This window comes from Anabrus simplex, chromosome 2 (assembly GCF_040414725.1).
Source record: "Anabrus simplex isolate iqAnaSimp1 chromosome 2, ASM4041472v1, whole genome shotgun sequence".
NCBI classification, from domain to species: Eukaryota; Metazoa; Arthropoda; class Insecta; order Orthoptera; family Tettigoniidae; genus Anabrus; species Anabrus simplex.
This window is the reverse complement of record NC_090266.1, coordinates 69,627,064-69,771,242: the sequence shown is the minus strand read 5'-3', so window position 1 is coordinate 69,771,242 and position 144,179 is coordinate 69,627,064. Positions and strand designations below refer to the sequence as shown.

General features: G+C 39.9%; 1 protein-coding gene across 1 annotated transcript; it reads right to left on the bottom strand.

The window, feature by feature from the left end:
* Positions 1-24,328: 24,328 nt before the first annotated feature.
* LOC136864919 (uncharacterized) lies at positions 24,329-120,746 on the bottom strand. The gene is made up of 3 exons (XM_067142330.2): positions 120,721-120,746; positions 37,617-37,723; positions 24,329-26,276 (listed from the first exon to the last, which is right to left on the bottom strand). Exon 3 carries the CDS (start codon positions 26,273-26,275, stop codon positions 24,743-24,745), a length of 1,533 nt encoding a protein of 510 aa, XP_066998431.2. The 5' UTR covers position 26,276; positions 37,617-37,723; positions 120,721-120,746; the 3' UTR covers positions 24,329-24,742.
* Positions 120,747-144,179: the final 23,433 nt, after the last annotated feature.

The window sequence follows — 144,179 nt, the reverse complement described above, 5'->3', positions numbered from 1 at the left end:
CCATATGAGCACTGAGGAGAGGATTGGAATTTGATCAAGGCTTTTTAAGGCACAGGGCAGAATGGCTCGGACGGTTGAGACGCTGGCCTTCCGTCGCAAACTTTGCAGGTTCACCTCACCTCATACACGACACTGTAGAGAAACGGGCCAAAGGTTGGACCTGTTATTATCGATGTTTTATTACTGGATGCCCTTCCTGACGTCAACCTCATCAGGGAGTATAATAATATGAAATAAATGACATGATAGTAGGAAGGAAGAGGGTAAAACCCGGTAGTGGTACATAGCCTTCTCATGTCGAATAGCATCGAGAGGTCTGGTCAAGGATTTACGTCTCCATCCGACAGACAAATAACTGTCAACACTCCTCCTTCTCCTAAAACGCATCTCTACTTAGTTGAGCAAAATATTTGATAGGAATGAGGAGGCAAAGGGAATGCAATAATAAGAACATTTTAATGTTAATGAAATATTTATTGTGTAATTATTTACAAAATTAAACAAACTACTACCTGTTATACTGCAGTATTTGTTATGCTGCCCACAAGGTTGCTGTACTGCTTATCATCTTACTATGAAGAGGTAGCATGCTTCCGAAATGTAATGCCCCCTGCAACATTTAAATTGCACAAAATATTTATTGTTTATGGAATTAAGTTTTCGAAATATATTATACTATGCATGTTATGCTTCACAAAGATGATGATGCAGTTCTTACCTTGATGTCATCCATGTGTTTAGTTCCTTTCAGAATCATTATCACGTACTGTAAAGAATGCGAAAAGTTCATGCATACACTGTCTACAATTTTCAATCTTCGGATTAGATCCATCCCAATCGATGTGAATTACACGTCGATGGTTGTAATGTCGTCGACAGGAGCTACAAGAAGCTACATCGATTGACATATTACTGTCGAGATGTAGGATGCTCCAAAAAGCATCTACGAAAGGAGCAGCGTACGTAGATAAAAATCCTGGTGATAAACACTTAATCAGTTGTTTACGCATCTGATATAAGGTTCTATGTTTGTAGAATATCGTAATAGCCTCACTTACTTGAGTACGGTAAATAAGATGTAGAGTATTAGTTTCACTAGTAGGTGAATAGAAAGCACGTTCACAGTTTTCTTTGCTATAAAGACGATTGTTTGTAACCGTGTAGTCTCTTTCTTCTTTCCGCTCCATAGTGTACGGTGTAGAAACACACACTAATAATTATGAAGAAGGGCTGTCCCTATTTATAGTCTTGTAAAAATATTCGTTATTGGATGGTAAGTGACATCACTCATATGAATAATAAGACAATAGGATGTTGTGTTAGCAGGAATATTTTCAGATGTTTCAAATTCTAAACGAATATCGACATGAGATTATTGTATAGATTCTTCATGATAAGAGCAGTCTATAACTACAATCGGTGCTTTATTTCCAAATTCTTCAGGCGAAAATGGTGGACAATCTTCGATCTGATAATACGATGATTGGAATTTACAGAACATGTCATAGAGCAACCCAAATTTTTCTCAAAATTACTGTCCATGATTTCGTAGGGATACGTAATTCCGTTGAGATATAATAAAATATTTCTTAATTTTCAGTGATCAAACTGTGAGCTATCTTTTTCATGGTTGAATTTACGATGGGTTTGAAATCCACAAATGATATACAAAGGCTTTTCAGTAAAACGTGACGTTTTAACAGCCCAGCTATGCTTGTTTGTGGGTGGCAACACAGGATACTCATGCAGATCCCAACTTCGAAAACGCACAGGTTATGGTGTATCATTTTCTACAATCCTGAGCAATCGAAATATTCTCGATCAGATAATGTTACATGTGGAATCCTCCACAATATACGATGAAGAGTCATTTTTGAGTCTACTCGTGATTCTGCTGCTTTAAGAGAATTGTAATCACTTCGATTACGGATCAGAATTAGCTCCTGTTTTGCGTTGATTATACTACGCATAAAATCATCAGCAAAGTCGAGAATATGTTAGCACGTTTACAAACATTGCTCTGAACTTTGGAGAAATTCTCGCTCTTGCTGCGCGTAGTGCCTTAGTAATGGCTACTCGTGAATTGCATTCCCATCGAGTAGCTTTTCGTGCAGCCTTTTCAATTTCTTTCCATCCAACAGTTTTAGTTTTTTCCTTAATAACGTTTGGATATCGTTCTTTCACCACTTTTACACGACTTCACTCGTCAAGAGCGATTTATGAACTTAGAGTTACTTGTTGCTTCGTTTGATATATATGTATATATTACTATGAGCTACTTTATTATTCAGTTACCATGAAGATTACAAAGCAGCAAGGCAAACTGCCTGTAAGTGACATAGAGCCACATCTCTTACCTAGTTCTGGTACAACTACAGAAATACGCCATGGTCCGTTGTTTTCTTTTACTATTCGATGTATTATAACTGGCGAATCGGGATGCGGGAAGACACGTCTTTTACTCACACTCATTACTACTTTAAATGGCATACGCTTCGAGAATATTTACGTTTTCGCCAAGTCACTCTATCTACCACTGAACATTATTCCACAAATTGTAATGCACGATCTGCTTAAAGATGGCTTGAAATATTTACAATTTATTGCACATGAGCCAGTACCATCAACGGATGATGTGCTTCCCATTTATCTTATGATCTTTGACGATATTGCTACAGAACAGCAAAACGTTATTCGTGCATACTTTATTATGGAAAGACATAACTAAATAGATTGCATCTATTTATGTCAAACCTATTCTCGTGTGCCTAAGCAGTTGATACGCGACAACGCCAATATCATTGTGCTTTTTCGGCAAGATGAGCGCAACATGCGGCATGTGTATGTAGATCATGTTAACACTGATATGTCATTCAACGACTTTAAACGTATGTGTGCTACATGCTGGTCATCACATCGTTACTATTTTTAGTTATTGATAAAGAAAGTGATGTTCATATGGACGGCATCGCATGGGTTTTGATCATTTTATATGCATCAACACAGAGTTACAGACTCCACTTGATCAAAAACCGCCATCATGACAACATCCAGCAAAGAAATTACAAAACATATAATCCGTGCTCGAAACAATATTCGACGAAAATTTAATGAGCTTATACGTATTCAAGCAGACACTGATTTATTTTTGAAAACGCAACTAAGTACACCACTGAAAGAAATTTTTAAATCTACTTCATTCCCCAAGTCTACTAGAAGTTCTGTTTCTATGCAAACATCTATTCTAATATTATAAAGAAGAAAATTTTGTATATTTGTTTGTAACGGATATACTCAAAAACAACTGAACCGATTTTTAAAATTACTTCACCTATAGAAAGCTACATAGCGAATAACATGGGCTGTATTTCATTTTCAAAACAATTCTCCAGGATTCTGCAGCAGCGAAATTATCTACAATATATCACAAAAACCTGACATGTTACAGACATGAAAATTGATATTTGGAATCCCCTTTAAAAATAAAAGAACACAAATGTTATTTTTCAGAAAATCCGCTTAAGGGGCGGGGGGGGGGAGGTGAAAAGAAGTGAGGAAGGAGTTGAATTATTTATATGAGGATACATATATCTCAGAAAATGAAGATGTTACAGACGTGAAATTTGGTATTTGGAATCTCCTTTAGAAATAAACAAAACTTTTTTTCGACATAAAAGAGGACTGTTTCTCACACATAGAGTTCCATGTCCCGTGTTCCAGATTTAGGTCTGTAGGTAGCCTGGTCATCTTAGCCCCAAAAGGCAATGCCACAAACGTGGTTTGCAAAGAGGTTCTGGGGTTAATGAAATGCAATTTTTCGGTGAGTTTTTAAACTTTAGGGATTTACAGATAATGTCTTAGTGCAGTACCGAGGAACAAGTACTTTTTATCAAATTACGAAATCGTAGTGAGCGAAGCCGTGGGCGAAGCGATCTTTTAGGACTGCTTCTTGAAGGAGGATTCTACATCGAAGACAAAATATCCTAGTAACTATATAATTGAACATGTTATTCGTCGTTGTGGAAATAAACTGTATGTCAAATGGCTTGATTTTAATCACAACTACAATTCATGGATTAATAAAGAGGATGTACTTTAAAAATGGACTTTCTTAATTCTAGAACCTCTACCTCTCTTTCTTCTACTGCATAAGACAAGTTTAAACTTGCAACTCAACGTTATTACTACTAGTTAATTTAGGACGTGGTGTAGGGTAGGACACCTGCATTATGTTTCACAAATCGTATTTATTTTAATATATATACATTTTCCTTTCTTCAAGTAAATCCGTTCTGTCCTTTCTTACATCGAGTATTTCTACTGTCTTCGCTGTTTAATGCCACCACCCAGAAACAGTTTACCTTTCATTGCACCGGCAATAACAAGCGCTGCTATCTTCTCAGCAAATGTAGCGTTAGGTGACGCCACACACTGCATAGCCTTACGAAGCAGATTTTCATCAGCTACACGTCTTAGTTCAGATTCATTTGACGATAAGCAATGTCATGCTCTTTAAGCAGGAAGGATCTAAAATATTAATGCTAGGATCGCCACGTGCAAAGCGGACGTCAAGTCGAGTTTCAGGGTCACAGTACTGTTAACTAGGAAGATGAAACTCAAAAGGAAGAAGATCAATCACCTTATCGATTAGCTCATGCCCAGCATGTTTCGTCACCTTTCTTCCACCACGTTTCTTCAGCTATGTCTGCGACAGCTTGCTTACTCATTTCGCAGTCATGATAAGTATTTATATGCGAAGGCAACTCGTGATATAGTTTAATGAGTTGACATGTACGGCACTGCCTCACTGAAGGTCTCCTAGTTAAACTCACTTGTGCATGATACAAACTACACGTTTGAAGCTCTGACAAAACAGGATCTTGAGTACACTCATGAGGCACCTTATCCCAGATCTTCTTTACAGCATTCGTTGCTACATTGACCAAAAATGCCTTTGGTAATGCATTCAACTCTTCTTCAGCAAAAGTGTTTCTTTCCTTTTGGGAAGCATGAAATTTTGCGATTGCCTTTTCAACTGCGTTAGACAGTACCAGATAGAAATGACATGATGTCTTTACTCTACAAATGTTTCTTTCACACTGTCGTATTTTCGACACTGCAATTTATATATGTTGTTCACCTCCTGGCATGCGCTGCGACACAACCAGTCAAAGAGCATGCACACATGGCGTGAAGATTGTTTAATTGTTTTTCCACTATGCTCCTTGAGAAGAGTTCTAAATAATGGACATCCTAATTCATGCATGTCGATAATTTCACGTGTTGATGTTAAATACTCACGCTACCATTCCTTCTTTTCACAACCCTTTAAAAATATAAGTTCTGCTCTGGACAAATGAGCATTCATGATCATAGCTAGAAAGAAATAAGGTATAATTTTTCTTCCCACTGCTGACTTAAAATTTTCTTCTATCCATTGTGTCTGCTCTTTGTTTTTATCTGTTTGCAAACAGTAAGGGATAGGTGAGCTAAATACTAAACGGAAGAGTTATGGCACCCACAACACAGTGCAATCCAACACAGCCTCCTCTTTGAAGACAGATTTGTTGCCGTTCACTTTAAAGCCTTGTACATCAACTACTAATGTTCTTGTCATGATGGAATAAAGCGCTTCACTCTCTATCACAGTATCTTAGAGACTAAAGAAGATATTCTCACTTAAAGCATATATAAAGGCTTGAGTTTACTAGAGAGCGAACTTGTTAACAGATAAGTCTAAAAATGCATAACCATGTCGACGTGATCACTGCATGTTAAAACAGTGTGACATTAGTATGTCACATGCTCAGTCCCACCATTATAGAACTAGACGTAAAGTATGTACAATGTGTTTGATACGCAGCTCTCATACGAAATTTGAAAATTGGTACAAGGCCAGAAACGGAGCCAGCCCTGGCACATGAGCTCAACTAAGTAGAGATGCGTTTTAGGAGGAGGAGGAGGAAGAGGATTGTTGAAAGTTATTTGTCCGTCGGATGGGCAGACCTCTCGATGCTATTCGACTGGAGAAGGCTATGTGCCACAGCCGGGTTTTAATCTCTCACTTCCTACAATCATGTATCATGTAATTTTTTTCATATTATTATATTCCCTTTTGAGGTTGACGTCGGGAAGGGCATTCGGTTATAGAAAATCGATCATGACAGGTCCAACCCTTGTCCCGTTTCTCTACAGTGTCGTGTATGACATGAGGTTACCCTGCAAAGTTTGCGACGGAAGGCCAGCGTCTCAACCTTCTGAGCCATTAAGCCTGTCAGGTTAAGGTAGGTGGTGGTATAAAATTTCTAATTACTATTTATTTATTTATTTATTTATTTATTTATTTATTTATTTATTTATTTATTTATTTATTTATTTCTGTCTTGCATTTGCGGCGAAGTTAGGGCTCACGGCCCTCTCTTACACTTAACCACTATAAACAATAAAATTTAGAAATATGAACATAAAAATAAGACACAGTAATTCTAAAAAGAAATAATAATTCTAAGACTAAGTAACAAATCAGTACGACAATTAGTGTGACAATAATAATAATAATAATAATAATAATAATAATAATAATAATAATAATAATAATAATAATAATAATATAAAGAGGAATAATAATGATAATAATAATAATGATTTAAGTGCATAATAGATAAAAGAAAACTTATTCACACAACATACACACAATGACTCACACAACTCAGTTATATGTTCCCAGGAAAAACTTTCAGCAGGGAGATTTGAATTGTTGACAGGAAGTAACGAGCCGAATGTCAATTGGGTTTATATTCCAGAGTCTCGATGCAGTAACTAAAAAGGAATTATTGTAGGAATTCGTTCGATTTAGTGGAATTTCAAGTAGGGAACCAGAACAGGTGCTAACTTCATGGAATGAGGAAAGGAAACGAAAATTAGAAGATAGGTAAGTGGGAGTGTTCGTCGAGAGCACTTGGTAAACAAGTGTCATTAGGTGAGAATTCCTTCGTTCATTTATGCGTAGCCATCCCAATGTTTAGGTATATGGTGTAACATAAGCGTCATGTTGCAGTTAGAAGGCATATCGTATACATGAGTTTTGTGCTCGTTGAAGTCTCAAAGCTTGTTCAGCATTTAGATTGACTAGTAGCGTATCACAGCAGTTTAAAATTGGGAATGGTAGTGCAAGGATTAATTTTAATTGAAGTTTTTGAGGAAAATAATTCTTGTGACGTTTCAGGGAATATAGAGCTGCGTGAACCTTTCTACATATATTTGTTACGTGTTCATTCCAGGTCAGAATTTCATTGATGGAGATTCCAAGATTAGTTATATTTTTAAGGATATTTTAAGGTACGGTACAGCAATGTCGTTGATTATGATTGGGGGAGGATTGATATTGCTTACTACATGTAATAATTTAGAGTTGCCTATGATAATACTTCGTGCTGAATTGTTTCATGTAAATTATTTGTAGTGGTGTGTTTGTATTTCTGCAGTTCATCAGGATATAAGTGGTAGTTGCAATACTGAAGTGTGGAGGATATGTCATTAATATGCAAGACGAACAATACGGGCCCAAGAACAGACCCTTGAGGGACACCGGATGATTTTACAACACATTGGGATCTTTGATTTTTTACCATTACGCACTGGCGATAGTTTGTAAGGTACGACTTTAAAAAAATATGACTATCGGGCCGATATGAAGGGAACGGAGCTTGAATAATACAGTAGTATGTCTATATTTACCGTGTCGAACGCACTACTGAAGTCAAGGAGTGTCAGTATCGTCACCTGCCGTTTGTCCATTCCTAGTCTTATGTCACCTGTTACCCGAAGAAGTGCAGTCGTAGTACTGTGTCCTTTTCTGAAGTCAGATTGCAATGGGTCAAAAAGAGAATGTCTAGTTAAGAATTCTAATATCTGCTCGTGTAAAACTCGTTCAAGAACTTCTGAGAGAGAGGGAATAATCGAAATAGGCCGGTAATTAGATGACGCATTTGCTGTGGTATGCTTTAATATTGGGGTTACTGGAGCATCCTTCCATGCAGTTGAAAACGTCCCTATAGTGAGATAGTAGTTTACAATGTGGGTAATAATTGGTAGAACTGAGCCAGTAATGTATTTTATAAAGGCTATTGAGGTGTTATCTGCGCCCTTGGCTTGTGATTTAACTGAATTCAAAACACGCTTTACATCATTTACACTTACAGGGTGAAAAGAGAAATTATGTTCGTTTTCTGTAGGGTCACCGATTCTTTTATTTAGATGGATATGATTTTGAGGTTGAGATTCCGTTATTGGGTTGGATACGGGGTGAGAGTTAAGTGTTTCGAGAGATATAGTTGGCACATGTGTCTCTTTGCATTTTCCAACTCCCATAGCTCGAAGTTGGTTCCAGATTTCACGTGCATTTAAGTTCCAGATTTCATTTTTAATGTGATTAAATTTGCTATTGCGAATTAATTGCTTTGTTCTTTTACGTAAAAGACAATACTGTTCAAAATATAGTTCATTACTTGTTTCCTTGTATCGGCGGAATATTGCGTCACGGCAAACCATTGTTGCTTTTATATCGCTAGTTAACCAAAGTGCAGGCCAGCGAGTGACTCTAGCTTGCCTGACTGGAGCATGCTTGTCATACAGTCCTGTGAGTAGAGAGCTATATCTTGTCACTTTCCTGTCTGTGTCGTGTAACTGCTTTATAGCTTCCCAAGGTAAAATGTACGCTTCATTTTGGAGTTGTTGTAGATCGATATTTTTCAGATCCCTATAACTAATGTATTTAGCTTTGTATTTTAGTACACGTAGAGAGTAACACAGGGTAATTAAGTCCTGAGTTGAGATGCTAGGTTGACCCTACTTAAGAACTTTATGCGGGTTATTTGTAATTAGGTCAATTCCAGTATGGCTTGTATATCTAAGTGTATGAACATGATTAGTTGCATCTAATGGTAAGATCGTCAAGTCGATGGAAGGAAATAGGTTGCTGATTCGGTCTGATTTGCAAGTCGGCGCTAAGATATTTGTGTTAAAGTCACCAAGAAGTAGCATATGCTCGTAGGTTGGTACTAGTTTGAGAAGATCAGATTCAAGGCCAGAGATGTGAGTAACATTCCGTGGTTTATAGACAACTCCTATCAATACGTATTGACGGTTAATTACGGTCTCAACAAACATATGTTCCGTATGTAGAGTGTTGCCAGATGATGTTTTAATAATTATTCTACATTTAATATCATCTTTACAATATACTGCTACACCACCACCATGCCCGACAGTGCGATCATGCCGAAAGATAGTATATCCTTCTAGTTTTACAAGGGTAGAGCTAATTTTATCAGGCAACTAGGTTTCAGTAATACACATAATATGCATGTTACAAGTTGATATTATCGAACGAACTTCAGCTATGTGACTGAGGAGTGAGACAGAATTCATATGGAAACACTGCAGACTTTGCGAGAACTGAGACAGACTTTTTCAATAGTACTTCAGTAGGCTGAGGGTTGGAGGTATTTGGTGAAGGTACACGACGGTTATTGTCGTCTTGGAATACGCTCGGGTCAACGACATTCAGGAATGCCTCATCTACCGTAATAGTAGTTTCAAGGAAACCAGCTGCTGACATGTTCAAAGGGTAGGTGACACATTCCTGGAACAAACACTGATAACACACTCACACTGACAGACACACGCAAACTGAGCTCGATAGCTGCAGTCGTTTAAGTGCGGCCAGTATCCAGTAATCGGGAGATAGTGGATTCGAACCCCACTGTCGGCAGCCCTGAAGATGGTTTTCCGTGGTTTCCCATTTTCACACCAGGAACATGCTGGGGCTGTACCTTAATTAAGGCCACGGCAGCTTCCTTCCTAATCCTAGGCCTTTCCTATCCCATCGTCGCCATAAGACCTATCGGTGTCGGTGCGACGTAAAGCAAATAGCAAAAATAAAAAGACACACGCAAATAATTACATACATGTAGCATATGTTTGAACATTGCAATAAAGACAAATAAATAATAATAATAATAATAATAATAATAATAATAATAATAATAATAATAATAATAATAATAATAATAAAATGAGGATATTAATAAAATTACAATATTATATATTTGAAAAGTTAGCCTAGAGTAGGGTTTTGCTAAGGTGATGTATTCCCTGGCTTTAAGTGCACCTGCCGGCGAATATTTCAGAAATAAGTAGAAGAGAAAGAGTTTGTATTTGTGGGTGGGACTTGTGAATGCTATACGACAATTTTAAGAATTTGTTACAAATTAAGAAATCACATTGGAAGAAGCAGTTAGGGAACTAGAAAGCTATTTCACAGCAGAATCTACCGACACAGGGTGAGATACTGCACTATGGTATTGTTCAATTATTTGAGAGAGTTCAGTTCATCCCTTGTTGTTATGTTGTGTCCGGTTTCCCCTCTTTTTACAACAATGCGTCCCTGTATGGTTCAGACATCTCTCGCTCCACATTTATCTACAGATGCCTTTAATATTAGAGTGCGAGCCGCAGTCAGGTCCTCCCTGATAGTGATTCCAGTGCCTGCTAACCTGTGCTTGTTACGAAAGACTTCCTCCCTTTTCCTATCGCTTAAAAATTTCACAATTATATGTCACTTAACACCAGCCCCTCTCTGCCAACACGGTGAGACCTATCAATGTCCTGCATGGCAATGTCAAGGCCAAGTTTATCTTTAAACAACCTGACTGAAAGGTCGTCCGTTCGGTGATTCTGGAATTCCGAACACACGCACACTTCCTCTGCGTTGATATTGCTCCAGAGCATCAGTACTCCTTTTGAGTTCATCCTACACTGTTATCAGTTCAATTTCCCTATTTTAATATAAATTTTAAGTTCATTGAAAATCTCAGTGTTGACGTCCAGGGTGGCGTTGAGTTGTTCAGCCACAGCCTTTGTGACTCTTTCAGTTATTGCCTCAACGATAGCCGAGTGAATGTCTTTTGACTGCAGAGCTTCCCTTACCTGTTGAACAATGCTGTCCGCTAGGGTCGCCTCACTCCCGCTTCCGGTTGCAGGCCCCGTCACGGTCCTGGTTCCCCGGCTAGCCGCATTCATCTTGTCTCTTCCCATAATGAAATTTTGTTTGTATTTACCAAAAATCCACTGATATCGTGATGTAAACGCCACACACTTTTAAAGTTGAGATTTACTACTTTCGTAACGAACTACGCCTTTACTACACCTGCGAATCAACGAAAACTGAGAGCACACACACACACACACACAGAGCACTAACAGCGTTCCGCCATCTTGCACGATTGTGTGCCCAAAAAAGAGTTGATTTAATTCTAATCCTCTCCGAAGTGCTCATATGGAGTGAGGGCATATAACGCTGTTGATAGTCATTCGTCCGTCGGATGGAGACGTGAAGACTTGAGCAGACCACTCGGTGCTATTCGACAGGAGAAGGCTATGTGCCACTACCGGATTTTACCCTCTCCCTTCCTACTATCATATATCATGTCATTTATTTCCTCTTATTATCTTCCCTGCTGAGTTTGACGTCAGGAAGGGCATGCGGTTATTAAAAAATCAATCTGAAGAGATTCATCTCACCACAAACCCAACACCGTAGAGAAACGGGACATAGAATTGGCACAAGTTATATTATAACGTCATGCACCCCTAGCCAGCAGTTGGCATTTCAAATCACCCACGGTGTGACGTAACAGCTCTGTCAGGAGAAGGCCTGCGTTCGGTTGTGTAAAGATAAGAATGCATTTAAATGGCCCAGTATCTCACAAAGTCACCCCAACAGTGCAGTGATAGGTCTGTAGCGCGATCTGATAGTCATTAGTCACGCTGTGACGTCACAGCTCTGTCATGAGAAGGCATGCGTGTTCGGTTGTGTAAAGATAAGCATGCATTTTTAAATCGCCCTCACTTATTACGTCACAGCTCTGTCACTACTCCAAGGGGGAGACGACAAAGAGCCTGTGTGAGGTTAGTTTACAGTTCGTGGCCAAGGTTAGGTTAACACACGTGTTAACCATACCCAAAAGTCACCTTACTAGTTCGACTCTCCAAGGGGAATGTTCCGTCCTCTTAGAAAATTTATACAGAGCGCGCTCTTGTCCGCGTCTCTATTGAGTGTCCAGAATGCATCTGGTTTCCGGCAAGAAAAAGAGACAGACTAGAACTAGACAACATGTCGGCGAGACATGCATTCACGGCCACATGGCCTCCAACTTAATCAATAGCCATCCAGGCATTTCAGTTTATTGTTTAACGTGTAAATAGTTTCTATGTATTTTGTTAATCATGTACAATTGTAATAAAAGTTTCATTACGTGTAATATTGGTGAATGACTTGGCCCTATGGTCTTATCACGTGCTTAACCAAACTACAGTCCACTACCAGAATAATCATCGCTGTTTAGTAATACAACATGTGTGCTACAGCATTCAATTCGTCATCAAACATTTTGGTCCATTTCCGGGCCCGATATTACACGGCAAAAGTGAAACGCGTGTGAAATATCCGCAGGATTGGAAACATACAATGCAACGTGGGACTCTTCAGTTTACAAGGTCAGATTCCCTTTAATTACCTTTTCCTTGCATTATTTACATTTGTGTGAGCCAGTGCTTTACGATGGACGAGAACGAAATCGCAAAGCTGATCAAGCAACGGGGTTATCTGAAAGGTAGAATCACAAAAATCAAAACTTTCGTCGAAAAGTACGACACTACTCAAAACCTAGCAGACATTAGGGTTAGATATGATGCACTTATTGATTTAGAAAGCAAATACGATTTAGTTCAATCGCAGCTTGAGGTGGAGGATAGTAAACGAGATCATGGGGTAGATAGAGATGAAGTAGATGACATTGTGTACAGTTTGAAGGCAAAAATGCAGGTATTATTGTCGCCAGACCAACACGAAAATGCCGGTAGTATCAGAAGTAACACTTCCAATTCGTCGCATGAAAATATCAACATCAAATTACCCGCGATTAAACTACCCATGTTTAGTGGTAACTATGAAGATTGGATGTCGTTTGAAGATAATTTCAAACTATTGGTGCATGAAAATTCCAGTCTAGCAACCATTCAGAAATTTCACTATTTACTAGGAGCAGTTCAAGGTTCAGCTAAAGCATTAATTCAGAACCTTCCAACTACTGAAACAAACTATACGGTAGCTTGGAACCTATTATGTGATCGGTTTCAAAACAAGAGACTGATAGCAGCAAAGCATGTTAGAGAAATCTTAAACATTGCAACAGTGGAGAATGAAACCGCTGAAGACCTCAGGCAGTTCATCGGCACATTCTCAAGCAACTTACAAGCACTTAAAGCATTGAAATTAGATACTCCTCTTGAAGAAGTAATATTATCACAACATATTGTTGATCATCTTGATTATGAAACCAGGAGGGGCTGGGAACTAGAAGCAAACGCCAACAAAAATTCCTCCCTCAAACAATTAACATCTTACATTGAACATCGCTGCCAAGTCCTTGAAAGCATGCAAACATCTGTCAGTCAAGGCAAGGTGCGCGGTAGTAAAGAAAGCTCACACAAGAAAAAACCGTCGTCCTATACACATGTTGCATGCATTAACAATCAGTGCTCTTATTGTAAACAAGGTCATACACCAGGACTTTTTGCATGTGAAGCATTTCTCAAGTTAACAGTGTCAAATCGCATTCAATATGCTCGTGACAACAAACTCTGTTTAAATTGTCTTAGAGCATCACATAAAACATCAGAGTGTACATCCAGTCACTGTCGCAAATGCAACAAGGCCCACAACACATTACTCCATCTTGAAAATCCCAAGTCTAGTACAACTAACGAAACTACTTCGAACAACAAGGTGGTATTTGCCAGCGTTCACACAACCACCAAGAATGAACATCCATGTACTCGAAACAAACCATATGTGTTGTTATCCACAGTTATTGTCAAAATCAAGGATCACAGTGGTAAATTTCGCAAGGTTCGAGGACTCTTGGACAGCGGCAGTCAGACTCATCTCATTACTACAGACACTGTCAGCAGACTAAATTTAAAATGTAAAGAAGACACCACTTCTATTGTAGGCATTAACAATTCTTCATCAACTCTGAAACACAGTGTGGATATTCACCTCCAGTCCACAACATCAGATTTTAACACTAACATAAATTGTTTAGTGGTTCCTGCCATCACAGGAGAAATGCCTTCCATGGAGTTAGACTACAAATCGTGGAACCTACCTAATGACATCACACTAGCAGATCCTAAATTCTACAGTCCAGGCAAGGTAGATTTAATCATTGGTGCAGAGATGTTCTTTAACATTTTAAAGACAGATGGGAAAAAACGTGCAGGTGATTACCCGGTATTGCAGGACACTCATCTGGGTTGGATAATTTCTGGTAAATGCCCTCAGTCAAACAGCCATCCTGCATGCAACACAGTCACTTCTCTCTTTGTCAAAAAGGAAGATCAACTCGACACGCAACTTCGTAAATTTTGGGAAATAGAAGAATTGCACACTAAACCCAAAACTCAGGATGAACAACAGTGTTTACAGCACTTCAAGGAAAACACCACACGCACTCCTGAAGGAAGATTCGTTGTCAGGTTACCTCGTAAGGAAACTCGATCACCCTTGGGCAATTCTCGTGATATGGCAACACAGCGATTTCAACAACTGGAAGCAAAATTCAAGAAAAATCCAGTATTGCATGAACAGTATGCAAACTTCATGTCCGAGTATGAACAGTTATCTCACATGAGGGAGGTAGGCCTACATGCAACAAATGATTCTGAACATTATTACTTGCCACACCACGCAGTATTTAAACAAAGCACAACTACATCAGTCAGAGTAGTTTTTGACGCATCAGCCAAAACTACTACTGGAGTGTCGCTTAATGATACATTGTTAGTAGGGCCTACTATACAACAAGACCTTTATTCCATTGTGTTGAGATTCAGGACACACAACATTGCATTTACGGGAGACATCACGAAAATGTACAGACAAGTTCGGGTTCATGAAAATGACACGCAGTTGCAAAGAATTATTTGGAGGGAATCGCCACAAACAGCTATCAAGACTTACGAACTATTGACTGTCACGTATGGTACAGCTTCAGCTCCATATTTGGCAACACAGTGCCTCAAACAATTGGCAGAAGATGAAGCAACTTCATTTCCACTGGCATCAACGGTTTTACAAAGGGATTTTTATGTTGACGATGCCCTGTGTGGTGCGTCCAACATCGCTGAAGCATTAAAATTGCAAAGTGAACTCATAGCCTTACTCAATAAAGGTGGTTTTCCCATCAGGAAATGGTGCTCAAATCATCAAGCTATACTTGCCGCTGTTCCACCTGAAGACAGAGAAATTAATTTACCTTTCCAGTTTGATAATGATGACACCATACAAGCTTTAGGATTATCATGGCATCCTACGTCAGACAAATTCTTAGTGGCAAACAGAATCAAACACATTCCAGGGAACAGTAACATTACTAAACGCACCACTACGTCAGTTGTAGCATCTATATTTGACCCATTAGGATTGATCAGTCCATTAGTGATACTATACAAGATATTTTTGCAGGACTTATGGTTACATCAACTTCACTGGGACGACCCACTGCCAGATCCATTAGCATCAGACTGGGCAAAATTACAAATGCAGCTAGCACACATTGACAATATACAAGTAGAACGCCACGTATTAATTGAGGGTGACTTGGCAAATATTCAAGTTCATGGATTTTCAGACGCTTCCGAGCGAGCTTATGGCGCATGCATCTACCTTCGGTCAGTGAATCAGGAGGGTGAAGTATCAGTCAAACTGCTATGCTCTAAATCGCGCGTAGCTCCGGTTAAACGAGTCACTCTTCCTCGTCTAGAACTTCTCGGTGCAGCATTATTAGCTCAGTTGGTACATAAAACCATGCCAGTCTTAAACTTGGCCATTAATGAAATACATTTATGGACAGACTCCACTATCGTACTGTCATGGTTAGCATCACCAGCATCACGTTGGAAGACCTTTGTAGCAAATAGGGTAGCTCACATTCAACAGTCAACGAACACTAGTGACTGGCATCATGTACCATCACAAGATAATCCAGCGGACTTGATTTCTCGAGGCGTCAGACCAGCAGATCTGCAAAACTCAACCATTTGGTGGTCAGGACCCGCCTGGTTGTCCACTTCTGAGTTAAATTGGCCGCAGAACAACAATGTTGAGGATTCGCTCGCCATAGCAGAGCAGCGACAATCATCCACACTATTAGTAGTGACACAAGCTGAAACTATTATTGAGAAATTCTCATCATTAATAAGACTGCAACGAGTAATAGCTTATTGTTACAGATTTTTGCATAACACTAAGCATGCCAGGGACAAGAAAATTGGGCCTTTAAATGTTGAAGAATTGGAACATTCATTAGAAGTCTGCATTCGTATTGCACAAAATGCAGCCTTCTCAGAAGAGATTGGAGACCTGAAAAACGGAGGCGTAGTCTCTAAGAAGAGCCAGATAAGGAACCTATGTCCCTTCTTACACAACAATATTCTAAGGGTCGGAGGCAGGTTGAAGAATGCATCGATTCCGTTTTCATCCAAACATCCAATACTGTTACCATCAAAACATCACCTGACGACTCTAATTGTCAAACATGAACACTTACAACAAGCTCATGCAGGACCAGAATTGTTGTTAGCAACCCTTCGTCAACGTTATTGGATTCTGAATGGCAGAAATGTAGCCAGACAGCAAGTGCACAAATGCGTAACATGTTACAAATTGAAAGGCGTAACTAGTCATCAACTCATGGCTGACTATCCTGAGCATAGAGTTCAACCAGCACGTCCATTCAGTGTTTGTGGCATTGATTATGGAGGTCCTATTCTACTTCGCCCAATTAACAAGAGGAGCAATGTCCGTATCAAGGCATACATCGCACTATTTGTTTGCTTCACGACAAAGGCTGTACATTTGGAAGTAGTCAGCAGTCTTACTACAGATGCCTTCTTAGCCGCACTTCGCCGTTTCATAGCCAGAAGAGGAAAGCCCGCAGATATCTACAGTGACAATGCTACTACGTTTATTGGAGCCGATAGAGAATTAAAAGATCTTCACCAATTCATAGCATCACCGCAGCATCAAGAGGAAGTTGTAAGCAATCTGGCAAACAAGGGTATCAACTGGCATTACATTCCACCTCGTTCACCCCATTTTGGAGGATTATGGGAAGCTGGCATCAAGTCAGTTAAATATCATTTGCATCGAGTTGTTGGAAACTCATCATTAACATTTGAAGAGCTTAGTACTGTGCTCACACAAATTGAAGCCTGTTTAAATTCACGTCCACTTACAGTCCTATCCTCAGATCCGACTGACCCTCAACCCTTGACTCCAGGTCATTTTCTTACTGGAAGCAGTTTGAATTCCATTCCTGAATCCAATCTGACACTTGTACCCAGCAATAAACTTTCAGCATGGAAACGGTTGCAGCAAATGGTGCAACACTTTTGGACCAGATGGCATAAGGAATACTTAACCCAACTACAAAACAGGCCAAAGTGGGCCTCCCAGCAACCTTGTATACAACTTGGAGCAGTGGTGGTTATCAAGGAGGACAATTTACCCCCGCTTCAGTGGAGACTAGGTGTGGTTGAGGAACTTCACCCAGGTCTCGATGGACTTGTGCGAGCAGTCACCATAAAAACTGCTCATGGAAATTTCAAGAGACCAGTAGTGAAGTTGTGTCCCCTTCCCATCGAGTAGTGTTTTCTTTTTAATGACTATATGATTCCTTACAGTGTCAGTGAGTTGATTGGTGTATAAAGTTGTATTTGTAGTTATATTGTACAGTCATTTAACAAATGAACAATTCAAAAACTCTCATTGTGCAGCTGTAAACAAAACAATGCATCAGCCTGCACACCAGTGTACAGTTCTGTTTCATTTTATCTATGTTAATTAGTGATTGACGTTCATTTAAGTGCAACATTTATTATTATGTATTTGTATTCTGATGACATTTTGTTTTATGTTAGTGTTATTTTCATTGAAACTGTATTTTGTCTTGATTGAATGCAATCAACAGAGGGGAGAATGTTCCGTCCTCTTAGAAAATTTATACAGAGCGCGCTCTTGTCCGCGTCTCTATTGAGTGTCCAGAATGCATCTGGTTTCCGGCAAGAAAAAGAGACAGACTAGAACTAGACAACATGTCGGCGAGACATGCATTCACGGCCACATGGCCTCCAACTTAATCAATAGCCATCCAGGCATTTCAGTTTATTGTTTAACGTGTAAATAGTTTCTATGTATTTTGTTAATCATGTACAATTGTAATAAAAGTTTCATTACGTGTAATATTGGTGAATGACTTGGCCCTATGGTCTTATCACGTGCTTAACCAAACTACAGTCCACTACCAGAATAATCATCGCTGTTTAGTAATACAACATGTGTGCTACAGCATTCAATTCGTCATCAAACAGGGAACCCGTCTGATGTTATGTTAGCGTTCCTCGTAACGAGGATGGGTTAACACGTGATAATCTCAACTACAGACTGGACTCCCCCATGGGGAGCCTGTGTGTGGTGTTATATTAGCATTTGTGCGCAATGTTAGGTCAAGACACCTAACCTCAGGTCACCTAACCGATTTGTGGCTCCTAAATGGGCGCCAGATAGATTCGGCTCCTCCAAAGTGGTCCGTGTGGTTAGCACTGCCTTTGTGAGTAAGGAGTCCGCGACCTTTCCAACTCTGCTCCTCCAAGGGGGCCTGCCGTTCGGCTACTTTAAAGTGGCCCGTGAGTTATTGCCCTCGTACGTAAGTGTATGACGTCATAACCTCACCTAGCGCTCAAAATACTCCAGATTGACCAGTGATGTTAGCATTGCCATCGTACGTATGCGTATGACGTCATAATCTCGCCGATGGGGTCCAAAAGCACCCCAGATCATTTCCTGACCAATTAGGCCTCTGCAATGGAGTCTGTGAGGTTAGGCTTGCTCTCGTACGCAAGATTCCGCGTTCAATGGTTTAGAACCTGCATTGCCTTACTACTCAACTAGGGGTCAATGACCTTTTTGCAGGATCGGCATAGCCTTACTACTCAACTATGGGTCAATGACCTCGTGGGAAAATGCTGACAAAGCACCCATTGTTTTAGAACATACGTTGCCCTACTACTCACAGTATAATACGTTTTACTGATCTGCGTAGAGTGGTATCCTTACCTTCTAAATTGGAGACATTTGTTTGCTGAAAATAGAAGTTTTAGAAATAATAATAATAATTTCGTGTAGCTATTACTAGCCGAGTGCAGCCCTTGTAAGGCAGACCCTCCGATGAGGGTGGGCGGCATCTGCCATGCGTAGGTAACTGCGTGTTATTGTGGTGGAGGATAGTGTTATGTGTGGTTGTGTGAGTTGCAGGGATCTTGGGGACAGAACAAACACCCAGCCCCCGGGCCATTGGAATTAACCAATGAAGGTTAAAATCCCCGACCCGGCCGGGAATCGAACCCGGGACCCCCTGAACGAAAGGCCAGGACGCTGACCATTCAGCCAACGAGTCGGACGTTTTAGAAATAACAAGTCAAGCTTACCCGTGGCTTGAGGCACAGAGTTTTCAGCAAACAGCCCCTCATTTTGATGGTGACATATTAGTCATGACTTGCCTGAATTCCTTGCAGTTGTGGGGCTCTATGGGAGCTTTGCCTGTGTTCATAAATGCAACATTGCCTACTTAGGACAGCATTTGTCTACGCCATACCTTTGATAACATTCACTCCCCAATTCACGATTGCATTTGCTATATGAAATCCAGTTCCTTCTTTGTCACTTCGTGAGAAAGTCCACTCTACGCCCTGAAAGTTTAAATTAGTGCCCCATAATTCAAAGTCGCCGCACTGAGTGGCTCAGACGTTTAAGACGCTGGCTTTCTGACCCCAACTTTGCAGGTTCGATCCTTGCTCAATCTGGTGGTATTTGAAGCTGCTCAAATACATCAGCCTAGTGTCCACAGATGCAAAGGAACACCTTGGCTTTCCCGAAAACAGTCAAAACTTGTTAGTGGGGCTTAAAAACAATAATATTATTATCAATTCAAATTCAATCTTAGAATCCTTAGCTGAATGGCCAACGTACAGGCCTTCGGTTCAGACGGTCCCGGGTTCGATTCCAGGCCAGAATCGGGGATTTTAATCGCGACTGATTAATTCTCCTGGCTCGGGGACTGAGTATTTATGTTTGTCTCAACAGTCTCCTCTCCATATTAGGACAACACATCACACTGCTAACCACAACAGAAACACGCAATAGTGAACACATACCTGCACATAGGTTTGGCGTCACGAAGGGCACCCGGCCATAATAAAGAGGGCCAAATCCACATGTAGAACACAGTTCGCACAAGCGACCCCACATGTGTGGGGAAAAGCGGTAGATGAAAAAGAAGAAGAATTCAAAGGCAATCTTCCTCCGAAGTGTTCCTCACCCTCATAAGGTTGCGGATGTGATCTGTGATGCACAATTTGGACTTGGCACAGTTTTTCGGCCAGATACCCTTCTTGATGCCACACTTTCCTGGAGAAATATACATCATTGTTTGTTTTTTGTAGGGGTTGGCAAGAGGTGTGTATTAAGGTAAACATAAATACCCGATCTCCGAGCTACAACAATTAACCAGATGGGCCTAAAATCCTCTACTCTGTCGGAAATCGAACCCAGGTCAATCTGAATAGAAGACTGATATTCTAACAATTCAGACAAGTAGCTGGATTCTTAATACAAAGTTTATTTTAACGTCACATTCCCACACACTTGTCCTATTGAAGTCGTCGGGGTTCACACCCTTGACGCTCAGGGTGGGAGTTGTGTATCAAACATAGTAAGTAGAAATTCAGTATATAAATGACTGTGCTAATCACGCAACCCTCCCCCACCCCAATGTTAGTTAACCAATTAAGCAAACCAAACGAAACCAAACCCCATGGCACAACAGTCCCGAAATGCCCTGGCTTACCAAGCGACCGCTGCTCAGCCCGAAGGCCTGAATATTACGAGGTGAATCAATCAATCAATCACTACTGATCTGCATTTAGAGTAGACGCCCAGGGGGCAGATTCCCTATCTGTTGTTCTCCTAGCCTTTGAATGATTTCGAAGAAATTGGAAAATTACTGAACATCTCCCTTAGTAAGTTATTCCAATTCCTAACTCCCCTTCCTATAAAGGAATATGTGCCCCAATTAGTCCTCTTGAATTGCAACTTTATCTTCATATTGTGATCTTTCTTACTTTTAAAAACACCACTCAAACGTAATCGTCTACTGATGTCATTCCACGTCATCTCTCCACTGACAGCTCGGAACATACCACTTAGTCGAGCAGCTCGTCTTCTTTCTCCCAATTCTTCCCAGCCCAAACTTCGCAACATTTCTGTAACGCTACTGTTTTGTCGAAACTAATAGTTGTTGAATCGAAAAAGAAGTCGTGGGAAGATTTTGGTAATAACCTGGAAAGGCTAGGTCAAGCAGCAGGGAAACCTTTCTGGACAGTAATAAAGAATCTTAGGAAGGGAGGGAAAAAGGAAATGAACAGTGTTTTGAGTCATTCGGGTGAACTCATAATAGATCCCAGGGAATCACTGGAGAGGTGGAGGGAATATTTTGGATATCTTCTCAATGTAAAAGGAAATCATCATGGTGGTGTTGCAAACAGCCAAGGTCATAGGCAGGAGGAAAAGGATGTTGGTGAAATTAAGCTTGAGGAAGTGGAAAGGGTAGTAAATAAACTCCATTGTCATAAGGCAGCAGGAATAGATGAAATTAGACCTGAAATGGTGAAGTACAGTGGGAAGACAGGGATGAAATGGCTACATAGAGTAGTAAAATTAGCGTGGAGTGTTGGTAAGGTACCTTCAGATTGGACAAAAGCAGTAATTGCACCTATCTATAAGCAAGGGAACAGGAAGGATTGCAACAACTATCAAGGTATCTCATTGATTAGTATACCAGGCAAAGTATTCACTGGCATCCTGGAAGGGAGGGTGCGATCAGTCGTTGAGAAGAAGTTGGATGAAAACCAGTGTGGTTTCAGACCACAGAGAGGCTGTCAGGATCAGATTTTCAGTATGCGCCAGGTAATTGAAAAATGCTACGAGAGGAATAGGCAGTTGTGTTTATGTTTCGTAGATCTAGAGAAAGCATATGACAGGGTACCGAGGGAAAAGATGTTCGCCATACTGGGGGACTATGGAATTAAAGGTAGATTACTAAAATCAATCAAAGGCATTTATGTTGACAATTGGGCTTCAGTGAGAATTGATGGTAGAATGAGTTCTTGGTTCAGGGTACTTACAGGAGTTAGACAAGGCTGTAATCTTTCACCTTTGCTGTTCGCAGTTTATATGAATCATCTGCTGAAAGGCAGGGTGGGATTCAGTTAGGTGGAAATGTAGTAAGCAGTTTGGCCTATGCTGACGACTTGGTCTTAATGGCAGACTGTGCCGAAAGCCTGCAGTCTAATATCTTGGAACTTGAAAATAGGTGCAATGAGTATGGTATGAAAATTAGCCTCTCGAAGAGTAAATTGATGTCAGTAGGTAAGAAATTCAACAGAATCGAATGTCGGATTGGTGATACAAAGCTAGAACAGGTCGATAATTTCAAGTATTTAGGTTGTGTGTTCTCCCAGGATGGTAATATAGTAAGTGAGATTGAATCAAGGTTTAGAAAAGCTAATGCAGTGAGCTCGCATTTGCGATCAGCAGTATTCTGTAAGAAGGAAGTCAGCTCCCAGACGAAACTATACATCGGTCTGTTTTCAGACCAACTTTGCTTTACGGGAGCGAAAGCTGGGTGGACTCAGGATATCTTATTCATAAGTTAGAAGTAACAGACATGAAAGTAGCGAGAATGATTGCTGGTACAAACAGGTGGGAACAATGGCAGGAGAGTTCTCGGAATGAGGAGATAAAGGCTAATTTAGGAATGAACTCGATGGATGAAGCTGTACGCATAAACCGGCTTCGGTGCTGGGGTCATGTGAGGCGAATGGAGGAGGATAGGTTACCTAGGAGAATAATGGACTCTGTTATGGAGGGTAAGAGAAGTAGAGGGAGACCAAGACGACGATGGTTAGACTCAGTTTCTAATGATTTAAATATAAGAGGTATAGAACTAAATGAGGCCACAACACTAGTTGCAAATCGAAGATTGTGGCGACGTTTAGTAAATTCTCTAAGGCTTGCAGACTGAACGCTGAAAGGCATAACAGTCTATAATGATAATGTATGTATGTACTGTTTTGTCGGAAATCGGCCAGAACAAATCGAACTTCTTTTCTTTTGATTATTTCCACTTCCTGAATCAAGTAACCTTTGTGAGGGTCCCATACACTGGAACCATACTCTATTTGGGGTCTTAGCAGGGACTTGTATGCCCTCTCCTTTACATGCTTACTACAATCCCTATACACCCTCAAAACCATGTGCAGAGGTCTGTACACTTTATTTACAATCCCATTTATGTGAATACCCCAATGAAGATCTTTCCTTATATTAACACCTAGATACTTACAGTGTTTCCCATAAGGAACTTCCACCCTATCAACGCAGTAATTAAAACTGAGAGGACGTTTCCTATTTGTGAAACTCACAACCTGACATTTAAACCCGTTTATCATCATGCCATTGCTTGCTGTCCATCTCACAACATTATCGAGTTAATTTTGTAATTACTCACCATCTTGTAACTTATTTATTACTCTGTACAGAATAACATCATCCGAAAAAAGCCTTACCTCTGATTCCACTTCTTTACTCATACCATTTATATATATATAGGCCTATAAGAAAACATTAAGGTCAAATAATACTGCCTTGAAGAATTCCCCTATTAATTATTACAGAGTAAGGTAAAGCTTCGCCTACCGGTACTCTGATTCTCTGAGATCTATTTTCTAAAAATATAGCAATCCATTCAGTCACTCTTTTGTCTAGTCCAATTGCACTCATTTTCGCCAGTAGTCTCCCATGGTGTCGTGTGGTCAGCACGACAAATTCTCTTGGCCGTTATTCTTGGCTTTGTTAACTGGGGCTGCCATCTCACTGTCAAATAGCTCCTCAATGTAATCACGTAGGCTGAGTAGACCTCGAACTAGCCCGCAGAACCAGGTAACAATACTTGACCTGCCCAGGAATCGAAGCTGGGGCCGGCTTAGTTACTGAAGGTCACATTAAATCTAACATTGTAAAGTATGATTGCCATTGCCATTTTCTTGAGAATCTTGTTGGAATACCGGTAAAGAAAGAAAACAACACTTAACCACTACTACTGCATTTATTTAGACCAACACACCAATTTTCAGTTTTTACAACATGATACAAATATTCAGTTTTCTTGATCTTATTGAAACATTTCCTTTCAAATTAATTTTCTTCCAATATATTCCGTATGAGTGTAAATAACAATATAAGATGATACAAATAACAGAAACAAGTACGTTTAAGCGTAATGTCCCCACCTCAACATAAAGTTATATTTGTTATTTCATTTTCATTAGCATGCACGTTCAGTGTGGTAGTAGTGGTGGTAATAGTAATGATAATAATGTAAATAATAATAAGGAAAACTCGATTACTAGTTAGATGTTTACCAGTGTTGGGTTTAGAGGTATCCACACAATCTCTTTTAGTCTTTGACCAAATAAGTTCCATTTAGAGCAACCAGAATTTTTAAAGGAGGATTGAATCAGAACGCTTCCCTCCCCAGGGGTAGAAGTCCGCTCCCCGGCGGTTCTGGCGCAAGGGAGGGGAACTGGACTGTTTGGTACGGGATCGGCCCCTCTTGCCTCCCCAGTTGGAATAGAGACGTTGACCTTCAGAGACTAGGTGCTGACGACGCTTACCTCCCCAAGGACTAAAGTGGACGTCCCTCTTGTGGACTGCAAGGTGCTCTGGCACCTCCTCTGGGTCTCCCAGTGGTTCCACCGTCTCCCTCGTACGTTTACCTCCCCGGTTTGAAAATGTTGTTCCTGTCTCTATTGATCCTAGTTCTTCATCCCCTCCTTCCCTTTCTTCTATATTAATATCTGTTGTACTGGGAACTGTTGGAGAAGAACCTGAGTCTGTTTCTGTGATCAAACTTCCAGAGTACACTCCATCCTTACCATCGGCAACTTTATCTGAACTCTCATTTACTACCACTTCTGTCTCATCCCATGTGGTAAAGGGGAAACTTCTCTTTCCTCCCCAACTGGAAAATTTCGCAGCTCTCTTTCCCTCTTCATCAAATAAGGTATTGTCTCTCTTTCCGCCCCAACTAGAAAAGTATTGGCCCCTTTTTCCCCCCCAGCTAGAGAACGCTGCCCCTCTTTTTCCTCCCCAGCTAGAGAATGCCGGGCTCCTCTTCCCACCCCAGCTAGAGAATGATGGACCTCTTTTTCCTCCCCAACTAGAGAACGCCGGGCTCCTCTTCCCACCCCAGCTAGAGAATACTGGTCCCCTCTTTCCACCCCAGCTAGAGAATGAAGCTCCTCTTTTGCCTCCCCAGCTAGAAAATGGCACTGATCGTTTCTCTGAAGACGGCTCAACAGAGTCACCATCACTCCTCTTCCCTCCCCATGAATTGAATCGAGTCATTCGCTTTTCGTATTGGTCATCCGATAACAATATATCGATCCCTGGTTGATCTTCAGGATCCCAAGGTAAATGGTCACCACTCGTTGCCTCAGCGATAGACGTGTCCCTCTTTTGGCGCGTGGCTGGTCTTGTGAAACGAACGTTGAATTCATCTCCCACCAAATCTTTACGAATCATGGGCTCTCGAAGGTTAAGGTTGTCCATTTGATCATCTAAAGTACCATCTTTTACATCATATTGGAATACTCTTTGTGCATTCCCATCAGAAATGGTCTCATCGACTTTGGACTGCTGAGAATTCGAAGGAAAATTGAAGAGTTTACACTGTGGCCAATCTAGTCGAGCTGCTCGACAGGACCGAGGCAGGTAATGGGTATCCAGCTCGGTCATTTCTTGACGTTGAATGTGGTTTATTGGCATTCGATGATAAACATGAGGATCATTTATTCTATAAACAGGCATGCCATATAGCTCAGTAATGTCATATTTCTTTAGATCTTCGGAGTCTCTGTGTAGTCCACTGTAGGGATTTAGACGATAGGGCATCGCCGTAGCTCGATGAATGGACAGGCAGCAAACAGTGAGCACCAGGGTCAGGCTCAGGACATGCAGAATAACCTGCGTCATCCTAGAACAATAGGAAATAAGAAGCGTCTGAGTGTGAAATGAGCCACATAATGCTATGCATTTGTAAACGCTATAATATAACAGACGTATCTTTTTACTACACTTTGATGATACTAAAACAGGACAAAACGCCAAGGATGAAGTAATGTGCGCAGTAAAACATATTTCAGTAGGCAAAAGAGTGGGGTCAGGGGAGAAACCAGGTGCTATAGTTAAAAGCGTAGAAGAAAATCAAATTCGCATCATACTAGACATCTTCAATAGGAATTATGAATCAAGATACATCCTGAAAGAATGTTTAAATCCAACTTTTATTCCTATTCCAAGAAATCCAATCCAAAAATGTTGGAAGGTCACCATATAATAACACTAACGATCCTTGTACTAGAAATGTTCCTGAAAGTAATTCATAGATGCATAAACGGAAATTGAAAGGACTAATAGGAGACACGCAATTCGGATCCGGATTTGGTTTAATTAGTTTACAAGTTCTGATTCAATGATTCAATGATGTAGGGATGTAGGATATGACGTATGTACATGCTCTGTAGACTTTATCATAAAATCTAGTGACTTAGACAACAGGGATATTCATATAATCTAAACAATATACCTGGATCAAAAGGTAGCTGTGCGAATTGAACATTCAACATTGAATTCAACATTCAGAAAGGAGTACTGACTCCTTTGCTATTTAATATAAACGCTGCAGTAGTCTTAGCATTTTGATGGGATATGCCTGCTGTCATTTCTTGATGGATACAGTACTTTTGTATCCATCTCTTGGCACAGGCCAGAGTAAAGTGTAGCTTTCACCGAAGTCCCAGTCTCATCCATGGCTGTGACAATATGGAAGCTGCTGGGGTATGGGTGGTGCTGAGTAACGACATTCAGAGTATGACTAGTGCATCTGAGTTTTATGAAAGGTGCTGCTCATAGGGTCAGTCGTGCTGCAATAGTACTTTCTGACCCAGTGAGGAAAGCAATGGCAAACTACCTCACTCCTCATCTTGCCTAGTACGCCTCATTTTGGTGCTGCCATTGGGTTTTGGAGTTTCCTTATAACCGCATAACCTTTTGGTGGTGCTATTTGAGGATCCAACCAGCCTCTGGGCTGATGACCTAACAGACAAACAGACAGACAGGATAGCATCGTAATCAATGGACATACAGTTAACAACCTCAGATGATACAACGAAAAATGTTTACAATTGCTAGTGGACCAAGTAGCTGCAATATGTGAAGAACTCTCAGTTTAGAGGAGTTTGTCCGATCTCATATCATTGGATCCTTAGCTCCATACTTCAATAAGTTATCACACCAGACGCTCCCTCCTGGTTTTCTTTCTTGTCTCTGACGACAACATATAGAACTACTCGACATTATTATTATTATTATTATTATTATTATTATTATTATTATTATTATTATTATTATTATTATTATTATCGTAACAGGAACATAAGTACACAGACAGTTACAACAATTCTGAAATACATTTTTTTTTTATCAGAATGCGGCCACGTCCATTGTATTATTTGAGGCTTCATGCAGGTCGTCTTCCATGCATGAGTTTGGGCAACAGTTGGTAGGACTGGCCCCGCGCTTCTGCTCTGCTTAGGCGGGACCGTTAGGAATGGGGAGAGAGTGCTGTTAGATATTTCCCGCCGTTTCGTCAGTAACGCTTCCGATGTCGGAGCAACAGGTGCGCCTCTCCACTGCGCAACGCATAATTATAAAATTTCTTGATCGTGAAGGAGTTACAGCGGCGGAAATTTGCCATACATTCACTGCGCAGTTCGGTGATCAGACATTGTCAAGGACGCATGTGTTTGCCTGGCGTAAAAAGTTCAAGGAAAGACGAGAATGTGTGGAAAATCAACAAGACGGCGCCGTCCTTCAATTTTTGCATGAGCGACGCACAACCAATGCTGCTTACTACTGCAAGCTGTTGAACAAGGCGAGGGTTGCATATCGCCGCAAAAGACGAGACCAACCGATTCAACAGGTCATCTTCCTCCACGACAACGCGCGGCCCCATACTGCAGCTCTAACTGTATCCAGGCTAGAGGAAATGCACTGGACTACACTTGATCATCCTCCTCAGAGCCCGGACTTATCACCCTGCGATTTCCGTCTGTTCGGACCGCTTAAAGAAGTTCTAGGAGGGCAACGATTTAAAGATGACGAGACTTCGTGCGCAACTGGCAGGTGACACGACCCTGTTCTTTTTACAATGAGGGCATCAAAAAGTTGCCCATACGCTGGGATAAATGCATTTCCGAAGCAGGAAACTATGTGGAAAAATAAATTGTAATTGCCTTGCGTTTTTCAATAAATGAATTTAAATAAAAAATAAAATCCCGTTTATATTTGATTCTAAACAAGACAGGCATAATCTGCTGTAGAATAAGGGGCGTAACGTTTTACTGTGCAGTATAGGTGGACCCGAGCCTTTGAGGGACCGCGCAGACTCCTCGCAAAAATAAAAATAATATCTAGCGTAATGTTTCTCTGCACGGAAATGGTGAGGGCGGTTTTGTAAAATCAGTCGAAATAGTTCGGTTTAGAATTTTTAGGTAGAGGAATTGCCGTTTGGTTGCTTCTAGCAGCAGTTTATTTCGTTGAGCGTACAGAGCACAGCTGTAAACAAAGCTTGCCTTTGCCGTCTCACGCAATACAGCGACACGCTACTCACAAAAGACCTGCACAAAAATTATTTTAAAATAATTACAGCAATGAAAATTGATACAAATCGTCGTCGTGACGTTGACTTCCTAAATGGTTTTTAATGCGCAGGAACAAGTGGAACTCACTAGACACTAGGTCACGACTATACGGAGGATGATCAAATTGTCCCCAAACAAATGAAGAGATGAGGTCTCGGGTTCGATTTGTCGTGTGAGATCGCACATTGTCATGAAGCAAAAGAATCCCCCTTATAAGCATGATAAGCCGTTTGTTTTGGATTACGTGCGCTCAACTTCCGATAATCTAAGCATCCTGACACAAATTCATAAAGAATAATCCTTCAAATTTCAGGAAACTCATAACCTAATTACGAAATCTTAAAGCACCTGTTTTCTCGAACCTTTGCCTCAACGTTTTGCACCAAGTCTTCAGTATTGACAGACGGTCGCCCACTACGCTTCTTTAAATACTCTATCCCATTTTCTTAATATTCCTTTGCTCATAGTGTCTTCTCCATACACTTCACTAATTCGCTGATGAATTTCAACGGCTTTCACGCCTTTTCTGTTTAAGAATCGAATCACAGCGCGTACTTCACACTCGGCGGGACCGTTAGTTGTCAGAGGCATTTTCAATACGCACAAACAAACGTAAATACGGGCGTATACTGCCGTAATGGCGTTCGTGGGTAGCCTACAGATGTACGTACTGTGTGCCCATGCTCTGAAGGGCGATCGAAGCGCTGCAGTGGCCATATTTAAAAAGGGTACTTACTTTAAAAACATGCTACGTATCATATTTTATTTAGAAAATGATACTTTCTTGGTGTGTACTGCACTTGAATCTTACTATGCACAATTTTTTCTGAATATTTAACTTTTGTCACACATTTATTCGACCACAGTGTACAATGACAATGAGAAGTTGGTGCAGTAAGAATCATTCAACTCAGTTTAAATCTAGCTCTCTTTGAGCGAAGGTAATCACTGGCTTATCAGTTGTGCAGTTTGATATTTATTTCAAATTTTATTTGAACACTTTTTGACTTAATTTTGTTCGTATAATTTTCTGTATTGTAATCGAATACATTATTATAAATGAGACTCATCCGTTATAGAGTGTAGTTTTGTTGTTACTGAAAAATGAAACCAATTTTAAGTACGAACAGCTAAGTGATGTTCGGTTGGCATCTCAGCAACTTAGCCGTGAAATTATGGAGGCAGACAAATGAAACCTATTAAACATCATTTCAAAAAATATTACAATATTGAATAATCCCTTTCTTTATATAATTTGACAATATAAGTTATTCATAGGTTTTACATTTTGTTTGAGAGGGCCCGTATTTTTATTTTGGCAAGTGGGCCCTATCACATTCTTTACGCACAAAGCTAATGCCGAAGTTCGGACACTTTGCGGTTTATTACAGTACTGTGATCGAATCAGGCCTCGCGGCAGATTGTTCCTGGAGGAAACCTACAACTTGCTGTTCATGCAATACTGTTTGAATTTGGGAGACCTGTCAAGTGTCTCTCTTAGGTACTCTGGAGTGTCACAATGTTTTTGTTCAACTCCTGACCATTCTATCTTTAAACTTCCTTGTTTCTCAGGTGAAAGGCGCACACTTGCGTCTTAGAGGAATTTAGTCTAAGCTTGTTTGCGCTGTATTAACATGATAGACCTTTGAAGTCACTATTCATTCCACTATTTCAAAGTCTGTGTTGTGTATGGCTATAGCGAGATCATCAGCATAAAGAAAAGTCCTGCACCTGGGGACTATAGGTTGGTCGTATCTATGTTGAACAGAATTGTGGCCAACACTCTTTCTTGGGGAAGGCCGTCCATCGACTTGGATGCCCTTGCAAGTCAACAAAGAACCCAAAGTTCTCGAGAAGAGAAGAAATACACCTGGTTAGCTTGATATCATTGGTTAGATTGTAGATCTTAACCAGTAGTAGCTGATAGTTAACAGTATCATATGCTGTTGATTGATCAACGAATAGCACTCCTGTCCCCTTACGATTTTCAAATCCTTCCTCAGTAAACTGCGAAAGATTCAGCAGTTGCCTAGTGCAGACTTTACCAGGGCGAAACCGGTTTTCTTGGTTATGACCATAGGATCAATCACAGGTAGAATGCGACTCAAGATCGTTCCTTCTAGCGGTTTATAGAGATGACTAGAAGTGTAATTGGTTTGAAATTCTTTGGATGGTTTCCTTATCTGCCATGTTTCTGCAGAGGAATCCCTCAACTCTTCTTTCATATCTCTGGAACTTGATATCCGGTCATCCATTTCCTGAAGAGCTGAGAACCTATTTCTTTGTTATTTGGACATAGTGCCTAAACTGCTCTGTTTGAATATTATCCAAGCTAACCGATTTTCAATCACATTTCCTTTTCATAATTCTGAAAGGCGTTGAAAAGTCATTTCTGACTTCCTGACCTCCCTGAAATTTGGGCATTTTACCTTTGTGGACTATTTTTCCCGTTTATGAGCAGCTGATGTGCAGTCTGGTTGTCAGTGATATTATAATGTTCAGTGGCCTTGTTTGGGTCATTATTTAGGCACATTAGTAGTATCCATGCTATATGACAGTCTCTATTCATAATAGTAATAATATTTAAGATCTTGAATACCTAGAGATTTTAACTCGTTCACATTCCACTGTCATTTTTAATGTGCACAGTTCTTGTTATATTTTTCCTAATAATTCGACTAATTTTACAGTAGCAGGAAATGCTTAACACATTACGAGCTGGTCTTTGAAATCTCTACCCATCACCCCGGTACGGTTTTTTTGAGGTTTTTCCAAATATTTGCATTCGATTGGGTTGACTTTCTGCATTATTATGGTACATAAATGCCAAACACAGCTTCCGTCGGATATTTTCCTATTTTTAGAAACTGATATGTGTTATACAGAACACCGTTGATGGCAACTGCGAGTTCACTGCATTAGATATGCTGCACTTTGATTCAATTTCACTTAATATACTCCCGTCATGTGTAGCCATTATTCTTATCAATAGTTTTAATATATTCCACTTAATGTAATAAGTTTCACAAATGTGGCGTTGTTCACCTTCACCTTCCTACGGCCACATGTTTGGTATAACCTTACACATATCCACGATATGTATGTTTTATGTACCCTTAAACAACATTTATTTATTCGTAATACCGAAGAAGTATGGACTGCCCCAGCTGGTATACGTTCAGCCATGCCTAAACGTTCCTAATCATTTGTAATGCCCGCCTCCGTAGTGTAACGGTTAATGTAATTAGCTGCCGTCCTCAGGGGCCTGGGTTCGATTCCCAGTATTGCCAGAAATTTAAGAATGGCAGGAGGGCTGGTATGTGATTGAAACAGTACATGCAGCTCACCTCCATTGGACCCAAAACTTGATAGATGGAACTTTGATACTAAAAGCAAAAGTGGAGAAATTGACGAAACGTACTAGCCATTTCAAAAGTTGTAAACTGAGTCAAAGTATTAGAAAATATGTGAAAATCATTTTCCCATTGTAATGGACGGGGTCTGCATTGGGAGGAATTGATATCAAATAGTAACTTGCTCTTTGTTTAATAAACTATCTCTTTATGCTTCGACTGGCTGGCTTATATAGTTCACGTGTCAGAAGGGGGGTGAGTATTTCCGTCTTGAAATCCGGATTTCTAACTTGAGTGCTAGCAATTTCTATTCAGAGTGCATTAATCCTGGTTTTTATATTCAAATAGAAGACATCCTGAACAAAACGTTCCTCTAGGATAAGCGGAATGTCAACTCAAACTCATCACATTGGGTGGACTTTGAGCCGTCTGACTTCCATTTATTTCAGTCTCGGCTGAATTATTTGAATGGAAGATCATTTGCTGATTTCGGCATTATCATTATTGTCATTTTAATGATTAACTCACGTCCGAGCAAACTCAGGACTGCGCGTAGGGAATTCTGGCATTCCTAGAAAGTGGTAGAAAATGAAGGAAATATTATTAAAATTTCCTAAATTTTCCTGAAAACAAAGACCTCTGAACTTCCAAAGAACACGAATACAATATTTCTCTATACTTCCCCCACTGTGGGCCACGTCACTTTCACTGCCTCTCATATCAGAAAGCTCCTCATTTGGTCTCATGAGATGAGTCAACCAATATTCTGCTCTCAGTCCATAATCACAAATCTTGGAAGAGTCAGGAATCGAACTCAGGTTTTCCGGGGAAGAGTAATGTATGGAAACCCTACACCACGAGAGCGATTACTTCACTTCATACTTTGAAGAACATCTAACAGGTATGTTTAAGTCTTATAAATTATCATCTCCGTGGTCTGCATATTTGTTTTCAACCCTTTAGAGCCTTATTCTTAATTACATGCAGTGCTTTGCCACACCCTTTTAAATGTCAGATGTAATCGACCTTCACAATATATATTCATAACATTCGTAGTATTTCCTAAATAAGATATTTTGGTGCAGTAAAGTAATTGCCTAAGCAGAAATGTAAATGGTATTTGCATAAGAGATTAGGCACTCAACTGAGGAAGCTGCAAAAAGACCTAAAAAGTCAGAAGCTCTGTGGTGGGAAGTACCTGCGTGCGATGGGTCGCCTCACTGATGAACAAATAGATCTATTACAGATATATTATGGACTGGCCATTAGGAGGAAGGAGGTAAACCTAGTTGCTATGAGAAAATTTGTATGGGCTAGTCTTATACACAAATCATCAACTAATGAACATCCCTGCCATGTCCTTTGCCCAACAGGTCCTGATTCACGGTGCAAGTTCCAGAAAGCAAAGGCAAATGGTACTCAGTATGAGCATAAGCATTCCTTGCCATATTCTGTTGAGTAAATAAAGCCTATTTTCAGGGACCAAAGCAATTCAAAATTAATGGAGAATTGCCTTCATGGAAGGATTCAAAATCTCAAAGGGTACTGCAATCGTTGTATCTGGATCAGTGTTCCTAAAGCACTTTTTGTGGGTGTACAGACACTAAAAGAGGAGTTATGGATTCAGTGATATGTTTTAATGAATGGACATCATACAGATGTACGGTTCTGGAGCTGCTAGGCATGAATCAGGGTACAACATGAAGCATGCACTCACTGCTATTGACAGAAAAAGAGTTTCCGAGGCAGATAGAATGTACAAGGAGAGTTCCAAATAGGCAAGAACCAGGAAAAGAAATACAAAGAGGAAGGAGGAGGATGAATAACTTCTGAACAAAGATGATTATGGGGATGGAATGCATTAAACACATCAGTTTATGCCACAACCTTAAGTGAAAGCAACGTCCAACTTCAAGTCCATTTTCCAGCAAGTTTATTTTTCAGATACATTTAATGTAATAAATAAATAACTACTTGAGCTACGTACTGAAACTATGAACATACATTTTGTATGATGATTGAAGGAAAGTAGACTACAATCATAGACCTGTCTCAAAAAATAAGCACATGACTTTACTTACACCCATCGAAAATTTCGTATATTTTAATCCAAAATTTTCATTAATGCTGTTAATACATTTATTTATAGATGTTCTCCATAATACTTTACGTCATGCACACACACATTCTCTCTATAAAGTCAAAAGTTTGGTGGATTTTATCAATAAGCTTCCAAGATATGGGTACCTAAAGAAACCTTTTGCACTTCTCAAAAGTAAATTCATAATTAATGAAAAGTGAGATAAATATTGAAATACTTGACACACTAATTCTTTCTTGTTATTTTATTGTACTAAAAGGTCCTTTCCAGTTGTAAAGTGAATTTCAAGTCTACATGTAGCGTACTTGTTGAGATATTGAGTGTGAGATTTTTAGTTAAATTATGATCGTTCAGAGGCATGTACCCTTAAAATAGTGCCATCGTGGATTTTATTCACGGTTCTGCCACGGTTTCAACACTGGTGTGAGTAACTGGGATTCCCAACCTCAGATAACGCAATTTAGTAGTGAAGAGGGTTAAATTTCCTCTCTATGATATTCTAGTTGCAGTTTTACGTAATTATCCGCATTACCTCCATGATAATGCTCGGATAATACCTCAAATATATATCACACCTGCTTCCTTCTCAGCCCTGGACTCAACTAATCACAAGTACACAAATCACCTACAAAAGTTCCCAGACTTCACAAACATATGTGCATGTATCTGTTAAACATGAATAGGGCTCGGTTTTTCGTAATATGTACATAAAAAAGTAATAAATATCAATGAAATTGAGAATGGAATATTCATTATATGTGTAATATTCATAAAATATGTAATAAGTATTAATGGACTAAGTTTACAAAAATGTTCTTATATTCCTTTAAATATGTCTCGTGGTTATGATGAGAAAAAATTGTTTTTAAATACCTCCATATTTTATGACAATATCATAGCTGTCACTTTAGATAATTTTTACAGTCTACTGTTTTCTTTTAAATTTGACAGATTGATAGATTTATTCACTATCAACAGGTTATTTGCCCAATTACAGATGACTGAATAAAACATTATATACAACAAAAACATCTTAAAAAACTGATTTCCTAAAAAAATTAACCAACTTTAAACTAAACTTTGAGACCTTTATGTAAGCATATTTGCAACACCTTAAATAAATAAATAAATAAATAAATAAATAAATAAATAAATAAATAAATAAATAAATCTCCTTAAATAATTGTCATGATTAAACTACATCTAGAGACATTTACATACATATTTTACAGAGAGGACCTCACATTCATGAGGTCATTAGGGCACGACTGGTTTTAGACGAGATGAGTGAAGAAGACCCATTGACTCACCCACCTTATTCAATGATGTCAGTGCCCTCAGCAGCCAGCATTAAATTATCAAATTAAAGGCATAATCAAAATATTTCATATAAGCTATGTAAACATTATGATATGCCCTGCAAATTGCGGAGTATATTACACAACGTATTGTTGTAGCTAATTTCCTATCGTCCTCATACCCTGAAAATGAAATAAATATTACCAAATATATTTAATATAGAATCAGTCTTTAAACGCCTGGTAAGTAACACAAAGAGTACGGTAACTATTTTTATCGTGATACGCAGCGTGTCATGAAGTACTGTAGTTCTCCATGTTTTTCATCGTAATATTATGGCGCTGATCTGATGAAACTCTCTTGTAGGCTGAGAAGGGCCTCTCAACATCGCAGGAAGTCGCCAATGTATACTTTACAATATAAAACTATCTGGTTATGATATTAGGCTCTTCTTGTTCGCCGCTAATGATCTTTCAAACACACAGAGAGCTTGAATAACATAGATTTCATTTCAAAGCTGCATGGAATTTGTTAGAAACTCTGACCAATGAAGGGTACCTACCCAGCGCAGATTTTAAGAAAGGATTAGCGCTGTTGTATTTCACACACAAAGTGTTAGAAATCCCAATTTTAAATCCAACTTTAGCAATTGCTGAAATTCGCCAATTATTTCACTATAATCTGAAAAGTGAACGAGCCGACACTTTTTTAATTTTTTTTCAGTAATTACCTAGACAATTAGGCTACTGTGTACAAAACTGTCACATTCATGACATAATGTGCAAAATAACTAATATTGCTAAGAATGTATGAAAATGAAAAATGAAACACAGATATAACCATATCAGAACCACAATTCGTCGACAACGTTCATTTCAATTGTCTACAAGTAAGGGAATGGAGTATGTAAATTACATAAGAATACGGGTTTTTAAACATGACGTTTCATGCAAGTGTAATGGACTAGTATATCTTGGAAACAATTCTTTAACCCATGGGTAAATAACGGAAATATCTAGCTCGATAATAATAATTATTATTATGACTTGTGAGGCGTGGCTATGAAGTTGTTTTCATCTATTACTATCATTATTATTTCGTAGTTATGTACGGACTTTATTTGGTATAAATCGTCTTCGTATTATTATTTTGTGAGGTTGTGTCATGAAACATCTGATGTATGTATATTTATATGAGTTTATTTAATGTAAGAACACGTACTTAATAGTATATAATTTATTATTACCTGTATATATGATGTATAAATCCAATGTAATGTTGTGCAACACACGAACAACGTATCTGTGGTGCTAGAGAGTTACAGAAAATTCCATTCATTGTAAATGGGCTATTGTAGACTCTCAAAATTACGAGAAAATACGTTGTGTCATATTTTTCTAGAAGCCTGGCCAGGCAATGTGTATAAAGAGGCAGTCTTGAGAGTTTGAGTTGAGTTGTTTTAGCAAGAGGTGTGAGTGCAAGTCGTTAATCGCGTATGTGAATTCATGTTGCGATTGATAATACGTCGACATGCTATTGTGGCAGTCTTCTTCTTGTTATTCTTCTTAACAGTGTTTTGTTCGAGAGCGTAGTATTCAAGTGTTCATAATGGCAGTTCATTAGTTAACGTGTGTATAATGTGTAAATAATTTGTAAATAGAAACTGTACACAATTGACAGCCTTTCGCGTGTGCGTCTTTGTGGTAACAACATGTTCCAACAACAACCGTTTGGCAGATTACGAACTGTTCCACAAAATTATTATTTTTTAAATATTTTTGAAAACCTACTGATGTCGATTTAACTTCCAGAATCGAGAGTGAATTCCTATTTTCACAGATCTTATACAGTTTATTTACCTGCTACTATGATGAGAAAAGTTTCTCTGCCGGCGATGTCCTTTGACTCTCTCCAAGCCTCTTGTGAAAGACTTGTGAAACAGGATGAGTTCCCCGAATGTGCAGTACTGGAAATAGACGAATACCATTCATTTTCATTATATGAAACTCTTATAATTGGTCAAAAGACAAGGACATGATCTGGTTTTAAATATAGCACTAGTTACAAATCACTCATCTAAGGGAAAACCAGATAAGATAAGTAATTGTTTCAGTTATTTACTTTTTTGCAGTAACCTACTTAAGTCAATCAATGCTCTTTACCTTTTAAATTAACAAGATCAGTCATTTCGTCAAAATACTGAAGAAATAGCCAAAAATTTACTTCCAGATTATTCAAGAATGCAAAACATTCACCGGTAAGAATCACATAATTTGAGACATCTTATTAATATTACGAATATTGTTAATAAAAGTGCCTTCAAACAGATAAGTCAGTTTGTGTTGTGTGTAGTGTATTTTCTGTTGTTATTGTGGACGTGGTTATTATTATCTTGCAAATTAATTATCGGTAGTGAATTTACACAGCTGCCTTTGTTTAAGAGAGCTGTTACATCTTACTAGCTAACAATACACAAATGTGACTTGCAGCACTTTGGTTCTGACTGGTCCATGTCAGAAAATAATATCTGGTCAATATAGGGCAATTATTAATAATCTTGACCATAATGGCCTGTACTGGGTCCGTATTGACTTCATCACAGTAGATAATGGAATGATGGATAATAATGAAATGTAAATAAATTTTAATACATAATATTGACTAGGTGGATTATCCACCTCTCTATTTACTGTTAATATAAGACAAGTCGCTTCCATTCACGATCCAAAGGACATATCTTGTTTTACCTATTGGTTTTACGTCGCACCGACACAGATAGGTCTTATGGTGACGGTAAAGCAGATACTTCATTAACATTGAATTAAACAAAATAAAACCAAACTCGTTACTTGAAAGGCTGTTGCAAATAATGAAGAATGGTTTGACAACATTTGGTGAATCGATCGGTGATGTCATATTGTTTGAAAACAAAACAATGCTTCCCCTGAGAACTTCAATTTTTGACTTATCTTGTAATTCCCTAGGATGAGTGAAATTATACAGGGTGTAAACAATGTAATGATTGGCGGTGACAAAGAGGATAAAGACAGTTAATCCCTTAACACCAAATTCGGGACGTCAGAGGTAAACTATCGAAAGTGACATTTCACTCATTTTAGGGCAGAACAAAAATAAGCTGATGAGACTTTTGAGGCAAGTCATATCGACAGTTCTGAGTATTGTAAACTACTGTAAGAGCCAATACGATAAGGAGTGCGGGTCACGGCATAAAACTGAGCTTTGTATGATCACTTACAATTGCTTATCGCTGCTTTCTCCTTGCACATATGATGCTATCACATAACTTATCTTCATTCCTGCGAAACATACACATACAATAGTCTACCCATTAGAAGGCACGATCAAAACAAGTCGCATATGACGAAAAATTCAGAATCGTTGTTTTTGCATTTATATTCATCCCGAATAAGCTGAAGGATGTAGTTTTTCAACCATCAAAAACCATATGTCGTTCTCCTTGATCTAAATTCTCTTTGGTCCGGTTTAGTCTATTCAACCTCAGATAACATTTAACTGCTTGTTAGAATAATTTAACAGCGAACTTAAAACAAATTAGCAATTAATCAACATTAGTTAAGACTAAAAATCTGTTAAACTCTCGGTTAACTTAACTGCCAAGTTTCAAGCGGTTAAATTCTCTGTTAGCTCAAAGTTTGGTAGGTGCATTAGTTGGAAAACTTCTGTATATTCAACATTTGGAATTTACCGGTAATAGGCCTTTACCAGAAAGAGTTAGAAACAGAAGATATGATTTTCATACAGTTGTTTCAGTTGCTTGACCGTACGTAGGCTAACATCAGTATGCACATTCGATTCAATATAAATTTTTTGCCACGCGTCACTTTTAGCTTTGAGCATGGATCCATTATTAGTTTGTTTACTTTATATAATAAGTATTGTACCCTTTGCACTTGTTTCTCTGCGGTGATTTCTTCTTTCTGAATCCGCCACGGCTGCCCTGTAATAAAACATGCTCACCGCAGACGTTTCTTCTCTCCGTGGTGATGTTAAGTACTCTAGACTGTCTTGTTCGCTGCGATAGGAAAATATTAGGCTATAGGCTAATCCATACTACTGAAGTAAATGAAATACTGGCACAGATTGAGTTTTAAATGAGTTTTATTCTTAAATGATAAATAAAATGAATAAAGAAATGAGAAAATGAAGTAATACCATAAAATTCTGATGAAAGCATGAGTGTAACATCTGTGACCGTCATGAACTCGTTGTGATAATAAAAAAATGTCCTTATCCTCCAAATCAACCACCCTGATCTTATTAGTGATGACGTAACTTAAGTGACATCATGAATAATTAGATAAGTTATAATCCAATTTTGATACTGACTCTATAATTATATGACTATTTACAGGGTTCTCTGACTGTACAATCAACCAAACTCTCATTGACATGAACTTCGACATCAATTATTATCTGAAATTTAATAATAAAAAACCTTGCATTTACTTGTTATCAAAGGAAATAGTATTCAAATATGTGTAGTTAGCAAGTCAGAACATTCATCTCGTCCTTTTACAACTTCATATCAATTACAATAATCTTTACATGACCTTATGGCCTCTCATGGCGGAGAATCGCCATCTGGCATCTCAAAACAAAATAATTACATGAATATATTTTATCGCCATTAACTAATTCTTTCTTCATCACCAGTTCACGGATTCAATGATGGCAACACTATGTAAAACCATTGAAACAGGAGGTCATTCACATCAACTTTGAATAATTGAGCTGGTCACCCGAACTGTCACTGATTATCTTTAAGTTTACATGACATGTAAACATATTCTGTCTCATACGGACCCCACATTACCTAAACACATACAAAATACATGAAATACCTTAATCATTCCATGATCAAGGTTAGCTCGATTTTCACCATGATTGGTGCGTGAAGTGTTCAGTGACGTGCGCAGCTACAATGTAAATAAGTGAACTGAAGATGCCGTTTACTGTACTTAGCCTAACGTGACATGACACGAGCTGTCAAAACCCTACTACTAATTGAAGAACATGGGGACAATTACCCTCCTTGAATATAGAAGAAAATTGTTTACACTAAAAATCGCAATCAATCACCACGTAACCTAGACAACAACAAAGTGAACACAGCTAAGAATATAAATATATGTAGAAGCCAGTTCACTATTTACAACACAAATATTAAACCGTCACTTAATATCTGAATCCTAGGACGCGTGTTGATTTCAGTTTTATCATCACTGAAATCAGCGCCCGCCACGACGTGAGGTAGACTTCCATGGCTGTTTTCTGGTAAATAAACTCATAACAATAAAACATATGTAATAACCAAGTCCAAACATGGTACAAATTACTTTTTCTGATGATATTTACACACAAGAAACAGTTACACTAAACACCATCTCTCTTAACAAAGGAACTTCCTCTTAAACACCGCTGGGGATTGCTGTCCTTGAAAACAATGTTTAACATTGTTACACTAATGGTCGAGCCTTCATTAACTATTACTGAAATGGATGTTCGATGGTTGGTTGCGTGGGCGTTTTCTTCCCACTTAAGTCCTTACAGCATATTATACTCTATCATCTCTTCCTTCATTATTATTCATATTTCATCGCAGACTTCACATAATTAGTCCTCTCCCGGGCTATACAGCTTATTGCTCCTATTTTCTTTACTCAGAGCTTTCCAAATTTTCTATAACACTCGTCAGCTTACTTGCCGGCATAGAAATCATATTTTCCTGTATTCTCAGGACAAATTCAAATAAAATGCTCATCATTCATCATCATCATCATCATCATCATCATCACCTTTTTCTTGGACCAATTACTATTTTTACAACCTTCCACCGCCGACTCACCAATCTCCGCCTAATTATTTTATTAACTTTTGAAAATAACCTCAAATGTATTTCCCAGGCTTTAAACTATCGCTGCTCCCTTGAAATACATAATAATACAACATTTGCAATGATCCTCGCTACAAAAATTATTCGCGAGTTGTTATTATTATTATTATTATTATTATTATTATTATTATTATTATTATTATTATTATTATTATTATTATTATTATTATTATTATTATTACACTTATCTTAACTGCAAACTAACGTTCCTAATTATTGTTTATCCATCAAAAGAAGAGTTTATTTAAAATGCACTAGATGAACTTCTGAACCATATCATTGTTATCATTAACGGTACTGTTACTCCCTGTAAAAGAAACTGTGTCGTTCTGAATGTCGTCACGAACGGTATACTGGAGAATTATTCCCTGAACTATGAGTTTACAACTGTAACGTACAAAAATCAAGTTACCGTTGAAAATCCTATTCATTCTCCAATTAAGTGACATAATTGCATATAAGGTATATGATTGGCAGTATTAAATACACGATAATTGACTGCTCTGACCCTCCTACATGACTAACATTTAGTACAACACCATGCTATCGTAATCTGTGTACAGTAAGCTCACGCCGGGAAAAGAATACAAAAAGAATACAATAGAAACATCATCTTCAATTGAGTAATCACTTACTGATATGATGATCGGTCGTCGCTTCATCCCATGTCCCATGGCGCTCAAACAGAATTTGTCTACCACTTCATGGCATAAATTCTGGACACAACATGACAGTCTTGATGTATTCAATCATGATAGCTTTCTTCGTACACAAGTTACCACACACGACCACAAAATCTTGCTGCCTTACTTTCTAAATACACAATTTATTATAAAAACACTTTTGTTATTCCATGACGCTATATACACTCGGGTTCTTACTCCTGCTCCTACTTTGAGAGTCTTGGATCAATCCCCGCATTGATAAGTTTTTCAGCTGGGCTTGGAAGATGCCTCCCCTTGGTAAGACAACTGCTTTCCAAGATGGTCACCAACTTGGTCTACATTGAAGGTCTCTCACCCTATATATTTAGGCTGGCTGAATAAGCTCCTCAGGGTGCATTCCTCGCTTCAGCGAACATCTCCCCCTTTACACGATGAATATGACAAGTGTATGTCCCGTAATTACTGCACAGTTCCTTCTGTAACTCCCTTTTCAACTAATTGGGGTGTAATACTATCAGCCGTGTTGATTATCTAACCCTGGTTAACGCGTATGTAAATGCTATTGTTTATGCGGCAAGACACTGACATTTAATGCTGAAGATAAGATTCCATCAGTTTTAATCTCTACACTGGAAATACTATTCCGAATAAAGTCTGAAAACTAGGCATTCACCAATCACTACTGGTCTGTTAATTATCTCTCGGCATAGCCGAATTAAAGTTAATGTCTTTAAGCATTGTTCTAGCCAGTCACAGAAATTTCTCCAAGTTTAAATACCATACTCACCCGGCACGTGCGGCGAAACTCACGGACTGCTGAATATGCACTGAGAGCCGAGAACACAGTGAGACTGTTTGCGGTGGCCGGATCTCTTTTCAACGTGCGTGGATACCACAGGGTTCACCTTCCTAACTGCAGGAGTTTCCTGTAGTTTGTATCCCTCCGCTGTGGGAATGGGTTTTCCTCGCAGAAATAATTTTTAAGTCACTATCTGCGTTACTTTACACTGGCGTATGTACGGCTGGCCTAATTTTCCGAAATCACTCGTACATTTATTCCGTAAAGTGGCTTAATGTTATCACTGTCTTCACCTGCGGAGATATTGTAGTTCCGTATTTGGCGGCAAAACGACATTCAGGCCGCGGCATACTACTTCATTGCTACGCACTTTCAGAAATCCAATTATAGCACGTATAATTAATCACCAAATTCACACAGAAAGTATGCTGATTTAACCAGGTGTCTGTAGCACCCCGTTATTTCGTTAACACTGCTCACATGTCCACGATCTACTACTTGACCATAAGCACTGGTTTTGAATTGGCAAATTTGAACGTCTGGATTGGTTACTGAGTGCCTGAGGGGGGGGGTTCTTGAAGTATTTCCGTACGGGCGTACCTAAAAATAATGATGGCGGACAGATATCATTCTATCGTTTATTGCAAAATTTCCTTTCCCTGTTTAGGCTGCTCTGTCATTGTCTGCGACGGGGAGTGTTCTTATTGTTCTCAACATCCGGTCCCCGTGAAAAGTAGACGGGAAACGGAAGTTGTCGGCATCACAATTTTATTTGAGGGAACCCTACAAGTGCTGTCCATTTTCGAACTTCCTGGAATGTGCCTTAAAGCTACTCGGATTAAGACTTCCGCCCTAATTTCTCTTTAAGTTATCATTGCCGAAGTTGGAGTAAATTTCGCTGCACTGCCTATGTTTGCAACTAGATATTGATTAACGTGAACAACCATTCTGTATAAATTCGGGACATTAGTGCGGTATATATTTGGAAATAAATTCCGAAAGAAGAAAAATTTGAACCACTCATTCTCTTCTCGGCTTTCTTCATATGGCTCTATAGAGCAACAGAAAATTCACTGTCAAAACAGAAAATCTAATAAATGTTGACTTCACGCGCCTTGGGTTGCAGTTGTAATCAAACAAAAGCGTATCGGAGCACGCTTAAGAACTGCATGATTTTGCCACTGCCTTCAAGATTCTCACCGATCGTGACAATTGTGAGAGTTACACCGCGTTAGCTAACAGTTCTCAGGAAATGTTTGGATAAACGCACATGCTGCTAAATTTTTAACTCTATGTTAACGAACAGTGCGTTAGTATTACTTTTTACTGCGATTGAATAAACCTGGCCTTTCTATTTTCGAACCACAAGACGATGTTAGTAAAGGCAGTGTTGTAATCGCGCAAAAATTCGACATCCGGCTTTTAGCCACTAGACATCGAAAGAGTGGGTTACGCAGCATAATTGCTTTCTAAGACGTCATGGGGGTTCTATTTGAGCCATTTGAGCCGTGGACCTCGTTTAAAACGACATCACATCGCTTGCCGCATCTGAATCTGAATGGTAATTGCAATATAGAAGGTTAATTCCTTGACTTGATTGCTTTTATCACGACCTGCTATTAATATTTCGTACTTTCTGTATAGTCGTGTTTGAGACGAGCCCCTGTATCGTGAACACGACCAAGAGCTTAATCACTCCTCTGGGAATTCAGAGTTGAGTAGTAGTTAGATCACCGAGCTCGATAGCTGCAGTCGCTTAAGTGCGGCCAGTATCCAGTATTCGGGAGATAGTAGGTTCGAACCCCACTGTCGGCAGCCCTGAAAATGGTTTTCCGTGGTTTCCCATTTTCACACCAGGCAAATGCTGGGGCTGTACCTTAATTAAGGCCACGGCCGCTTCCTTCCTACTCCTAGCCCTTCCCTGTCCCATCGTCGCCATAAGACCTATCTGTGTCGGTGCGACGTTAAGCAACTAACAAAAAGAAAGTAGTTAGATCTCGGTCAATTTAGAAATATTCTCCTGTGTTGTTCCGCATTCGTTCCTGAAAATGTCAAAATAGCTCATTTCAATTAGTCGTAAGTAGACTCTTTCTTTTTAGCGGATGTCCTTTTTGTGCCGAGAGTGTCCGAGGGTATGCTCGGCTCACCATTTCAGGAGTTACCTTTCTCGACACACCCCATGGGGGTGAGCTACATGTACTGCTATGTTAGAGTGTTTTCTGTGAGTGTAGGCGTAATTGTACGGGCTAGGAATGGGAAGAAAGCGGCCATGGCCTTGAAAGAGGTATCATCCCGGCATTTGCGTGAAACTGAAATTGGAGACCACGGGAAGCCATTTCAAACTCAACAGTTTCCCGAGTACAGAGCTAGTATTCAAAACTGGCTGTGCTGCAAGGCACTGAACTAACCTACTCGGTTAGTAGGTACTTTATATACGCAAATAGATCTAGATACTTTTCGACACAATGGAGTTCCGTTTATTCGCGTGTTATACGAACGTAATGCTTGTCCCTCAGCTGTGGAACGATCACCAATCTAGGATAATTGATTTTACGGAAAATACCACCAGATAATCAGCCTTTCAGTTAAATTGATTGCGGAAACTGGAGAGCTCGGAGAGAAATGGCACTTCATCCATACCTCTCATCTTAAATTTCATATGGAATCAATGAGAGCCGGGCGGAGTGGCTCAGACGGTTAAGGCGCTGGCCTTCTAACCCCAACTTGGCAGGTTCGATCCTGGCTCAGTCCGGTGGTATTTGAAGGTGCTCAAATACTGACAGCCCCGTGTCGGTAGATATATAATTTTTTTTTTTTGCTAGCTGCTTTACGTCGCACCGACACAGATTGGTCTTATGGCGACGATGGGACAGGGAAGGGCTAGGAGTGGGAAGGAAGCGGCCGTGGCCTTAATTAAGGTACAGCCCCAGAATTTGCCTGGCGTGAAAATGGGAAACCACGGAAAACCATCTTCAGGGCTGCCGATAGTGGGATTCGAACCTACTATCTCCCGGATGCAAGCTCACAGCCGCGCGCCTCTACGCGCACGGCCAACTCGCCCGGTGTCGGTAGATTTACTGGCACGTAAAACAACTCCTGCGGGACTAAATTCCGGCACCTTGGCGTCTCCGAAGACCTTAAAAGTAGTTAGTGGGACGTAAAACAAATAACATTATTATTATTGAATCAATGAGACTTGATTCCGGGTTGCAATATTGAAAGGCCGACAAGTAAGCGTCTAAGTCACGTTGGAACAATGTAATAATAATAATAATAATAATAATAATAATAATAATAATAATAATAATAATAATAATAATAATAATAATACAGGGCGAGTTGGCCGTGCGGTTAGGGGCGCACAGCTTTGAGCTTGTATTCGACAGATAGTGGGTTCGAACCCTACTATCGGCATCCATGTAGATGGTTTTCTGTGGTCTCCCATTTTCACACCAGGCAAATGCTAGGACTGAATATTAATTAAGGCCATGGCCGCTTCCTTCCCACTCGTAGGACTTAAATAATAATAATAATAATAATAATAATAATAATAATAATAATAATAATAATAATAATAATAATAATATATTCGGACTCTTCGTGGAGAAGTGGAATGCAGGGCTTCCAATATTAGCAACTATGACAGTAAAGACTTTTCCAGCCGGAAAATAATACAGTCTTCATTTAAGTAGGCTCATGTAACCCCAGGGGTATGCGCCTTTTCGAAAGTGAAAATGTTATTTCTAAATATTTTGAATTTCCAGTGGAGAATCAAAAACGCATCCTTTATGATGAAACGAGCACGCCTTTAATAATAATAATAATAATAATAATAATAATAATAATAATAATAATAATCTTCCCATTCTTCTTCGCCTTTTCCCACTCAGCTGGGGTAGGATTTTCTTGTTGCCCTCCTGCAGTAGGCTTTGACTCTATTTACAACGGCATTTGTGTTGACCAAGTACAAGTACAACTTCCACAGTTGGTCCGCACGATATGGCAGCTGGGATACGAAGTCACACACTGAATTCTACTGAGCCTGCACGCTTATTTTATACGCGTGGGTTGGACTGCGAGGTTTCAAATACAAGATACTTCAATCTTTAATAACTCAGCTATTCTTCCACCCATTTTCTTGAAATTTGGTACGTTAGTATCTGTTATAAAGATCTACATGATGATGTGGTTAAAATTTTGATCGGACATTCCATTCTGGAGATAACGAAATGGAAGCAATGGAATGTTCGATCGTGACGCCGCTTGGCCTTGGCTGGTTACCCGCAGCGAGCGATCACCTGCCTCGCTGTCACATCCGCTGCCGGAGCGCTCAGCGGTCTTCTTAAATCATAGTAGACAGGTGTTCGCGCGAGTTGCGTAAGAAATACTTCGACGGCGAATGTCGACGGGGCATTCCCGTTTCAATATGAAACATCATAATCATTACTGAACTAAACTAAAATCACAGAACACAATTACAGCAATGTAGGCATCCCATAACAGTGTAAACGCGAACGGCGAATGTGTTTGTTTATTTGTGAGGAATATTCCTACAACACTTTCATTCGTATTTTGCTTTACAGTACGTAACAACAATCTCCTCCACATTTTCCACAGTCAGATTGTGTCTTTTGTCTGTTAAAATTATTTTGAAGGCAAAAGGGCGCTCTACACTCACAGATGTAGAAAAACAAAGGACAATTTGGCTACATTTTTCAGTTTACTTTCACTAGGTAAGTCTACTTTTACCCCGTTCCATTACCTGATGTACTCTTTTCAGCACTTTATGATGAATTATTGAGGAATATATATTTCATGTTCAGAATAAATAGTATCTTACTGTACATACAGTAAGAACAGGCCAGGCCGAGATGGCAGGTTTCACCATACCATAGAATGTTGTCTCCAGTGAGATTAACAAACACAATGAGGGACAGAATTAGGTTTCTCAGAACTTGGGACAACGAAGGAAAGAGAGAGGGTAACTTGTTGCCAAAGTTTTCCTAGCCCCGGGCAGTCTTGGTAGTAGCAACAGCGCAGGGAGCCGGGTGCAAATTTCTGAGAAATGATGGCGAGGTATCTCCATGTAACTCGCGGGAGTTGAAAACGGGTTTGGCACTGGAAGAAAAAAATATGAGCCTTCCCGGTCACGTGGTTAAGGTGGACCAATGGAAAAATTCACTTGACCAAAGCAAGGCGACAACTTCGTATTGTAAGAAGCACTAGCGAGGCTAACTCCGTGGATTAAACTGATAGAAAGAAGTGAAATATCGATTCAGAATAAAGTGGAATTTAGGAGCTTTACTATACCATAAAACTCATATAAAGTTAATAATTGCGGGAGATTGCATGGTGAAATTCTGAGAATTCATGGACGCTATTCGTTGATTGGCTGAAGGCAAAGGACGCCACAATAGAGCGCGAAATCCCGAGCCGGGATACGGCAGCTAAATTCGCGAATATATCCATTACCAGCGAACGATAATAGTTGAGAATTGGTATAGAGCATTTGAGAACATAATTACATCATTGGATCATATATTAAAGCCACGGGCCAAACCGCAAACTGTCGTATGAAGATATCGGGACTGTGCATCCCAAGATGACCTCCGTTGAACTCGGAAGAGAGGGGATACAAGTATAAATATGAGGTCGTATACTAGGACTCGAAAGTACTTCTGATATTGTGTTCGAGCGGTCACCACGCCAGTGCTGCGAAAGTACTTCTGATATTGTGTTCGAGCGGATACCACGCCAGTGGTGCGTAACTACTTTTGACAAAGCGTTCGAGCCGTGACTACGCCAGGGGTGTGAGTGTGTACTTACTCAAAGTAGAGTTCGAAGTATTATATTGTTACATAGTACAGTGATTCATGACGTGATGTAGCTCATATTACGGTCTTGAGCAGTCTACTAGTATGAAGTGTTTCAAATAGACAGGACTCAGTAAAGCATAACTTACGGAGTGTGAGATTCTACCAACAGACTCGGAAGTGCGTTACATGAGAACGGTCACGAGTGTTTATGTCACCTAGTAAACAGTCGATTCTAAACTGATACCTGGTCAGCTACACGAACGTGAGACGGGAAATTCAAGTGCGTGCACGGGCCGTTGAATAGGGAATCCCGAGGTATCCCATGTTCCTAGTGTCCGGGAAAGGAATGAAGAATGTAAATCTACATTAAGTGGGCTAGATACAAGGCCGAGAGTGTAAAATTTGTGAATAGAATTTAGGGTGGAAATTATTCCAAAGTGCAACAGCTAATTTATTTGTTTTTATTCAAAATGTGTAAAGTTGAAAAGGGTCAAGGATTAATTCTTCAAGCTGGCATGAATACCAATGGAATGCATTGCTAAAAACCGGAGGGGCTATGGCTTCTCGTCCGGTTTTAGCAGACTACAATGGCAGAGTTGAGTACCTTTTAATGTATTTATAGATTGCTATCGTTAGTGGGAGGAAATCATATTGATTTTATCATGGTAACTTGATTGTGAAACGAGCCGTTACGGCTCGTATAAGTTCAAAGATAGATAGACAAAGGGACAAATTAATATGTAGATTAGATCAAGCACTCATCATAATTTTGATTATTAAATAGAGTATAGTACGGTTGAGTTGTTCATTCAAGTGCTTGAGTTGTTTGATATAATATGGAGCACGTTTCACGTAAAGATAATGTAAATATTCATTTCGGAGTGCTTCCAAAGTGTTTTTCCGTTATCGGAATTTTTATAGATATTAAGGCATGTTGTTAAGATAATCCAGAGGTAGGATTGCCAAGTGATTTAAATTGTTATGGGACGGAATGAAGTCCATTGATTTGTTTGTAAATATCGCGAAGTTCGCCAGTGGACAAAATAATAATAATATGTACAAGTGTCGAAGTAGTACAATAGAATTTGGTAATGTGTAAAGGCGTGTTTAATAATAATCTTTGAGAATAAAGGCACGGGCCTAGTTGGATAGTATGATTGCACATTAAAGTAATTTAAATGTGGAGATCACATGTGCCGTGAATAATTATAATTTGTGCAGTGAATCCGGTTTTAACACCAATTTTTGATTTAACGTTTTTGGACTCCTCAATAATCATACATAAATTTGGTAGAAACGAGATAGGCACTTTTATAATATGGTCGCGCTATGTTTGAGGTCCAGAGGGATTTGAGCCAAAAGTTGAGATTTGGAGTTTTGTGGGACAGAAATCCGGCCCGAAATGAAAGTGAATTGTACTGATGTTGATGAAGAAATAGATGGATCTTAAGGCCCACATAGAGGTTGTATTTATATACCGGTGTATTGAGTGGCAGAATAGAGTCCACACACCGAGGGTTAATTTGTGAAAATGTTTTGAAGAGTTCCAATGGATAAATGGACTTCAAAATGGAAAAGGAAGGAATAATTTAACACTTGCAGAGATTGGAGGTATTTGCCCAACTGGGAGGTGTTATGGGATTTGAGAATTGTCTTAGGAGCATATGGTCTCCATAAATTAACGGCAGTACGAAAGTAAGGTGGCGGATTCGAACACTAGTATGTCCCGACCGATGTGAATTCGGATCTTGGTGATTTCTGTTTGGGAGAGAACGTATGTGACTAAATTATAAAGATGGGGAATAAAAATAAAGATTCTCGAATTAATAATATTATTATTAATAATAATAATATTCCAAGTAAATCATATCTGGATTGATTAGTGCCAAAATAAATCGGAGTTGTAAAAGGGGTTATGCGTTAAACATATTAAGAGTGGACTACCGTGTAACAGGCGAAATAATTTTTTTTAAAAATTAATAATAATAATAAATATTTTAAAAAAATACTTTTTTTGAAGAAGAAGAAGAAGAAGAATTTCCTTTTTTTAATTTTGGACATAATAATGATGTTGGGAGTTGAAATGAAAAATTGAGATTTTTAACTAATAATAATAAAAATGAGAATATTTGAAGAAGGAGAAGAAGAATAATCAACGAAGGTACTTTCATTTATTTCAGATGAAAATAAATAAAATCGCGAAAAGTTGAAATATTATTCCGAGGATGATTATGGGTTACGATAATCATGATCTCCACAAAACATGATAATAATAATAATAATAATAATAATAATAATAATAATAATAATAATAATAATAATAATAATAAAATATTTTTTTATTTTATTTATTTTTCTTATTATTTCGGATGCTGATGATGGATGATACTAGGGAAGTCAGCTGGCGAATTAACGTAATAATGTCAATTGGTTGTAAATAATAAGTTAAGTTAATATGTGTAAAATGAAGGCAAATCCCTACATCTGGACAATTAGGTTAGAGTCCCTTTGTCGTATTCCTTCAACTAACGATTAGCATATCTTGGTTAGGAACCCGGGGAGAGTTTGTAGTTTCCCGGGTTGGTCTCATCTCAATTAAAGTGGAGGCGATAACATGGTCCATGTGATCGCGCCTACTTAGCCAACAGGTATTTGGTCCATGATCAAATATGGTCATGGTGTTAACGAAGGTAAATCTAATACCTTCAGATATCAACGGTTCTACCACCAAAATGGAAGGGTGGTCAAAAGTGACAAATATTATGTAATCATTTTCAGGAATAATTTGCCAAATTACCGGCAAATCAAGGGTCAACAGATTTTGATTGTGTGTAAAATTTCATTTGTTTACTTAAATAAATGCTCCTTTAGCATTTGCAAGGAAACAGTTCCAGGTTCTTGTTCTTGTAGAATAGTAACCCCTTGGTGACCGTTTAAATATCCGTCCCCATTCCTAGGACGGAGCCTTCATAATTTCCCTTTGATCTGAATATATATAATTTGTGTGTTTTATGATGAGCCTTAGAGTTAAAGATTAGAGTGTCCCGTTCAACCCTGTAGTACTAATTGGATGGCGCCCTTACATTTAGTTTGAGATCTTATATCTCAAAATATTTTTTTATTGAGTATTAGTTGCGATGGATTCGGACCGTAACACTCCCTGAGATAAATGCTGGTTGGGACTCAGGCTTTGAGCGGGTACAATATTTTATGCACTACATACTGAACACGGAAGCTTATAAACACTTCAGTCATTTTAAACTTGTTGTTGTTGTTTGTTTGTTTGTTTGTTTGTTTGTTTGTTTGTTTGTTTGTTTGTTTGTTTGTTTGTTTAGTCCACAGACCGAAGGCTGGTTGGATCCTCAACAGCCCCGCCATCAGCGGTCATAGATGGCCTAGGCATCACTGAAGAGGCGTACAAGGTAAATGAGAAGTGAGGTAGTTTCCCGTTGCTTTCCTCACCGATCCAGAAGTTGCTATTACACATCAGGCTGCCAAGCCCACTGAAATGCATGGACCAATCGACCCTATGAGCAATATTTTCACACCATTCATAGCAGAGACTGGCTGCATAAAGAATGGCATTACTAGCATCACTCATACATCAGTCACTTTCATTTTGTCAAAGCCAAGGATAAAGCTGAGACAGATCAATGAAAGTAACAAGATTGCTCTAGCCCATACCAGAAGACATACTGTAGTGCACTATAAACACTAGGTCCCGCCAGCAAAGGCACATTTTAAACTTATGATTTCATTAGTTGAATTGAAGATATTGCTTTCATTATAGATATTTTAGGCACTAAAATAGTAACATAGGCTCTAAAGGTCCAAATAGCTATTTTAGGGCAATCTGTTATATAAGATAGCATGTACTGACTGACTGACTGATTCGTCATCGCCGAGCCAAAACTACTGGACATAAACAAATGAAATTTTGAGTATATATTTATATTACAATGTAGGTGTGCACTATGGGAGGATGTTTGGATTTTCCCTCGCTAAGGGAAGAAAAAGGGGTGAATTTTAAAATGAGTGTATCTATATCTCAAAAACTTAACAGTTTAAAGGCGCAAAAATTGGTATTTTGAATCGTCTTTAATAAGTAAGAAAACACCCATTTTTTGTTTTCGGGAAATCCTTCTAAGGGGGGTGAAAAAGGTGGAAAAAGGATTGAATATCTTTTATGAGGATACTTATATCTCAAGAACTGAAGATATTACAGTAAAGAAAATTGGTACTGGAATCTCCTTTTAAAAAACACGTATTTTTTATTCTTGCAAAACCTATTTAAGAGGGGGTAAACAGGAGTGATAAAGGGGTTGAATTTTTAAAATGAGTATATCTACAATATATCTCAAAAACTCAACATGTTACAGACGTGAAAATTGGTATTTTGAATCACCTGTAAAAGTAAAGGGACTCGCTTAATTCGTTTTCTGAAAATCCACTTAAAAGGAAAAGTAAGGGAGGTGAATTTTTAAAATGAGCATGTCTGTAGTATATCTCAAAAACGTAACATATTACAGACGTGAAAACTGGTATTTATAATCTCTTTTAAAAATAAAGTAACTTGTACTTAAGGTGGGTAAGCATGACTGAAAAATGGGTTGAATTATTTTTATTAGAATGCTGGTATCTACATAACTGAAGATATTAACAGACGTGAAAACTGGTATTTGGAATCTTCTTTAAAAATAAACACGTATTTTTTGTTTTCGGAAAAAAACACGTAAGGGGTTAAAATGATTTAAAAATGGTTGAATTATTTTTATTAGAATGCTGGTATCTACATAACTGAAGATGTTAACAGACGTGAAAACTGTTATTTGGAATCTTCTTTAAAAATAAACACGTATTTTTTGTTTTCGGAAAAAAACACGTAAGGGGGGTAAAATGATTTAAAAACGGTTGAATTATTTTTATTAGGATACTGGTATCTCCAAAACTGAAGATATTACATACGTGAAAATGAGTATTTGGAATCTCCTTTAAAAATAAAGAGACACATATTTTTGCTTTCTGAAAATTCACTAAGGGGGTTGTAAAAAGGACTGAAAAAGGATAGAATTATTTTTATGTGGATACCTATATCTCAAAGACCGAAAATGTTACAGACATGAAAATTTGTATTTGCATTTTTCTTTAAAAACAAAGAAACGCGTATTTTTTGTTTTCGGAAATTCCACTTAAGGGGGTGGGGTGGATGAAATGATTTGAAAAACGTGTTGAATTCTGTTTATGAGGATACTTATACATCAAATACTGAAGCTGTTACAGACGTGAAAATTGGTATTTGGAATCTCCTGTACAAGTAAAGGTACGTGTATAATTTGTTTTCTGAAAATCCACTTAAGGGGAAGTGTTAAAGGGGGTAAATTTTTAAAATGAGCGTATCTACAGTCTATCTGAAAAACTTACCACATATTATAGACAACAAAATTGGCATAATCTCTTTTAAAAATAAAGTAACAAGTATTTTGTGTTTCGAAAAACATTCAAGGGGTGGGGGTTGTAAAAAGGACTGAAAAAGGGGTTGAATTATTTTTAAGAGGATATTTTTATGTCAAAAACTGAAGATGACACAGCCATGAAAATTTGTGTTTGGAATCTCCTTTAAAAATAAAGAAACACGTATTCTTTTGGTTTCTGAAACTCCAAATAAGGGGGGGGTAAATGAATTGAAAAATGAGTTTAATTATTGGTTTGAGAATACTTACATCTCGAAAACGAAGGATGTTACGGACGTGATAATAGGTATTTGGAATCCCCTTTAAAAATAAAGGTACACTTATTTTGTGGCGTGGGAGGTGGGGTGAAGTCAACTTAAGGGGGTGTAAAAGGAGTTGAATTATATTTATGAGGATAAAAATAAGAAGTGAACTTAAAACAATACACCCCTAAGGGAGTCTTTACTGGGGGGTGATGAATGATGACCGTTTGAATTATGAAGTCAAAATTTCAAATGTTATCCTAGGTATTAAATAACAGAAAGTTTGAAACAAATTTGATCGTTCAGAGAGTTAAATGGGGGTTAAGTTAGGAAAACAAATGTATTAATTTCTTCCTCCAAAACGGCTTAACATACGAAGACAAAATTCCAAATAGTGGCATATATTTTAAATCCTAGGTATGAAATAGGAAATATTTTTTTCGTTCCACCCCTAAAGTGTTAACTGAGGTTAGCTCCGTAAACGAAATTATTCATCCTTCCAAATCTGCTTGACGTACAAAGTTGTAATTTTACGAGATGGGACTTCTTTTAGGTCCTAGGTGTGAAATATCGTATATTTAAAAATATTTCTCCCCTAAGGGGTTTTAGATGGTGGTTGGCCCTGAAAGATACAATATCCATTCTTCCGAAACCGTTTCAGGTTATAACTTATTTTTTTATGAAGGGTGGTCTTCTATATCCTAGATGTTAATAAATATTTAAAACCATTCACCTCTTAAAAAATATTCATTCCTCTATTACTGTTCGACGCACTAAATCAAAATTTTACGGGTTGGTCGCTTTTACATCCTAGATTTTAAATCATATTTGGTTTAAAACATTGAAATTATTCCGTATGCGGTTCCACTGAGTGTTAGATCAGAAAATAAATAATCATTCCCCCAAAATCGTTTGACGTACGAACTGAGGGCGTATTTTACAGGCTCACATGACAGTGGACTCGCCAAAATGTAAAACTTTGAATAATAATTTTCAGTTTAAAACCGTAGCGAGCCACAGGTATCTTGTTAGTAAATCTCTAAAAATGTAAGGTATTTATCACGAAACGTCAACATCCTTCAAAATGTTCATGTTATATCTTCAGGAACAAAGCGGACATTTGCCTTAAAATCCCAGGTCTAGTAGTTAGTAATTACGTAAGAATATGGACGATGATAAAGAGATATGCGCTAATAGCTGATCTCTTAACTGTAAGATGTTCTCACAGTCATTGTACATATCATTGATCATAGCTCCTCAGTGCCCACCAAATAAGAGCACGTGGCACTCGGTCACAGACCTTTTCAATTACAAAGATCATATGCAGATTTCTTCTCCATAACCCATGCTTTTCCACAGTAGCGTCGATTGGGGATTAGAAATGGGGGTGGGGGCACAAAAATGTATAGGGCCTATACAACAAATGTACCCAGGTTTTAGGGATGTAGTGGACGAGGAGTGGAGATACGCCCAAACTGAAAAAATGCTAAAAAATGGTATGTTTTGTAACTCTCTCTCAGCGAATTTCGAGTCCACCTCCGTAGCGTAACGGTTAGTGTTATTAGCTGCCGTCCTCGGGGGCCCGGAATCGATTTCCGAAACTGCTAGAAATTTAAGAATGGCAGGAGGGCTGGTATGTGGTTGAACTGGTACATGCAGCTCACCCCCATTGGGGGTGTGCCTGAAAAGAGCTGCACCATCTCGGGATGAGGACACGAGTTTACATTTTTTAGCGAATATCGACTGCGGTAACAATAGGTGGTGCTTTTTTGAGATTTTGATTCAATAAAACTTTCACCAATACACATGTATTACAATTAAATAGAAGTACGGTGTGATTATACAACTGCAAATTATTTAGTATTTGACTACACACTTAACAAAGTAAAAGGCTAGACGGTTGAGGCGTTGGCCTTAAACCCCAATGTGGTACGTTCGATCCTGGCTCAGTCCGGTGGTATTTGAAGGCGCTCAAATACGTCAGCCTTGTGTCGGTAGAATTACCGGCACGTAAAAGAACTCCTGCGGGACTAAATTCTGGCACCTTGGCGTCTCCGAAAAACGTAAAAGTAGTCAGTGGGACATAAAACAAGTAACATTATTATTAAGTAAAAGGCAACAGATACATTGACTGAGCAAGACTAGCAGACCGACAAATGGCCGCTGCAAGCGAGTGAATCATACCTCAGTTTCGATGAGCTTGACAAAAATATTCTCTCCACAACACATGACACACACTGCTGCGCGAGTCTCCACTACTTGCTGCGGTGTTGTACCAATGCGTCGAATGACATTTATACAATACAATACAATACAATGGATTTATTTTGTCTGGCAAGATTAAGGCCATTAGGCCCTCTCTTCCATCTAACCAGAAAATACAGTTTCTACATGTGCAAAATTGAAATAAATACACTTACAATTGAAACATCTTGCAACTACTAAGCAATACAGTATTATGATAAAAAATAAAAAAATAAACATAGGAGAAAATAGGAGAATGATGATGATGATGGTGATGATGGCGTATTTCCGAAAAGGAAATTTTTAATTAAAGAAATTAAAGGAAATCCGTCCGGGATTCGAACCCGAGACCCTGTAGACCAAACGCCACCACACTAACCATTTAGTCATGGAGCCGGACAATAACTATGTGAGAAGACAACATGGTTTGTACAATTTTCTAACAAATAATTCCTAGTACCAGGCGGCAAAAATGGAACAAAATATAATGCTTTCGTCACAAAATGGCGGGGGGGGGGGGTAATTGCCTCCCTCGCTTCCCCCTTTCCGCCCGCTAATCGCCACCGCTGCGTTTCCATCACCCTCCTGAGAGTGAAGATGGCATCTCTTGTGGACCTTGCAGGCAAATACCGGAATTGATTTTCTATAAATAGGTCTCTTTCCTTAGTCATGCCTTAGTGACCCTCTCCGTCCGACTCGTTGGCTGAATGGTCAGCGTACTGGCCTTCAGTTCAGAGGGTCCCGGGTTCGATTCCCGGCCGGGTCGGGGATTTTAACCTTCATTGGTGAATTCCAATGTCTCGGTGGCTGGGTGTTTATGCTGTCACCAACATCCCTGCAACTCACACAACACACATAACACTATACTCCACCACAATAACACGCAGTTAGCTACATATGGCGGTTGCCGCCCACCCTCGTTGGAGGGTCTGCCTTATAAGGGCTGCACCCGGCTAGAAATAGCCACACGAAATTATTATTATAGTGGCCCTCCCCCAGACTTTCAATGCAAGGCTCAGAAATTTGATCCCTGTGCATTTTTTGCAGTTCTGAGTATCCCCTTTGTGTTTATAAACTGGGATAATGGTGTTTTCCCTCCAGTCCTCTGGAATCTTACGATGCTTCACGATCTTACTGAAAAGAACCGCGAGCCACAGAATTCCTTCATTTTCTAGATGATTCTCACAGATTTCTGTAGAGTTCTCCTCATTCAGTAGTTTTCGAAAGCACAATTTCCAGCGTCACTTTATTTCACCTTCCTAGTTCAAAAGAAATTTATTTTCATATTTGAGGCATCTAATATGCCTTTGCTGGTGAGACTTAGTGTTTACAGTGCACTCTGTCTTGTGGTATGGGTTAAAACAAATTTGTTGCTTTCATTGACCTGTCTCAGTCTCATCCTTGGCTTTGACAATGTGAAAGTGACAGAGGTATGAGCGATGCTAGTAATACCATTCCTTATGCAGCCAGTCCGTGTTATAAACGGTGTAAAATGTCGTTCATATCATCAGCTGGTGCATGCATATCAGGGGGCAAAGCAGACTGATATATAACAGCAACATCTGGCTAAGTGAAGAAAGCAACGGGAAACTCCATCACTCCTCATGTACCTAGTATGTCTCTGCAGTGGTGCCTAGGCCATTAATGACAGCTGATGGCGAAGCTGTTGGGGATTCAACCAGCCTTCGGGCTGAATACTAAACAAGCATCATACCTGCATCTAATGCGCACAAAGTCTATTTTAACTCTCTAAGAATAATACTATGATTATTTTTACGTCCCTCTAACTGCTTTTTGACGGTATTCGGAGACGCCAACGTGCCGGAATTTTGTCCCACGGGAGTTATTTTAGGTGCCAGTAAATCTATCGGCACGAGGCTGACGTATTTGTGCACATTGAAATATCACCTTTGTTGGCGTATGCCTTTGCTGGCGAGATGTAGTGTTTACAGTGCACTGTGTCTTCTGGTATGGGCTAGAATAAATTTGTTACCTTCATTGACCTGTCTCAGCCTCATCCTTGGCTTTGACACTATGAAAGTGACCGAGGTATGTGTGATGCTAGTAATACCATTCCTTATGCAGCCAGGCCCTGTTATGAATGGTGTGAAAATATTGCTCATAGTGTCGGTTGGTGCATGTATTTCAGTGGGCTTGGCAGACTGATATGCAATAGCAACTTCTGGCGCAGTGAGGAAAGCAACGGGAAACTACCTCACTCCTCATTTCCCTAGTATGCCTCTTCATTGACGCCTAGGCTATCTGCGACAGCTGTTGGCGGAACGGTGGAGAACAAACCAGCCTTCGGGATGAATATCCAACATACAAATACCACCGGACTGAACCAGGATCGAACCTGCGAAGTTAGGGTCAGAAGGCCAGCGCTTCAAACGCCTGAGTCACTCAGCCCGGCATTTGAGCACTCTCCGGTGCCTTACGAAGCCTAAAGTGTTCCCTTTCTCTTTGTAGAGTTCGCAGTTGTCCATACAGCAGGGAATAACCTTAATTTTTTTGCAAAACAGATTTCTTCTTTAAAAGAAATTTGGCCACCTTACTGCATGAAACGTTGTTTCAGGACACCAAATCAGCAGCCCGTTGGCTTAGCTGAGGGCACTGAATTGCCTGCCAATGTCCTGATTTGAATCTGGCACCTAAGTTTCGACAAAGAGAATTCACACAATGCCGCCTCTGTGGTGTAGTGGTTAGCGTGATTAGCTGCCACCGCCGGAGGTCCGGGTTCGATTCCCGGCTCTGCCACGAAATTTGAAAAAGTGGTATAGGAGGGCTGGAACGGGGTCTACTCAGCCTCGGGAGGACAACTGAGTAGAGGTGGGTTCGATTCCCACCTCAACCATCCTCGAAGTGGTTTTTCGTGGTTTCCCACTTCACCTCCAGGCGAATGCCGGGATGGTACCTAACTTAAGGCCACGGCCGCTTCCTTCCCTCATCCTTGCCCATCCCTTCCAATCTTCCCATCCCCCTACAAGGCCCCTGTTCACCATAGCAGGTGAGGCCGCCTGGGCGAGGTACTGGTCATACTCCCCAGTTGTATCCCCCGACCAAGAGTCTGAAGCTCCAGGACACTGCCCTTGAGGCGGTAGAGGTGGGATCCCTCGCTGAGTCCGAGGGAAAAGCCGAACCTGGAGGGTAAACAGATGATGATGATGATGATGATGATGAATTCGCACAACTTTACCGTGTTAAAATAATGTTTCTAATCCATGGAATGCTGTATTATGGGTATGAAATTAAAAGTCGTACATCCTTCTGTCTGTCCTAGTAAAGTTCTAAATATCGAAGAGTATTAAAAGGAAAAAAAGTTGTTAAAATTAAACTGAATCTGTCCTGTAAGTTAAAAATCTTTTAAGAAGACGATACAAACTTGGAAGTGAAGTTTAAACACTATATACCGGAGTGCGACCCATTACCGGTGTGTTAAGGGTAAATCAGCTTACCTCTAGGATGCAGGTTGTAATCAAAACTTGCCGTTTCCTCCAAAGAAGGAAAGAATGATAGTCAATTACGCCTACACACGGAGTTGTGAGTAAACTGCGCGTGTACAGTGCTGTACAATACCAGTACTTTTCTGTTATTCAATGAGATGGCTTCGCAGTCCTCTTCGTATAGATGCAATCGTGCAATCCGGAGATGATGTGTGTGAAATCTACGATCTCATTATGCAATTTCGCATGTAATAAAGCCAACCTTGATGGAAAACATTTTTTGTGGAGTCCAACTACTCTCTAACTAGAGATGGATTAAGGTACGTGTGAATTTGTATATGACGGTGCTGTAATGTTAAGCTAGTAGTAAGATCAGCCTATAGTATTATGGAATTGCATGTTGTACTCTTGTTGTTGTTGTTGTTGTTGCTGTTGTTGGGTACTTAAGTTTTAACTTTAAATTATTATCACACTACTATAAGCGATCATACCTACCGCGATATTTACAATTGTGATGTATTTTGAATAATAATAATAATAATAATAATAATAATAATAATAATAATAATAATAGAAGAAGAAGCCTGCGTGGCTCAGGCGGCAGCGCGTCGGCCTCTCACCTCTGGATTACGTGGTTCAAATCCCGATCACTCCATGTGAGCTTTGTGCTAGTCCACCTCTGTGGTGTAGTGGTTAGTGTGATTAGCTGCCACTCCCGGAGGTCTGAGTTCGATTCCCGGCTCTGCCATGAAATTTGAAAAGTGGTACGAGGGCTAGAACGGGGTCTACTCAGCCTCGGGAGGACAACTGAGTAGAGGTGGGTTCGATTCCCACCTCAGCCATCCTGGAAGTGATTTTCCGTTGTTTCCCACTTCTCCTTCAGGCAAATGCCGGGATGGTACCTAACTTAAGGCCACGGCCGCTTCCTTCCCTCTTCCTTGTCTATCCCTTCCAATCTTCCCATCCTCCTGCAAGGCCCCTGTTCAGCATAGCAGGTGAGGCCGCCTGGGCGAGGTAATGGTCATCCTCCCCAGTTGTATTCCCCGACCCAGAGTCTGAAGCTCCAGGACACTGCCCTTGAGGCGCTAGAGGTGGGATCTCTCACTGAGTCCGAGGGAAAAAGCCAACCCTGGAGGGTTGATAATAATAATTTGGAGGCGCACCCTCTATATAATACAATTTACTTAATTAATTAATATATTAAAAGAAGTGAAAGTCAATTGACACCCTGAACGGAATAACGCATCCTTTCTCGAGAGTTGTCCCCCTAAGCAAAGCTTAACAAGTGTAAGTCATTGAACTTAGCATCAGTTACACAACAGTGAGATATTTACGAATGCCAATGCACTTCAGAAACAAAGGGTAATAAACTTATTGTGTCTACTAGAGTAGTAATTCTATCGAGTTGTGTGTTAGGTGGACAATAGTCAGTAACAAACTAAACTACGCTTTGTTCACGCAATCTAGGTGTAATAAAACGCCTTAAACTTCTATTGTAACATTAAATTACTGAAAAAAATACGAATACAAACGTAGCAAATCTATAGAATGCATGCAGAAAACCGAGCTCGATAGCTGCAGTCGCTTAAGTGCGGCCAGTATCCAGTATTCGGGAGATAGTAGGTTCGAACCCCACTGTCAGCAGCCCTGAAGATGGTTTTCCGTGGTTTACTATTTTCACACCAGGCAAATGCTGGGGCTGTACCTTAATTAAGGCCACGGCCGCTTCCTTCCCAGTCCTAGCCCTTTCCTGTCCCATCGTCGCCATAAAACATATCTGTGTCGGTGCGTCGTAAGGCCCTGTTTATGGAAAGTAAAGAAACCCTTTGTCCGCCTCTGTGGTGTATTGGTTAACATGATTAGCTGCCACCCTCGGAGGCCAGGATTCGATTCCTGGCTCTGCCACGAAATTTGATAAGTGGTACGAGGGCTGGAACGGGGTCCACTCAGCCTCGGGAGGTCAACTGAGTAGAGAGGGTTCGATTCCCTCCTCAGCCATCCGCGAATTGTTTTTCCGTGGTTTCCCACTTCCCCTCGAAGCAAGTGCCGGGTTGGTATCACCTAACTTAAGCTCACGGCCGCTTCCTTCCCTCTTCCTTGTCTGTTCTTTCCAAAGCTGCCCATCCCTCCACAAGGCCCCTGTTCAGCATAGCAGGTGAGGCCACCTGGGCGGGGTACTGGTCATTCTCCCCAGGTGTATCTCCCGACCCAATATCTCACGCTCCAGGACACAGCCCTTGAGGCGGTAGAGGTGGGATCCCTCGCTGAGTCCGAGGGAAAACCAACCTCAGGGTAAACAGATTAAGAAAGAAACCAATTTCTCCGTTAATGTTTAAAAGTATTTTAATTTCGAATGTATGTATGTGTAACACTTAATCCTGTTTCCTGATATGGGGTCGGGAATGAGGTGAGATGAAATTACATGGCATGCTTTACGGCCGGATGCCCTTCCTGACACTGAAGATGAAATGAATGATGGTGAATAAAACTGGGTAAGGAGGCAGGAGGTGGCCTATGAACGGCTGGCCTCCCGGTGCAGAGGTAGCTTGCTTGACTCTTACCCGGGAGCCACGGGCTCGATCCCAGGTCAGGGTTTTTTACCTGGATCTGAGGGCTGGTCCGAGGACCGCTCAGCCTACGCGATTACAGTTGAGGAGTTAACTGACTGTGAGCTAGCGGCCCAGTGTAGAAAGCCAAGAGCAACGGCCGAGACGATTCGTCGTGCCGACCACACGACACCTCGTAATCTGCAATAATAATACCGAGCAAGTTACCATATCTATTCGGGACTGTTGCGCTATGGGATTTGGTTTGGTTTTCTGGCCTTTGAATGGGAATTGTTCCGGCATTCACCGGCAAGTTCAAATTGGGAACTACAGAAAACCATTCTCAGGACAGCTGACGGTAGGTTTCGAACCCATTCATCACACCCATGCTCTACACCGTAGCGGGATAGTGAGAGAGCCCGCTCCTCGAGCCAACTGTATGAGCGCGGCAGCCGGAGAAGCTGAAGTCTATCTAATACAGTACGTAGTTCGTGCTGTAAAGACTAGATGGCGATATGTCGAGCCAAGGCGCAAGCATATCTAAATCATTGTACCGGGTTGAGTATTTTATGTTTACGCAATGAAATAGCATAGTATGGTACAGTGCGTTGTGTAGTTAAAATACTTAATACTCATTTTGTAGACAGTATTGCGGCTATGTTGCAGATTTGGCAGCGTCAGGTTTTGAGAAGTGAGTTAGCCCATTTTTCCACATTGTCAATATGGAAATCTATTTTAAGTCAAGATCAATTGCAGACATCTTCAGGTACTCTAGGCGAGTCTTGGGAAGGTTATCCATCCGATTTAGAGATCTGGATGATTTATCAATCGATCTGAATGTGTTTGCTGCGCTCTCTTCAACTGCTAAAGTAATTGATAGCGTTCCGTCAGATCTTCAGTGCGCGTTGCTCACAATTCGACGTGATAGTGAATTGAAGGCTAAATATGAATCACGAACAACAATATCACATTTTTATGAACATTTTTCTGCAAACAGATTTCCCAAATGTGCACAAAATGGCTTCCAAACTTCTGTCGATGTTTGGCTCAACATATCCATGTGAGAAACTGTCCTCTCTAATGAAGATAAGTATATCTCCACGTAGAGCCACTCTGACGCACATTTCACTTCCGTTCTTCGAACTGCAAGTGCAAGATTGAGCGCACCAAATATAACACGTCTTCTCCAGCAAAAAGATCCGGACTCCTCATTATCTGCTGAATGAAATTTCAGATATTTAATAACACATAGGCCTATGTTTTATTTATGGTAAATTATATTTTTCGCCTCTGTGGTGTAGAGGTTAGTGTGATTACCTGCCACCCCCGGGAGGCCCAGGTTCGATTCCCTGCTCTGCCATGAAATTTGAAAAGTGGTACGAGGGCTGGAACAGGGTCAACTCAGCATCGGAAGGTCAACTGAGTGGAGGTGGGTTCGATTCCCACCTCAGCCATCCTGGAAGTGGTTTTCCCTGGTTTCCCACTTCTCCTCCAGGCAAATGCCGGGATGGTACCTAACTTCAGGCAACGGTCGTTTCCTTTCCTCTTCCTTGTCTATCCCTTCCAGTCATCCCATCCCCCACCAAGGCCCCTGTCCAGCATAGCAGGTGAGGCCGCCTGGGCGAGGTACTGGTCATCCTTCCCAGTTGTATCCCCGACTCAGAGTCTGAAGCTCCAGGACAATGCTCTTGAGACGGTAGAGGTGGGATCCCTCGCTGAGTCTGAGGGAAAAACCGACCTGTGAGGGTAAACAGAAGAAGAAGAAGAAGGAGATATGATATTTATTCATGCATTTATTTCTGTACCGGTACTTAACCTAGAGCGAGTTTTTCGTTCATTTGTTTATGCTGTGTTGTTGGCTTAATGTGATTTCAGGACTACTGCTAGTAGTCAAAGGAGGATTTAGTTACCAAATGTCAAAGTAATTAATTTTGTTTCCTACGCATTACCTAATGAAAGGAATATAATTAAACGTATTTACTTAGCACCATAATCTAATGCACTGAATAGAACCAGGCATTAAACACAACAAAAATATAAAAAATTTAAATCTGTTTTGATACACGACTTGTCCCCGGTTGTAACGGCAAGCAGAGCGCATACTCTGCTCCTTTACCTGCCTGCTGCTCATTGTGCTCACCTGTTCTCTACACAGAAGGCTACAAAATCATGTTTATAATCTGAAATAGCATATCTATGTTTCATATTCTTATCCTACCGCTTTTTCCACATCTGAGGAGTTGCAGGTGCGAACTGTGTCGCACATATGGATTTGGCCCCGTTCTACGGCCGGATGCCCTTCCTGACACCAACTTTATATGGAGGGATGTGACCACTATTGCGTGTTTCTGTTTTGGTTGGTAGCGGGTAGTTTGCTGTCTGAATATGAAGTGTACAGTGTTGGGACAAACAGAAACACCCAGTCTCCGAGCCACAAGAATTAATCAGAAGCGATTAGAATCCCCACCCGACTGGAAATCAAACCCGGGGCCCCTAAATCGATAGCCTCAACGCTGGCCATACAGCTGGTGAGTCGGGCAAGCATATGTATGTTTGAAATAGGGAAATTTCCTTATTTGCTGACGCCAGTCTACATTCTAAGTACCGAGCTCGATAGCTGCAGTCGCTTAAGTGCGGCCCGTATCCAGTATTCGGGAGATAGTAGGTTCGAACCCCACTGTCGGCAGCCCTGAAAGTGATTTTCCGTGGTTTCCCATTTTCACACGAGGCAAATGCTGGGGCTGTACCTTAATTAAGGCCACGGCCGCTTCCTTCCCACTCCTAGCCATTTCCTGTCCCATCGTCGCCATAAGACCTATGTGTGTCGGTGCGACGTAAAGCAACTAGCAAAAAATATTCTAAGTCCCCCTTATTTCAGCCACCGATGCTTCTTCTACTACCGAAATAATAATAATAATAATAATAATAATAATAATAATAATAATAATAATAATAATAATAATAATAATAATAATAATAATAATAGGGCCTAATAATAGTAATAATACTAATAACAACAACAATAATAATAATAATAATAATTTCGTACCGAGCTCGATAGCTGCAGTCGCTTAAGTGCGGCCAGTATCCAGTATTCGGGAGATAGTAGGTTCGAACACCACTGTCGGCAGCCCTGAAGATGGTTTTCCGTGGTTTCCCATTTTCACACGAGGCAAATGCTGCGACTGTACCACAATTAAGGCCACGGCCGCTTCCTTCCCACTCCTAGCCATTTCCTGTCCCATCGTCGCCATAAGACCTGTCCGTATCGTTGCGACGTAAAGCAACTAGTAAATATATATATATATATATATATATATATATAAAGCAACTGGTAAATATATATATAATTTCGTGTGCTTATCAGTAGAGCCCTGCGCGAATATACAAAGTAATATCCGCATCCACTCCGCATCCGCACATCCTTCATCCGCACCCGCATCCGTATCCAAAAATGGTTATCCGCGAATATTGTAAATATTTAAGTACAGTATATTACACTCAAGGTATTCAAACGGATAGATCTGTTAACATACCGTAACACAACAGGCCTGACACCTGGCACCAGAACCCCTACAGTCACAGGTTTATGAGGGATTTTCTCTTGCGACAACTGCCGACGAGTTGACCTTTGACACTTTCTTACATTATTTCCGGGCAGAAGCCAGTTAGGTTTAAGTCAGATTTACGGCTTTATGGTGTCAAGGCTCTTCATATATCACCATTCTCCCATAACACTGTCAAGTGTTGCCAAACCACAAGCAAAAATAAGAATATACTTGAGTGAAAATCAATAAACGTCATTATTTAGAAATTAACAGCAATATTATCCGCAGTGTCATACAGTTTGTATCCGCCAAGAAACTAACTTCGTGGATATCCACATCAGTACAGGGATCTAGCTTGGCTCAGCCCTTATAAGCCGGATCCTGCGACGGGAGAGGGCGTGTAGGAAACAGCGTGTAATTGTGGTGGAGAATAGTATTTTGAGTGGTAAATGCAATGCAGGGATGTCGGGGACAGTACGAACACCCAGTCCCCGAACCAAGAGAACCGATTAAAATTAGAATCCCCGACTCAACCGGGAATCGAATACGAACCAGCCTGAACCGAAGGCTACTATGCTGACCATTCAGTCAAGCAGCCGAAGTTATTATTATTATTATTATTATTATTATTATTATTATTATTATTATTATTATTATTATTATTATTATTATTATTACGAATAGGAATAATAGTAATAATAATAATAATAATAATAATGGCCTGAGGCTTCGGGAGAGACCTGATCTAAACCTTTCGATCTGACGCCCTATAGGCGATCTGCGCGTCTGTGAGGATGAGGCCCTACCTGAAACATACATCTTCATTATATACTTTTACGAATGGGCGAGTTGGCCGTGCGGTTAGGGGCACGCGGCTGTGAGCTTACATCCGGGAAATAGTGGGTTCGAATCCTACTGCCGGCAGCCCTGAATATGGTTTCACATGGTTTCCCATTTTTACACCAGGCAAATGCTGGCGCTGTACCTTAATTAAGGTCACGGCCGCTTATCTACACACACACATATATATATATATATATATATATATATACACGGTATAGTAAATAACTTGTCCTGACTGACTGATTCATCATCGCCGAGCCAAAACTATTGGACATTCTTCTATCTATCTTAATCTGTTTTTCCTCCAGGGCTGGTTTTTCCCTCGGACTCAGCGAGGGATCCCACCTCTACCGCCCCAAGGGCAGTGTCCTGGAGATTCAGACTTTGGGTCAGGGATACAACTGGGGAGAATGACCAGTACCTCGCCCAGGCGGCCTCGCCTGCTATGCTGAACAGGGGCCTTGTGGAGGGATGGGAATATTGGATGGGACAGGCAAGGAAGAGGGAGGGAAGCGGCCATGGCCTTAAGTTAGGTACCATCCCGGCATTTGCCTGAAGGAGAAGTGGGAAACCACGGAAAACCACTTCCAGGATGGCTGAGGTGGGAATCGAACCCACCTCTACTCAGTTGACCTCCCGAGGCTGAGTGGACCCCGTTCCAGCCCTCATACCACTTTTTCAAATTTCGTGGCAGAGCCGGGAATCGAACCCGGGCCTCCGGGGGTGGCAGCTAATCACACTAACCACTACACCACAGAGGCGGACACTATTGGACATTAAGGAATGAAATTTTGGGAATACATTCATATTATAATATAGGTGCTCGCTAAGGAAGGATTTTTGGATATAGAGTCGCTAAGGCGGTGAAAAGGGGGGTGAATTTTTTAAATGAGTGTATCTACATTTCGAAAACTGAACAGTTTAAAGACATGAAATTCGGTATTTGGGATCTTCTTTTAAAATAAAGAAACACGTATTTTTTGTTTTCGAAAAATCCCATTAAGGAGGGTAAAATGAGGGGGAAAATGGGATGTATACCTTTTATGAGGAGACTTATATCTCAAAAACTAATGATGTTACCAGATGGCCATAATTAAGGTAAAACCCCAGCATTTGCCTGGTGTGCAAATGGTGAACCACGGAAAACCATCTTCAGGGCTGCCGACAGTAGGGAACGAACCAACTATCTCTCGAATACTTGATGTTGGCCGCACTTAAGCGAGATATTTGTTTAATAAGATATCAAAGGTAAAACAGGGTTATTTAGAACTTAAATTTGCAGTGCTGAGTGGCTCAGAGTGTAGAGGCGCTGGCCTTCTGACCACAATGTGGCAGGTTCGATCCTAGCTCAGCCCGATGGTATTTGAAGGTGCTCAGATACGTCAGCCTCGTGTCGGTAGATTTACCGGCACGTAAAAGAACTCCTGCGGGACTAAATTCCGGCACAGCAGCGTCTCCGAAAACCGACAAAGAATTAGTTACTGAGACGCAAAAATCAATAACATTAATTATTATCCCCCAGCAGGAGAAAGAGAGTGCATAAAGCTTTCGTTTAGTATCATTAACTCCTTCTATTATAAATTTCATTTGGTTTTGTTTAGCCTAAGACAATCGAAGTATCAATCAATTCAGCAAGTATTTGTAGAAAAGGGTTACTGTGTTGATCCATATCACTCCTTGTCTTTTAGAATACTGTAACTTCATGAATGGATGCAATTACATGTTAAGAGGGATTTTTTTTTTTTTTGCAAGTTGCTTTACGTCGCACCAACACAGATAGGTCTTATGGCGACGACGGGACAGGAAAGGGCTAGGAATGGGAAGGAAGCGGCCGTGGCCTTAATTAAGGTACAAACCCAGTATTTGCCTCGTGTGAAAATGGGAAACCACGGAAAACCATCTTCAGGGCTGCCGACAGTGGGGTTCGAACCCACTATCTCCCGAATACTGGATACTGGCCGCACTTAAACGACTGCAGCTATCGAGCTCGGTAAGGGAGAAAACCTTGAAAACCTTGCCTTCCCTTTTGGTTCATTATCCTCTAGTAGATTTGTAAACTAAGCCACTTCCAGTTCATGATTCTCCAGTATTGATCAAAATGAAAGCCTCTCTTGGCTTACAAACTGTTTAATGGACTTACTGTCGTCTGAAGCCAGGGAGGGAACTCTTGTTATGAGATACTTACTCGCGAGGAGCGCATTAGTCTCTTTCAACGTAAAGTCAGACGAGGTTAGACTTGTCGACAGGTCCACTACAAGGTAGAAAGTGCCAGCGTGATATCAGAAAACTGACATATTTGTTGAACAGTATTTAACTGAAGTTTATATGACGGCGAATTGATAAGTAACGCACAACAGTTTTTACCAAATATTTAATGAGAACGAAAAACACAAACATATGCACTGCCTGTTTTTCAATATAACTTATCATCCAAGCCTCTCGAGACATTTCTCTCATCATGACATTAAGTTGAATTTACCTCTTTCATAGAATTCCTTTCCCAGTGAGTACAGCCACCAGAGCACTCCTTCGTCTGAACCAAAGTATAGACCTCCTAGGAATTCCTTCTGTGGTCCGAAGACATCAAAGTCAGGTAGTGCAAGAATTGAGACGTATGGCTGGGAGATACTCAGTCATCCTCCAATCAGTCCAGTCTGACTTTCACATCTTCGGACCACAGAAGAAATTACTGGGAGGTTAATTCTTCGGTTCAGATAAAGAGCGAAATCGGTCATGCGGTGGTGTTTATACGCACAAGGAAGAAAGTTATACAGCTTGGAGTCACGATGGGAGAAATGTCTCGAGAGACTTGTTTCATATGTTAAAAATAGATAAAAACATTTAGTTCTTCCGCATGCATTTCTTGGTTTCTGTATCGTTATTGACCTATCCAAGACTGCTGATGGGGTAGATCATGGGATATTACTCGCGAAAATGACAGCTATTGGACTAGACAAAAGAGTGGTTGAATAGGTGGCTATATTTCTAGAAAATAGGTGATGCGTTACCTGATCCTCTAATGATTAAGAGAGGCGTCTCACAGGGTACTGCCAGAAATTTAATAATGGCAGGAGGTGGTATGTGCGGGAATCGAACATGGACCCCCGAGGACGGCAGCTAATAACACTAACCATTACGCTACGGAGGCGGACTTCGTACATATAAATGTTATGGGTAAATATCTGGAATCCGGATATATATATTTGCTCTTGATGTTATACTGCATAGAGTAGTAAATAACTTGCAGGATTGGGAAAAGTAATGACATAGACAGCAGACAATGGCATGAATTTAAATGGTATGAAAAATCAAGTTGTAAGTTTCACAATGAGGAGAAGTCCTCTCAGTTTTACTTTCTGTGTTGATGGGGTGATGGTACCTCACGGGGAACACTGTAAGGTCCAAGGTGTTAACATAATGAATAACCTTCTCTAGGGTAATCACATTAATGAGGTTGTTAAGAAAGTTTACATACCTCTTCTCATGGTTATGAGAGTATATAGGGGCTGTAGTAAGGATGCAATGGAGAGGGCGTGTAAGTCTCTGATAAGACCGCAGTTAGAGTATGGCTCCAGTGTATGGGACCCTCACCAGAACTACTTGATACAAAACTTTAAAAAATTGAAAGGAAAGCAGAACAGTTTGTTCTGCGTGATTCTCGGCAAAGGAGTAGTGTTACGAAAATGTTGCAAATTTTGTGCTGGTAGGACTTGGGAGTAAGTAGACGGGATGCGCGACTATGTGGTATGTTTCGAGCTGTCATTGGAGAGTTGGTGTGGAATGACATAAGTAGACCGAGCTCCATAGCTGCAGTCGCTTAAGTGCGGCCAGTATCCAGTATCCGGGAGATAGTAGGTTCGAACCCCACTGTCGGCAGCTCTGAAAATGGTTTTCCGTGGTTTCCCATTTTCACACCAGGCAAATGCTGGGGCTGTACCTTAATTAAGGCCACGGCCGCTTCCTTCCCACTCCTAGCCCTTCCCTGTCCCATCGTCGCCATAAGACCTATCTGTGTCGGTGCGACGTAAAGCAGCTATGACATAAGTAGAAGAATACGCTTGAGTGGAGCTTTTAAAAGTAGGAACGATCATAATATGAAGATAAAGTTCGAATTCAGGAAGACAAATTGGGTCAAATTTTCATTCATAGGACGAGGAATACGGGATTGGTACAAATTATCACGGAAAATGTTCGATAAATATCCAAGTTCTTCGAAAATATTTAAGGAAAGCTAGGTAAGCAACTGATAAGGTGTCAGTCCTGAATGCATATCAGCTATGACTGATACTCATTCAACAGTTTGTGAAACATGTAGTGCGTCACTTTTCAATCCGCCCTCTTATTTCTAAAAGAGTTGGTAAAGAATTGTTTTCTTCTCTGAGCTTAATAATCTTTTAACAATGATTTGTTTTAAACTATAGAGCTCTTGTAAAGCGGAAAGAACGTTCCCACTATCCGTAACCTCGGCACTGCATCAGACGTGGTGGCTTTTCCTACGCTTGTCGTCTCTTTCTGCGAGAATTAACTTGGGACTCATTTCTGTTGTTGACTGCTAAATCATGTGCCTATTCAGAATCAAAATTCTCTGAATGTATCTAAATTTCTCGCATTCCCGAGTGGATATTAATGTTTGTCCTTCCGAAAGCCCCCAGAGAGTCATTATCACTTTACATGCACAATCTTAGGCTAACGTTCAAAATTACGTTCCTATTCTTCTTTCTTAATCACTTTACCGTCCATGATTGGTTTTCCTTCCTACCTCTACCGCCTCAAAGGCAGTCTCCTGGAGCGTGAGACATTGGGTTGGGGATACAACTGGGGAGGAGGAGTAGTACCTCGCCCAGGCGACCTCACCTGCTATGCTGAACAGTGGCCTTGTGCTGGGGGAAAAGATTGGAAGGGATAGACAATGAAGAGGGCAGGAAGCTGAGGGGAAGTGGGCAACCACGGGAAACCACTTCAAGGATAGCTGAAGTGGGAATCGAACTCCCTCTCTCCTCATTTGACATCCTGAGGCTGAGTGGACCCCGTTGCAGCCCCCGTACCACTTTTCAATTTTCGTGGCAGACTCGGGAATCGAACCCGGGCATCCGGGGGTGGCAGCTAATCACACTAACCACTACACCACAGAGGCGGACGCGTTACCTATTCGATTTTCCAAAGTCATGAAAACAGCTAAATGTTATAATGGTGATTGCATACTTCACTTCACGGTAAGTTACAATGTCATACTGAGTTGAGATAGAGTTTTCAGTTAGTTAAAATTATTAATATGATTAATATTAATATTGAGGAAAGCAACGAGAAACTACCTCACTCCTCATTTCCCTAGTACGCCTCTTCAGTGATGCCTAGGCCATCTATGGCAGCTGATGGCAGAGCTGTTGAGGATCCCACCAGCGGAATCGCTGACGGACTGAACATACATACATACATACATAATATTAATATAATATTAATATAATGAATATGATTCATTTGACTCAAGACAGCAATTTTGTTTACGAATTTTACATTAGTAGATCTTCCTTATAGACTTTTATGCCTTTCAGCATATACTGTATTCTGCAAGCCTCTGTGAATTTACTAAACGCTGCCAAAATCCTCTCTTCGTTACTATCACTGCGGCCTCGATTAGATCTATACTTCTTATCTTTAAATCATTACAAACTGAGTCTAACCATCGTCGTCTTGATCCCCCTCTAATTTTCTTATCTTATATGACAGAGTCCGTTATTTTCCTATGTAACGTGTACTCCTCCATTCGCCTTACATGACCCTGCCACAGAAGCCGGGTAATACGCACAGCTTCATCAATCGAATTCAATCCTAAGTTAGAATTTATCTCCTCATTCCGAGTACCCTCTTGACACCTCTTCCTGCCGTATATCATTCTCGCTACTGTCATGTCTGCTATCTCTAAATTATACATAATATATTTAGCTTTCACTCCCATAAAGCGAAGTTGGTCTGAAAACAGGTAACAAATAAAAAATAATAATTTTTTAAATGGGTATTGATCGACAGGGTAGATTGAAATCTCTAGGATAATTCGAGATATGAAACATTCCATTGAAATTGTCTTCCTAACTCGAGACAATATTTTTCAGATGCAGCCTAACAAATGTCTCCTATTGTGATATATAATTTCGTGTGGATATTTCTAGCCGAGTGCATCCCTTGTAAGGCAGATCCTCCGATGAGGGTGAGCGGCATCTGCCTTGTGCAGATATCTGCGCGTTATTGTGGTGGAGGATAGTGTTATATGTGGTGTGTGAGATGCAGGGATGTTGGGGACAGCACAAACACCCAGCCCCCGAGCCATTGGAATCAACCAATGAAGGTTAAAATCCCCGGGAATAGAACCCGGGGCCCTCTGAATCGATATGTGTAAAGAAGTGGAATCAGAGATAAGGCTTTTTGCAGATGATGTTATTCTGTACAGAGTAATAAATAAGTTACAAGATTGTGAGCAACTGCAAAACGACCTGGATAATGTTGTGAAATGGACAGTAAGCAATGGTATTATTTTTATTGGGGTTAAAAGTCATGTTGTGAGTTTCAAAAACAGTAAAAGTCCTCTCAGTTTTAATTACTGTGTTGATGGGGTGAAAGCTCCCTTTGGGGATCATTGTAAGTACTTAGGTTTCAATATAAAGAAAGATCTACGAGTACATTGGGGTAATCACATCAATATGATTGTAAATAAAGGGTACAGATCTCTGCACATGGTTATGAGGGTATTTAGGGGTTGTAGTAAGGTTGTAAAAGAGAGGGGATGTAAGTCTCTGGTAAGATCCCAACTAGAGTATGGTTCCATTGTATGGGACAATCACCAGGATTACTTGATTCAAGAACTGGAAGGAATCCAAAGAAAAGCAGCCTGATTTGTTCTGGATGATTTTCGACAAAAGAGTAGCGTTACAAAAATGTTGCAAAGTTTGGTCTTGGAAGACTTGGGAGAAAGGAGACGAGCTGCTCGACTAAGTGGTATGTTCCGAGCTGTCAGTGGAGTGATGGCGTGGAATGGCATCAGTAGACGAATTTTGAGTGGTGTCTTTAAAAGTAGGAAAGATCAGAATATGAAGATAAAGTTGGAATTCAAGAGGACGAATTGGGGCAAATATTCGTTTATAGGAAGGGGAGTTAGGGATTGGAATAACTTACCAAGGGAGATGTTCAATAAATTTCCAATTTCTTTGCAGTCATTTAAGAAAAGGCTAACAACAGATAGTGAATTTGCCACCTGAGAGACTGCCTTAAATGCAGATCAGTATTGACTGAAGGCCAGTACGCTGACCATGTAGCCAGCAAGTCGGACTCCTGTTGTGATGAGTACTGTACATGCAAAACGGCAGCTAACATTTAGACGACCGATCACTTTTAGTGTCAGAGTAAATAAGAATTAACACTCTGAATATAATTAATTCTCCTTCCACCTGCGGTTGTGTTGTAATGTTGGACTCATAGAACGTGCATCATCTCTATAGCACTCAGTTCAGTTGTCGCTCATATACTGAACAACATCGTAATGGTACTCTCAATTTTCAACTTCAGCCGAATGTTTGGGACCAGGCCATCTCATTTCTAGTTTCCCTTCCAGCTCATTCCGATTCCCACTCCATGTACAAGTACACATGCATGCTACACAGTTTGCGGTCGCCTATACTCAATTGCCTACGAAATGAATTGATCACGAAATCTAATATACTAGTTGTTGTTGCGGCTGAGGATGATCCCTCGCGACGTGAAGTTTGAATTAACTTATCTTTCACATCGATTCACAATTATTGTATACTGTATTCAGAGCAGAGACTACGGTAAGAGTTTCTTAGTCAGTGGCTAATTGAGAGTTAATAAACTGAAATACCTTCTTTCGTACACTGTCTTCATCACACAAAGAACACACTGACTTCCTCACACAAACAAACACTGTTCCTTTCACCGAGCGAGTTGGCAGTGCGGTTAGTGGCACGCAGTTGTCGCTTTGCACTCGGGAGATAATGAGTTCGAATCCTACCAATGGCAGCCGTGAAGATGGTTTTCCATGGTGTCCCATTTTCACACCAGGAAAATGCTAGGGTTGTACCTTAATTAAGGCTACGGCTGCTATTTTCTCAATCCTAGCCCTTTCTCACTCTTCCGTCGCTGAAAAGTTCTTTTTTACTTCGCACCGACACAGACAGGTCTTATGGCGACGATGGGACAGGAAAGGGTAAGGAGTGGGAAGGAAGTGGCCTTGGCCTTAATTAAGGTACAACCCTAGCATTTGCCTTGTGTGAAAATGGGAAGTCCACCTCTGTGGTGTGGTGGTGAGTGTGATTAGCTGCCACCCCCGGAGGACCGGTTTCGATTCCCGGCTCTGCCATGAAATTTGAAAAGTGGTACGAGGTCTGGAACGGGGTCCACTCAGCCTTGGGAGGTCAACTGAGTAGAGGTGGGTTCGATTCCCACCTCATCCTTCCTCGAAGTAGTTCTCCATGGTTTCCCACTTCTCCTCCAGGCAAATGCCTGGATGGTACATAACTGAAGGCCTCGGTCAGTCCCTTCCCTCTTCCTTGTCTATCCCTCGCAATCTTCTCATCCCCCACAAGGCCCTGCTCAACTTAGCAGGTGAGACTGCCTGGGCGAGGTCCTGGTCCTCTTCCCAGTTTTATCCCCCGACCCAAAATCTCACGTTCCAGGACACTGTCGTTGAGACGGTAGATGTGGCACGCCTCGCTGAGTCCGAAGGAAAAACCAATCCTGGATCGTAAACGGATTAAGAAGGAAAGACGTAAAAATGTGAAACCACGGAAAACCATTTTCGGGGCTGCCTACTGTGAGGTTCGAACCCACTATCTCCCGTATACTAGACACAGTCCGTACTTTAGCGACTGGAGCTATCGAGCTCGATGTAGGTACTTCATTTGTGTTTTTGACGTTAAAGAATTAGCAAAAACATGTTTCTGTCTCTCTTCTCTCTCACAAGTGTACAAATACGTATATACAATCTCTCTCTCTCTCTCTCTCTCTCTCTCTCTCTCTCTCTCTCTCTCTCCCACTCACTCGCTCACTCACACATCCCTTCACATACAGTACGCATACGCAATTTCTCTCGCGCTATCTCCTTAACTCTCATAAAGACTCCTACTGATATTCTCCCTCTCATACTCTCACTCGCTGGCACACAAATACAGACATGCAGACTTCCTCGTTCACACATTCACAAATACTGTACTCTCACACATATAGACACATCCCGCCCTCTTTCTTGTTCATCTCGTCGAAAGCTTTCAAGCTATCAAAAAGTTCTACCGTATTTGATAATAACACCAGTCCGTCTGTGTCATGATGGCACGCGAAATTTAATTCCGGCATTGTAAACAATGCTAGACTGTAGTCGACACACAATCGGCCAGGTATGTGAATATTGTGCACGGATCGGCTTTCAAGCGAAGTTTACAATGAAATAAGAAGTATATATACATATTTCTACAGATGGATGAATATATTCAAACTATGTTTGTGACGTAAGACAATGAATAATCCTGAATGGATAGAAGTTACTACTCACGAAGCTACTGTACGCATTCGTCGTCAATACTGTTCACACTGTAAGGGAAGAGCCACTTTGTTGAGCCACATTGAATGCTGTCTGACGCACACAGGAGCTTCAATTGGGCTTCTATCCTCTCACACCCAAACAAAGTTTATTCTCTGTCAGCATACACTGCCTGACAAAAAAAGTTAAACACCCAGAAAGAGTGGTCCAATATTATCCCATTTCGGTATACATGCATACCATTGACGTGTCAGTAAACTATTAGAGTTACAAGGATCTGAAATGTGTATAACGCCCACCAGATGGCACCATTCTGTTATTGATCAGCTGTTACCAGTCAACTGCTGTGAGTTAGACAGTTAAGCAGGACATGTGGAAAGGTCTACGTACAGTACGAAGCACCCGCGATGTCTCACAGATGCGCTAGACCGCCCATCCACCAATTCACAGCATTTGGCAAAGGCCGCGTTGTGGGACTGCATGAGGCTGGTTGGTCGTATCGTTCAATTGCCAGGCATGTGGGCCATTCAGATGGCACAGTCGACCGATGTTGAACTCAATGGGTACATGAGGGCACCCAATCACGTCGTGCAGGTTCGGGTCGACCAAAAACACCACCCCTAGGGAGGATCGTCGTATGGTTCGCCAAGCATTGCGGGATCCCATAACTAAGGCACCCGCCATCCGCGATCATGTACTGGAGAATCGAAAACATTCTGTGAGTTCCCGTGCAGTGTGTCGACAACTCACATCCGCCGGATTGGGGTCCTACCGCCCCATGCGACGGTTGCCATTGACACCAAAACACCAACGCCTGCTTTTGGAGTGGTGCCTTGCCCGAGAGGCATGGACAGAGGACGACTGGCGTTGCATCATGTTCAGTAATGAGTCTCACTTCTCCATAACCTCCGATGACCATCGTGTGCGGGTTTTGGCGGCGTCGAGGTAAGAGGTCAAATCCTGCCCATATTGTGGAAAGACACACAGGCGTAATCCCTGGCATCATGGTGTAGAGAGCCATTGTATATGCGTTCAGGTCACCTCTAATAGTGCTTCGGCAGACTTTGACAGCACAGCGATACGTCACAGACGTTCTGCGTCCGCACGTCCTACCCCTTATGGTACAGCACACTGGGACAGTGTTCCAACAAGATCATGCACATCCACTAACAGCACACGTGTCTATGGACTGCCTAGAGTATGTTGAGGTCCTCCCGTGGCCAGCAACAACCCCGGACATTGGAAGGAGACTCCATCCCAGTGCCAACCTGCGAGATCTGGGGGGACCCTTATGCCACGGCCGCTACCCTCCCACTCCTAGCCCCTTCCGGCCTCATTGTTGCCATAAGACCTATTTGTGCGACGTAAAGCAAATAACAGAAAAATTTATGATTACTCAAAGTTGGCTGAACATAGAGACCTATCAGTGTCCCATGATTCACCCACAGGTAATTCCGGAGGAAATAAAACAAAAATGAAGCAAATCGGTCCAGTAGAACCGACGGACCGATTTGTCAAACCTGATTTTTGTAAATTCTTTTAATATATAGATTATCAGCGAGTAACGAGTCTTATTAAGTGCGTCATTCCACAGAGACGCGTATCAGGCGCGCAGAAATTTCATTCCATTTACATTCATACCATTGTCCACTGTCCATCACACTACATTGTTTCAGCCCCCTGCAGTCGCTCACAGTCCTGCAACTCATTTACTACCCTACACAGTATAACACGATCCACTAATAGCCTTATAATCTATTCTTATAAACGAACATTTTCCCCAGTTTTCCTTTTTCACCGAGCAAATGGCTGTGTGGTTTGGGTCGCGTAGCCATCAGGTTACATTCGGGAGAAAATGAGCACGAACGTCACTGTCGGTAGCCCTTAAGATGGTTTTCCGTGGTTTCCCATTTTTATACCAGTCAGTGCTGCGGATGTACCTTAATTAAGGTGAGGGGGACGACATTACAGGGAAAAGTGACAAAAATAGATAAGATTTGAACTTTAATATCTTACTCCATTTTTGTATTATAAATTGAAAACTCTCAGAACAGGTAAATTTGTAGTCTTTCTTAACTGTTAGCATTCTAAAAGTTTTTAATATTACTAGGGAACGGAGATATTCAATATTTTTCAATATAGTACATTATAATTTGAAGTATTCATCCCAAATTTCAGGTACATTTTACTAAGGAACTATTAAATATACAGAGCTGAAATTAATCATTCTATTTATATGTACTGTCATCTGTAAGATAGACCAAAAACAACTAGTGTATACTTCCTAGTGACACACAGGGCTTATTTTATGAAAAAAAAATATGTTTTCCCATTTTCATGATCGGAAATTGAAAAGTGTCTGAAAATAAAATGTAAGTATAATTGTTCTTCTAACCGAAGCATATTATCACACACAAGCCTATTAGGCATGAATCTGAAATTTTACTTCCTGAAGTACAGCCATTACCTAGAAAAGTGTACCTGAAATTTGGGATGCATACAAGAAATTAAATTGTGCTATATTTTAAAAGAATATAATAACACTATTTTCTAGTAACAGTGAAAACTTTCAGGATGCTAACAGTCAAGAAGAAGTAGAAGTTTACCTGTTCTGAGAGTTTTGAAGTTATATCGCAAAAATGGAATAAGATAGTCTAGTTCAAATCTTACCAATTTTTATGTCACTTTCCCCCCATAACGTTGCCCCCCTCTCCTTAAGGCCATGATCGCTTCCTTCCCATTCCTAGCCCTTTCCTGTCCCATCGTCCCTATATGACTTATCTGCGTCGGTGCGGCGTGAAGCAGATTGTTCAAAACTGTTTGGAATTCCAAATTGTCAGCATACTGTTAGCTATAATGAAACAAAACCGCTCACATGATGGCTATCATGATATAGCGAAATGATCGGCACTTAACAACGAGAAGTGCGTATGCGCCACATCTCTGGGATGATATGCAAACTAGCGCCATCTATTAAATGCTACGGCAAGCGCACTTCCCTTGTCTCTCGCACCAAAGCATAATGTGGCTGATTATCGAAAGAAGATTTGCATTCCACAGAAACCTGGTTATCGCACGTGATGAGAGCTAAGCCACTAATTGAATGGCTTAGCGTTGTGTTGAGCTCGCTAGGTGTCACTCCCCTCACACACAGCACCGCTGTAGTTAAATAAGAGGAGCATTTTCAGGTTGAAGACCCCTCTCAGAAATGTTAACTTGGACAACTGTTTGTTCTTAAAGAACTACAACATGGATTAAAGTCGATTTATGATTACGTAGTATGACAAGGTAATAAGTGGGGACATAACTAGTGTAGTCGTTTACCATCTGGCCTTCCACACGGAGGACAGATCAATCAATCAATCAATCAATCAATCAATCAATCAATCAATCACTACTGATCTGCATTTACGGCAGTCGCCCATGTGACATATTCCCTATCCGTCGTTTTCTTGGACTTTTCTTAAATGATTGCAAAGAAATTGGAAATCTCTTGACCATCTCCCTTGTTAAGTTATTCCAATCCCTAAATCCCCTTCCTGTAAACGAATATTTGCCCCAATTTGTCTTCTTTTATTCCAACATTATCTTCATATTGTGATCTTTCCTCCTTTTAAAGACACCACTCAAACTTTTTTCGTCTCCTAATGTCATTCCACACCATGTCTCCACTGACAGCTCGGAACGTACCACTTAGTCGAGCAGCTCGTCTCCTTCCTACCAAGTTTTCCCGGCCCAAACTTTGCAACATTTTCGTAACGCTACTCTTTTGTCGGAAATCGCCCAGAACAAATCAAGCTGCTTTTCTTTGGATTTTTTCCAGTTCTTGAATCGAGTAATCCTAGTGAGGGTCCCATACACTGGAACCATACTCTAGTTGGGGTCTTACCAGAGACTTATATGCCCTCTCCTTCACATCCTTACTATCCTTTACATCCTTACCTACAACCCCTAAATACCCTCATAACCATATACAGAGATCTGTATCCTTTATATACAATCCCATTCATGTGATTACGCCAATTAAGATCTTCCCTAACATTATCACCTAGATACAATGATGCCCATAAGAAACTTTCACTCCATCACTGCGGTAATTAAAACTGAAAGGCCTGTTCCTATTAGTAAAACTCACAACCTGACTGTTAACCATTACCTGCTGTCCATCTCACAACATTGTCGAGATCATTTTTTAGTTTCTCACAATCTTTTAACTTATTCATTACTTTATACAGAATCATATCATCCACAACAAGCCTTATTTATGACTCCACTTCCTTGCACATATTACGGTGGGTGCTGGGAAGAATTTTTCACTAAAAATATCACGGGTGACAGAAAATAAAATCGGTCCCCAACCACAGAACAAAATTGAAAATGCGGTCAATTAACCATAGAAATGCTGGATTAAATTGAAACTGGGTTTATGATGTCTAAAACGACTTGCCCGGTTCTATGGCTAAATGGTTAGCGTTCTGTCCTTTGGTCCAGAGAGTTCAGGGTTTGATTTACGGCCGGGTCGGGGATTTTAACCTTAATTGGTTGATTCGTCTCTCTCTGGGCTGGATATACTCGTATGTGGCGCTTTCATCATTAGAAATCACATTAGGCCTAAGTAGGGCCCCATCTTCATAGACATGCAGGTCACCTATAGTAGGCCGTCTGCTGGAACAAAAGTTGCACCAGCCTCTCCGGAGGTAATACGCCGTTCATTCTTATTATTATTATTATTATTATTATTATTATTATTATTATTATTATTATTATTATTATTCATGAATTATCGTGTGGTTTCTGGTGCTGGGGATGTCCGAGGACAAGTTCGGCTTGCCAGATGCAGGACTTTTGATTTGACACCCGTAGGCAACCTGCCCGTCGTGATGAGGATAAAATGACGATGAAAATGACATATATATCCAGCCTCCGTGCTAGCGGAATTAGCCAATTATGGTTAAAGTTCCCGACCCTGCTGGAATCGAACCCGGAAACCCTGTGAACAAAGGCCAGCACGCCGACCGTTTAGCCATGAAGCCGGACATTATTATTATTATTATTATTATTATTATTATTATTATTATTATTATTATTATTATTATTATTATTATTATTATTATTATTATTTTCAATATGATTATAAATGTTTAAAGATATACAAATCCAAGCACTCTTAAAGCAAGCATATTGGCATGTAATTTTTCCTGACTCTTGACCTCGTGTTCATAGCCGCACGTCTTCCAGCTTTACGTGGATTTCATCCACGAGGACGTGAATTTTCATCTCAAGTATTGACTGGGTTACGAACTCCTACCTTGAAGGTGAAAAGGCAGTAATGTTGTCAGGAACACTAGGCAGTACCGAAAGTTATAGCTGCTAAACAAACATTATGGCAAATGATAAAACGGTCCCCTTGGAGGGGTGGAAGATAAAGGCTGCCATTAATCGTAAACCCGAAACTGAATAGGGTTGTGTGATTAGTTCTGTACCATAGAGAGCGTTCTCCGCTGAGCCAACTCTCCAAGATTCTAGCCCATTCAGTTTTAACTTCGGGTCGACCTGACTCACTTCACAAGACAGCCACTGCAATCCGTCCGGACTCACCCCATCAGACGGCCATTTCTGCCCCACCCGACTCAACACTCCAGACGGCCATTTCTGCCCTATCCGACTAACCAGACCAGACGGCCGGTTAAACCCGACATGGCTCACCCCACCAGACGGCCGCTACAATCCGACCGGACTCACCCCATCAGACGGCCATTTCTGCCCTACCCGACTCACCACTCCAGACGGCCGTTTCTGCCCTATCCGACTAACCCCAACAGATGGCCGGTTCAACCCGACTTGCCTTACACTAGTTGTGTGGGCTACTTTAAGACGGCTTCGATTAACGAAGTGCGCGCCCACAACAGAATGCTTTATCTCACTGTAACTCACGTAGACATTTCTTTATTACGGGCTAGCAGATTTTAACAGGCGAGAAACTTTCACAGTAAACATATTTCAGGGTAATTAAAAATTCTCTAAGCATTCCCTTGTGCGTACATTTTATAAGGCTACCGCCATGCTCCATAGAAATGTACTGAGGTTTAACAAGTCTGGAACTAATGAACGGATCATGGACTCCTACACGACTTCGGAAATGGAATGACCCATCTTCGCGCTATGAAATGTGTAGAGGTCTAGTGTCTCGCCCTATAACAGTATGGAAAACTGAACAAGTGGCAGTGCGGTTTGGGTCACGTAGCTATCATCTTGCATTCGGAATATAGTGGGTTCGAACCTCACTGCCGACAGCCCAGAAGATGATTTTCCATCGTTTCCGATTTTCAGACTAGTAAAATGCTGGGACTGTGCGTTAAATAAGAGCACGGCCGCTTCCTTGCCACTCCTAGCCCTTTCCTATTCCATCGTCGCCATAAGACCTATTTGTGTCGGCGCGACGTAAAGGAATTGTAAAAAAAAACAGTATGGAAACTGCTGAGGTATGAATGAGCTGGCGCATGACAGTCAGATCACGGTTAGTGTGTCTGAATAATGTGAAATATATTCCTCGCAGGTCAGTCGTGCTGCAATAGCGCTTTCTGGTCTAGCGAAGAAAGTAATGGAAAACTAACTCGCTTCTCATCTTGCCTAGTAGGCCTACTGCTCATTATGATGCCGTCATTTGGTTTTGCGCTGTGCTTATGACTTCATAACCCCTCAGTAGTGCTATTTGAATATCCAATTAGCCTCTAGATTAATGACATTACAGACAACTGACGAATTTCCTCTCTTTAGTGATTTTTTCATGGCAACCACCACGTCTCCAAAACTAGCTCTGGTACGTAGGCACTTCACTCTCCTTAGAGCAATTCCTTCTGCGAGCATGTAGTTAGTGATCTCTTCCTCCACAGTTACGTTCTTGATACCAATCTTTTGCGTAACTCAGCAATTTCTGACGATATTGCAGGATAATGACGGAAGACTGTGTTGTATTCCTGCTAAGCGATCGTGACACAGACATGTATTCTGTAATGCCATTAGCTTGATACTAACACAGTTTGTGACACCCACTCAAGTTTGCTGATGGATATACCCGAGGCAGTGGCGGCGCGTGGATGAAACGTCTGGGGTTCACTGCTGTGGAGAATAAGGTGTTCAGATTTATTGTTACTTGATATTTACATAGATGTAAAATAGTGACATTGCTTGATTGGCAACGCGACTTTCCTTTGGAGGCACACAGCTACAGCTCGAAGTTACCAAACAACGAAGAATGAAAGACAGAGAGTATGAGGTGCAGTTACTTTAAGCTGATCCAATTTCCTCTGATTTTGAAGACGTTGCTTGCGTAGGAATAACTGCTTCAAGAGCGTGTTAGGTAGACTACTGTTAATTTTGTGTTGACGTATTTTTTTTTCTATTTGCTTTACGTCGCACTGACACAGATAGGTCTTACGGCGGCGATGGGATAGGAAAGACCTAGGAGTTGGAAGGAAGCGGCCGTGGCCTTAATTACGGTACAGCCGTGGCATTTGCCTGGTGTGAAAATGGGAAACCACGGAAAACCATCTTCAAGGCTGCCGACAGTGGGACTCGAACCCACTATCTCCCGATTACTGGATACTGGCCGCACTTAAGCGACTGCAGTTATCGAGCTCGGTTGACGTATTTTGCTGTTTAATTTTCATGAAACGCACATTACTAATGAAAAGTTTCGTTAATTATACAATGTTAGGCTACGTACGCCTATTGATGCTTTACAAACTGTAGTTACCAAAACGTTCTGGCTCATTGAGGTTAATTACCTCAAAATTGTAAAATCATGAAATTAAAATCCCTTCAAAACCTACCACTTACAGCAAATTTTAACCGCGCGTTGTGACAGTGCTTCGGCTAATTTCGGGGCTGCTCGTGTCTATCGCTGGTCCAGTTGTCAGTGATTCCTGGGCTATGTTTTCCTCGGTCCTCACAGCTAGAGCCTTGCGCGGATAGACAAAATAATATCCGCTCCGCATCCGCACTTCCTTCATCCGCACCCGCACCCGCGAATGGTTATCCGCATCCGCAAAATTGTTATCCGCGGATAATTTAAATATTTAACTCCAGTATATTACATCGAAGGTATTGAAACGGATAGATCTGTTAACATAATACAATAGGCCTGACACCCGCACCAGAACTCTTACAGTCGCAGGTTTATGAGGGATTTTCTCTTGCGACAACTACCAACTTATTGATCTTTGTGCCTTCCTTCCATTATTTACGGACAGGAGCCAATTAGGCGTAGGTCAGATTTACGGCTTTATGGTTCAAGTCTCTTTATATATCACTATTCCTCCATACCACTGTCAAAAGTCATCTAATCACAAGCAAAGCAAGAGTATACCTGAGTGAAAATCAATAATCGTCATTACTTAGAAATTATCAGCAAAAATATCCGCAATACCATACAGTTTGTATCCGCCAAGACACTAACTTCGCGGGTATCCGCATCCGGGCAGGGCTCTACTCATAGCCCCTCGCCTTGCGCACCCTGCTAACGTCCCAACAGCCCCGCGCCCGCAGTCCTGAAATTTAACCTTTTTCGCTGGTTCCGGAGAGCAACTAGTGTTGGTGTCAAAATCATCGCTACGTGCGCGAATACAGACTCTTGATAAACCATTATACTAAAAGTTATCTGCCGTATTTCTAGGGCATTCACTGAACAACTGAACATATAGAACGTGCAACGAGGCAACTGCGGGTTAAACCAAACACTGCAGTAACCTACCCTTCGCGTCAAGAGTTATACAATGTAAAAATATAGTTTTCCAAACACAACAGCTCTGAATTTCCTCGTTCACTCAAGTACATTTCGGGATAAAATAAAACCTAAGAAGACTTATCTTTCGAGACTTGTAGAAGAACTATAGTCTTGTTGTCTAATTTAACATCTTATTACATGGATCCGCTCCTCTATAAGCATTCCCTTGCGCATACATTTTCATAAGGCTACCACGATGTTTCACAGAAATTTACTGAGGTTTAGCAAGTTTGGAACTAATTAACAGATCATGGACACCTTGGAAATTCACAGAGGCTTGTCGACTGAGCTCTGAAAGGCATAGCAGTCTATAAGGAAGATGTGTTTATGAATGAAGGTAATCCTAACACATAGAGGGGGATTTGCAGGAAATATCAACATAATACTTTGTTACCAATACTGAAGTGAATGACTGGCAGGACATTGTTAGAGAACGTTATTCGAAACCTCTAGACCACAAACCGCCGCCTCCTCCTTTACCACCACTTCATTACTGTTTATTCCACTTACTGAGTGATCCAATATGTGCCTCCGCCAGCTCTATTTGATTCGGTTGAGGGTCGTGTTGAGGGGTAAAATAAATTACGCTCTTCATGTTGTTGTCAATCGTATTGTTTAGATCATCCCTTCTGCCTCTTTTCAGTGGCAGCAGGCGTATAGCTCATATTTACAATCGTATAGATTACTCCTCTCCCACATTCTTAAGCAAGATTCTAGTGTGGGCTACAATATATGAGCACTTGATGACACTTTTCCCCTAACTTTTAACCGCTGTGCATGTTGTGGGATTCTTGTATTGGAATTTTATTTCAAACACGACAGCTCGTTACGGTAAATGTATTGCTGTACGCTTTCGACAGAGTGACCCAGTTTCGAGTCCCGGCGTTATCGCGAATTGGATTTGTGGTCCTGGAACACATAGGAGGGTATGAGGTTGATGATCATGATCATGAAACATAAGCCGCATAAACGAAGCAACAAAATATTGCTGTTAAACTTCCTGGTGTACTAATTCGCAATATAAATGCCCTTGGGTACATACATACATACATACATGCATACATATATACATACATACATACAGCTTCATTACAGACTGTTATGCCTTTCAGCGTTCAGCCTAGAAGCTTCTGTGAATTTACTAAATTCCGCCGAATTCCTCTATTTGTAACTAATTCTATGACCTCGTTTAGTTGTAAACCTCTTATATTTAAATCATCAGAAACTGAGTCTAACCATCGGTGTCCTTGGGTTTAAATAATTCATGACCGCAGAAAGTTTTATCTTCGTGAATCATTTATTAGTAATTAAGTAATCAAATGCTGATAAGAAATTATCTCAGATTATCCACATCATTTAACTGTGAGACGACGATAGAATCAGCTACCTTTGGATCGATATACATACAGCACACTCTCGATTTATAGCACTATTGGGGATTAAGAATTATCCATAAAATCGAAAGTTCTTTAAATAGCGAATCTTAGGAATTATATCGGCAATAAAAGACTGTCAGTGGAATTAATGTACATTAATCGGAATCATTTTATATACATGCCATTCATTTTAGACTGTCTTCTGCTTAAAAGCATCAAGTTTCAGTTGCTTTTCACTTTTCGTCTTATTTCTGTAAAAACAGCACATCATTGCCACCTTCCATTTCAGAAATATTTCAGGAGCTAGGTTTAGGTGATTCGTCCTGTACATCAATTTTCATCTCTCCGTAAAGAATTGTTAACTCTTAACTAATTTAGCATTGTGATCCCTAGAACAAGCGGAATCTCTCTCTTCTCGTATTTAATGGACAATGTTAGTGTGACGATGACGCAACTAAGATACACACACAAGTTACGTTTGTTGATATTGGGCTGCGCTTTCGACGCGCTGTAATGACATTTTATTCGTCGGCTTGTGATTCCTGTATAAGGAGCAGACATGTGGCAAAAAACATAATAATGAATATGAATCCAAAGCTTCTCTGTTCTCAAACGGTTCAATCGGTTGGGGTGTTTCTTCAGTGCGCAGAGTGACAGATAATGAGGCCGAGAGCAAATCTTTCCAAGTATCTAGACGGGAAGAGATGGGCTGAGCTAAGTATCAGATGTCCGCCCCAATCCCTCAGCAAACACACGAAGAGCACAAAGACCTGTGTAAGGAGATTATCTAAAACCTCGAAAAAATTAATTTCTGGCTAAGTACCTCTACAAGTTCTACATCGGCGTAAACTTTTTGGATATCTATCAGTTGTCTCCGAGGAGAGACGAGGCTACCCTACAGCTGTTCAAATCAATCAGTCAACATTGATCTGCATTTAGGGCAGATTCCCTGTCTGTTGTTCTCTAGCCTTTCCTTAACTGATTGCAAAGAAATCGGATATTTATTGGTAAATTATTCCAGTCCCTAACTCCCCTTCCTATAAAGGAATATTTGCCTCAATTTGTCCTCTTGAGTTCCAACTTTATCTTCATATTTTAATCTTTCCTACTTTTAAAACACCACTCAGACTTATTCGTCTACAAGTGTCATTCCATGCCATCTCTCCACTGACAGCTCGTAACATACCACTTAGTCGAGCAGCTCGTCTGCTTTCTCCCAAGTCTTCCCATTGCAACGTTTTCGTAACGCTACTCTTTTGACGGAAATCACCCAGAACAAATCGAGCTGCTTTTCTTTTGATTTTTTCCAGTTCTTGAAAAAGTAATACTGGTTAGGGTCCCATACACTGGAACCATACTCTGTTCGGGGTCTTACCAGAGACTTATATGCCCTTTTCTCTGTATCCTTCCTACAACCCCTAAATACCCCCATAACCATGTCAAGAGATTTGTACCCTTTATTTACAAACACATTTATGCTATCACTACACATGCAGTTAATCGGAATTTCTATAACGAATTTAAAATGTTACACATTTTATGAATAGCCCCTATATGAAGAGTTCTTCAGGTTCATCATTAAGTCTTGGCCTTAATTAAGGTTTAGCTACGACATTTACCTGGTGTGAAAGTGGGAAACCACGGAAAATCATCTTCGACAGTGTAGTTCAGAATCACAGTCTCCTGAATGCCATTAATGGCGTGTGTATGTATGTATGTAAGGTTGCTTGCATTCCAAACATTTCCACCGTGAGCAATCAGACGTCATTGAAGAGACGTACTAGGGGGGGGGGGGGAGAATTCAAAGAAATGCAGCATGATTTGCTCTGGGTGATTTCCGACAAAGGAGTAGTGTTACTAAAATGTTGCAAACATTGGGCTGGGAAGACTTGGGGGAGGAGATGCTCGATCATGTGCTATGTTTCGAGCTGTCAGTGGAGATTTGGCGTGGAATGACGTAAGTAGCCATGAGTGGAGCTATTAAAGGTAGAAAGGCTTATAATGCATACATATAAGTCGCTACAATCTAGGCCGTAAATAATTTTATTCACGATGAGTGAAATGGTAGTTTAGGGGAAGGCCTAAAAGTTAATTCTGAAATATTTATGTTATTAATGGCCCCATCTTGATGAAAATCGGTATGCAAAGTAGAGAAATAAGTCGCTATAATCTAGGCCATAAACCATGTTATTCACGCTGAGTGAAATGGTAGTTTAGGGGAAGGCCTAACATTTAATTCCCAAATATTTATGGTATTAGTGGTCGTATCTTAATAAAAATCGGCAGGTGAACCCAGGAAATACGTCGCTACCATCTAGGCTATAAATAATTGTATTCACGCTGAAAAAAAAATTAGTTTAAGGGAAGGGCTAAAATTTTATTCTCAAATATTTGTATTATTAGTGGTCGAAAATCGGTATGCAAAGTCGGGGAGTAAGTCCCTATAATCTAGGTCATAATTAATTTTATTCACGCCGAGTGAAATGGTAGTTTAATGGAAAGTCAAAAATTTAATTCTCAAATATTTATTAGTGTTCGTATCGATAAATACTACATAACTAACGTTATATAGTATTAAATGTCCGATCATTTATGTCATATACATTGTTACCATACCGGCTATGATCACAGAAATATTCATGAATTTGGACTTTTGTTACTGAGTCTATATCAGCGCCTGGTCACAAGAAGATTGGTAAGTAGAATTTAATGATAATCGGTATGTAAAATCGGATAATAATGAACTACAGTCTACGCTATAAATATTTTTATGACGCCCCAATACCACAGAGTCGAAAGGCTTACAATATAGAAAGCTCATAAAATTGATCAACTATAACAATCCATTGACCGTTGTTTGTTGTGATGTGCTTTGTGTCTTTTGTTGCCACTCATCTCCGACAGATAGGATTACTGCTGCATACCGTATTTTTTTTAAATTTGCTTTGCACCGAAACAGACAGGTCTTATGGCGACGATGGGATAGGAAAGGGCTAGGAGTGGGAAATAAGCGGCCGTGGCCTTAATTAAGGTACAGCCTGGTGTGAAAAAGGGAAACAATGGAATGCCAACTTCCGGGCTGCTGACAGTGGGGTTCGAATCCACTATCTCCCGGATGCAAGCTCACAGCTGAGCCCCCTAAGCACACGGCTAACTCACCCGGTCGTACCGATTGTAACAGCCTGCCTGAATATTGGGGGAAGTAGCTGGGAGTTAGATAACGTGCTTCTTTAGCATGCCATTCCTATGGTTCATAAATTTTCTGATACTACTGGTACGTAACACACTGGTTCATCATAGCATTCGAGCTATTCAGTCCGTACCCTGAGGCACTGATTGGAATGAGCATTGTGCATATTTAACGGAATAATGGCAGAGGAGTGTTCACGGCTGTCTGCGGCCTGGTCGTTGCACTGGAACTTTGGACTGTTAGATCGGCACTGCAGTAGGCCTACTGTTCGCTTAAAGTGTAGAAAATGTGCGGTTTTTCGTTTGATCGAGTGTTTTATGTGATAACATTGCTTTAAATCGCTCCATTCTACTGACGGTTTTGTAATGACCTATGTTGACTTCAGTTATGAAAACCACAAAGAGAATGCCGTAGCGAAGCACGGCTACATCAGCTAGTATGAAGATAAAGTTGGAGTTCAAAAGGACGGATTGGGGCAGATATCCCCTTATAGGACGAGGAGTAAGGAACTGGAATAAATTATCAAGGGAAATGTTCGATAAATTTCCTCGTTCGTTGAAAATATTTGCCAAATATTGATGATTGATCGATAGGAAATGAGAAAGGCGCAAGTATTACTTTAGTTTCCCCACTGAGCCTGAAAGTGACATTACACATCAGTCTGTCAACTCCACTGCAGGGTAGTTTTGCAGCAATATTTATTTTTCAAAACAGCAAACAGTATAATGTGTTATTGCAAATTACTTGGAAAAATATTTTTGACAAGTGGATCATTATTTGTTTTAATGTCAACATTCTAATTCGCCGGTTTGAAGTAAATCGCTGCCCATTAGAATACGCGATACCGACTGCTCGAGACGGTCTTCACGTTACGGTTTACTAGGTAATGTATACGTATGTGATAGAATATTACTATCAGTTTAATTATGGAATTTCCGGGTCCATGGCTAAATGCTTAGTGGGCTGGCCTTTTGTCACAACGGGACCCGGGTTCGATTCCCGGAAGGGTCTGGTTAATTTCACTGGCACGGGGACTGGGTGTATGCGTCGTCTTCATCATCATTCCATCCTCATCTCATCGCGCAGGTCACCTAAGGGAGTAAAATCGAAAGACCTGCTCCTGGCGAGCCGAAGTTGTCCTCGGACACTCCCGGCACTAAAACCATACGCCATTTCATTCTCCGTTATATAATAAGTATCCTATTAAGTTAGTTACAATTGTTAATAGTAAGCATGTATTCCTCAAAAGGATTCTCTTGATCCTGTTGTTCATTAATCAGTTATGATATTAAGTTTCAGCTGTTGGATGTTCAGTTGTCGACTGTGACCTCTTCCTTCCCTTTCCCATTCTTGCATCGGCAAACATCGTCAGTGTGCTACGTTAAAGCACCAGCAAAAGAAAAATGTGTATAAACCTACGACTGAAGTGGATGTACTCTACATAAATTTTAGAATAGTATTGTTGAAATTCACTCATCCCAGAGAATGACAACATAATTCAAAAACTTTAAATTTCTCAGAGGAAGCATTTTTTGTTTTTAAACAGTGCGAAATCACCGATTAACCCAACGTAGTCAAACCATTCTGCGTTGCATGAATCAGTTTGTAAACAATTGTTTTGGTTTGATTTTGTTCAGTTAAAAATATTTCTTATATATTATCTGCTATGGATCTTGAATGAAAGTGACTTATCCTGTATTGACCAGGTACTATTTTCTGATGTGGGCCAGTCAAAACCAAAAAGTCTGTAAGATTTAACAGTTCTCTTTAACAGCTGTGAAAATTCACTACCAAAAATACATATGGAATATAGTATTGTTAATGACCTCACTACTAACAGGAGATATAATAGCTTACACACAACACGAACTGACTTATCTGGTTGAAGCCACTTTTATTAACAATATTCAGAATATTAACAAGATAACTCAACTTAGTAGCGGCTATTGGGAATTAAAAGTGCGGGGGCAAAAAAATTTACAGACAAGAAACAGTACCCGGGTCTGTGGGATACAGCAGACCTGTAGAGGGGGGTGGGGGGGCGGAGGTTATACATCAAAACTGGGAAAAAGCGCTACAAAATGGTACGTTTTTGATGCCCTCTGAGTGAATTTCCACAGAGAGGTAAAGGTTGACAGTTTACTAACTTAAGTGCGGTAATAATTGTTTTTTGAGATTTTGATTCAATACTATACAATAAAACTTTCACCAAAGGAGCATTACAATTAAATAGAAGTGCGGCGTGATTATACAATTAAAAAACATTTAGTGTTTGACTGCACACTAAGAAACTAACAGATACTAAAGAGACCGCCAGACTGACGAATTCGCGCGGCAAGTGCGTGAATCATACCTCAGTGTCCATGACCTTGGCAAGAAACCTGGTACCCTTCCTCACAGCACTCCACTACTTGCTGTGGCACTATATAAATCGGTTAGCCGCAACGAACGACATTTTGTGCGTATTTCCGCAAAGAATTTTGTTAATAATTAAAGTAAATAAAGGAAAGAATCACCTGATTAGACAAGAGGGCTTGTACAAATTGTTTTTTAAATAATTCATATAATTTCTGGTTTCAGCAGGAATAAAAATGTAATCGCCGCTACTACTCAACTTATCTGATGACTGTTTTGTCCTCTTGAATAATTTCGAAGTAACATCTATTTGCCAACGGCCGTAGCCATGTTGAAACACCGGATCCCGTGAGATCTCCGAAGTTAAGCAACATTGGGCGTGATCAGGATTTGGATGGGCTGCCACGCGCTATTGGTTGGGGGGTAAGGGAATGGAGGAGCGAAAAGGAACTGGCCACCGTACCGTACGTAAACTCCGGCTCAGGCACACCTCTGCGGAGGTTCGGACCTACCTTCGGGCAGAATACGCCCCCTTTCATCTATTTCTTCAGTATTATGACGAAATTTCTTATCTTGTTAGTGTCAAAGGATAAAGAGCATTGACCGTAGTAGGTTACTGCAAAAATGTATAAAACCGAAAAAACTTTCTTTTATGGATTTCCCCGCGATAATTTAATTAAGTGTTAAGGAAATACACGAGATGCCTGTGAATTTCGATAGTAGAAAAATTTCACTAGTGAACATTAGCTCTGTTAATCGGCCAAAAACAAATACAAGGAGTTATTCATAAACTTAGCCATGTGGATATAAATCTTAAGAAATCGTTACTTTCTTATTTGCTCTTGACATGCGTATCAGATCGACGCTGCCTCTGGACCGAAGAGGCAATATCTCTTGTCCCAGTTTCAGAATTATCTGTATTGACTTAGGGTAGACCTGACGTTAAGCACTGCCTGTAATATGTTACTGAGGGCGGTTTGAATATCGTGTCCAATGGGGCAGAGAGTTCATTATCAGGACAGGCAAGCCTTATTCTCCAGCGTCTTATCACCGAGCGCGCCTCCGTCCGTTACTTACTGGTGTTCAGTGTACTAGATGGTACAGCCGAGACTCATGTCATCCGTACCACAGGCGTGCCAACTTTCTTCTCCGTACGCCTATTAATTAATTAATAATAGTCCTCATTACAGATATGTAATACTTGCTGAGTCTTGTTCAATTTCATGAAGAGAAAATTAGAAGGGAGTATATTATGATACGTGAAACATATTAATTAAATAAATATATGAGATTTGTTGCTAAGATTGGCAAAATTAGCGTACATGTGCACTTCAGTCTCAATTAGTATTAAGCATCAAGAATTACTTTGTATTATTCTGTGAGATGTTTAATTTTTTACCATTTGTCTTTATCTCGGATTAAGAAATAAACGAAAATAGGTTCAATTGCATTTTTGCCCGTTTTTCTGTTTATTCCTTTGTCTGTGACATCACTGTCACCGAGCTAGAGGAGGGCCTACACGATACTCTGCTACCTCAGTGTAGTGCTAAAACGAATCACCTGACTGAAGAACTTGTTCTGTTCTGAAGTTATCCACCAAGAGGCTCCACGTGCAGTTGCCTCCTTACAGCGTAGATGGATAGTTTAGAACAAGATCTAAGAAACAATTCCTGAACACCTCCGTAAGTTTCAGACGAAGCCTATGAATATACAGTACATAAGAAGGGAAGTAAGGTACCGAGATAGTGGGTTCGAACCTCATTGTTGGCAGCACTGAAGATGGTTTTCCGTGTTTTCCCATTTTCACACCAGACAAACTCTGGGGCTGTACCTTAATTAAGGCCACAGGTACTTCCTTTCCTCTACTAGCCCTTCCCTCTCCCTTCGTCACAGTAAGACCTATCTGTGTTGGTGCGACTAAGGCCAATTGTAAAAAAAAATAGACAATCTAATAAAATAATAGTGTTACGAGTTTCACGTCTCACTAGCAATTGCCATATTTCTTGGAGAAACCGTGGTATCGAAAAAAAGAACAATACTGGGTAAGTTGGCCGTGCGGTTAGGGGCGCTCAGCTGAGAGCTTGCATTCGGGAGATAGTGGGTTCGAACCTCACCGTTGGCAGCACTGAAGATGGTTTTCCGTGTTTTCCCATTTTCACACCAGACAAACACTGGGGCTGTACCTTAATTAGGGTCACGGCGCTTCCTTTCCATTTCCAGGCCTTTCCTATCCCATCGTCGCCATAAAATTTATCTGTGTCGGTGCGACGTATAGCAAAATCGTAGAAAAAAGGTATCGAAAATATCGTACCTCAGCAGTTCATTGAAGTTGAATAGAACAGTATAGCCTCCCCTGCGAACCATGTGACCTTTCCGCGGTGGGGAGGCTTGCGTGTTCCAATGAAGCAGATAGCCGAGCCGCAGGTGCAACCATATCGGATGGGTATCTAATGAGAGACCAGACTAAGGAATGGTTCATCGAAAGGGGGGTAGCAGCCTTTCGGAAGTTGCAAGGGCGGCAGTCTAGATGATTGACTGATATGGCCTTGTAATAATACTCAACATGGCTTAGCTGTGTTGACACTGCTACACACGGCTGAAAGCAACGGGAAACTACAGCCGTAACTAACTCCCGAGGACATGCAGCTCTCTCAGTACGTAGAAATGAAAAGGTTAGCACAGGATAGGGTGGTATGGACCGCTGCATCAAACCAGTCTATGGACTGATGACTTACACAAACAACAACAGAACAGTATAGAATAGAAAACTGCCATCCCCTAGTTCTGGATCGTCTGAAACTGCCATCCCCTAGTTCCGGACCGTCTGAAACTGCAATTCCCTAGTTCCGGATCGTCTGAAACTGCCATCCCCTAGTTCTGGATCGTCTGAAACTGCCATCCCCTAGTTCCGGACCGTCTGAAACTGCAATTCCCTAGTTCCGGATCGTCTGAAACTGCCATCCTCTGGTTCCGGATCGTCCGAAACTGCCATCCCCTAGTTCCGGATCGTCTGAAACGGCAATTCCCTAGTTCCGGATCGTGTGAAACTGCCATCCCCTAGTTCCGGATCGTCTGAAACTGGGGACAGAGCATTGGTTTACTGCAGTTAATTAAATTCGATACATGCACTGCATTAGAATAAGGTTCAATTGTATGGGACCCTCAACAGGATTACTTGATTCAAGAACCGGAAAAACATCTAGGAAAAGCAGCTCGAATTGTTCTGGGTGATTTCCGACAAAGGAGTAGGGTTACAAAAATATTGCAAAGTTTGGGCTGTGAAGACTTGAGAGATAGGAGACGAGCAGCTTGTCTAACTGGTATGTTCCGAGCTGTCAGTGCAGAGATGGCGTGGAATGATATTAGTAGATGAATACGTTTTAGTGGTGTCTATAAAAGTAGGAAGGATCACAATATGAAGATAAATCTGGAATTCAAGAGGACAAATTGGGGCAAATATTCATTTACAGGAAGGGGAGTTACCGGGCGAGTTGGCCGTGCGGTCAAGAGCGCGCGGCTGTGAGCTTGCATCCGGGAGATAGCGCGTTCGTATCCCACTGTCGGCAGCCGTGAAGACGGTTTCCCGTGGCTTCCCATTTTCACACCAGGCAAATGCTGGGGCTGTACCTTAATTAAGGCCACGGCCGCTTCCTTCTAATTCCTAGGCCTTTCTTATCCCATCGTCGCCATAAGACCTATCTGTGTCGGTGCGACGTAAAACCACTAGCAAAAAACAAAAGAAGGGGAGTTTGGGATTGGACTAACTTACCAAAGGAGATGTTCAATAAATGTTCAATTTCTCAGAAAAGATTTAAGAAAAAAGTCTAGGAAAACAATAGATAGGGAATCTGCCACCTGGGCGATTGCCCTAAATGTAGATTAGTAGTGACTGATTGTCCTTCTTACATTTATTTGACTATTATTATTCTTCTTCCTCTACCGCTTGTCCTACATCTGTGGGGTCGCGGGTGCGAAATGTGTAGCACATGTGGATTTGGCCCTGTTTTACTGCCGGATGCCCTTCCTGACGCCAACCATATACGAAGGGATGTAATGACAATTACGTGTTTATATGGTGGTTGGAAGTGTGGTGTGTTGTCTGAGACAAACACAAACACCCAGTCCCGAGCCAGAAGAATTATCCGGACGCGATTAATATTCCCGACCCGGCCGGGAATCGAACCCGGGACCCTCTGAAACGAAGGCCTCAACGCTGACCACTCAGCGAATGAGTCGGACAATTATTTGACTATTACTACACTAAATATTATTTATTTTGTCCTCAACGTTAACAGTATTTAGGTATAGTCTAAGACAACATGTATATTTCCCCTTCCTAAGCTTATTTAGTGCCTACTTTTGTGTCACAGATCTAGTGGATTTATTCTACAATTACAACATGCATTATGACTTAATTGAGTGAGTGAATGACTGCATGAATTAGTGAATGGACGATTTCGTGATTGAATTGTGGTCATGGGTGCCATGAATAAGTGAATGAATGACACTCTTCTCATTTAAGTACGTGCCAAAACATTTAACGACATCAGAGAAAAAGTATCGGAGCGCTTTGAAATCACATTGAATTTAGCCTGGAGTGATATCGCTTTGTAAGGCAGCGCTCTGCAGTCTGCACCAGTCAGCCCAGCTACTTTCTCGTACATTGATTGATAAAAGAGATATTACAGCTTCACATTTTTAGTTATGACTATTGCAATACGCATTTAGTTACAAACATTAGCTACAAATGTTCTAGTTTCCTGGGTCAGGCAGCCTCAAGTCAATGTCCTATGACGTAATAAAGCCGTGCTCAGTAGCCTGATATCCTGGACCGGGTTTTGTACTGACGATAGCGTCGGCAATGCGGACCCGTTTCATTTGTGGTAATTGTTGTTCGTTCTTGAACAAATTAACCTTATACTAATATTGACAATTAATATACCGAGCTTTCATTTCTAAACTTCAAACAAATTCAATGATGCTTTTTTATTGTTCCCGTTTGAGGAAAAACACGACGATTTAGGTCCGGTACATAAAATTTAACCAGCAATGGTTTCGAACTTCCCCTCGAATAATAAATGCTCGTGTTTTCTTTCTCAATAAGAACCAAAAAATCAGAATTAAGTCTATTCAATTTATTTATTAGAGGCATATACAATAAAATCAATTTATTGCAAACGAAATATTTTCAATGTCAACCGAATTTATTATTTTAAACTGTTGTTATACCACTTGTGTTTAAAGCATATTCCACCAAGTTTATAAAAAATAATTTCATCATTAAAAATTCAACATTCTTTATGTCTAGAATCAGGCGAAAAACAGACGCACGACTTGCACTCTGAGAAGCAGGCAATTTACGTTCCAGTATCCACGTACATCGTGGAGAAATATCATGTAAACTCCGTCACCGCCTCCGGATTGCTAGTGGGTGCAAGAGACACCATACCGGGTATGATGGCCGAGTTTTGGAAGAGGTTTGCCCTCAAAAAGTGATACCAGCCACGATTGCTGAGGTGGCTGTGCGTGAGTCCGTGTTTCATTTAAGAAACTATATATATTTCAAAAATAAAAATCTTAGAATACTGTGCCTTATGGCGAACCCGTTGAGGGTCAGTTTCCTAAATAAAGGATTATATTTATACTGTATATATACACCCAACTCTTATTCTTGTAACCATACTAGCTATATCTATATTTTGTTCTTACCAGTAAGGAGGAAAGGAAACTAAAGGTACTGAAGTTGTATATTTTAGAATTAAATTGGGAACAATAGCAGGAGGTTACTCGGAATGAGGATATAAAGGCTAAGTTAGGAATTAACTTGAGCTGTACGTATAAATCGACTGCCATGGTGGGGCCTTGTGAGGCGAATTGAGCAGCAGTTACCTAGCGTGGAGAATATGAAGAATGTACTTGAATATGGTGAATCGGGAAGGGACATCGAAAGTGAACAGTGGAACTAGTTGATTCGAGCAGATGTATCCATTTAACATTCCGTAGAGAAAACTCAGGTCAGTTGCTTGTCACTAGACATGAGTCATTGAGACATTAATCCCCCTTTGTCATATTAATTGCTTCCCTCGAGGTATTCGTTCCGTTGTGGTCACACATCAAATGTTAGTTGAGTAGTGCTGCGAAACCGTACTGGACGATGTTCGTCCCTCAGACTTAGAGGTAAGACAGTACTATGCAATAACATGAAACTCTATACTTTATGTTCTGTACTTCCCATTGCAAAGAATTACACAATTTAGAGCATCACCACAAATGCGTTCTACTTACTGTACTTCAAACGTCAATACTTCGCTTCCAAGAAATACAGATTAAGAATAGATCAAATAGTACCTCATCTAAAGCTAAGAGGCAAAATGCTCTTTTCTATTAGCATCTCCATCATTTGCTAAATGTCTTCCTTTAAATACATTTGCGTAATGTGAATGCGGGGAATCGGAAAAGCCTCTTCTTTAGGTCACAACAAATCAAATTACAAATTGCATTCCGTTGCCTGTTCCCGCTGAACAAACCGCTAATCCCATGCTCGAACGGCGATTTTCAACCACGTGTCACCAAGGTCTCCGTGTTTCCATTTTAAACTCATTTCATCAATACCTGCTAGAGCATTGTATTAATGTAACACAGTAAGGTTAAAGGGATACATTGTGATATGGAACTCAGAACTGGAACCTCACCTCGCAGTTCATTTCTCTCACATTTACGTCTACCTTCTCGAAATGTAACGTAAGAGTTTTTCAGTCCGTCGAACACACAAGTTAAATGCTGGAGGAAATCATTAAGATAAGTTCCAGATTTGAAATTCCTAAGTATTTCAATGTTTATATAGAACAGGCAGTAAAGGAAATCGAAAAAGGAATTTGGAAAGGGAATCATAGTCCAAGAAGAGGAAATCAAAACCCTGAGATTTGCCGATAATCTTGTTAATTTATTTGAAACTGCAGAAGATCTATAGGAATTACTGAATGGTATGGACAGAGTCTAGGATAAGAAGTACAAGATGAAAATAAAATAATAAGTTCAAAATAAAAGTAATAGAGTGCAGTCAAACGAAGTTAGGTGATGCAGGTAATATTAGATTAGGAAATGAAGCCTTAAAGGAAGTAGATGACTACTTGGGTAGTAAAAAACTAACGATGGCAGAAGTAAAGCAAAGCAAAAGCAAAGTCACCTCCGTACAGGCCATGAAGGCCCTTGGAGGAGTGGAAGGTAAAAGCTTCCACCATTGTTAACCTCGGTACGTGATGGGGTAGAGTGGTTAACTCTACGCCCCGCCGCCTTTGCCCCCAGGAATTAACCTGGTACTCATTTTTGGGGTAGGCTGAGTGAACCTCAGGGCCATACGACTTCCTGACGGGGATTCCAACCCACGTCCTTCCGGGCGAACCGAGCACGCCTTTACCGCCTCGGCCAGGCAGCCCCTGACGGCAGAAGTAAGGAGAACATAAAATGCAGACTAGCACAAGAAAGCGATGCGTTTCTTAGGAAAAGAAATTTGCTCACTTTGAACATTGATATAGGAATTAGAAAGATGTTTTTGAAGACTTCCGTCTGGGGCGTGGCATTGTATGGAATTGAAATATGGACGATAAGTAGCTCACAAAGAAAGAGAATAGAATCTTTTCAAATGTAGGGTTACAGAAGAATGCTGAAGGTGAGAGGAGATCGATTTGGCTAAATTTGACGAGGAGAAGAGATAGAATGATAGGACACATATTAAGGCACCCAGAACTTGCTCAGTTGGTTTTTGAGGGAAGTGTAGGTGGTAAGAATGGTAGGGGTAGACCAAGGTATGAATATGGCAAGCAGATTAGAGCATATGTAAAATGCAGCAGTTATGTAGATATGAAAATGTTAGAACAAGATAGGATGGCATGGACAGCTGCATCAAGCCAATCTATGGACTGATGACTCAAACAACAATAACACCAAGTATCAAACAGGAATAAACATAAATACTCTAAATATTTGAGTGTGACTTGATAGAGTCTGATGATGTTCTTTTTAGAACGAAACTTGTCATTCTTTGTTTAATGAAAAAATGAAAATCCACAGCCTGTTTCCAGTCATTCGACCGGGTCAGGAATGGAATGAACGAAGCCCCCATCTAGCGGCGATGATTTGATAAACTCTGTACGGAGGATTATTCACTACTGCGTGTTTCTGTGATGGTTAGCAGTGCCATGTGCTGTGTGCATTTGAGGTGATGTATAGGGAGAAAAACACAATTACTCAGTCCCCGAGTCTAAGGAATGAACTGTACGTGGTTAAAATCACCTACCTGCTGGGAATCAAACCTGCGACCCCTCTGAGCATAAGACCACGACGCTGACCACCGAGCCAAGGAAACAGTCAGATACTTGAAAGTGTATAAATATTAGAAATATACTGAGCACTCTATATACTTTGCGTACATGACTAACAAATCAAATAAACTCCCAGGAATTCTGATTTTCTTGACGGCTAACGCTTTACAGGGCTGATGCTTTTTCGTTTTTTTTTTATTTGCTTTACGTCGCACCGACACAGATAGGTCTTATGGCATCGATGGGATGGTAAAAGGCTAGGAATTTGAAGGAAGCGACTGTAGCCTTAATTAAGATTTGCCTGGTGTAAAAATGGGTAACCACGGAAAAGCATCATCAGGGCTGCCGGCAGTGTGGTTCGAACCCACCATCCCCCAAAAGCAAGCTGAGAGCTGCGTGACCCAAAACGTACAGCCACTTGCTCGGTCTTAAATCCCTTACACGAAGCAAAAATCAACAGAACTGTTTTAGATCTTCAAGGGAAATCGTGACTCTTATCGTGATATAAATCATGGACCTCTGAGAGAAATCAAATTTCTCAAGAAATGTCATTCATTTCCCTCGGTATATTCTGCGCGTGAAGTTAGAAGTCGAAATTTGGCAAAGCACTTCGGGATCTAAATGGGAACAAGTCACATGGAAATGATGATATACCCTCAGAATTACCGGCTGCCTTAGGAGATACCGGCAGCTATTATATTTAGTGAGCAAAGTGTACGATAAAAGAGACTTTCTTCTTCTTCTTCTTCTTCTTCTTCTTCTACTTCTTCTTCTTCTTCTCCGCCGCCTTGGTGGGGTTCCGCGTGCGAACTGTGTCACACAAGAGGATTTGGCTCTGTTATACGGATGGATACCCATAGTGGAGGGATTTATTTACTATTTTCGTCTTACTCGGTTGGTGGTTGGTAGTGTGGCGTATTGTGTGAGTATAAAGAGAAGTATGTTGGATGGAACGCAAGAAACCATTCCTGGGAACTAATCACACGAACGTGAAATCCTCGATCCGGCTGGAAATCGAACCCGAGTACCTCTGGACCGAAGGCCTCAATGCTTGCCATTCAGTCAAGGAGTTGGGCTATGCGATAAAAGAGATGCTCCAAGATACTTTTACAAAGAAAGTTATCTCTTTATCTAACAAGGTAGATGCTGACAAGTGCGCAAACAGCCTCACCATTAGTTCAGTATCTCACGCGTGTAGAACTTCAGTTGAATGTATTTACGGAATTGAAAGACACGTTGAAGCTCAACTGTGAGAAGTTCAGTTTGGCCTCCGAAGAGAAGGATCACGCGGAAAAGTATTGACTCTTCGTCTGAACTTAGAAGACTGGAACACAAGCCCAAGTATATGGTACCTGCATGCCTGGAAATGAAGGTTGAGAATGTTCATTGGTCCAAGGCCTTTGAAATTCTGAACATGATTAGAGTCAACTGAGAAGTAAGGGCTAACTATAATCTGTAAGAAATCAAGCTGCAGTGGTAAGAAAGGTGATACATTATAGAAAAGCAACTATTCATCAACTAGAACGCCAGGGTTGCTCTTAGTTTCCATTTCATCTTTACGTGTTTCACATTCTCACTCTACGACAGGTGATGACGAATTTTAGAGGAAAATAATAACAGCTAAAGGAGAGGAAATTGACATGATATTGGCATTTCTGGTGTTCAGAGCACAGAGGAATCAAGTTACGATAAGACAGTTTGAGAAAAATAGACAATGTTGTTGCTGAATATTGAACAACAGGTAAAAGCTTGCAGTGTATTAAAATGTCTGAAAAGTAGAAGATACCTTGCATTATATAGTCTCACATTAAAGAAGGGTAAGTTGTACTTCAAGTGGAAAAGTAAAATCATGAACTTGATTCTTTTTTGCTCTGAATGCATTGTAGATGTATTCTTTCATTTATTCTTGTCTTCTTTGTTTTATTAAGGAAAGAGTAATGAAAACAACTTTCTTGAATGTATAATTATATTCCCTACCTCTGTTTATAACACGAATTTCCAAACAGAAAGTTATCTCATAAAATTCACATTCAAAGAAAAATGTATTCTCTTTCGTTTGCTTGCTCTTGCGAAGTCGAGGAATTTCTTGTGAGAGAGTCACTATGTTGGTGCTTACAGACAGTACTCTCTCCATATCCGTTTTCTTCCCTTTTGTTTCTTGTCTACGTTGGGTATTGAATATTACAAAAGCATGTCATGGGATGGCTGGGTGACCTCCTTCTTAATACAAAGCGCCTGGTGGTAGACATATTACTGCACCTGAGTGCCGCTGTTAGTAATACTACCACCACGAAATTTGAAATTCAGCCACTCGAAAGCTATTCATGTCATCGAATTAGTTTTTGTTTTAACATGTTGTCGATTCCGTTTATAATCGATAGGTGGTGTTATCGATCGATAGTGATTGGTGGTGCAACCTAGAGGCAATGCCATGTGCGCTCAGCTAGATCTTACCTAATTGCTGACATACATACTCCTCGCGAGCTCCGGTTCGCGTGTGTTCTGGTTTAGAATGAAAGTGTAGTGAGTCAACAGTCTGCAATCATCTCTCATGTAGTCGATTTATACTGTACATTGAAATAGGGGTATGCGTGTATATTCTGAGCACTACGCACGACGATGACATGATTGAAGTACCCGCAGCAAAAGGGAGCCACGAGAAATCCAAACCATCAGCAGTAGTGGACTATAAGAAATTCAAAATTGGTGTTGATAAGTCCGACCAATTACTGGCATGTTATGCATTCACAAGGAAGTCGATCAAGTGGTGGAAAAAATTATTTTTCTATCTGTTTGCCTTGCCATAGTGAATGTCTATCTGTACCGTAAAACTTGATCACAAAACTTCCCGTATCGAAATTTTGTGAACGTTTGGCGGATGATTTGGTGAGTAGTGCTGGAGTTGAAATGACTGAAGAATCGCCAGCATCATCTGCGGTAAGGCGTTAGGTAGGGATCATAATACGTGCAGTGGGCGTGAAGAACGAAGGACACGCGCAGCGTACGTGCAAGTTTTGCTACAAGTCCAGAGGAAAACCTTTTGAGTGTTATTACACCAAAGCTAGTTATTGGGAAAGCAATATGTAATCCTGTTGTTCAGTGACTGAAAAGTATGAATTAGATATTCAAGTGCGTGAAAAAGGATAACAGAATATACCAATACTGTAGCCAGAGTTTCTTTCCAATGCTGAATGTAAGCATTTTTGAATTGATATCATGTGATAGTCACTTTTCTAGAATATGTATAGAGACGTTATCTTGACTCGTCCAGGCTCATAGTGTTGCCAGATCGGTCAAATTGCACATCAGAGTTCAAAGTCTGCTTAAATAACAAGGTTAAAGGAAATTCTCTTTCACAATATAACCATCTCATAGTCAGGCAGTTGAAGTCATTACCATCAAATGTTTTCTTTCTGTTCATTTCTGAGTTATTCAAGCTTACGGAGAGTAAGGTATTTTGAAAATTTCAATTCAATGACCTCATATCTCGGGGACGTTTTCTTTGCTTGTGTGACGACATACATCCCATCATTTCGCGTGCAAATGTGCGATATTTTCCTACTGGCTTTCTCCACTAAACTGATTACCTGAGCTAAAAGGCTGATATCCCGATTCGTTATAATCAATGTCTTCAGCTGAATCTTTCATAATCATCCATTCTTTTTAATCTGACACACCGATAAAACAAACGATGCAAATTGTAACAACGGACTTGATCTCATTGTGCTCTGAACAAAACACTGCTTCCCTCCGTGCTCAACAGTGTTGCCATCCTTATAAGCGTTATTTACAGCATCTAGAGATGTATCGTTTATGCTCTGAAAGCAGTAGTATTTAGGGGTGGGATATCTCTAAAATGAGCAAAAATGGACTTGAATCTCTCGGGCAGTGAACGCCCTATTTTATTCTACCTTATGGATAAATTGCTTAATGGTATGGACAGTCTTGGCAAAAAGAGTGCGAGGTAAAATGTATCATTCTAAACCAAAAATAATGCAAAGCCGTTAAGTGAGGCCAGTGATACAGGGAATATCATATTAGGAAATTATATATGAACGGAAATGTTGGTAGTAGACCAACCTATGGTGGCACAAGTAATGAAGACATAACGTAGACTCCTCCAAGCAAGGAAGATAATTTTTAAGAAAATAACTTTCACATCTCAAATATAGATAACATATTCATATAAAAATGATATTTCTGAAAACTTTTGAGTAGAGTGTGTCGCTGAACAGAAATGAAACTGGTGTAAAAATTCTTTCAGCGACGACAACCACGACAAGCACTACTGCTGTTCACTCACTCCAACAACAAGAATATAAAGAATACAAGCTCTGGGACATGATGTTGGAAAAGAATATTAATTTTTACATGGGTGAGAACTATGTGAGGCAGTAGTGGATAGATAGATCCCAGAAGACAGTTGGTGTTTCAGGAAAATGATTGAGTGCGAGTCTGAGGTACGAATTTATCAAACGAAAGCAAAAGTAAGGGAATGCAATCGAACGAAGCCAAGGAATGCGGAAAATATATTGCTGCGTGCTCAAGTGGCCATCAGCCCTGTTGTATCCCCCCTTCGGAGTTTCCTGGAAGGGATGAGTGAGTCAGGCCGGTGACCTCCCACCTGGCCACTCCTTGTATTATGCTTTCACCTGGTTTTCCCGTGGGCCTTCTGGGATTCGAAACGAGAATGACCCTTCTCTAGCCACATTCCAAAGATTCTAGTACTCCATCGCTAGGGTATAAAAAGGATGCTAGCCACGAACAGGAGTGGGGAGCCGAACAGCAGTAGTGCTGGCTGCCGTCGAAGTTTTTATTGTTGTCATTATGTTGTGGAGTTGGACAGCGGTAGTTGTTGCTGGAGTGAGTGAGCAGTAGTGGTGCATGTCGTGGTTGTCATCGCTGAGTGCATTGGAGGAGTTAATGTGTGTTAAAGTGTTGTCACTGTGTACTTGTCTTACCGAATAATATGCCTTGAATAGTTCACTGTGTGGAGCAACCACGTGAAATGGTTGTATGAGTGGCAAGGAACAGTCTTCGTGTATCGTGATTGCTAACAAATTGTGTGTTCGAACCTGTGAGCTTGAAGCTGCTGAGCGGAATGACTGAGCGTGGGAACCGATGTGAAAGATAAGCTGTCAGTCAAAATCACGGAAGGGATCGTCGTTCCAGGTAAATACCGGAGCTGGCGATCTGCTCTCAGGAGGACAAGAGAATTTGTAAATAGCCACTAATTAGGGTAGTGTTTTCATTTAATTGTATGTGTGTGTACTAAATGGGTCATCCTGAATTAAATTAGGCCGATAAAACAATATTTCTTAAGGTACGAAGTTTTAACAGAAATAGTTTCTATAGCAGTGTATAATAAAAGTACCCAAAGAGCCCAATTTAATTTTTAATTGAAATGTTACACTCTGAGCGTATTTCTCTCTCCTGGAAAATTTTACTTTTGGAATTGGTACCTTTTTGTAGATAATTCTTAACGGAAATGGACACGAACATTTAACACAGATTAGTCATAGACGTAGGATGCAATAATTAGAATAGAGGAGGTTAGAACAGGATGAGGTGACATGATTGTCAAATCGCCAGTGGACAGATAATGCAAACATCATTGTGCTTGGTATCAGTAGTCATGATCCAACAAAGGATATCAATTAATAAAAATATATTATACAGTATATTTTGTAAATCATCTAATTTTCCATAAGATTCTGTTGTTTTTATTACTTTATTTTGTTTAAATCTTAGTCATTTAATTCCCCTCTAAAGATATTCCTTTCCTTTGGTTTCATTCCAGATAATTAGATTAACTCCTTGTTAGTCATCAACATAGCTCCGTATTGCAACCAAGTTAACCAATTATAATATTTGTTACACTTACGGTTGGGAACACTACAGTTTATGAATCCGATATTCACAATTTTCCGTATTGACAATACACAAAATTCCTTTAAATTGGAGAAATTAAAAAACATCTACCTTATTCAACACTATTCAATATATTAAACACATAAGAGATTATAGTTAAACCTTCATTAGGCTCTCTTCAGCCACATATTAAAATACAGTCAATGAATAAAATGAGGTTTACCATTGTATAATATATTATGTAGTTTTTGTTATGACGTTTAAGTATGTTCTTGATATTTCAAACTTCAGATTTTATTTTAATATCCTCCTTCGTTTTTTCTATGTACAACTTGCTCTCTGTAATGCTTTCAGTGCAGATGCTACATAAAATGGTTAATTAGTATCAATGGCAAATTGTAACCAATAAATTCAAATTCAGTTTATCAGGATATACGCATAAACAGATGGTGATATTGCGGTTTACATCCAAGGTGTGATGCAGATACCTGTCTTGCTCTGTTCTCTAAGTAATGCAGCTTACACCTTATCTGACTTTCTTGTCAAATTCATGCCCTTACCGTCATTCCTTACTAATCTTACACCGTTCAATCTCCCTGAGTAAACGTGTCCCAGATATCTGAAGTTGATACTCTCTTCTCGCCAACGCAATTCAGTTACTAGTTACTACAGCCGCTCGACAAACACCAGAGAACAAGGAAGATAGACAAAAATCTGAAACAATGATGCAACTAGCTTAATGTTGGCTTCGTTATTGTCACTGTTCTAGCTAACTGGAATGATGTTTATTCAGCAAAAATATATTGTTGGCTCGCACTGATTGCGTCAGTTCTGCGCAATCAAACTAAAATAAGCTGTGTGCACACTGAAACTCTTGTATGTGTAGCATTTCCTAAAGTAGCCTGCACCACTTATACAATTAATTTCAACTAGTTTTCTGCCATGATTTTAATTTTAAAGTTGTTCAGCATATTTACAGAAAAATATACTAGCACCATATATCAGCGCTCTTTCAAATGAAAGCGATCTTTCTCACAAGCAGTGTAAATGGTGATCAAAATGTACAAACAATTCTCTAATAAATCAAAGTATCTTTAGTAGGAAGCTACTTTTCTTATTTATTAAGCCACCATGCAAATAATATGGTTTTCCTGAGAATTAAAGAATGTTACATTCCCTACTTTAACGAAATAATATATGATAGAACTAAAACACCAGATGCAACTGGAATAATGTGTGATTTGTTCGATCCATTCCGGTTCAAATAACACCCAATAATTTTCTTAGATAATCCATGAGATATACAACATCAGACTCACTGCCCTAATCAAATGTAATTGTACCAATCAACCTTCGATCACTCTCTTACATACATATAACGAATCATTCGTTTGTAAATAGAAGAGCATATCATTTAAAATAGGAACAATGCGAAATAATGTGCGCATGTTTTCTCTAATGGAGGAGAACGATGTTGTCCTATAGGACGTGTGTGATACATTTCAGTACTTACCTTGCTGAGCTGTATGCCTTAAAGAGAACCAATGTCTTGGTTTCATGCACCCTTCATGATTTATTACGAAGATATGACTTCTGTTGATATTAATTTTAGATAAAATACCGTTTGGAGATAGACACAAATAAGAAATTAGTACTGTCGAAAACCCATTGCAAATTGACGTCCTTTTTAGAACTAACATGATTTGGCGTTTTGTCTCAAAGTTAGAGGTAAATGGCGACACAGACAAGAAGTTATTCATTTGCTTTGAAATACTGAATATAGCCTATAGCTTCTTGTTGGCACTTATTGATAATTGTTATGTGTTCTGTGCGTTAATTTTCCAATATAAGGAAAGCCACTTGACTGCATTAACTATATTGATGTTCATCTTCCCAACAGCAGTACCAATTACGGTTGTGAACTCTCCCTTAAAATACTTGAACACATGGTGTTTGCTGATTTTCTAGTTTAAATCCCTTCATGCGTATTGATTCATTTCAACAGACATAATTACCGCGTTCCGAATTAACAATACTTTGATGCTATTTAGACTTGAATCTCAGAATTTCGCGTCTATGACTATGTTCTCTTGCCTAACAGTGTAACATGATAAAAGACAATGAAGTTTTAGGGTCCTTGTTATTGTCAGTATATTTGTAGCATATGACTGACTTAGCCTATGAAATTGTGTAATGTGATCTTGTTATTTTCCTGCGTGGGTGATCATATCCTTGGACTTTGCTCTCTTTGAAGGCATAAGTTGAATGTTTGTCACGTTGGTATGAAAGACTTTGTCCAGATTGCCAATACCATCGGGTACACAAGTAGAGATTTCGTATGACAGAATCTTACAAATATCAATTTTACAAATTCCTTCATTGTTAGACACAAACTCTGACTGGGAAGTAGATTTAAGATGATCATGTTATGTATAAGCTCCATATATAATTGAGTAGCATTCTTACAAACACCACTTAAATCATTTTAAAAACATTTTTGTATTCAAAATTATTGTTTAAATTACATACTTGCGCGTTTCTAAATGGAAATTGGGCGTGACTTAAAGGTTTTTGCAAGGTTTTGTACTGGAGCACGAACACATCATTCTAACAAGACTTTTTAACACAAAAACAAAAATGTACAAAAATGACTTAAATGGTATTTGCAAGAAAGCTCCTCAATTACTCTAGTGATAAACTCGTTAAGGACATTTTCGTGGACCAAGAAAATTAAATGTGGTGCAATAAAATCAAAGACAAATGAGAAAAATGTGCCGTTAGTGAGGATTAGAACAAGTTACTAATTCATCAAATTATGAAGAATATAGGTTTATTATTGAAATTATGTATCAAGATCCGCTCCCTACAATTCAAAACAAATGGTTAGATTTTTTGGACAACTCGGTGACTATTTTAGATGACTAGATGTTGACAACCGCACTATCCTCCCTATAAATACACCAATCCGAATGCTAGTAACTGCCACTGATGTTCTCCATTCATGAACAGTTCCAGCTCTAGGTTTGAGATGTGACTTTGTTGATAGCGGTTGCCTGAATACTAAGATATTGGAGCTGGAATTCTGTATATTATTTAGATTTTGGTAAGGATTATTTTGTTACAATTTTTATTAGTGCTATAGTGGTGCATTCATTAATGAAATTATCGGTACTCAGTGTTTAAGTGTTAGTCACGTTTCAACAAATTGCATAAATAATAGTGGTGTCAACTGAGATAAATACAATTATGTTACAAAATATGTGTGAGCTCAAGTAACTAGCTAATTAAACTAATCATAATATAGTTACTGTACATACAGTATAATACCTAATTAAATAATGCCGAATATCAGTGACAATTTAGAAATGGATATATTTACCATACTTTTGAAGGTCGATGCAATTTTCAGCATCTCAAGAAAGAAGGAGGAATAAGAATCATATTTTGAAGTTGTGTTAGTATTTATTTTACAAATCAATGCCAAAACTAATAACAACTGATCTGCCCGGATGGCAGATTCTCTATCAATTCTCTATCTAATCTTAAATGACTTCATATAAGTTTGAATTTTATCTAATATTTCCATATGTAAATTATTCCAATCCACATTCCTCTCCTCATGAACCATTATTTGCCCCCATTTGTCTTCTTGAATTCCAACTTTAGTTTCATATTAGGATACATCATACTTTCAAAAACTCGAGTCGAGTTTATGCGTCTTTAATGTCATTCCAACCACACCTTTCCACTGACACCTCTTAGTGGAGTAGCTCTTCTCCTTACTCCAAAGTCTTCCCAGTCCAAAGATTGCAACATTTTCGTAACACGATTCTTTTGCCCGAAATCACCTAGAACAAGCCATGCTGCTCTCCTTCGGATCGTCACCATTTCTCGAATGTAGTAATCCTGATAACAGTCCCATACGCAGGAACCATACTCTATTGTATATCCTACCATGAGTTACATTTTCTCTCCTTTACATACTTATTATTACCGCGTTTCCGGCTCCATGACTGAATGGTTAGCATGCTGGGCTTTGGTCATAGGGGTCCCGAGTACAATTCCCGGCAGTGTCAGGAATTTTAACCATAACTGGTTAATTCCGCTGGCACGGGTTCTGGGTGTATGTGTCGTCATCACCACAATTTCATCCTCATCATGACGTGCAGGTCGCCTACGGGTGTCAAATCAAAAGACTTGCATCTGACGAACCGAACTTCTCTTCGGACACTCCGGGCACTGAAAGCCACACGCCATTTCATTTTTTATAACCCCGTAAATATCCCCATAACCAAACGAAGGTACCTGTAACCAGTTATTTACAACTTCATTAATGTGTTTACGCCCATGGACATCATTCTTTAGAGCCTAGGTACTTACAGTGATGTCCATGACGTACTTTAACCCCTTTGACACAATAACACTGGGAGGACATTTTCTCTTGGTGAAATCTATAACCTGATTTTTCAACCCGTTTAAGAACATAGCATTGCCTGCTGTCCATCACACAACATTATCGAGGTCTTTTTGTAGTTACTTACAAACCCGCCACTTATATATCACTGTATAGAGTAGCGCACAACAAAGAAAAAGCTATATTCCCGTATGTGATTCCATTTGTTAACTCATACCATTTCTATACAAACGAAAACATAAACATCCAGTAATAATTGTAAAGAGCCTGTAGGATGAGTTCAAAGAAGTTGTTGAGTATTGTAAAAATCAATCAATCTAACAATCAATCAATCAATCAATCAATCAATCAATCAATCAATCAATAATTAATCAATCAATCAACCAATCAATCACCACTGATCTGCATTTAGAGCTGTCACCTAGGAGACAGATACCCTTTCAGTTATTTACCTGGACTTCTCTTATTAATGTGAAAAGGTATCAAACGTCTTCCTTCGTAGAACATTTAAATACCTAATTCATCTTCATATGAATGAATATTTGCTCCTAATGTTCTTCTTGAAATCCAAATTTATCTTCATATTATGGGTTTTCCTACTTAAAAAGTTCATTTGTTTACCAATGTTTTTACACAAGGATTCAACCTCTTTCTGTTCCTACGATATAGAGCGTGAATATCGGTCAGTACAGAATGAATAGAATAATGTATCACTGACTGTCTACATACAACGTTTCCCAATTAATTCTGGGCAATTGAAAGCCCTTTATCTTTAACAATGGAACGAATTTAACATATATGTATGAAAGGCTATCTTGTGAGCTTTCAACATGATGCATAGGTAATGTTTTAGTTAGTTTTCAATATATCACGGGCTTTTTAGGAATTTCAAGCAGTGAAATCGTCTTGGACGTCAAAAAAGTCAACTATCGGGAATTATATGTATCTACTGTATGGCTTTCCAAGAGAAAGGTAATAATTAATCTTAATTAATTGCACAATTAAATAATTACCCTTTAAGGCATAACTCTTATTTCCACGTATATGCAAAACATGGACCTGGAAGGGCCGTATTTGAAATACGTGCGACTTCCAATTCATAGCGGAATGCTTTTACAAATCAAGGTAAATACAAATGATATGAAGAAGTTAAAACAAAACAAAAATATTTTATTCTCAAGAGGATGGCAAGTCATAATTATACTGAATTGATTACAAGTACTGACACTACTTTAAGTGACCTAAATATTTTATGTTGATATTGTGTTTTTTCTCACACAGTGTTACATTCAGGAGAGTTATTATTCGGGCCTCTGAGGCCCAATGTGGTTTCATAACGGGTTAGTAACAAAATTACCGGGTGAGTTGGCCGTGCGGTTGGGGTCGGGCAGCTGTAAGCATGCATCCGGGAGATAGTGGGTTCAAAGCCCACTGTCGGCAGCCCTGAAGGTGGTTTTACGTGGTTTCCCATTTTCACACAAGGAACATGCTGGGGCTGTACCTTAATTAAGAACACGACTGCTTCCTTCTCACTCCTAGGCCTTTCCTATCCCATCGTCGCCATAAGACCTATCTGTGTCAGTGCGACGTAAAGCAAATAGCAAAAGGACCAAAAGTGTTATCAATTTTTTTGATAGCACTACAGTTTAGGCACAAAATACCTCGAAAGGAAGGTCTGCACCGGCATGAAAATTGCCTCAATATTTCGACATTTTTTTTGGGGGGGGGGGAGGTAAAAGGTTAAACATTGGAAACTTTTATAATTTCTCCAAATTTTTCCAAATTTCAATTTTCTAGCACTCCCGGAACTTGCGTCCGACGTTTTGTTTGGGGGAGGGCTAAATATTAAAAAATTGAACTTTTTTAAATTTTTCCTTAGGTTGCAGCCTAGTAGCTATCAGACTGCCTAATTCCAAGTTTCTAACTCATCTGGAAGTGGCTAAACATTAATGTCAGTGAGTGAGTGGGTCAGTCAGTCAGTTAGTCTCTGGCTTTATATAATAGGGATTTGATACATTTGGCTGGGGGACTGGGTACTTTTAGAGTCCCCAACATCCCTAAAACTCACACGATACACAACATTATCCTCCACCACACCAGCAGGTAGTTTCCTATACACAGCAGTTGTCTCCCACAATCATCGGAGTTTTTTTTTAGATCATGTATTGTAAACTACTTTGCAATTATTATTTTGAAATGTGCTGTTATGGATTTTTGATTACTTTTTACGAAATCCAGTTATCACATCTCTTCATATACGGTACGGTATTCATAAATACTCCTTCGAGTGTTAGTTTTCAAATGGTTAAACCTTGGTCTGTAAGATCATATGTTAGAATGCAATGCCCATTTGTTGTCGATAGACAGATAGTTCCTTAGAAGGAGTTCTTCATTAAGAACACAATGTGAAAAATTGGTAAAATTTCAACACGGTAGGAATATATTAGGAATATGGTCTTTCCAGGAGTGATAATTCTCTTTGATGGAGATTTAATGCGGTAGTGCATAAGTAAGAAGTATTATACTCGTAGAAGAGACCAATTATTAATTTCCTCAAATTGTACTTAATTCCATCTTTCTTTACTTTCTTTCTATTAATGTGATATATAGATACGATATCCAGATATAATGCTCAGTGCCATATTTATCTACGAGCTAGCTGGATAAGGATAAACAGTGAAACATTCTATGACAAGTAAAATACATCACAAGGGTCGAAGTTTGGAAATAATATTACAGCGTAAGATATGTAGCATCTACGTGAATTTTAATTAACATTTCAGAGGACCTTTAATTATTTGACAATTCGAGACACACATTTGTTCAAAAATGGACTGTTACAGTAATTCTGAGCCATATGCAGTCCAAATGAAAGAATATGACAACTTCAAGAGCCGCGTCTTACATTTATTGATTTACTGATTTGCATTAATATCACTGATTATATTATTATATATATTAAATAACAAAAACAAGGTGTCACTTACCGTTTGTGCTGCAACTACACAAGTTAGCATATGAAATCGAATGTAGGCTTCAGATTTCAAAACAGGAAATATAGGCATCACTTACGTGTATTTTTCTCAACAAGTGCCCAAACAATGAAATGTACTCTAGAAGTTCCCTTGTTGCAAAGGAAGGCCGTCACTATCAACTGAATGGAGGGATGATTAAAGAACGAACATTGAAATGTTTAAGTTTTGTTTATCACCTTCGGAGTTAAGTATATCTTGTTTCAGAACTCGTATTCAAGCCACATTCCAGGGTGAATAGCGTGCAAATTTTCAGGACTTTGTTGGACAAATATTTCTTTGGAGAAAGTCAGAAGTATAGTTATTACATTATTGATGCCTCGATGGGTGAGGGAAGTTCTCCAAATATCTGTAAACCCATATTTTCCCACCTTGTAGGTGTGCGGTACACGAGAAAACTCTCGGGGACCACCAGACATATTTAATGTCCAAAACTGAAATCTAAAGTGATTTAAAGGTCATCAGATAGCACTGCTTTAACCATTTATTTATCGTAGCTTTACAATGATTATTTTTATTGTCATCGTTAGCACCGTCATTATTATTGCATTAACTGGCAATAGGTCTGTTGCTCTGATGAATAGTGGTTGGAACATGGTCAAGAGAATTTGTGTCGAAGAAGGGATTTGCTAACTGTTGTCTCAAAGTAAATGCCGTTGGATATGCATGTTTCTTATTAAGAAAGGTATTGCAATTTCTCATTCCCCAGATTTTTTTATCCTCACATATAAAAAGGCTCCTTTCCCTTAATACCATCGGAACATTGAATTTCTCATAGTGCAAATAATTACGCAAGAGGGACCCATTTCTACAGTCACCATATTGTCAGGAGGAACTCAAGAAAGTTTCTTATACTTGCTTCCATAGAGTTCAAAGTGTTATGAATTAGTACTGAATTTAACACAATTTCAGTTATAAAACGATGATATTAAAATGGAAATGAACGAAATATCTTTACGATATATTGGTGGAGGTTTTCTAAGCAAGGAATTATAATTTTTAAATATTACTGTGTCATTTCACGAGATATTAATTTCATCTTTTTTTGTGAACTTTCTACCTTTCATAATTCACACAGTATATAATATTTCAATCATTTTCTTGTGAGTACTATCATTTGAATATTTTAGCTGAGTGGCAACACTGCGGCACATAAAAATATAAATAATAATTTTCGAAATGCATCTTCGTCAGAGAGAGGAAAGTCTTGAAACAATCAACAAAAATTTGATTATCGGTCCTATCTTTCTCAATTTCTCTGCTTCCCTAAGTCTTCAGCAAATTTACAATTGGTTGTTTGATCATTTCAGGTTCATGCGATATAATGATCATCAGCTGCGTATACTTATAAAGAAATTGTAGGTTTGTGTTGTATTGCTCTAGACTCTGTGATAAGATGTGTAAGTGGAATGTATATGTACCTATGACTGCGGTGTACCTCACTAAGTTACTATTCCAGCACTTGCCTGCAGAGAGTATTGAGAAATACTAGGAATATTATTGATATGTAAATTAATTTCATTCCTGTTGGCAAGTAGGAGCGAACGTATCCACTTTGGAGAAATGCAAACTGACATACAGATAAGTAAATCAAGTCACCTAAATTACACAGCCACAGGAGTAATTAGCAAAAAGCAAACTCGTGTCCTCGTCTGGAGGTGGTGCAGCTCTATTCAGGCACACCCCCAATGGAGGTGAGCGGCATATGTCATTTTTACCGCATACCAGCCCTCCCACCATTCTTAAAATTCCGGCGGTACAGGGAATCCAACCCGGGCCTCCAAGGACAGCAGCTAATAGTGCTAACCGTTACGCTACGTAGGCGGACGGGGTACTCAGCTGTAGTTCAGCACGTGTTCGAAACGACCTGATACATAAACGTTCTGGAATTCATATGTTTCTAAGGTGCACCTTACTAAGTTACTATTCAAGCATTTGCCTGGAGAGAGTATAGAGAAATTCCAGGAATATTACTTACATGTAAATTAATTTCATTCCGGTTTGCAAGTAGGAAAGCACATGTCCACTTCTGAGAAAAGTAACTTCCCGTACAGCTAAGGCAATCAAGTCACCTAAATTACACAGCCACAGGGGTATTCAGCCGTAGAATAAATGTCTTTACGTCAATTATTATTACTATTATTATTATTATTATTATTATTATTATTATTATTATTATTATTATTATTATTATTATTATTATTATTATTATTAACAAATACATCGCAAATGGGAAGAATCCCGGTGGCAATGGTCACTTACAGTAGTGTGATAATAAAGTAAAATTAACATAATTACCCAACAACAAAGAAACAAACAAAAGAGTACAAAAATAAATTCCATGGAAAGAAAATATTACAAGAAATACTGCTAGTTTCACATTCTAAATCCAGCGTCATTATACACAAATTCACGCACAACTTAAGTATTTCCAGTGCTTAACACTACGGCTTACAATACTATAGGTTGAACTTACTACTATCTTAACATTATAAGTGATAATAAAGTGAAGTTTAAACAAAATAACCCTACAATAACAACAATAACAACGAAGGTGACGTTGGGATACGAAAGGACTAATAATGGTAAGGAAGCTGCCTTTGCCTTAATTAAGATACAACCCTAGCGTTTGACCGGTGTGAAAATGGGAAACCACGGAAAACCATCTTCAGGGCTACCGACAGTAGGGCCCATAACTCTTCATCAGGGTCGTGAATTAATAATGATGTTACTGTTTCTACGTCCCACTAACTACTTTTGACGGTTTTCGTAGTTGCTGAGGTGCTGAAATTTTGTCCCGCAGGAGTTCTTTTACGTGTCAGTAAATCTACCGACACGAGCTCACAGCAGCGCGCGTATTCAGCTGTAGTTGTTGTTGCGTGCTGTTGCTTCTTGTTTAAAGGGACCTAACATCTAGGTCATCAGCCCAACATAAACGTTAAGCCTTTCTGTTATATAAATTGAAGTGTATAATAATGGATTTTTTATATAAGGTCGTTTCGAACATGTCCTGAAGTGCAGCTGAGTACCCCTATGTCTGTGCTGTTTAGGTGACTTGATTGCCTTAGCGGTATGGCGGGTTGCAGCTCTCCAAAATGTCCCCGTGCACTTCTTCTTGCGGGCAGGAATGAAATTAATTTACGTATCAATAATATTCCTGGTATTTCTCTATACTCTTTGCAGGCAAATGCTGGAATTGTAAGTTAACATAGCCTTGGATGTATATAGATAGACAGACAGATACATATGAATTCCGGTAATTGAAACGACCTGAAATATAAATGTTAAGCTGGCTGGAGTGTATGATCCGCATTTTTATATACCGTACGTTATTTTGCCATAGTGAAGGCAAATCATAAAGCCATCAATTAACTGAAAGGATATCTTCCCTAAGATACTGTGTGAAGACTTTGCAGATAAACAGGTCATTCCGTAGCCCATAACTCTTCATCAGAGTCATGAATTAATAATAATGTTACTGTATCTGCGCCCCACTAACTATTTTTGACGGTTTTCTGAGTTGCCGAGTTGCTGGAATTTTGTCCCGCAGGAGTTATTTTACGTACCATTAAATCTACCGACACGAGGCTGACGTATTTGACCACCTTCAAATACCACCAGACTGAGCAAGGATCAAAATTAATAGCGATATTGGTTTTAAGTCTCATTAATGACTTTTACGGTTTTCAGATTCCCCGAGGTGCCGAAATTTTGTCTCATGAATGTTCCCTTACGTGCTGGTAAATCTAACGACACAATGTTGGTGTATGGAGGGAGCTTCAAGTTCTACTCGATTGGTACTAGATTGAACCCGCTATGACCCACCATTTACCATCTAAGGCACTAAAGAAGAAATTATTATTATTATTATTATTATTATTATTATTATTATTATTATTATTATTATTATTATTATTATTATTATTATTATTATTATTATTATTATTAATAATAATAATAATAATAATAACATAGTTCACTTAACATACCTCAGAGTATTTACGGGACGACCAAGTGTCGAACATTAGTCCCAAACGAGATTCTTCAAACACCTTTCGTCTCTTATACGTGACTTATATGGGTACGTAAAAAATACCAGTAGAATGTGCGGATGTTTGATCGCACTGCATTAATCACAGAATATGAACATGTGACTGGGTTAGTAATATAGCAGCCCAGCAGGATATGTCTTTGTCTCCTAATCTCCTTTGTCATTATCATTAAAACTTTAGGGTTTTGCGGTCGGCTAATACGTGACTGAGTTCCAAATTAGTTTGAAAGGAAGAACAGATTCAAAAACTCGTTCGGTAGTAATAAAATATAATATGAATAAAGATGATTGTTTAAATAACTGCTGACGATTCAAAATTAAAATTGAGAGATGAAAATTGACACAAAATGACATACACAAGAAAGGAAGGAACTGCAATCATGTGTTAAGAGGGAAATAGGATTGCAGGTTTCAATTGCTAAGCCGTCGTCTTCAGATGCAGGGAAAGTACTTATAATACTGGTAGTGAAATAACACTCTAAATCTACTAACAGTTGTAAATAATAATTTGATGAGTTATTTACTGACTAATATTACACTTAGCCTGAAGATTAGCACTTAATCAAAGCTCCTTTCCCCCTTAATATAAAATTGTATCTTATATCCTATATTCGACTCTCTCTCATCCAGTCACGTATTACGTTGCCGTCTCATATTTGTCTCGCACACTATTTTATTGTTTTTGTATAAGATTCTCGTCAATGATTTAAAGAATTATATTTAATCATTTTATGTTTAACTTCGAACGGCTGTCTTTAAATTATGTGAGTTGATCAGGTCGAGTTACTTTAAAAATTTATCAAGCATTAACCGGATAATACTCCCAAATTTTTACACTAATTACAACCAAACAAGATTAGCAATCATGACTTCCAAACAAACCATCCATTCCATAAGGTAAAATGCTGACAACCACCTGTAACCTGTCTCTACTTAAATCCTAATATCTCCATCAATATAAAATACAACTGAAGACTTATTTTCATAATTCACATCCGCTTACAGTAATTACAAGCCCTCCAAGAGATCAGATCTCATTATAACAGGAGGGTGATCAACTTCTATCGACCAACAAATAGAACTATTTTTCTTGACGGAGGAAGCCTTCCGAAAGAAACAATTTAATGTTAATAGGAGGATGTGTTAATTTCAATCGACCATTAAAGTGGATCACTTTTTTGAGATCAATGATTAACATATAGACTGTTGTGCCTTTCAGCATAAACATCTGTTAAATTGCTCAATGCCACCCGAATTCTCTACTTGTAACCAGTTATTTCTTTATCTCTTATCTTTAAAACGTCAGGAACTGAGTACAACCATCGCCGTCTTGGTCTTCTTCTACTTCACTTACCCACAATGACCGAGTCCATTATTCTCCCACGTAACCTCTCCTTCTCCATTCGCCTCACATGACCCCACCACCGAAGCCACTTTATGCGTACAGCTTCATCAATCGAGTTAATTCCCAACTTAGCCTTTATCTTAACATTACGAGTTCCCTCCTGCCATTCATCCCACCTGCTTTTAGCAGGGATCATTCCTGCTACTTTCAAGTCGGATTACTTCTAACTTAAGAATAAGATATCCTGATTACAGCCCACTTTCATTCCCGTACAGCGAAGCTGGTCTGAAAACAGACCGCTGTAAAGATAGTTTCGTCCGAAAGCTGACTTCCTTCTTACATAATACTGCTGAGCGCAACTGTCAGCTCAGTGTATTACCTTTTCTGCACCTTGATTCAATCTCACTTACAATCCAACCATCCTGAGAGAATACACATCCTAAATACCTGTTCCAGTTTTTTATTTCCAACCTGACATTCATCTCTCTTAGGTTTCTTATCTGATGTAATCATTCTAGTCTTGGAAAAGCTAATTTTGACATCATAAATAATATTGTAATGATCTGGAGTAAAATAGAACATATATACATGAAATTGAGATGTTGCATAGGAAATAAATTGAAGTGTTTTTCTACCGATTGAGTTGTTCAAACGAACTGGTCTCATTTTAATAGGAGGATGAGCCAACCTACGTTAACCAGTAAATAGAATCATGAATGGAGTGCAGTTCTTTCAGAACATTTTAACGCCACGGAACTCAGTCAAACACATTTAAATGAAATGGATATGTTACGAAGAAAATAAACTACGGAACGAGTTCTCCGAAGGACCTCATTTTAATAACAGGGTGAGATAACTTCGATTCATAAACTGGATGATTTGTCGAATGCGGTTCATTAAGAAAATCGCAATGATCAGAAATCTTTATCGAACACATTTAAGTGAAAGACAGATATTTTGTAGTAAAAATGAACTCGAGTAGTTTTCACAGCGGAAGAAGTCCTCTGAATGTGACCAATCTCAGTTTTACAGGAGGATGAGTGAACCTTGATGGACGAGTAAACTGCTCTAACCGAGCACACTGAAGTGAAGTAGATATGTTATGGAGTGGAGTGGTGAAGACTTACCTAAAGCGACTCGTCCTAGTTCCAGCACTACACTGACACTTCCATGTTGGTACACCACTATTATAACACAGCCACCAACACCTACGACCTGCCACTCCATTGGTCGAGGGGCGGAGCCACCCTCCCTCCCACTACAACATTCTCGTGCACACGGGTGGGAAGGATTTAACTTTTTCTTCTTTCAAAGTAATTTTGTCCCTGTTATTCTGTTCAAATGTAAGCTCGGTTGTTTGGAATTTATGTCATTCGTAAATGTACATGATCTGCTTCACCAATCCTGTTATTGCCAAGGTGACCGCTTCGAATCCCTTCGTCCTACATCATACTATTCCATGATATACAGTGACGGGAAATTATTCATTATTCAGCAATACTGATGTCCCATAAAGAGTTCACTACTGCAAGTCCATTCTGCGTCCTATGAGACCCCTTCATTTCCAAAATTAGTACCAGCAGACAAAACATTAATTGGCACCGGGCAGATTTTTTTTTTCAGTGCTGGCCACTATCTACAATTATCGGAATGACATGAGTTTTGGTCCTGCTGTCAACTATTCTTAATGTCAGCTTCAAATCAATCAATCAATCAATCAATCAATCAATCAATCAATCAATCAATCAATCAATCACCCCTGACCTGCATTTAGGGCAGTTGCCCAGGTGGCAGATACCCTATCTGTTGTTTACCTAGTTTTTCGTAAATAATTGCAAGGAATTAGGAAATGTATTCAACATGTCTCTTGGTAATATATTCCAATCCCTAACTCCCCTTCCTATAAACGAATATTTGCCCCAATGTATCCTCTTGAATTCCAGCTTCACCTTCATATTGATCTTTCCTACTGTTAAAAACAACCACTTCAGCTTATTCGTCTAATGTCATTCCACGCCACCTCTCCACTGACAGTTCGGAACACACCATTTAGTCGAGCAGCCCGTCTCCTTTCTCTCAAGTCTTCCCAACCCAAACTTTTCAAAATTATCGTAACGCTACTCTTTTGTCGGATATCACTCAGAACAATCAAGCTGCTTTTCTCTGGATTTTCCCCAGTTCTGGACATTATCCTTGTAACCAACAACCTTTACATACTGCTAGCTGAATACTTCTGCCTTCTGTTGAACCTCACATACACTCCCCTTGTTCACCGCTCCCTAGTGCACCCCGTTTCCCTAAATGGACCTCCCTAAAATCCTGCTAAACAAACTTCCTTACTTATACCTACTACTGCGATTCAAATATCTGAAGTCCATGAATATGGTGGAACGGAGTCTTCTCTTCTTCCACTCAGGGTCTTATAAGTGTAGAAATGCAAACGATGGGATTCGGTCCTCTTTTATGTCACAAGTGATTTCTACCTACTTCATAGGAATAACAGCTGAGAAGACTATATAACGTGATGATACATTTATGTAGGGTACGACCGTTTCCTTCCTGTAGTTGTCTGGGTCATCAGTACATAGACTGGTTTGATGCACCCCTCCATGCCATCCTATCCTGTGTTAACCTATTCATGCCTACGTAACTACTACATCCTACATCTACTCTCATCTGGCTGCCTTCCTATATATCAGTAAACCACAATCACAACCGCAAAGATATTCTTGGGAATACAGGGAACCAAATTTTTCTAGTATACTTTATATTTACTTCATGTTCCCTGTCTGACCTCTAGTGGTTAACTTTTTCTGTCTTTCAACTGTGGCAATGGAGACCTATTTAAAGTTATCGGAAAGAACGTGACTTACCGCTTTCGATTTTGAGGATCAGGAAGTACCAGCTGTGCTTGTTTTGTCTCATATTTTCAGGATACATGAAACGTTACATGCCATAGATATACACAAATCAAAAAAATTAGGGGAACATGTATTGTAACGTCTGGTACGCGAACGTTAATTTGGTAGACGGGGTTCCAATGGTCGTACAGCATACCTTGAGACCTTAGCTTCCCAGGGTATGTCACATCGAAGTTATACTCCATCTGTAGGCGTAGCTATCCATTAAACTGTCAGGTGACCCCTCAAAACAAAGTGAATAGCGGTGCGTCTGTGTGTCGTTGTGAGGTACACAGACTACTGCGGTCGTTTGAGCACGTTGTACCTATACCAGCATATCCCATGAGACATCTTAAAGAGGTTCAAGTCGCAAGGGCCGTCACTTTGATCCAGGAAGGATGGACTTTTCGTCGTGTTGCTGTGGATCTCAATGTCTCTCCGTCAGTTATTCAACGCTTGTTGAATCGCTACAGTGAGACAGATCAGTTCACAAGGAGGGTTGGACTAGATCCTGGACGAATGACAACCCCACAGGATGACCGATATATGACCATCTGTGCGTTGCGGCGTCCTTCAACAACTGTCAGAGAACTGCAACAAGACCTCAGGAGGGTCACTAGGGTCACGGTGTCTGACCAGACAGTAAGGAACAGGTTAAGAGAAGTGTTCTTTCGACCCAGACGTCCTGTTCGAGTGCCCCGTTTAACGCAGCAACATAGCGCAGCTCGCCTTCTGTTTGCCCGTACCCACGTCAACTGGCAACTTCGCCAATGGAGACCTGTGTTGTTCACAGACGAGCCCAGATTTACCCTGACACAGCGTGATGGACGTCAACGTGTATGGAGACGCCGTGGTGAGCAGTACATGCCAAATGTTGTTCAGGAAGGCGACCGATTCGGACAAGGTTCTGTGATGGTGTGGGGTGGCATCAGTATTGATGGCCCTACGGATCTTGTCGTCGTCCGTAGTCACCTTACCGCTGCGAGATGCATCGAGCAGATACTGCTACAGCATGTGTTGGTTGCTGCATACGGTTTTGGCCCAGAGTTCGTACTCATGCACTACAATGCCAGGGCTCATGTAGCGTGCATCACCAGAGCTGTCTTGAGAGAACTGAACATTCAAGAGATGGAATGGCCAGCAGTGAGTCCTGACCTTAATCCCATCGAGCATGTGTGGAATAGGCTTGACAGAAGTGTTCGTGGCCGTCCTATTCCACCACAGACTCTCAAAGACCCGGAACAGGCTCTCATTGAAGAATGGGACCTGATACCGCAACGTGACCTCCGTCGACTTACACGGAGCATGCTACGTAGGTGGCAAGTTGTGATAAATGCTCGTGGAGGACAAACACCATACTGAATCCCTTCAGCTTGGAGGACTGCTATCACATTGTTTTCGCCCCTATTTGGACATTTCCGTTTGTGTTCTGAAAATGAACGTGAATCCATCGATGTTCTTTTGTATACTTCAACGGTAAAGAATAAATGAGGCGTCTAGTATCAAAACCGGCCAAGTCACTCAAGGCATATTTTTCAATATGGACGAAAAACCTGTAGAGACAAAGCAATGATGGTCAGAAAAGATTTTTTTTCACAGTTATATCCTTAATGGTTTAATATTTAAGTTCCGTTGTTTTGAGAAATCTAACTCATAATTAACCCACCTTTGTTAATTTAAATTTTGACTTGGCCGTTTTTGTTGCAATTTTGTACAATTTCACAAGGTATGAAAGTAAATCTTTCAGTTCTCCACTCGGAACAATATCCACGTTACAGCACACAATAATGACAAAATACGAGCACACCGGAAATAGGATTGCTTTGGCGCCAATACCGGTAAGAAGCCCGCGAATACGTAAATCAGTGTTGCAAACGAACAAAAAACAAAATATTGTGACTTCAAAGAATATACATTACGAGGAACGATTTTGCCTACTGATATTATCACATTGTTGCTTAATGCAACAACACAAGGTTCCAGACAATAATGCTGCATCATAAAGATTGTCGCTCGTTCCTTGACTTGGCCGGTTTTGAATTCATTGGCTGCATGACTTGGCCGATTCTGTTGCACGGCCGAGAATTCAGTGGTCTATAACATGAAGACATGGACGATTTTAAAGCATATTCTTGTTTCACCTGATAGTGCTATACTTCTACTTCAAATTGATAACCTTAACTCATTTTCGTAAATTTTGTGACTTGGCCGGTTTTGATACTAGACGCCTCAAATGTTTGGTTGGGTGTGAGGTATTGTTTTGTGGAGCATGGCATAAGTTCAAAAACATGTTCCCCTAATTTTTTCAACTGGGTATTTCAGTTGTTGCGTTTAGTGTTCAATTTCTCTAATACCATCAAAATTTGCCTTTAAATATTAGGAATATGATGGAGATTACTGACCGTAATTCGGAGTTTATTTATCTTTCAAGTTCTGGAAATTTGAATACACAAGTGTATTTTCTCTTCTTTTTCTAAGATGACTCATTCATCCAGATAGTTGCAAGCACGGTTCAGTTCAGGGAGAAAGTGTTACCTCTAGATTTAACCAAGAAATCTACGCCAAATGTAGTTGTTACTGGATTCGAATCTCTATGTGAACGAAGAGTAAATAAGTAAACATGCATCGTATAAAAGAAAAAGGGATGTGATTGAAACAAAAACTTGGAATCTCTGCGTTGGAACTCCGTACGATCTGAATGCGCCAGAGGCAAGTAGGAGTCTGACACAATACTTCCTTGTCTGAATGCAGAGCTTCGGAACACTGAATGGCAGTTATATCACTCGCACAAAAACTGGAAGCTAAGTCACTCTTCATGATCGAACAGCATTGCAAATTATTACCAATGTTATTTATTTATTAATGAAACATTCCAATCGTAAGGATTTGAGAAAGGAGCTCCTCTATGTCTCGAGATATTGCGGTTTTGATCTTCGCAGACGATATACTTCTACTCACATTAACACCTATCAAAATGCAAAATTGTATTAATGGTATCGTAAATTATTGTGAAAAGTGGAATATAAAAATGAATCCACAAAAAATAGAGTTATGGTGTGTAAATGGGGTGACAAACTGTCAAAAGGTGAATAGTCGTGGATGGGTAAGACGAAATTGGAAGTTAAGGAATGTGAATACCTAGAGACGATCATAAGCAGCAACGGCAGATGAAGAGAACAGATAAAAAGAGAAAAATTTGACGGAAGCAAATGCTCTGGCTAATATAAAAATATAAATAGAAAGATGCCGCACTTCGAATATACAGTTCAGAAAGTCTATTTAATTCAATAGTTAAACTGATGTTATTGCATGGAGCAGAAATTTGGGGAGTAGTTGATGGAGTCGTAGCATTAGATGTAGTTATAAGTAAATTCGCCCAAATAACAATGGGACCTCCAAGCAGTGGAGCGAGAAGGGTGAGTGAAGGGATGATTATACGGACAAAAGATTTTAAACGAATAATTAAAGATTGGTTGGAGCTAAAGACGGGATCAGGAAGCGAAATTCTAATGATGGCATATCAGCACCAAATGAAACATAAAAATGAAGGTTACTAGGTGCAGTGTGAAAAGACTACTGGATGTCATAGGAATAGTGTACCAATGGGAAAGACATTCATCGAGGGATGATATGGGATTACGTAAGATGGTGGTCCAAAGAGTGAAAAAAGAGAACACTTGTTGCACTTAGTAAAATAGGTAATAATATGGCAGTAAGGATGGAAATGTTAACAAAAAGGGAAGTGAGAGGATAATGGGGAGGAGATACATAAAATAAAAAATGAACCTGAAGTTCACACTATTGTTAAATTATTAAACGGAGAATGGAGGACACCAGGGAGAAAAGGAAAACTATGTCATATTATAAGAGGAATGTGGGAAAGAAATTTAAAGGGGATGAAAACAGAGAATATGCATGTAACTAGTAGCAAGGATATATTTGTGGAGGTATCCTAGACTGTATGACGTCGTTAAAGTCGAGCAAGCATCTCAAATGCTAAGTTCTGTAATCAGTAATGAAAGATTCTTCCTTGTACTCTTTATGGGAAGTAAGTATACTTAAATAATTGTGTAATATTTTCCATGCGGATAGGGCCGTGCAGCTGTGAACTTGCATCCGGATGATAGTGGGTTCGAACCCCATTGTGGGCAGCCCTGAATATGGTTTACCGTAGTTTCCCCTTTTCATACCAGGAAAATGCTGAGGTGGCCGCTTCCTTCCCGTTCCTAGCTCTTTCCTGTCCCATCGTCACCGTAAGACCTGTCTGTGTCGGTGCGACGTAAAACGAATTGCAATTTAGATTACCTTTAATATTGTGCATTGCAAAAACATCTAATTGCATGTATTAATTACAATTCCAATAAATGTATACTATTGGTGGTTATCCATTACTGAGAAAGAAGAGTATTTTATTCATTCTGTTCTTTCATCCACTAGATAAAATGTCATTAGCATAAAAGTTCATACTAAACCCTCCCGGAAATAAGTAATAAATATCTGAAACATGATTGTTAAGACCCTAATACAGGCAGACGTGGGTTGATTGAATTTCGATTGCACTTAGTTGTATAACACGGTAACCCTTGCACTGGCGCGAAGTCTGGCTGATTCAGACGGCTATTAATTCCGAGTTTGTAACTGATCATGCAACCCGGGAGTACGAAGTCAAGCTAGATACGGAAATATGTGCCATATTTAAGCAAATTTTTTTCTCATTTTCCACTACGTCAATTTATTTAATTTATTTAATGTATTTGCCGATGATATTGTTAATTTATCTAAGACTGAAGAAGATCTTTAGAAATTGCTGCATGATACGGTCAGAATCTTGGGGAAGGAGTAAAAGATGAAAATGAAATAAATCCAAATCAAAAGTGATGCAAAAAAATATTAGATAGTGTTTGTCTTTCAATGTCTTTCACTCTTTGAAGGAAGCAGATGAATATTGTTCCTTGGGTAGTAAACTTACTAAGGATGCGAGAAGTAAGGAAGACATAAAATGAAGACTAGCACAAGCAAGTAAGGGCTTTCCTAAGACGTTTGCTCACTTCGAACATTGATATAGGAATTAGAAAGACGTTTTTGAAGACTTTCGTATGGAGCGTGGCATTCTATTGAACTGAAATATGGACTATAACTAGTTCAGAAAGATAACTGAGGCTTTTGAAATTTGGCGTTACAGAAGAATGATGAAGACGGTATGGATAGATGGAATCACGAATCACGAATCGAAAATTTTCCTTCATAATTTATTCCAGTTCCTTAATCTTAGTCCTATAAATTAATATTTACCCCCAATTTTTTCTTTTGAATTCATGTTCCATTTGAATATGGGTGAAAACTGAAAGTTAGATGGTAGGTTCCTATCGTCACTTTGATAGTCCAGTCCCTCTTTACCACGGCCTGTAGTTATTGGAAAGCCTGCATGTATTCAATCAATCAATCAATCAATCAATCAATCAATCAATCAATCAATCAATCAATCAATCAATCAATCAATCAATCAATCAATCAATCAATCAATCAATCAATCAATCAATCAATCAATCAATCAATCGATCGATCGATCGATCAATCAATCAATCAATCAATCAATCAATCAATCAATCAATCAATCAATCAATCAATCAATCAATAAATCAATAAATCATCAAATAAATAAATAAATAAATAAATAAATAATAAATAAATGAATAAATAAATAAATAAATAAGTAAGTAAATAAATAAATAAATAAATAAATAAATAAATAAATAAATAAATAAATCGTCAATGATCTACAATGAGGTCTGTCGCCCATGTCGCAGATTCCCAATCGGTTATTTACCTAGATTTTTCTCAGACGTTTTCAAATAACTTGGAAATCTATCGAACATTTCCCTTGATAATTAAATCCAATCCTTTACTCCTTGTCCTCTAAAGGAATATTAGCCCCTATTTGTTCCTTTGAATTCAAATTTTACCTTCATATTATGATCTCTCCTACTTCTAAAAGCTCCGCTCAAGCTTATCTGTCTACTAACGTCGTTCTAGGCCAGCTCTCCACTGACAGCTCGAAATTTCGCAACATTTTCGTAACAGTACTCCTTTGTCGAAAATTGCCCAGAACAACTCGTACTGCTTTCCTTCGGATCTTCTACATTTCCCATATCAAGTAGTCCTGGGTGGGTCCCAAGCTCTGGAGCCATACTCTAATCGGTGTCTTACCAGGAACTTATACGCCCTCTCCTTTACATCTTTACTCAGCCCCTAAATACTCTCATAACCATGTGAAGAGATCTGTAACCTTTCTCCCCCAACCTCGTTAATGTGATTACCCCAATGAAGATCATTTCTTATTAACACCTAGGTAGTTACAATGTTCCCCATGTGGTACTATCACTCCATCAACACAACAATTAAAACTGATTGGACTTTTCCTCATGGTGAAACTTACAACTTGTGCTCTCTATTAGTAACAAAGGAATGTTCGATACTAATGTGGTCATTCTCACTAGAAAATAAAAGGTTTATCTAACAGAGATCTCATTCTAAGTAGGTATCGAGTCAGGAACCGCGTATGGTGAGGAATCATAAAAATATGTAACTACTGACACTTCTCTACGAGTAAGTTTTCTACTCGCAAATATATATACGTTTTCATTTGACACGGGAATAATTTACCATCTCGTCTGTCAACGTGACATAGACTATATTGATTAATATCCAATGTACCTTCCCAAAATTGTTATGCTGAATTATTTCCCATTCCTTCGAACACTGGACTTCCAGAGAAACAAAAGCGATTCGCGAACATCAAGTATTTTATTCCCTGGCGCATTTATCTTTTCCCTTCCAGTAAATCTCTCCTGCAGAGAATCGTGAGAATTTGTAACTTAATTCTCCCTGTCCTTCTGGGAACATTGCCTCCAGCTTTAGCAAACTTGTAGTCTCTTTACCTTGTTCGGAAGTCTTCTACTGTCACATCATAACAACACAAAGTATTGCTGTGGTCGACGTTACGTCTGCTGCTTGGTACCTGGGACTCAAATCAAGAAGCCATGAAGTAATTCGGACTAGCAGGAGAGGGCATATCCGTGCCAAGTGAACCCCAATTGGAGTTGGTTCCAGTGTATTTGACACACAGCAGGACTACTAGATACGATAACTGAAAAAGATCCAAAGGATAGCAGCGCGATTTGTTTCGGGTAATTTCCGAAAAAGGAGTACTGTTACAAAAATTTTGCAAACTTTCGGCTGGGAAGACTTGGGAGTAAGGAGACGCGATGCTAGACTAAGCGGTATGTTCCAGGTTATTGACGGAGAGATGGCATGGAATGACATTACTAGACGAATAAGCTTAAGCGAAGCTTTTGAAAGTTGGAAAGATTATAACATAAAGATAAAGTTATAATTCAAGAGGAACAATTGAGTCAAATATACATTTATAGGACCAGAAGTAAGGGATTGGAATAATTTATAAAGGGGAAATATGCAATAAATTTTCATGTTCTTTAAAAACATTTAAGGAAATGTTAGGTACCTGCCACTTGGGCGACAGCTCTAAATGCAAATCATTGATGACGGATGACTGATAGTCCGTGACCCTATCTCTTCTCTGATCTACCTGGTGGTGTCTTTCCGCGGGGGGCAAAATCCAATAGCTCCACAGACCATTTACCAGTACCCATTCCTGATACATGCCCTGCCTATTCCAGGCATATACTTTACACGCAGTTTGTAATATTTGGACATGTATACAATTGATCCAGGCGACAATTGTGCTGTATTTCTTCATTGCATACGTTCACGTAAAAGGCGATTCTTTCGACCCTTTAAAGCTAGGAAATGTGCGGCTAAAGTATATTTACATATTGAAAATTCCCTAACTATCAACTCAGGAATACAAATCATTCACTTTGCTCACAATGAGATTCATTTACGTGATAGACGTTCTCTTTTAGGTTTCATAATAATAATAATAATAATAATAATAATAATAATAATAATAATAATAATAATAATAATAATAATAATAATAATAATTTTATTTGCTTTACGTCCCACTAACTACTTCTTCGGTTTTCTCAGACGCCGAGATGCCGGAATTTAGTCCCGTGGGAGTTCTTTTACGTGCCAGTAAATCTACCGACACGAGGCTGACGTATTTGAGCACCTTCAAATACCACCGGACTGAGCCAGGATCGAACCTGCCACGTTGGGGTCAGAAGGCCAGCGCTTTAACCGTCTGAGCCAATAATAATAATAATAATAATAATAATAATAATAATAATAATAATAATAATGTTATTTGCTTTACGTCCCACTAACTACTTCTTCGGTTTTCGCAGACGCCGAGATGCCGGAATTTAGTCCCGTGGGAGTTCTTTTACGTGCCAGTAAATCTACCGACACGAGGCTGACGTATTTGAGCACCTTCAAATACCACCGGACTGAGCCAGGATCGAACCTGCCACGTTGGGGTCAGAAGGCCAGCGCTTTAACCGTCTGAGCCACTCAGCCCGGCCTTTTAGGTTTCAGGCCCCTGATTAGCCTGAGGCTCATTATTTTTCTTTCCTTATATATTTCCATGGATGAGATCAGTGAAGTATATTGGTGTGTTTTCAATCTAATTCATGGTGTTTCAGATATTGTTAAAATCCCAGGTATTGAACAGAAAGAGTCAACTTACAAGCCGGATTTACATTAAACTGGCCGAAGTGAAAGGAACTCATGTCTTCAGCGTGCTTATGAGTACAAAATGAGCTATGTACTTTTGAAGGTGGTTAGGAATAGTAAAAGCGTACTGTATTCTAACAGAGAAATAAATACATTAAAAAGGAGGTGCGGGAGGTGCAGGTTAGAAAGGAAAGGAATTGGGATTGGTTGTGGAAGTAAGGAGAAACTGAAGGAACCTACTAGGAAATGCAATTTAGGAAAAATGTCAGCTAAGAATAACATGAAGGCAAACCTAATTTACAGCTATGTAAATTTTGGTGGAAAATGAAGGTAATTTAAGGCTGAAACAGGTCACAGGAAGCCTATTTCAGGTATTATTAATGAACAAGGGGAGTGTATATGTGAGAACTTACAGAAGACAAATTATTCAGTCACCCGTATGTAATGACAGTTGGTATAAGGATAATGTTCAGGTAGAGAAGGTGGCTAATACTGACGAAGTACTGAAGTTTACCTATGGTAATAAAGACAATTGCAAAGAGATACAAAATTTGATAAAGCTAGAAAAGCTGCTGGGATTGGTGAGATTTCTGGTGATAGACTAAAAAGAATGGTTTGGGATATAGTGCCGTCTCTGAAACATTAATTTGACTACTGTTTGCATGAAGGAATCATACCAAATGAATGGAGAGTTGCTATAAAAAACAGTAAAACAGGAAAGGGTGATAAACATTAAGTGGGTAGTTACAGGCCAGTTAACTTGACATGCTTTGCATGCAGTCTCTAGGATAGCATTATTTCTGATTCTATTAGACACGTTTGTGAAACTACTAACTGGTGTGGTAGAAAGTAGTTCGCGAGAAGTTATTCCAGTGAGTCCCAATATGCAGGATTCCAAGTAGATATAACAGATATTTTAGATTTAGGAGATCAAATGATCTGCATCGCTATTAACCTACCCAAGGCTTTTGATGGGGATAGATCATGCCAGACTGCTCACAGAAATAATGGCTACTGGACTAGATGGATGAGTTATATAATGGGTGACTACATTTCTAAAATATAGAACTCGAAGAATTAGAGTAGGCGAAACATTATCTGATCCTGTAACGATTAATAGTGAGATCCACCAAGGCAGTACCCTCGGACCTTTATTTTTCTTATGTAGGTATGTAAAGAACTGGAAGCACAGATGAGGCCTTTTACTGTACAGTGTAATAACTAAATTACAAGATTGTAAGCGACTAAATTAACACCTCGACAATGTTGTGAGATGTACAGCAGGCAATGGTATGATGGTAAACGACGGGTTGTAAGTTTCACCAAGAGGAAACGTCCGGTGTTGATGGTGAGAAATCCACGAACCTACTACGCTTGCGTAGCAGGGGGAGAGGTGATGCTCCCACGTGGCGCGTCCCAGGTGGCGGATAGGGGGTTCTAACCGGCTTGCCGGCGGACTTGAGGGAAATAAAATACCTCTCGCGGACCAAACACACTACCCCCTGCGGGTGGGGGACGCACATGTACAATACACCCGCGGTATCCCCTGCCTGTCGTATGAGTCGACAAAACGGGGCGACCAAGGGGTGATAATCTTGGAACCATAAAACTACTTGTGATTTGTACCACCACGCGGAGAACACCATGGGTCGCTTTTACTTGCGCGTAGTACCACTATAGTATTACCAAATAGGTTTGTGATTAGTAGCACACAGGAGCACCGTGCGGTCGGCTTTTGCAGTACCTGTGATTAGTACTACCAAATGAGCAGGACCATGGGATGATAGCTACCATGGTTCTGCCTTGCCCCTGATTAGTACCCACTATACTAGGAACACCACGGGATAGTGCAGGTCCCTGCGGTTAGTACTCTTATGTGATGAACACCATAGGGTTGCGTTGCCTGTAAATGGGGCCGCAATGTGAGAAAATCCATAGGTCTGTATTATATGTCAAATTTCATAACCTGTGAATAGTACCATAATGTGTGGAATATCGCGAGTCACTGCTACTTTTGATTAGTACCGCAACGTGACAGATAACATGGTTCTAATTTTCTAGTGATAAGTACCGTTATGAGGCGCCGATAACTTGGATTTTGGAACCCCTTTAGACTGCAAGCATTATCGAATCAGTGTTATGCGATAGCAGCAGTCCCTTGGTCAGTAATCCTATTGTTTTCCGTCAGTTTCTGTGAATGTACGGCATTGCGGGTCGCATCCACTGATTGTTTTAAATTCATGTCCATCCATTCATTCTTCGTCCTCACGTTTTGAATTCTGGTCAGTAGATAATTTTGGACTTTTCATTTGTCATTCCATTTCCTCTCATTTCGTACCATTAGGGGCCGATGACCTCGATGTTAGGCCCCTTTAAACAACAAGCATCATCATCATCATCATCATGGTGAGAAATCACTTCACGGTGATCACTGTAAGCACCTACGTGTCAGTACAAGGAAAGATCTTCATTCGGGTTGTAGTAAGGATGTAAAGGAGTGCGCATGTAAGTCGCTGGTAGGCCTGAGTCAACAATTAGGGTACGGTTCCAGCGTAAGGGAACCTCACTAAAATTACTTGACTCGGGAATTGGAAAAGATCCGAAGGGGAGCAGAACGATTCATTCTCGGTGATTTTCGACAAAATGTTGTTGTTGTTGTTGTTGTTTGAGTCATCAGTCCATAGACTGGTTTGATGCAGCCCTCCATGCCACCCTATCCTGTGCTAACCTTTTCATTTCTAAGTAACTACTGCATCCTACATCTGCCCTATTCTGCTTGTCATATTCATACCTTGGTCTACCCCTACCGTTCTTACCACCTACACTTCCTTCAAAAACCAACTGAACAAGTCCTGGGTGTCTTAAGATGTGTCCTATCATTCTATCTCTTCTTCTCGTCAAATTTAGCCAAATCGATCTCCTCTCACCAATTCGATTCAGTATCTCTTCATTCGTGATTCGATCTACCCATCTTACCTTCAGCATTCTTCTGTAACACCACATTTTAAAAACTTCTATTCTCTTTCTTTCTGAGCTAGTTATCGTCCATATTTCACTTCCATACAATGCAACGCTCCACACGTAAGTCTTCAAAAACATCTTTCTAATTCCGATATCAATGTATGAAGTGAGCAAATTTCTTTTCTTAAGAAAGCTCTTCCTTGCTTGTGCTAGTCTGCATTTTATGTCCTCCTTACTTCTGCCATCGTTAGTTATTTTACTACCCAAGTAACAATATTCATCTACTTCCTTTAAGACTTCATTTCCTAATCTAATATTTCCTACATCACCTGCCTTCGTTCGACTTCACTCCATTACTTTTGTTTTGGACTTATTTATTTTCATCTTGTACTCCTTACCCAAGACTTCATCCATACCATTCAGCAATTCTCGAGATCTTCTGCAGTCTCAGATAAAATAACAATATCATCGGCAAATCTCAAGGTTTTGATTTCCTCTCCTTGGACTGTGATTCCCTTTCCAAATTTCTCTTTCATTTCCTTTACTGCCTGTTCTATGTAAACATTGAATAGGAGAGGGAACAAACTGCAGCCTTGCCTCACTTCTTTCTGGATTGCTGCTTCTTTTTCAAAGCTCTCGATTCTTATCACTGCAGACTGATTTTTATACCGATTGTAGATAATTCTTCGTTCTCGGTATCTGATCCCTATCATCTTCGGAATCATAAATAGCTTGGTCCAATCAACATTATCGAATGCCTTTTCTATATCTACAAATGCCATGTACGTGGGCTTGTCCTTCTTGATTCGATCCTCTAAGATCAGACGTAAAGTCAGGATTGCTTCACGTGTTCCTACATTTCTTCTGAAGCCAAATTGATCTTCTCCCAACTCAGCTTCAACTTGTTTTTCCATTCTTTTATAAATAATACGTGTTAAAATTTTACAGGCATGAGATACTAAACTAATGGTGCGGTAGTTTTCACACCTGTCAGCACCGGCTTTCTTGGGAATAGGTACAACAACATTCTCCCGAAAATCGGATGGGACTTCTCCTGTCTCATACATCTTGCATACTAAATGAAATAACCTTGCCATGCTGGTTTCTCCTAAGGCAGTCAGTAATTCAGAGGGAATGTCATCAATTCCAGGTGCCTTGTTCCTATTGAGGTCACTCACAACTCTGTCAAACTCTGGCTTCAAAATTGGGTCTCCCATTTCATCAGCATCAACAGCCTCTTCATGTTCCAGAACCAAATTATCTACATCTTTACCTTGATACATCTGTTGGATATGTTCCTGCCATCTTTCTGCTTTGTCTTCTTTCCCTAGAAGTGGCTTTCCATCTAAGCTCTTAATATTCATACACCTAGATTTCCTTTCTCCAAAGGTTTCCTTGATTTTCCTGTATGCAGCATCTACCTTCCCCAGGACCATACAGCCTTCGACATCCTTGCACTTCTCCTTCAGCCATTCTTCCTTAGCTACCTTGCACTTTCTATCCACTTGATTTTTTAATCGCCTGTATTCTTTTCTGCCCTCTTCATTTCTAGAATTCTTGTATTTTCGTCGTTCATCAATCAGGTCTAGTATCTCCTGAGTTATCCACTGATTCTTTGTTGAGCTTTTCTTCCTTCCTAACATTTCTTCAGCAGCCCTACAGACTTCATTTTTCATGAATCTCCACTCTTCCTCTATTGTGTTTCCTTCAGCCTTTTCATTTAGTCCTTATTATTATTGTTATTATTATTATTATTATTATTTATTTTCCTTAAATTGTACATGTACAATTTAGGGGTGATAGATGGAGAAAGGGCAAGCCCCACATACACTGAAGTGCCTCCATCTCCACATGTGTACATAAACTCTACTGAATATTTACATACAAACTTGTGTAAACAATTTTAAATTTACATATTTACACTACAAACACTGTACCCTTAGAATAATAATTATCTTGATTTAGCCTGAAAATATTAGAGTAAGAACACCCAGCCATTTATACTCTCACTCAGACCCCTGTATACACACTCATTCACAACCACTCCCACACGCGCACGCATACACATTCGCCCACATACACCTGTACTTGCACCCATCCTTCTTACAATTCTAATTTATACAAGTTATATACATCGCATATGGGTTTCTATTTACATATACATTTTCTTTACTTCGCGGAGGAAGTGGGGAAGAGGAAGTAGCTTTACCTGAGATGGTATAAGGTTCCACGTACGAGCAGCCCTTGAGTAAAACCCATTTAAATATGAGGTTGTTCTAGCGAAGGGAGGGACAAGAGTAACTCCTTGGACTTTTTTAACAGAGCGGTAATTGAGCTGCAGGCGGTGGAAAGGGGAGAGGTGTGTGTTATCTGTCAGGGATTTCCTAAGGAAGGCTACATCTATTTGTGTACATAACGAGTTCACTGGTGGCAATGACCTGGCTGTGTTTAAGGGGATGTGTTTGTTAATTAAACGTTCTGCTCGCTGCTGGATACCTTCTAGTTTCCTCATATTTTCCGTTGTAGTTGGATGCCAGGAAGGAAGGCCATATAATAGTATGGGCCGCACAAGGGAAATATAAGCCGTTCGTAGGGCTTTACTTCTTCCTCCCGAGAGGCATCTACGGACGAAACCTAGCGCCCGGTATGCCTTACACCTCACTTCCTCCACGTGTTTATTCCATTTCAGATTGTCCGTAATGTGAATACCGAGCAGTCTGATGGAGTTAGAAGTCGGCAGTTGGATTTCACATAGAGTAGGTTGGTTCTGGAGTGGTTGTTTAGCTCTGCTTAGTCTTATATATTTACACTTATTAATATTTATACACATTTTATTTACCTCACACCACAGAGCTATACTATCCAGATCCGATTGGAATTTTATAATATCATCACTGTTTTTCATGGCTCTGTAAATGACTGTGTCATCGGCATACTGGGCCATGGTCGAATTTACACAATCCGGTAAGTCGAGAGCATAAATCGTGTACAGGAGGGGCCCTATCGCACTGCTCTGAATTACTCCAGAAGTAATTGTGGTTTGGTCTGATTTGGCTCCTCCGTACACAACACATTGCGTTCGACCCACCAAAAATGACGTCAACCATGACAGCAGTTTACCCTGAATGCCGTAGTTGCTAAGTTTTAACAGAAGTCTTTGATGTGACACCTGGTCAAAAGCTTTGCTTCAGTCCAGAGTCACACAGTCTATTTGTGAGGCATCAGTCTGCTCCAAAGAGAACTGCCAGTCATCAATGACTTTTGTTAGAAGTGTTGTGCAGGATTTTCCCGGAATGAAGCCGTGCTGGTTTGAGTTCAGCAGGTTTCTCTCCTTGAGAAAATCCAACATATATTTAGCAACTAGACGTTCCTTGTGCAACGTGTTCCTTGAAACAATCCCTCACACTTTTTTCTTTCAACTTGTCTAGTTCCCATCTTTTTGCATTCTTTCCTTTCTTCAACTTCTTCAACTTCAGATGGCATTTCATGACCAACAAGTTGTGGTCAGAGTCCACGTCTGCTCCTGGGAAAGCTTTGCAATCCAACACCTGGTTTCTGAATTTCTGCCTAATCATAATGAAGTCTATTTGATATCTTCCAGTGTCTCCAGGTCTCGTCCACGTATAAAGCCGTCATTTGTGGTGTTTGAACCAAGTATTGACAGGAACTAAATTATGATCAGTGCAGAATTCAACCATCCGACTTCCTCTTTCGTTCCTTTGTCCCAATCCAAATTCTCCTACTGTACTACCTTCTCTTCCTTGGCCTACCACTGCATTCCATTCTCCCATCACAATTAGATTCTCGTCACCTTTTACATATTGTATTAAGTCTTCTATCTCCTCATATATTCTTTCGATTTCTTCATCATCCGCTGAACTAGTAGGCATATAGACCTGCACTATTGTGGTGGGCATTGGTTTGGTGTCTATCTTGACGACAATAATTCTTTCACTATGCTGGTCGTAGTAGCTTACCCGCTGCCCTATTTTCTTATTCATTATTAAACCAACTCCTGCATTTCCCCTGTTTGATTTTGTGTTGATAATTCGGTAGTCGCCTGACAAAAAATCTTGTTCTTCCTGCCAACGTACTTCACTTATACCAACTACATCTAACTTTAGCCTATCCATCTCCCTTTTTAGATTCTCTAACCTACCACAACGATTCAAACTTCTAACATTCCATGCTCCGACTCGCAGAATGTCAGTATCCATCTTCCTGATGATCGCCCCCTTCGATAAAATATGTTGTAATATGTTGCAAACTTTGGGCTGGGAAGACTCAGGAGTAAGAAGACAACCTGCTCGAGTGCCCAGTGTGCTTATAAAATCCTGCAGCTTGCACTCAGCGGAGGAGAAGCCAGAAATTAAAAATTGTGGGCGTCCTACACCCATTCTAAACAAAGAGAAGACTGTGAAATGTTAAATCAGACTGTTTATATTATCTGTTTATGATAACCATAGACCTAATTGGACTTGTGCCTGTGAATGGAACAATTCACTCTACTGCTTTTCGTGCTTGTTTGGCGCGAGGTTAAATGGACTAAATCTTCAACACAGATTTAAATCATCTAGCAGACAGGATAAAATGCACTAAACCTCGATGGCACACTTTACAAATGTTTTAATCCTACGAGGGTTTGGGATTTTTATTTTAGTTATCGAATGGCTTTTAGTGTCATGATCAGGGGGTACTTCTCCGCTGAGGGCGTAGGTCCATTACTGCTTATCGACGGTATAATTAAGGTTCCTGACTGCAAGGATATTTAACATATCAAGACAACTGCTATCTGTCTGGAAAAAAAAATGTGCGCAATGAACCACGACAAGTTCGACCTCGAAATACCACCGAGATAATAGGTAGGCTAATTATGAGGCAATCAGTAGCAGAACCTGGAAAGACAGCTCGATACGTCACTGCTGATTTGAGGCAGAGTTATGGAGTAGACGTCCATATATCTATCGTAAAATATAGGTTGAAATATCAGGATTTATTAACTTACCGCTCTTGCAAGAAACTCTTCATAAGGGCACGCAACACAGAGAAGATACTTGCCTTTACAAAAGAACACCGTAACGGAAACACAACAGGAAAAGTCTAGGGTATTATGGAGCGACAAAAGCAAATTTAATATGATGTCATCTGATGGCATTCTATACGTCCGTCGCCCTACAAGTAAACGATACCATCCACGCTATTAGATTATTATTATTATTATTATTATTATTATTATTATTATTATTATTATTATTATTATTATTATTATTATTATTATTATTATTTATTTTCCACTAATTGTAGGTAAAATTTATGGATGGTGAATGGAGAAAGGGCATAGCTCCACATACACGAAAGTGCCTCCATCACCACTTAAAATTACAATATTCAGATATACATTCTACATAGTGTGCTTATATACAGTTACCGTATTTACAGGCATATTTACATACTACTCACAAGACATGGTCAACATTCAAGTAATTCGACACACACACACACACACACACACCCTCTCTCTCTCTCTCTCTCTCTCATCCCCACATATACTTTAGCTATAGAGCATCCAGCGTTAAGAAAAGACTACAGGCCTTACGGGCTTTTACTTCTATTGGTGTTACCCACTTTAGTTCTACATGTATATAAAAATTATAATGAATTCCTATCAAAATGTATAATTTTTCTTATCAAACAAGCATTGGTTGTGCCATACAGTACTAAAGAAGACGTAAAATCATTTTGATATCTTTGAGTTTATCCTTTTAAATATCGTATATGCGGTTCAGCACACGGAACAGCCGGCCATGCTTGTCGCATTGCGCGCCACATTTCAGCGTGTAGTGCGGAAATGTGTACAGTAGTCAACACGTGTAATAACTCAGCTTAACCACTGCGAATCATCATTGGTGAGGTCAGTGCGGCATGTTTCCCTTATTGTGTGTGTCACTCATTACAATGATTGGGAGATATTCGGCAGAGTGAAGTGATCGTCTTCCTGGGGCGCATAGTGTTTTGTTATAAATACAGTATATAGTGTTTCATTTTTCGTGTATTGCATTGCTTTTGGTTGTGTGTATCGTGAATTGTTTTTGTCTGTTTAGTATTTTATATAATCAATCAGCGAGTAATATTTTTAAATTATAGCTGAACATGTGAAAAGGAGAAGTAGTGAAGTTGTCAGGAGAAAGGAACGGCAAATGGTGCTTAATTCATTTTCATATTTGAAAACAAAGCATCCAGGACGAAGTGTAAACTGGGTAGTTGCTAAAGCCGCAAACTTTTTAGGAATTTCGAAGACTTCCGTCTTCAAAATAAGGAAGGAAGCCAGCGAAGGGCCACTCCAGAGACCCAGCAAGAAGCGGGAAAGGAAAAAGTGAATTCGCAGTAATTCCAGACTCATTAAATACCATGATTTTGTCAGAAGTGGAATACGGCGCACTGTTCATGAATTCTATTTTAGAGATGAACCGCCAACTCTGAACACAATCATCACTTCCGTAAACAGCAACCCTGAACTACCTGATTTTAAGAAATCATATGAATAGGTCATTCAGCATTCTGTATTTTATGTTGCGGAAGAATATTTTGTGATAAACATGAAGCCCATGCATCTGTTGTCACTTACTAGTAAATTTATCTGAAATGAGCTGAAGGATACATCACCGAGACAGAGATATCTCGCCGTCAGCTTCCTGTGTTGTAACCACACAGTATTTGCCTTAATAATGAAATGTTTCTGGGGGCTAATAGACTCAGCACTGCGCTCCCTTAAAGCAACAGCGATCATGAAACTTTCTCAGATATTAGAAACAAGACAATAATTTCGGTTTTTGGACATGCATATTATTATTATTATTATTATTATTATTATTATTATTATTATTATTATTATTATTATTATTATTTAGTTCGCATCCCTGCATGTTCAAACTCTTACTCTATTTCGAATGATACAGTCAGTGGGCTATTATCCTTAGAAACGTTATGGCAAAACGAAATTTCATTAATGACTGGAGATAATCTGGCATTTATATTATTATTAGTCTTGCAACAGCTGTACCAAGCGTTGTATAATTTTATGTCATCACTGTATTTCACAAGCAGTGTCCGAGCCGCGGTGAGTGAGCGAGTATGGCAACAGTGGTAGGCAGCAGTCCCAAAAGGCCCGTAGTCTTTTCTTAACTCTGGATGCTCTATAGACCGGCTCACTCATACCCACATACAGTACAGTCTCACTCACTCGCGATCACATAAACTTTCATCCGTTCTCTCACTCATACTGAAAATTCACACAGTAGAAGAATTATATTATGTACAGAAGGTTTCATTGTATATACATCCTTTTTAACTCCTTACAAAATTTCTCTGGAGGTATATCTTTCATCCGTGGTGGGAGTTCATTCCACAGCCGAGCAGAACGATTACAGAAGCCACTTTGATATGAAATGAAATGTATGGCTTTTAGTGCCGGGATATCCCAGGACGGGTTCGGCTCGCCAGGTGCAGGTCTTTATATTTAACACCCGTAGGCGACCTGCGCGTCGTGATGAGGATGAAATGATGATGAAGACAACACATACACCCAGCCACCGTGCCATTAGGATTAACCAATTAAGGTTGAAATCCCCGACCCGGCCGAGGATCGAACCCTCTGAACCGAAGGCCAGTACGCTGACCGTTCAGCCAACGAGTCGGACACTTTGATATGATACTGTTCTTGCAAATGGAGGGAAAAGGGACACACCTCGACCTCTTTGAGCGGAACGATAGTTCTGCTGTAAGCGGTTGAAAGGGTTTATATATGAATATTACCTGCGAGGGATTTTCTCAGGAAAGCAATATCTATTTGTTTACAGAGGGATGTTATGGAGGGCAGTTTCCTGCTGTAAAACATGGAGGTGTCACTCTTAATCCTTAAAGGAACATCTAACCTTTAGTGTTTCTATCCTAAGAACAAGTAATATCATCCTATAAAAACATGCTGGATCATCTTGGTTGGGTAAATATTTCAAGACCGTCAGTATAGGCAAACTGTCGTGAGATACTGCGTGGCATGTCTGCAACATACAAGTTTAATTGCAAAAGTTAAGCTGTTGTCAGATTTTATAACAACAAGCTTTCGAGTAAGGAAGATAAAAAAACAAGGCTAGCAAATCCAGAACATTAAACAACATTCTCCCTCAAAGATTTGTGCTTCCTTCTCTGTTACTATATACGTTGCTCTCTAGAACCTATTGGGCCTACATTTAGGCCTACTGCTGCAGTCCTTAGAGATAACACTGTCTCACAAAGACACATTACCTGAACGCCGTCAAACTACCGCAGATGTTGATTTCCGGCTATACGCCATCGTAGAAGTGTGTTCATGTTTCACATCATGGACTTTGGGTCCAGTGAGCTGTGGAGTGCTCTGCATACAGGATGAAGTTCTTCCGCGCCCAAACACGTGGGAAGGGTCGAATGTACAATTCTACTGGCCTGATACTTGCATCATTTACGTACATACTCTGTACCATTCCATATCTCGGAACTCAATATCTCTGTCTGTATTTCCATTTTGTAAATCTAGTGCATCAATCGCACAACTCGTTTCACGGTGGTGTAAATACGTAGTACAGTTATTAAGTTCTTGGTGTGGCCGTCGAGTGTCACTGTGGCACACAAGCAGCAGAGTAAGATAGTGATTTAGAATAAAAATGTTAAAAATGGAAAGATTCCAATGTCAGACGGGAAAGAAAACAGGCTCCAAATAGTCTGAGAAGAGGTAAAGGAGATAGGTCACACCACGGAATGGTACCATGACAGTTCATCACTCGTCTCATCGAGAAGCAGCTGCGTGCATTCAGTGTAAGCAGAAATTCGGTACCTGTTGTGAAGGGTAACTGATTTCGAGCAGCATAATGCGAGAATATCGCAGTTTGGGCAACGGGTAAACGTCTAGTTCCGCCAAAATTTAGGCAGTGCCGCTAGCGGAACGTTCGAGGTGAGGAAGGTGTAATCGCACGTACATCTACGATGGAAATAAACCGCAGCAGTGTAAGTCAAAAGGCAAGGTGTTGCTGAACCGTCTTTTGACTCACTGCTAATTTTGCTCATGGAATGCATTCCACAATGAGCAACTTCATCGTCTTTGTGATCCAGCTTGCCGTAAGAGTCCGAAGTATCGGTGTAGGAAGCATTTGCTGTTGTTTAACAACAACGCTCCTACACATCGATCCGTGCTTGTCCAAGGGTAAATCGTAAGGTAATAGTTAACCGTTTAACCACATCCTACATACTCCTGACCTCGCACAATATGATTTTTTTCTCTACGTGACTGTAGATTTCATTCAGGCGAGGATATAATCACTGCCACAAGAGCATGCCGAACAGAATCTTCCTTCAACATTATCAGAGATATTCCTGAATTTAGACTTCTGGTGCTAAGTCCATATCAATGCCAAGTCACGAGAAAATATTATTCAGCAGTGCTTCCAACAGCGACAAGAACGTTGGCAATAGTGCAAAGTGGGGGACGGTGAGAATCTCTAGAGACGATAAATGGAACTCTGTGCTGGCGCCGATCAACGAACTTAATGATTGTGGTCGTTGACGGGTTACTGTTTGTGTGGTTGGAGCAGTAAAGTTGGAGAACACCTCAACTAACAATAGTCACTCAGTGTAATGTTCTAGGGACTTAAGACACTGTAAGTTCCATAGTTAGTTTTCTTCAAGCACCGTGATATTAGAACAATCACCTCCCGTACGATTCCCTTTCCCCTCATTCTTCGAGTGATCGCTTTTTCCTTGTAATTTCTATATCTTCCTGATCAATAGTGGCTACCGGCCAAGAGGATTTGCAACTTAGGTAAACAATCACAACAACAGTCACAAGCCTCTGTGGCTTAGGAAACTGAGATCCGTGATTGAAATTCTGCTCAATTCATGTGAGATTTGTGCTGGACAAAGCGGAGGTGGGACAGGAGTTTCTCCGGGGACTCTGGTTTTTCCTGTCAACTTTCATCCCAGAAACACGTTGCAATGTCATTTTATTTCATCTCTCAGTGATTATTCATCGCCCTAGAGGA

Excerpts from the sequence above, each read along its gene's own strand:
- LOC136864919 (XM_067142330.2), bottom strand. The coding sequence starts at position 26,275 with ATGACGCAGGTTATTCTGCATGTCCTGAGCCTGACCCTGGTGCTCACT.